The 121,896-nt window shown below is 38.2% G+C and overlaps 1 protein-coding gene and 2 pseudogenes across 2 annotated transcripts; 1 reads left to right on the forward strand and 2 right to left on the reverse strand.

Moving 5' to 3' along the window:
- Positions 1-13,512: 13,512 nt before the first annotated feature.
- Positions 13,513-95,034, reverse strand: SLC7A2 (solute carrier family 7 member 2). 2 transcript variants are annotated; one of them, XM_037831227.1, is made up of 12 exons: positions 94,886-95,034; positions 39,484-39,874; positions 38,924-39,079; positions 35,749-35,914; positions 34,461-34,594; positions 28,627-28,849; positions 26,265-26,401; positions 23,591-23,693; positions 17,881-18,086; positions 16,648-16,814; positions 15,690-15,798; positions 13,513-14,041 (listed from the first exon to the last, which is right to left on the reverse strand). In XM_037831227.1, exons 2-12 carry the CDS (start codon positions 39,857-39,859, stop codon positions 13,845-13,847), a joined length of 1,974 nt encoding a protein of 657 aa, XP_037687155.1. In that variant the 5' UTR covers positions 39,860-39,874; positions 94,886-95,034; the 3' UTR covers positions 13,513-13,844. The 2 variants fall into 2 exon arrangements, with proteins under 2 accessions (XP_037687155.1, XP_037687154.1); XM_037831226.1 differs by lacking the exon at positions 26,265-26,401 and adding an exon at positions 26,648-26,787.
- Positions 50,797-50,912, reverse strand: LOC119530707 (annotated as a pseudogene).
- A 23,771-nt stretch (positions 95,035-118,805) lies between the features above and the next one.
- Positions 118,806-119,707, forward strand: LOC119528958 (annotated as a pseudogene).
- Positions 119,708-121,896: the final 2,189 nt, after the last annotated feature.

Below are 121,896 nucleotides of genomic sequence, written 5' to 3' on the forward strand. Positions count from 1 at the left end.
AGAGTGATCAGTGCGGATTAGAGGAGTGATGGGAAATTCAGCTTGAATTTGGAAAGCAGAGGGGCGTTCTAATGGGTTGTGGGCCTGGGCTAAGGCAGAAAACAAGAACTAGCACAGTACCATTGGCTGGTTAGATTGGAAAAGTAGATTCATTGTGGGAATAAAGTGGGAAATAGGACTGAACAGAGAGCATGGGGCTGTGGAAGTTGGGGTTGTGTGGATTTAGGCATTCATATGCCCCTCAGCTGAGTGCTGTTACAGTTTTCTCAGCTTGCAGACTGAGATGATCAAAGCAGGTTGCAGGTGTGGGGCTGCCAGTGTGTATTCCCCCAAGTGGGAAGCAGGGTCTCGGCTTGCACCCCATTTCACTGTGAGCTTTAGCACCAAACTATAACTGAGAAGTTAGGATTTAAGAACTGATTATGATTACTGAATCATCATATAGATATTCCTTTTTACTTTCTGGTATATTAGAATAGACAGAGGGAAAGACCTGAAATCTCTGAACTGTAATCCAGCTGTCTTGATCTCTGATAATGATTGCATAGCCTTTATCTTGTGTCCTTGAGATTGTAAAAACCTTGTGACTAACCTTCACTTGTACCCATTTATCCAGTTATTCGACTTTAAAGTCTTGTGATCCCTAAAGACAGCCCCTAATATTTATTAATGAAGGGTCTCGGATAAGCCCAAAACTAACCCACCCGAAGTCCAAAGTTATCTTGATAACCAAAGCTGGATCTAACCTAAATGGGCCCATCTCACAAGCAGAGTAGCTTAGATTTTAACCTACAAATCACCTATACCTCATTTTAATACCAAAAATCACACCTATCATCATATTAAGGCTACCATTTTCTTACAAACATCCTGTGACTAAGCATGTAATTAATCTGTGCATAATCAACAATCATTTCTAATTATATCATCTGGGGCCATTGTGCTCATTATCCTAAAACCTGCCCTTCTTTTGATACTATAAAGCTATCAGAATTATTGCAGTTCGGGGAGACAGATTTTGAACCGATAGGCCATCTGTTCTACTGCTTGGCACCTAGCAATAAAACTCTTTCTGTTTGAAACCCTGGTGTCTCAGGAATTGGTCATTTGAGCACAACGGGCAAGAGAATCCACCACCTTGGTCTGGTAACAAACCATCACCTTGAAAGAGGGCTTGATTTGCAATAACAAGAAAAGGACTTCTTCAACATCCAAAGGAAGAAGTGGTGTAATTTCTGACGACCTAGTACTTATCAACCGCTTCACGCAAGGGAAACCAAGAATTCTGTGTTCTGTTTCATCTCAAGTCCTAGCTCTGCCATTCATTCACCTGTGCTGCAGGGGAGAGCATAGTTGCATGGGAATAAGGGGCACTGCCACTAACTCTCAACTCCTTCCACAATTCACTTAACCTCCCTGGAGTTGGGGGTCTATTTGTAAAGTGACAGAATTGGACTTGACTATTTCACCAGACGTTTACTGATCCAGCGTGTTTCATATGATGGATGTAAACATTCAGACATAATCACTGCTTTAAAGGAGGGTATGATCTTGTCTGGACACGGGCAGTCAGACCACCATAAGGCGAGGGTCACGTGCTGGGGAGTGCTCTGAGCAAGAAACCCCAAGTGCACATGGGTAGTGGCTAAATCTGCCTGGGGTATCCACCCCCAAAACCCTTTTTCATTCTAGAACTCCGTGAAGTGGACTGTTTCAACCTCACTCTGTGCTGGAGTCGGGGTTCAGCCTAGACTCCTCCTCTCCCTCACTCCACCCAGTCACCGTTTTACCTCCCAGATGTCCATCAAGTCCACCCCTCTTTGCCATCCCTGGTCTCATGGCCCTGGTGCAGGCTGTTATAGCCTCCATTGGGAGTGTGGCCACAGCCTCCTAACTTTTCTCATGGATCCTTCTTGCACCTCAATCCATCCTTTCACCAGCAATAGCTGTATCTTCAAATGACACTCTAGAGAATCTAAACCTACTTAAACTCTTCATAGGCTGTCCAGCAAGGCTTATGAGGTCCCAGAGCTCTAAGCTCCTGCTTGCCTGGATCTCCAGCCATCTCAGGATCTTGCCCCTGCCCTGCCTTCCACACTTTACAAACAACACACTCCCATCACTTGCCTATCCTGCCCCCCCACCCCCTGGCACCCCCCAGCCACCATGCGGGGCCACTGCTCCTGCTGATCCCTCTTCCATTTTACCACCTGCGCCTACCCTAGCCCCAGTCCAACCTCTGTCCTACCCATTCTTCCAAGACTTAGCTCAGACCTCACCTCACCTTCTCCCTGCTGGAATTAACTCTCCTCTGGTGTGAAAACCTCTGTTGTAGTACGTACAACTGTTTATCTATTTATGCTTCTTTTCTCTGCATTATCCTGTGAGTCGAAAGATAGGAAGTACATATTATTTAGTTTTGTATTCTACCACCAGTTTCTGGAAAATAATAATTATTTATTAGGCACAGTAGTGTGCCAAGTAGAGTGCTAGACCCTAACATGCATTTGTCACTGATCCTGTCAACAAGCCCATGAGAGGGACAGTATTATAGCCCCATTTTATGGATGAAGACACAAAAATTAAAACTCCTAGTAAGTCATAATCCAGGTTTGGGCTGATTCCCAGAACCGTGGGTCTAACCACAAACTCTACTGGCTAAAATGAACTGTTGAAATCACTACAGAAGAAAGCTCTCAAATGGAGTACACCTGACCTACAGGAGAGTCCCAAAAATTGTCTCTTTAGACCCTCAGGTTTGGAGGACGTATTTTGAGGTTACTTAACAGAGAGCTGAGGTCTCGTGGTCAGGAGATGGATAGAATTGTGAGCCATTCTATAAAGAGATGGAACACACAAACTGTTTTACCTTTCACCAAGGGCAGCAAGAGTAGGCAGCCACTACAAAAGCGAGTAAGAAGAAAACAGCTAAAATTTAACAAATTCTTAAAATGTGCACATTTAGATCCCTGGGAGCCTCGGATGCCATGGAGAGTCCAAAATCCCTCAGGAGCTCTTTTCCACACACTTCTGCCATGTGTTCGCAAGGAAAACCTGGAATGGGGGGCAGTTCAGGAGACCCAAGAAAGCCTCATCCAGTAGTATGCAGGGAAGAAAACCTGCCTGTTTCCTGAATTTTTCTCCCATATGAAGCAAAAGCCATAAGCGACTGGAGAAGGGGAAACAAACCCTTCCACCCCTTACTCCCAGGCATGGGTCCTCTGCTGCTAAAAGAGGGTTAGAAGCAAAAGCCATGAGCCCATGAGGGATGGACAGAAACCTCAGGCCCAGGATCCTGCACCTATAAACACGAGGGTCTAGTACTTCCGGGGCAGGGGCAGGAGACTAACTCCCACCCAAGACCTTCCACTGACACGAGGGAGAGAGTGGTGCTTTGGGGAGGGATGGGGCAGGAAACAAGCAGCTGTAGGCTACAATGGGAGAGGGGCTGGAATGCAGAGAGGACTCCTTGTGTAATATGGACACGCCAGCCTGCTGAATGCTGATAGTGGATTGGGAATACTGAGGAAATCTCTCCCGAACTCAGGCCTTACACCGAATACACAGCAGCAGCGTGCCACTGGAATTTGACATCTGTGATACACTGAAAGTAATGAAAGTAACCACAAAATCTGCACCCGGCTCAACTACCGATCAGATTGACTCAGCTCATTATTCTTGCAAATGTGACAGAAGAGGCCTGCCCATTTCTGGGTGTAATACTCCTATTTGTTTCAGACTCTACTGTTCTTTCACATACACTATCCTATGTTCAATAAAAAGTAAGAGAAGTAAAAAAATGTATGGGGGAAAAAAAAGACCCATTGTCAAGAGATAAATTATTCAACAGAACCAGAACCAAAGGTGACCCATATCTTGAAAACTATCCGAGAGGGACTTTAAGATATCTGTGATTATTAATATGTTCGAGGACCCTGTGCTAAACTTAGACAATGTGCATGAAGAGATGGGGAAAAATTGGCCCATTTGGGGGCATCCTCTCCTTGTCCCCAATATCAGGGCATTTCATTTCTCTAAGTAGGTTTCATTAACCAAAGAAATACAGACAAGATGAAGTTTTAAAAATTAATGTTTTAAGGTTTTTCAGCAGCTAATTTTACTGGTTTTAAATTTAGCATGAAAATCTCATTTTAATAGAAATGCCAAATATTTTTGGTGCCCCAAGAGCCACCCATCAAGAAACAAGGATCCCAGAACCTTGGTCTACTTAAAATGATGTGTTGCCTGTCCATTAGCTACGAGAGCCTCTACACGGCAGAGGAATGGGGGGCAACCTTAAGCTGAAGTACAAAATCAGAAACTTTTGACTTAAGACCTTCCACTTCTCCTTCCTTTGCTCTTTTTCTTTACCTAATAACACCCCACCTCCCACTTCAACTAGCCCTTTTCTATTAGTTTTCTCCTGCTTACTTGCTCTAAAAGCTCACCTATTAAAAAGTATCTGCTATCACTTATGCCTTGTTGTCAATTTAAGCCAATGGTTCAGCTGTAAGAGCATTGACAGTTTAAGCCTGACTCCTAGCAGGACAGTGAAACTTTTGGTTCTAGCTTGAATATCAGGCATCAGTGAATAGATGGGGAAAGCTTCTGGCAACCTGGAGACTTAGCCTTTGGGGACCCCCAGAAACCTGAACCATGGCAAGTCTATAGTATAACATGGGTTAAAGGACCCAGGGCCAGAAATCAGCTTGTTCCTCACCATGGAGATCTGGGCCCACTCTGGGCTCTATGGTTCAGGCATACCTCGAGGATATTGCAGGTTTGGCTGCAGACATAAATAAATAAGTGAATATTGCAAAAAAGCTAGTCACACAAATTTTTTTGTTTCCCAGTGCATATGAAAGTTATGCTTACACAATACTGTAGTCTATTAAGTGTGCAATGGTAGTATGTCTAAAAAACCAATGTACATACCTGAATTAAAAAATACTTTATTGCTAAAATTGCTTTAAAATACTAATCATCATCTAAGCCCTCAGTGAGTCAATCTTTTTGCTGGTGGAGGGTCTTGCCTTGATGTTGAGGGCTACTGGCAGATCAGGGTGGTGGTTGCTGAAGTTTGGGTTGGTTGTGGCAATTTCTTAAAAGAAGACAACAGTGAAATTTGCCACATCAATTGACTGCTCCTTTCATGAAACATTGCTCTGGAGTATGCAATGCTGTTTTATAGCATTTTAACCACAGTAGAACTTCTTTCAAAATTGGAGTCAATCCTCTCAAATCTTGCCCTTGCTTTATCAGCTAAGTTGGTGTTATATTCCTAATCTTTTAGTGACATTTCAACAATATTCACAGCATTCATCTTCACCACTTTCTTTGCTCATCCATAAGAAATAATTTCTCATCTGTTCAAGTTTTATCATGAGATTGCAGCAATTCATGCTCTTTTTCAGGCTCCACTTCTAATTCTAGTTCTCTTGCTATTCCCAGCACATCTGCATTTACTTCCTCCAAGAAAGTCTTGTACCCCTCAAAGTCATCCAGGAGGTTTGGGATCAACTTCTTCCAAACTCCTGTTAATGTTGAGATGTTTTACCTCCTCCAATGAATCATGAATGTTCTTAATGGCATCTAGAATGGTGAATGCTTTCCAGAAGGTTTGGAATTTAATTTGCTCCCAGATGCATCAGAGGAATCACAATCTATGGCAACTATAGCCTTGCAAAATACATTTCTTAAATAATAAGACTTGAAAATCAAAATTATTCCTTGACCCATAGACTGCAGAATAGATGTTGTGTTAGCAGGCATGAAAACAACATTCATATCTTGTTTGTCTCCATCAGAGCTCTTGGTTGACCAGATAATTGTCAATGAGCAGTCATATTTTGAAAGGATTCTTTTTTTTCTGAGTGGTAGGTCTCAACAGTTAGCTTATTTAGTCAACCATGCTGCCAACAGATGTGTGCTGTCATCCAGGCTTTGCTGTTTCATTTACAGAGCACAGGCAGAGTAGTTAGCATCATTCTTAAGAGCCTTAGGATTTTCAGAATGATAAATGAGCATTGGCTTCAAGTTCAGGTCACTAGTGCATTAACCCCTAACAAGAGAATCAGGCTGTATTCTGAAGGTTTGAAGACAGGCATTGACTCCTCCCCTCTAGCTTTGAAAGCCCTAGATAGCATCTTCTTCCAATAGAAGGCTGTTTTGTCTACATTGAAAATGTTGTTTAGTGTAGCTACCTTCATCAATGACCTTAGCTAGATCTGGATAACTTTGTGCAGCTTCTACATCAGAACTTGCTGCTTCACCTCGCACTTTGATGTTCCAGAGATGTCTTCTTTCCTTAAACCTCATGAACCAACCTCTGGTAGCTTCAAACTTTTATTCTGCTGCCTCCTCACCTCACTCGGCCTTCATAGAATTGAAGAGAGTTAGGCCCTTTTTCTGGATTAGGCTTTGGCTTAAGCGAATGTTATGGCTGGTTTCACCTTGTATCCAGACCACTAAAACTTTCTCCACAACAAGGCTGTTTCGCTTTGTCGTTCATGTGCTCACTGGAGTAGCACTTTAAATTTCCTTCAAAAATTTTTCCTTTGCATTCATAACTTGGCTGTTTGGCGCAACAGGCCCGCTTTTGGCCTATCTTGGCTTTCGACATGTCTTCCTTACTAAGTTTAATCATTTCTAGCATTTGATTTAAAGTGAGAGACATGAGATTCTTCCTTTCACTTTAACACTTGAGGGTCATTGTAGTATTATTAACTGGCCAAATTTCAATACCACTGTGTCTCAGGGAATAGGAAGGCCCAAGGAAAGGGAGAAAGACTGGGGAACAACCAGTTGGTAGTGCAGTCACAACACTCACATTTATTAAGTTTGCCATCTTACATGAGTGTGGTTTGTGGCACCCCAAAACAATTATGACAATAATAGCAAAGATCACTGGTCACAAATCATCATACCAGATACACTGAAAAAATTTGAAATATTGTGAGAATTACCAAAATGTGACACAGAGACATGAAGTGAGCACATGCTGTTGGAAAAATGGTGCTAATAAGACTTGGCTCAACACAGTGGTGACACAAACCTTCAATTTGTAAAAACCACACAGTATTTGCAAAACGCAAAGTGAAACGCAAGAAAACAAGGTATGCCTAGTGCAGTCTGTGTGATATCTTGTGAGTAGTGCAGTCTGTGTGATTTCTTCTTCACGTTGACTGCTTCAGTCTTGGTAGAGTAATAAGAATTCATTACCCAGGATTTATGACACCGGAAGTCCATAAAAACATTGACCTAAAGCTGCGTATCTGTCACTTCTAGAAAGGTTCAAGTAAGTGCATCAGGTATTTGACAGAGTTCCTTTCTAAACAGTTTCACCTATCTTTGACATATTTTAGAAGCCTTAGTTGAGAAAATGTGATAATGTGAAGTTATCTTCGCATGTCTTTGAGAATATTTTGAGAAATTTTATGGGATGAAATGAATCACTCTCTCCACATCAGATGGGGGCTTGTTAGAACAGCATTTTCAGCAATCCATGGACTCTGATCCCTAAGCCTGAAAAGGAAGAAGCCCTTCTGTGGCCTTCTTTAAAGAATACTAAGGAGATAGTATTCTTATCACCAGAGGTTCCGGGCTGGACCCCACATGCCAGACACAGCTCCTGGTCAATTAATTCCTTCCATGTGACCCATGGTGCCAGAGCAGAGGTAGAGCACAAAATCTAGTAGCAGCCCTAATTGAGCCAACCAGCTAAGTTATGTTGTAGGCTTCTACATGGCAAATTCTTCATAGTTTTAGCTTGGTTTTCAATGCTAATTGGTAATTAAGTTTTTTTTTTTTTTTTAATTCAACATGATGTTCCCTCCAATTTACTAGAATCAATAAGAATTAACTATTCACACCTAGGAATTTCAAAATTAAACATGTTAACTCAAGTGATGTGCAATTTTATATAACTTAGAGCCATGTTAGAAAGCTCTTTTACTCTTCCCTCCCCATTAGAGGCTAAAGAAGCTGAAGCTGGTAAATATTTACTCACTCAACTAACAAAAATTTGTTATACAAACCTAACTGATCACCAATTATTAAACACTATGATTTGGTGGGGAAAACATTGAGGAGCTTTTTGCAGAGTGAAATGATTCAAAGGGAGTGGTGCATTAAGTGGCAGTTGAAATGGTAGGACTTCAGATGAGTGGTTTCGCGTGGCATGTTTCAGGAGCAACTTATTTTTTGGAACGTGCCACGAGGATTGAGGATATGTGAAGACATCTTTATCTCACTGGATTTGGTTGTATTATGGGAGACTGTAAACTGCCAGGTGAGCATTCTTAACAATACGAGTGTTTCAATTTAGATTGTATCATATTTCTGAGCTTTAGAGGTCCCCAAATAAAAAAAGGCATTTAAGTTAGATAGGTGTGAAATATGTTTTTGGTATGTGTGCTACACATGCATTCTACATTATTACAAAGCATATTAAAAATTATTTTAAAAATACATGGTCGCATTAGAAAGCATATTTTACAGTGGTCAAAGCAGCAATAGTTTTTATTTAATACAAATTCTAAAAACTAATCCAACTTTGCAAGTAAAAAGGAACACTTATTAGCATTAAAAACATTTAAATTTAATATTACCTACTAAACAAAAAATCTTTACATTTGCACAAGTCCAATATACTTGTCAGTTTTTACAGAAATGGTGTATTTCTGTAGGGTTCTGGGCCCTATCGACAATTTCTATGAAGTACAATGATAAAATGAAGCAATAAACAATTGGGAGCCCCTAGTGGACAACAGATGACAGGCCCATCAGCCAGCCACAGGCCAGAGAAACCCTCCCACTGGCCGTACAAGCTTCAGCCCACGCCCTCTGCACCCAGGGCTGCAGTGTGTGTGCACGGACGGCCGCGGGCCAGGCTGACAGTACCAGTTCCTGGAAGCTGCCAACCCTTCCACAAGGCATAGAAGTTCCTCAGTCCTTCCCTTTCACCTTGATGTTCTCCTAGATATTCAGAACCGAAAGCTAAGGAAACTACTTTCACTGCATTTGAAGCTTTCACTTCATTTCCTACCCCTTCCTCCCGAGACCGCACCCAACAGGAGTAGCTACAGACGCTTGCAGGCCCAGTTGGACCCTGGAACTATCCTGGGGTCCTGGTTCCGACTCCCCAGGGGCTGTCAGTCATCAGGGGAGGTTCCTGATGACACCATATTGTGGCAGTGGCTTAAACCATGGCGAATAAAAGCCAAGTATAATGCTCCCGGCAAATAAGGTTGCCACTGGATTGAGCCGTAACAAAACACATTTGAAATCGGTAACACTAAACTGTGTACGTATAAACAACAATGAAGACTACAAAAACCCACAGCCAAACCAACAACCACAACAAGAAGAAACGAGGCATATCAAAGTTCAGAAACCAGAAAGCTATTTAAAATGTTTAAATATAATTATAATATGAAAAAAAAAAATTCCCAGCAAAATAACAATGTCAGCAACCTTATTTTCACGTCTACATGACTGAAAAGGCCGTGTTCATTACATGAACTTCGGTACTTTCTGCCTTGGTATTTTAGGGCATGTTAAAGAACTTCATAAGGTAGCAAACGCACGAAGATGCTTTTGGCATTAGCAAAAAGGTTAGCTGATGTCACACAAAAAGTCATATTAATCGTGAATTTTCATAATCTGTGATGTAAGTCTAAATCCACACCTTTATAGTCCTATTGAAATTGTATTTGAAGGAGGTTCTCTAAAAGTTGCTTGAGGCATATAAGGAGAGCTCAGGCAGCCCCACAGGCAACATCAGAGGGAAGGGAGAGATGGAATTTTCTTGGCACAACTTTATCATGCAGTTTGTTATCTCTGAATATTACAGAAATGGTATTGCCCTGATTAACAGGAAAGAAAATAGGGGGCATCATCAGTACTGGAAGGAGACTACTTTTCCTTATTCTCCCTGCCAAGCACCCAAATACTTTAAGAAAAGAATTTGGTAAAAAGTGACTCTAATTCAAAATGTGTTCCTAAAAATATATATTAAAACTACCCACAAACCCCCAGGTCTTAGACAGTATTTTGGCTAATACTTAAAATTTTAAAGTTCTTTAAAAATCCTTTACTCATAAAAATTAAAAAGAAGAGAGGCTTTCCTCTTTTAAAGGAAGTTAATTCTGAAATTGGTATCTTCTATCAACTATGGTTGGTAATAGTAAACTTTTATATATCAACCCTAGTTTTTCTTTAACATATATATCTCAGATGATGATCAGGTCTTAGTTTCTTGATTTATCTCTGGGGAAACTGTGATTAAGCAACAACCTTTACTTCAGTATGATATCAAAGGTTCTAATGTAAGTTTTTCTCATAAATAGTTTTTTAAATTTGAGTTTGCATAGCTACCTCCTTAAATGTAGGGTTGTCATTGACTTTATATGGTAATTCACAAATCATCCTCTCTTTTTCCTAAGAATATAAAATAAAGGTGTAATTATGAGAAGTTTGTCACTGAAAATGTTGAGAGAGCATATTTCCTAGTGTTAAAACTGAATTTTTAAGCTGTTTTTACACAATTAAGAGAATATGCACATGTACTTTTTAATTTCTAGAGAGAACTTTATACAGGTTTGATTCATTACTGTCAAATCTATACAAAACATTTTGGTAATCCAAACAAAGTGAAAACAATACTTTTGTTCAAAAGTTTTGAATTCAAATGTCGCAACAGAGAGATGGTATAAGAACTGGTAGTACCAGCTTTTACTAAAGAACACATAACAGGACAGATATGTCAGAAAAGGTGCAAAAAAAAACAAGAAAACAGAAATACCCTAAGACCCCCTAACCCTCCATTTCAGATTATAAAGCACCTGTTACAATGTACTAGAGTTTAGTGATTTCATATTAGAAACATTATAAATATCTCTTTCTTAAAGAATCTATCTATAGAAAATATTATATATATAAAATCATTATATATTTCAAAATAGTTTAAAACCTAAAAATTTGTATAAGCACTCCTACCAATATAAAACATTAATTTTTCTCCATATTGGCTGGGTTTTTGATCCACATAAAAATATCATTCCCAAAGCCCACCATAAACCCAACTTACTTATACATTGACATTTGATATACATATATACACATACCCCCTCACACAAGTAAATGCATTTGCATGTACATACAGACACACACACCCATTGATTCTTCACAGAAAAAAAAAGCAGTCACTGACAAAGCATCTTTTCATAGATGCTTGTGTTTGCAGATTGCTTCAATGTGGAAAAATAAATTTTAACTAAATTCTCTTCCTAACTGAACACAGTGGGCATAATAGCATTAGCTGCCTATGACTTTCTGAAGAAATGTCTTGATTTTGTTACAGTAACAGATTTAAATTTTCATACATAAAATTCCTCATGTTCCCTGTGTGAAGAGTCTCTTCTAGACTGTTTCTTTTTTTTAGAATAAAAGGGATTCTTAGTGTACCGCTGCAACAGCAAGGATTTGTGATTATGTCTACAGTCCTTAAAAAATATTTTACCCCTTACCTATCCAACTCCTCCCCTCCAGTAAACCATGCAGCTTGAAAGAGAATTCTGGGCTTCAGGTTTTGCCATGTGCACCCTAGAAATTGTGGAATGTCCATACTGAGTTCTGTGTCAGGGTTGCTTCAATATTAGCAGCCAGAAGCCCAGGCTTTCTACTTGTTTATTTGACATTTAATCACAATAAAACTTGGTTATATGAAGCAACACAACTTGTCTTTTAATGGCGCCAATAAAATAACTGATCTCTTGGAAGAGCTGTCAGAAGAATGAATGTTTTCCGTGCCTCTGGATTAATCTGGTCGTCTGGCATGCTTAGTAATGTTCACCACAAGTATCTTGGGAATGTAACCTATAAACGTACATAAGTCTCTAGCTTCTAGTCTCATCTAATGACTCATCTAAGTTTCTAAGAAAAATATTGCATGAGAAGCAAAACACATTGCAGATAGATAGTCCACTATCAGAGAACCCTATAATGTAAAATATATCAATTAGAGAATTTTACATATAAAAAACACATTCTTAACTCATATACAAATGTCTCTGTATTTATGCAGCTTTAATTCAATTTGATTAAGTTTTGAGTTTGAAACTTAAAATAATTATGTATTTATCCAAAATATTTTTCCCAACCACTGATGAGTTATTGTAGAATCCTGGAGCTTGTATTAATAGCTTTATATGTTTTTAAAAACAAATGAAACAAGAAATACCAAACAGTTTATTGGGGTGGGGAGAGAAGAACATCCCTAAATGTTTCCAAAGAAACATCAGAGGCAAATTAGAGACAAACCCCTCAAATTTGGCCAGATGCCTTTTAATATCTGAACAGGCTTTAATATCAGAATAGGGGAATTTTCTCGTATCCATTTTTTTTCTTGCTTATGCATGCAGTAAAAAATAAAATTTGTTATGCCTCTCATATCTAGGACAAGACAAAATAATAATAGAAACCAAGGAGTGAATTCTGTGTCTGAAGAAGTTAAAAAGACTGAGCTGTGAATAGTTATTAGGTAATGGAAAGAAGTTTGAGTCTTTCCACCAACTGTGTGATCTGGGAGACTCTAAGGGCTTATTTTAAGTGACTTTTAAAACAAGGGTGCATGGTATCTACTTAATTAACATGTGTCTAATTTTTTGATCTTCAAACACCTTCAACTCTGCCCCTTTATAGGGGCTTTTTGGCCACGGGAATCACCTTCCCTTCCCAGCAGGAAGGATCCCCAGGAGACTGGGCTGCCTCTTTCAAGTCCCTGACTGGGTTAAGGGGGGACAGCATTCACAGCAGGTGAGAGCCTTGCGTTTAAGGACCACTGCTCTCAAAGACCATGCGGGTTCAGAGGGGTGTCACTGGTGATGTGGAATGCCACTCCTGTCCAGTGAAGTATGGCAGAAGCACGCACTCCTGTCGGCTAAAGTTTTAGCAAACTGTCACATCTTGCAGAAAAAACATCTGCACCACACCCACTGCTGGCGTTGGCAACTCACAGAAAAGCCCCTTTCCTGATGCCCACCTCTCACCAGTCACAGATACCATGAAGGGTAATTTCATTTTTGGCACACTCTAAATTGATATTAATGAACCCTAAAAAGGAAAAGAGTTATTTCTCCACCCATACCACACACATAGAGAACATTTTTCTATGCAGCGATATACCTCCATTTCAGTATGTGCAGTATATGCCACCAATTACTGACAACACTGGAAAAATGTAACATGATAATAGCAAAACACCAACTTTTTTTTTTTTTTTTTTTTTTTTTTTTTTTTTTTTTTTATCATCATTTTATTGAGATATATTCACATACCACGCAGTCATACAAAACAAATTGTACTTTCGATTGTTTACAGTACCATTACATAGTTGTACATTCATCACCTAAATCAATCCCTGACACCTTCATTAGCACACACACAAAAATAACAAGAATAATAATTAGAGTGAAAAAGAGCAATTGAAGTAAAAAAGAACACTGGGTACCTTTGTCTGTTTGTTTCCTTCCCCTACTTTTCTACACATCCATCCATAAACTAGACAAAGTGGAAAACACCAACTTTTAACATTCATATTCCCCAACGTCTACATACACACACATACACACACACTCATTACTAAAGACAGAGCTCAGGAGAAGGTTTCCCAGGCACATATTTCACCATCTGAGGAGGTGCTGTCCAGATGAGTAAGTATAAATTAGGGTGAACTATCTCTGCAGCAAACACGTGACGACTTCACATGATGATGACATCCTGTCATGGTTTACTACGTGTAGGATATGTACACTGACTGTGGACCAGCTTTGCTCCTACAGGCTTCAGCATTCACTTGTCTTTTCATGGAATATGAAAGGTAAACTGAGGTTCCTTTGATGATGGTCATTTGCTTGAATGGCAGATTTTTCTTCTGTTGACGCATTAATACTGTCTGAGTAAGCATCATCATCATCTTCATCCTCTTGTGAATGACCCTCCAGGCTGTGTCTAATGCCATAACCAAAGTAAATCAGGAAACCTTTTGGGGAAAAAAAAAGATAATGTTTTAGATGCATCAGGATATGGCTGCTTTAATATGGAAAATTAAATACACAACTTTTTTTCTTTTTGCCCCTTTCTCTTTCTGGACTGGTTTTGAAGGATGGAATGCAAACACAAATACAGGATACCCCATAGAAGGTCTCCTTAATAAATATCTTCCCATTAGAATGAGAAGGTTTGAAGATCTAGCTCTCTGCCCTCAAATAAGTAACTTTTGAATTTCTATTAAAAATTTAATTGGCATCATTTTACAAAGAAACACACAAAAATGGTTAAGTAATTTGGATAGGACACACAGCTAACAAACAGGACGGGTGACTTCAAACACAGATAGTCTGGTCTTTAGTTCATTCTCTTAGGCAAGAGCATATACACTAAACCAGAGTGAACTACGATTTGAGGAAAGCAGCAGAGCAGCCTGCAAAAAGGAAGGAAGCACGAAGAAGTCCTCTTCCTAAATAGAAAGACACTCTCTTCTGGGCTCAGAGGAGGACAGTGAGTTCTAGTCCTTATGCCCTGGAGATTTGGGCTTAACTCCCTGGCAGCACCCAAAAGGAATGGCCTCATGGCTCATCCCGGAGGGCACAGCCAACTGGCAGGCAATTTCTGGCAGGATCCTGGCTCTGAAGCAGCAGAGCTGCCTGACCAGAAGTAGCCACAGAAACAGGGAACCGCCTGTCATAACGTCAGAAATAGGGAACAATCTAGTGTGTGACCTATGTGGTTCCAAAGCACCATTCCCCCAATTACTCGGCACAGTGTAAGGCTCCCCAAATTGGGCAAAACTCCAGTGTAGACATGGAGGGAGGGGCAACATGAGTGAGATTAAATCTCCCGTCAACTCAAGTGGGTGGGTGGTTTGGAATTGGAATTAGGTTAATTTATAGCTCAAACACCCACACATATATACTAAAATGAACTGGAAGACCAAGATTCATTCTCATTACACCAAGTGGGGGACTGCCACCAAAGCAGAAAGTCTTGAACTCCTCATGCCACCGAAACCAATACAGATTAAGCTCTTATTTCCCACTGATTCACCTGGCAACATTACCACACATTTTTAAGAAGCCAGTCAGTGCCTGAGTTACAACAAACTTACAAGCAGTTTCTAACTCAGTATTAAGAAGTCACAATGAGAAACAGAATGTCTTCTAGATATAAATAAGATTACTCATGTTACTTAATACTAAATTTCACCCCAAGTTTCCAATGAGAAATTTAGGTATCAGAAAAGAAATTGCTCGCTATTGGTTCATTCAGAATGCCTCCAGAAATCTGCTGGAATAATGGCAAGGATTGGCTTTGGAAGCAGAGTCTGGGGGTATCATTTACAAGTTAAATCACTTTGACTTTTCAGGAACTCATTTTTTCTCATCCATAAACTGGAGAAAATGGAAACCACCACACAAGTTTACTGAAGACTTGAGTGAGAAAATGCATGTGACAACATCTGGAAAAGGAGACACTCAGTGTGTGGTATCCCTTCATGTCTAAGAACTGGGGAAGGAAGAAGCTGAAAAGAGCTCTTATTTCCAGGAAGGGAGAGGGGGTGTGTTTCTCTAACCACAATGTATGAAATAGGAAGGAGAGAGCCAATATCCAGAATGCTAAAAATCACCTACCAAGTGCCATCCAAATGCTAAATCTGATCCACGTGTCTGCACTCAACTGGACCATCAAGTAAATGTTCACCAGGATGCTGAATGCTGGCAAAAATGGTAGGAAGGGAACCTAAGGAGGAAAAGATATTCTTAAGTTACTTATATTTTAAAAGCAAAGTCCCCAAATCATTTTAACGTGGTGACAACTAACTTGACATCTATACTATAACACTGTATCAGTAAGTGTATATTCTCACAGAAAGGATGGCCTGAACAAAAACATTCTTCTAGACAATACAAAAAGCAATATCAAATTTTACACTATTTACTGCAGCCCAAAGCAGCTGGGATTTATCAGGCCTGCTAACACATGTGTCATCATCAAGACTATCCAACATTGTCAGCATGCCCTTGGAAATCTGCATCACATGGGAATCCTGGGAGAATACTTCCAAGAAGCCCTTTTCAAGCAGAAACCTGCTCTTAGCTCAAATGAGACAGGGTAATTTCACTTGCAGAGGAAGGGGTTTTGGGGGAATGCTCCTCCTGCTTAATAAGGCACTGAATTTCCACAAATAGAATATTCTAACTACTCTTCTGATACTATAGGTTATTTCATAAGAAGTTAGTTTACTATCTGATATCATAGGATTGTGATAGGAGCATACTTAAAATTTTAGTAAGAGAGTCAATGTAGAGAGACTATTGTGACAAAAAGGAACATCTCAAAGAATTCTGTGCACTTGGAAAGTTACCACTTTTATGTATATATGTTATATCCTACAATAAAAGAATATGATAAATGAAAAAAAGAGAGAAATAAGGGAAATACGGGAAAATGAAAAAAAAAAGAATTCTGATGCCTTTGCTAAAGGGTTAACATCTTTAAAAGTTTTTCTTTTTAAGCAACTCACAAAAACAAACACACAAGAGAAAGCATGCATTATATTTTATGATCACTAATCCCCATTACCCGTACCATAAAGGCTACTTTTTGCTGATTCTGGGGCTGCCTCCAAATGGTGAGAATGATGGCAATGCAGAGAGCAATTAGCAGCACAACAAGAGCCAGGACCCAGTCCTCCAGCCTGGCAAGGGCACGAACTCCGTGGGTGGTCAAAATACTCAGGCCCAAAATGAGAAAGGCTGCAAAGGGGATATGCATATAAAGCAAAAATCAGCACAACACACTGAACTCAGATTCCTCAGTTCCAACAGTCTATCTCGACAAGACATTATGTTTTCTGCACATCTACGTTGCCAAATGCAAAGGTTCTTCACTTCATTCTTTGTTCTTCTTCATTATGGAAAGAGATGGCTGATCTTAGAAACACTGCTTGCTTAGTCATCACTGGCCCTTCTGCAAAAGTCAGTCTCACCTCCGGGCACTACCATCTTGCTTTATCTGCCCAGGTGCCATCTGGGTTCTCAATTGCTACTGTCTCAGATGGTATCACAAAGATTGATGGGATGTCGTTACAAGTGGAGATTTAAGGGAATTCACAAATCTGTCTATTGTATGCCATTGTAAACACTGACTGTTATTGTATACCAATAATATTTCATTTTATGGTCTGCATCTTTTCTCTCTAATTCAGAGAATGACATCACCACTCACCTACTTTATCTCTGACATCAAGTCTGCATTAGGGGACTTTCCTATGAGCTCCCACCAAAACCTGCAGTTCCTTTAGCTCGTCACCAATAACACTGTACTGTAAAGCCTGGTGAGGGCAAGAACATCTCTCTCTTGAGCAGAGTGCCTGGCACACAGATGATGCTCAATAAATGCCACAGAAAATACGAATGATGACATAACTGTAGGTTAGCAAATAAGGATTTTCTAGATTGCCTCCAATCTCACCGGTTTCTCAGCTCTGTTACTGATACGTATACTTGGCCTGATGCTTTCAGACCAGGAGCACCTAACAGCTAATGAAATTTACCAGGTTGTATTTCTGCCACTCTCCCTTAAGGGAATTTTCTTCTACTCTTCTCCAATTATTGAGACATAATCAATTTATCCTGCTGCTATAAAGATGATCTCAGCCACTGGTGACCCTTTGGGTGGGAATTTCGGGACTTGGATTAGTTGCTAACATGTTCTAGGGCAATGTGAGGCCTTTTGTCCTCTTTCACATCCTACCTGCCTACCTGCTCCACCTATAGACCTCTGCTGGGTCTTTATAAGGATTTCAGGGCAGGGACTTACCCAGGAGTCCTACCAGAAAGCTCACAAGAGAAGCTGACTGTTGAGTAGGCAGAGCCGAGGGGCTGAACAGGATCCGCAGGCTGAATCCCTGTCCTTGCAGCACAGCGACCGGGGACTCAGTTTTGGAGGCGGTACCGGCACAGGGTCTCAGAGCTTCTCTCTCAGGGGAATATTTGGGTTGCTTGTAAGATAAGCCAGGCTGGTACCTATCCCCAAATAAATGCATGTGTTTTTATTCTCAAACAGACTCGTGGCCAAAATAAAATGAGGACCCTAAATTCTAAGCCAGATATCTCGCAGGGTCACAGCTTGGGCAGTAGGTCAACCTTTCTCCTGGATCCCAACCTGGATCAGGCCACAGACCCCTTTCAATAAATTACCTGCAGCAACTCTGAATTTCTTCTGATAACCACTTAGTTAGAAAATTATATTTTAGAGGCAGAGGAGAGTTAAATTTCAAAGTTAGGTAATTGTTACAACAGGATAATTATTCTGAAAATATCTATGCCCAAAGGAAGTAAGTTTAATGAAAGTAACAGCCCAGAAACTCTGGTTAAGTATCAGCTACAGACTAACCGACAGCCATTTGGCATTCAAAGGCCTCATCACCACCTGCCTCTCTGGCTTCGTCTCTCTCAACTTTCCTACCCGACTCCTCTGGCTTGATCCAGCCAAGCTTGTCCAGCCCTTCCGCCACCTCTCGAAAGTCCTCTGCACCTCTCGCAGGCCATTTTCCTTTTTTTGTTCTATCTTGTTCTGCTGCAGCCTGTGTCATGGTATCAGCCCTGCCTCACCTCCTAGGACCGCCCACTCTCCCCAGTGTGGCCTCCTCTTCCTCTGATTTCCCTTTACTCATGCTCACGGAGGGAAAATACACAAAAGTTTAAAGAAGAAAATTTTAATCTCCCTTATTACCCAGTGGTATTACATGCTTATTTCGGTATTATATTAGTGATTAACTGCTAGCATTTTGGTACAATTTCATGAAGGCATAACTGTCTATATTTGTGTGTGTGTGTGTGCATATATACTCTCTCCATGTAAATTTATAAGGTATTATTTAAATAATTCACTGGCTATATATAGCTCTGCATCCTGAGACTGGTACATTTCTCCATATAATTAAATATCTTTTTTAAAAAGCAGTTTTATTGACATATATTCACACACCATACAATCCATCCAAAGTGTACAATCCATGGCTTGCAGTATTATATATTCACAGAGTTGTGTTTTCGTAGCCACAATTGATTAGAACATTTTCATTACTCCAAAAAGAAGAACCCCAGAACCCTCATACCCTGTTACTGTTTACACATTAGCATTGGTGTGGTACCTTTGTTACAATCGATGAAAGAATATTAACAGTATTGTTAACGATAGTCCATAGTTTGCATTAGGCATATGTTTCCCCATATGCCACCCTATTGTTAACACCTTATAGTAGTGATGTACATTTGTTCTAGTTCACGAAAGAACATTCTCATATCTGTACTATTAACCACAGTCATCATCCACAACAAAGTTCACTATGTAATACAGTCCCATGTTTAATCCTCTAGCTTTCCTTCTTGTGACATATGACCTTCTCTTTCACCCACAATCACACACATAATTCAGTGCTGTTAATCACACTCACAATAATGCACTACCACCACCTCTATTCATCACCAACCATTTATGATCAACCTAATTAGAAATTCTGCACAAATTAAGCATCAGCTACTCATTCTCTACCCTCACTCTATCTCCTGATAACCTATATTTTAGATTTTAACCCCATGAGCATGAGTATTATAATTACATCACATTACTGAGATCATACAATATTTGTCCTTTTATGTCTGACTTATTTCACTCAACATAATGTCCTCAAGGTTCATCCATGTTGTCATACGCATCTGGACTTTATTCCTTCTTACAGCTGAATAATATTCCATCATATGTATACACCACATTTTGTTTATCCATTCATTGGTTGGATGGACCCTTGGGCTGCTTCCATCCTTTGTTAACTGTGGATACTGGTGTGCAAATGTCTGTTTGCATCCATGCTTTCAGTTCTTCAGAATTTATAGCTAGTAGTGGGATTTCAGGACTGTATGGCAATTCTATACTTAGCTTCCTGAAGAACTGCCACACTGTCTTCTACAGAGGCTGCACCATTTTATATTCCCACCAGCAGTGAATGAGTGTTCCTCTTTCTCCAGATCCTCTCCAACATTTGTAGTTTTCAGTTTATTTAATAGTGGCCATTCTAGCAGATGTAAAATGATCTCTCATTGAGGTTTTGATTTGTATTTCCCTAATAGCTACTGATATTGAGCATCTTTTCATGCGCTTTTAAGCCATTTTTTGGAAAAATGTCTATTCACTCTTTTGCCCATTTTTTTAATTGGGTTGTTTTTTTGTCATTGAATTGTAGGATTTGATTATATATTCTGGCTATTAAACCCTTATCAGATACATGGTTTCTAAATATTTTCTCCCATTTAGTAGGCTGCCTTTTCACTTTCTTGACCAAGTCCTTTGAAGCAGTAAAGTATTTAATTTTGAGGAGGTCCCAATTATCCATTTTTTTCTTTCATTGCTTCTGCTTTGGGTATTAAAGTCTAAGAAACCAATGCCTACCATAAGATCTTGAAGATGCTTCACTACATTTTCTTCTAGGAATTTTAAAGTCCTGGGCTTTTAAATTTAGGTATTTGATCCATTTTGAGTTAATTTTCATATAAGGTGTTAGATAGATAGATAGTGCTCTATTTCTGAACTCTATATTTGGTTCCATTGATCAGTATGTCCATCTTTATGCAAGTACCATGTTGTTTTGACCACTGTAGTTTTGTAGTACACTTTAAAGTAAGGCAGTGTGAGTCCTCCAACTTTATTCTTCTTTTTCAAGATGTTTTTGGCTATTTGGGGTTCCTTACCCTTCCAAATCAACTCATTGATTGGTTTTTGCATTTCTTCAAACAGGCCACTGGAATTTTGATTGGGATTGCATTGAATACAAAAATCAATTTGGGTAGAATTTTTATCTTAATGATATTTAGTTTTCCAAATCATGAACACAGAATGTCTTCCATTTATTTAGATCTTTTAAAATTTCTTCTAGCAATATTTTGTAGTTTTCTGTATACAGGTCCTTTACATCCGTGGTTAAATTTATTCCTAGATATTTAATTCTTTTAGTTCCTACTGTAAATGGAATTTTAGGGGAGATTTACTCCTGAGATTGCTCACTACTAGTGTATAGAAACACTATTGATTTTTGCATATTGATTGTGTATCCTGCTACTTTGCTGAACTCGTCTATTAGCTGTAATAGCTTTGTTGTAGATTTTGGGTACTTTCTAAATATAGGATCATGTCACTGCAAATACTGAAAGTTTTATATCTTCCTTTCCAATTTGTATGCCTTTTATTTCTTTTTCTTGCCTAACTTCTCTGTCTAGATCTTTCAGTAAAATGCTAGATAACAGTGGAGACAGTGGGCATTTTAGAGGGAAATCTTTCAGTTTTTCACCACTGAGTACAATGTTAGCTGTGTTTTTTCATATATGCCTTTTATCATGTTGAGGAAGTTTCCTTCTATTCCTATTTTTCAAAGTGTTTTTATCAAGAAAAGATGCTGGATTTTGTCAAATGTCTTTTCAGTGTCAACTGAAATGATCATGTGGTTTTCCCCCTTCAATTAGTTAACTGATTTTCTTGTACTGACCCATCCTTGCATACTGGGATAAAACCCACTTGACCATGGTGTATAATTCTTTCAGTGTGCTATTGGATTCAATTTACAAGCATTTTGTTGAGGATTTTTGCATCTACATTTATTAGAAACAATGGTCTGTAATTTTCTTTTCTTGTAGTATCTCCGTCTGGCTTTGCATTAGGGTGATACTGGCTTCACAGAATGAGTTAAGTAGTGTTCCCTTCTCTTCAATTTTTTGGAAGAGTCTGAACAGGATTCATGTTAATTCTTCCTGAAATGACTGTATAATTCACCTGTGAAGCCAGGTGATTTTAGATGACTGATTCAATCTCTTTATTTGTACTTGGTCTGTTGAGATCTTCTGTTTCTTCTAGAGTCAGTGTAGGTTGTCCATGTGTTTCTAGGAAGTTGTCCATTTCATCTAAGTTGTCTAACTTGTTGGTATATAGTTATTCATAGAATCCTCTTAGGATCCTTTTTACTTCTGTAGGGTCAGTAGTAATGCCTCCCTCTCATTTCCGACTTTATTTATTTGCATCTTCTCTCTTTTTTATCAGTCTAGCTAAGGGTTTGTCAATCTTATTGAATCTCTCAAAGAGCCAAATTCTGGTTTTGTTGATTCTATTGTTTTCTTTTGTTCTCAATTTCATTTATTTCTGCTTTAATCTTTGTTATTTCTTTCCTTTTGCTTGCTTTAGGGTTAGCTTGCTGTTCTTTTTCTGGTTCCTCCAGGTGTTCAGTTAAGCCTTTGATCTTAGCTTTTTCTTCTTTTTAGTGTACACTTTTAGAATTATAAATTTCCCCATCAGCATGACCTTCACTGCATCCCTTAGTTTTGATATATTGTGTTCTTGTTTTCATTCGTCTCCAGATATTTACTGATTTCTCTTGCAATTTCTTCTCTGAACCACTGAAAGTTTAAGAGTGTACTGTTTAGCCTCCATATTATTTATTTGTGAATTTTCCAGTTCTCCACCTGTTATTGATTTCCAGCTTCATTCCATTATGGTCAGAGAAAGTGCACTGTAAAATTTCAATCTCTTTAAATTTATTGAGATTTGTGTTGTGACCCAACATGTGCTTTATCCTGGAGAATGATCCATGAGCACTTGAGAAGAATGTACATCCTGATATTTTGGGGTGCAATGTTCTGTATATGACTGTTAGGTACAGTTCATTTATCATGTTTTTCAAGTTTTCTGTTTCCTTATTGATCTTCCGTCTAGATGTTCTATCTATTGATGACAGTGGTCTATTAAAGTCTCTAACTATTATTGTAGAGAAGTCTATTTTTCTCTTCAGTTTTGCCAGTGTTCTTCTCATATATTTTGGGGCATCCTGGTTAGTTGCCCAACTATTTATGTTTGTTATTTCTTTTTTGGTAGAGTGCCCCTTTTATTAATATATAGTGTCCTTCTTTGTCTCGTATAACAGTTTTGCATTTAGTCTATTTTTCCTGTATCAGCATAGCTTCCCCAGCTCTTTTTGGTTACTGTTTGCATGGAATATCTTTTTTTCCAGCCTTTCACTTTCAACCTATTTGTGTCCTCATAGATAGCAATTAGATGGATCATACTTTTTTATCCATTCTGTCAATCTATGTCTTTTGAGTGGAGAGTTTAATCCATTAACATACAATAATATTACTGTATAGAAAGTACTTATTTCAACCATTTTACCTTTGGTTATATATGTTATATCTTATTTTTGTCTCTCTTTTTACCTTTTAGCTACCCTTACTGATAATCTTCATTTCTATACCCTCTTCCAATCCTCTCTCTCCTGTCTTTTCCTTTCAGCCTGCAGAACCCCTTTCAGTATTTCTTGTAGGGAAGGTCTTTTGTTGATGAACTCACTCAGTCTCTGTTTATCTGTGAATATAAACTCCTTCATTTTTTTTTTTTTTTTTGAAGGATATGGTGAGCCCTAATTTTCTGTACTCGCTGCACCCCACATGACACTGATGCTCAGAACTACTTGGAAATGAGAACAACTCACCTGAGGATGAGAACACAGGCTGCGACCAGAGAGTAAGCCAGCAGAGTGCCGATGGACATCATGTCCACAAGTGCCTTCAGGTCAAACAGAAATGCCATCACAGCTATTGGGGGGGAAAAAGGGAGGTGAAGACAATGGTCTATGATAAAATTCCATACAGTAAACAACTTTCACAACAGGGGCAACTGACTGACACTTTTTTGTTTTAGTACCAAGAGGACATGTCAGAGCATAGAAAATTTGTTTCTCACAGCTAATAAGATGCTATTTAGGTCATTTAAACTGCTAATAAAACTTGAAAAACCCTCGACTATCCATCAAGTACAAAATACATTCATTTTAATTGCTCAAAAAATAGAAGGCCTGACAAAGAATCAACACATATAACAGCTGACTGTTCTTTGATAGTTCAGAAAAAAATTGCTAGGAAATATTGGATAACTTCTTTTTAAAACTATTAAAAATTCAAACAGAAGAGCTTTCATTATAGACTTAAATTGTTTTAGTTTCATCTGAATTCTGAGTTATATTATGCACAAAATAATAAAATTTCCAATTAAAGTACATTTCTGATACAGGCTGGCTTCTACTTTTATTGAAAGCATGTACTCCTGGCAGACTGCTTAGATTTGAGGGAGGCACCAATCAATTAGTGGCTTTCACAGCAAATCCCAATGTTAAGATACAAAATATACTTTACATAGTTGAATAGTTAATTCATAACTAGACAATTTTTTCCCCACTAGAACATCAAAATACTGATAATATTAATTTGAATTAACTATTTGCTCTGGTCTACAATAGTAGATAACTAAGATAGTAGACAACATGTTATATTCATATGGTGTTCCAGACTTCTCACCAAGTTTTAAGTGTCTATGATCTCATTTTATCCTCAATTCAATGATTCTGTGAGACAGGAGAAATTATTTAGGTATAGCCACATGGCATGATCAGAATTCAACTGTCTTTGACCAAAAAACCCTAGCAATTTCATATGGTTTAAGTTAATAGCATTATTATCCCTTATAACTACTAGATAGAGGGAGAGTTCCACCTAAGCCTACATCAGCATGCTCCTTCTACAACATCATATTGTTTCTTTAAGTACACCACATGCCTGACTTTGAAAATCCTTCATAACTACTTTAGTTATACATCAGATTACTAAAATTTCAATACGCTTTGTGAGAATCACAGATAGCTAAAATAAGGTAGCCGAATCAGGTAAATTAGCCAAAACAGAGGTAAATAAGTGATCTATATGAACTCTCTAACTTTAAAACAAGCAAAGTAAAGGTGTGTGGGGACATCATAACAACTATAATTTTCAGATCGTTTAAAAAAATCTTTCTATTATAACTGTCTTTTTAAAATTATTACTTTCAAGATCTTACTGATTATGCTGCCAAAATAAATTCTTTCTGAATGAAGGAGAAACATATTTTTAAAAAATTCTGAATACAAAATATACTATTACTGGGCAAGTTTATCAACTGAAATGATTTTAAAAAATCTTATGGAGTAAATAAAATATGTGACCTTTTGTCAAGACATATTTATAAACCCTAACTTTAATATTATAAAGCACTGTTTAATAGTAAAATGGGCTTAAGATCATCTAGTGGCAACCTTCACTTTATGGAGTAGAAATTTAGGCTCTGAGAAAAAAAGTGAGGTGCCCTTCCAATGTATGTTTAATAAAGTGCCAATTATTAGAAAAATTTTACAAAGTTGAGCTGTTTAGGCAAATACTTTCTGACTTTGAAAAAGTTCAACTTCATACATAATTAAACATTGGTATTCCATAACCATATTTCTCAACAATTCAGAGCCACAACAAAATTATCAGTTGGTTTGAATTTTTACTACCGAGATCATTTATCATTTTATCTGTAAAGTTTCCTGACTTGCTTCCAATAACAGTAGCTTAAAGGCCATTCTTTTGATCTATAGAATCTCTTTTAAAACTTTTGCATAGAGTAAGAATCCGGCCAAAGGTATTTTACAAAGATATTATGACATACCCAAAGGTAGGCATCTGGATTTTCTGAGAATTATGTAAGAACCAAAGGAAAAACAGATTCCTAATGGGATCTGAGAGGATATATGAGTTAACAATGGCCCAGGACTTGGGGATGCCCACTATACTGAGGGCAGGATTACAATCACCAGTATTATCTTGGACTTTTCTTATGCTTAATTATGTGTAAAATTAACTTTCAGAAAGATCCTATGCCCCTTTGGCAATATTCACTTATATGCTAGACAAAAAGAAAATATTGGAATCATTTTTAATTAATGTCAAAAATTAAGTATTCTTCAATTAAGCTGTTATGTGTAAGAATATAATTTTATGGGCTAGTTCATTAATCAAGAGTATTTAATACCTGATAGTATAGTGGAGAACAATTACAACCCTCTGCACATTTGTTAGAAGCCTGAAGGGTTAAAACTAATGAACAAAAAACCCAACGGGTCGGTTAAGAATGAATTTCAGTTTACCACCACCACCACAATTTTCCGTTGTAATCTCAATGCTCAAACCTTAATTTACCAGTGATTTTGTTCTTAACTTACATGCACAGCAAGCAGACTCTCTCGTTATAAGTTCATGCACGAGCGTAAAATGTTCGCATCCAACGCTGAAGAAGCCTGTGTTTGTAAAGCTTACCAGAAATGACCCCTGCTGTCAAGGTGGCAGCAACTGGTGACTGCCTCTTACTCACTCTGGCAAGAAATCTAAACAGTAAACCATCCCGTGCCATGGCAAACAGAATTCGGGGTAAAGGGAACATAGAGCCCAGAAGACTAGAACAGAAAAATTCATAATCCACATGTGAGTTGTTGTATTGTTCTAGAAAGGTATACACAAGTAAAGACTGGACACATGAAAGTGCAGAACCTATGTCAAAAAAAAAAATCAAAATAGAAAACATTCATAAAAAGTTACTGACATTTATATGAATCAAAGTAGAAAACCACTGAACTTCCTATTTTGCGTCGTCTTTGACGGAAAAGATCCCCCTTTTCTTATAAAAGTCGACCCTCTCTCACCTGCCACTGCACCCGACGATAAAGTAGCAATTAATGGTGTCTTCGTTTTGGAATTGATTTGAGCTAGACATTTGAAAAGCAACCCATCCTCCGCCATAGCATAGATTACACGAGGCATAGGGAAAATGGATCCAAGAAGACTGAATAAAAAGCAAACACATGCAGTATGGCAAACACATTCATGCAAGATTACATCCCAGAACTGAAGTAAAACAATTGTATAAAACTTAGCAAGATAGCTGTGATTATGAAGTCATATTATTTTTAAAAATGCACTATGGTTGGGCATTTAAAAATATTTGCCAACATGTACCATTGTGCTACTTATTAGTCTCTTGCAGATATTTGTCCAACAAAATCATCAGACTAAAAACAATGTTGCAGGTAATCTATATTTGCCCAAAATTATTACTGAATTAAAACTAAGTAATTAAGATTTGCAAAAACACCCAAACCAAGCATATCATTAAGACATTTTTAGTAGAAATCACTCAGAAAACATAATTCCTAAACTAACTAAAGAAAAGATTAAGTAATTTTATTTCAAAATATAGCCTCCACATTATTCAATTATTATTCATTGTATATTAATTTTACCATTACTTTTTCTCATATAGCTGCTCTTTGATCAAATTAGTAATAATTTGCAGTCTCATAAGATAAGCAAAGTAGACAAAGGCAAAAAAAATCAACTTACTGTAAATATAGTTCATGTTAGTAGCCATGATTAAAAGTTAATAATGGAGAAGTACAAGAAAAAAAATTTGCTTAAGATGTTTTGAATTATTTATGTGGTTTAGTGGTTGCACTATTCCATACATGACTTAGTTGCAAAAAATAACCATTTAAGAGAAAAGAAGTAAAATAATTATTTTTAAAAATCCATCTTCTGGTGTGTGAAGAAAATTGTGTAAAAAAAATCCACCTTCTTTTCTATTTTTTAATAAAGCTAGGTTGAAAGTGGTCATAGATGAATCTTTGTCCACCCCTTCTAAGATCGAGATGGAATGTTACCTTCATAGTTCAGATTTTTGAAATTATTCAAAATAAACCTCACACTAGCAGATAGTTGAAACACAAAAGTGCACAATTTCTAATTGTTACTTAATATTATTGTGAATAGAAAATAAAAGGGATTTTGAGGAAAAAAAGAGGTTGATAATTACATAAAAGAATTTCTTTTTCCAATTTCTGACTTGAAAAATATTTTCACTTTAAGTAGAATGAAGTATTTTAATGATGATCATACATTCATTTGAAATATGAGTAGCTCAGGAAATGAATTCTAAAGTAGTAAAACAAGCAGCTCCTGAAAATCTAAACACTTGAGATTCCTTTTCACAGAGTTATTACATGAATTCCCATAATTACTTTGAGAATGGTAATTTCTATTTCAAGACCAAGTTCACTCTGATCAGTGCTATGAGGAGTCTGTGATTCACAACAAAAAGGAAATTATTTTTAACAATATCATGGCATATAGCATCCATTCAGGCTCAATATTACTTTGAAAGATCCAGAAAACATCAAGTGTGCACATAAGGCCTCAGACAGTGTGTAGTGTGCAAATAACACCAAGCCAGCAGAGAAATATACACTCTTTTAACCATCTCGATAAATTATATTACCTCCAAGAAAATGGTCATTTAAAATTATTCAAACGACCGCATCCTAAAATTTTATTATACATAAAAATGAATGTGTGTGACAAATATGTTTATGTTATGTGCATGTGTGTGCAAATGCTGTACATATTTCTACTGAGGCTTTGACCATTATCTTATTGAAAAATAACTCATCTGATGAGGAAAATGGTTTTTATCACTTCCAATTTTGATATGGCAATTCTAAACAAACTAGTGAGACAATGCCTAGTTCCTGTGTTTCTTCCCCACATAAGGATATTTGAAAAACACACAAAAGCAATTCTTTAGACACTGACCACCCTTTGCAGGAACCCCAAAGGTAATGCTGTGTACCTTGTTGACAAAGCACAGAGGGAGCCTGCGGCAACAACGTATTTGGCAGGACCCCATCCGACATATTCAAACGCGACAGGGAGGGGGCTCTTTTCATCCAGGAGGTAGTATGGCATCATAAGTGTCAGAGCCGCAGAGACCCCAAAGTAGGCCATGAAGCAAACGAGCAAAGATGTCACAATTCCAATAGGTATAGCTTTCTGGGGATTCCGTACTTCTTCACCTAAGGAGATAAAGCAAAGGATTTGCATGTTTAATAAAACATTAAAGGCTCACCTTAAAATTCAAAGACACAAGGAGGTTGAAAGTGAAAGAATGGGAAAAAATAAACCATGCAAGTGGTAACCGGAAGAGGTAGGTATGCTAAGATCAGATACAACAGACTTTAAGTCAAAGACAGTTAGGAGGAAGAAGAAAGAGAAGAAAACAAAATAAAAAAAACAAGAAAACCCAGGTGGGACAAAGATAGTCATTATAAACAGACAAAGGGGTCAATTCAAGGAGAAGATGTAATGATTATAAATATATATGCACCTAACAGGAAAGTCCCAACATACAAGAAAATGCTGACAGATTTGAAGGGAGAAATAGACAGTTCTACATTGATGGTAGGAGATTTTAATATACCACTCTTAATAATGGATAGAACATCTGGTAAGAAGATCAGTAAGGAAATACAAGACATGAATGATACTCTTAACCAACTAGACTTATCAGAGAAATATAGAATACTTCACTGAACAAAAACAGATTATACATTCTGTTAGATAATAAGTTAGATAACAAAACAAGTCTCAATAAATTCAAAAATATTTAAATCATTCAATATATATTACCCAACCACAATGGAATGAAGCTAGAAATCAATAACAGAAGGAGAAATGGAAAATTCACAAATATATGGAAATTAAACAATATAGTCTTAAACAACTGATGGGTTAAAGAGGAATCACAAGGGAAAATAGGAAATACTTTGAGGCAAATGAAAATGAAATACAACATACCAAAAATTATAGGATGCAGCAAATAAAGTGCTGAGCGGTAAGTCTCTAGATCTAAATGCTTACATAAAAAGAGAAGAAAGACTTCAAATCAGAGACCTAACCTCAAAACTGGAAGAACTAGAAAAAGAAGGGCAAACTAAACCCAAAGAGAGCAGAAGAAAAAAGATTAGAGTGGAGATAAATGAAACAGAGATAAAAACACCATAAAGAGAGTAAACAAAACCAAAAGTTGGTTCTTTGACAAGATCAATAAAATCGACAAACCTTTAGCAAGACTGACAAAGAAAAAAAGAGAGAGAGGACACAAATAATGAAAATCAAAATTGAAAAGAGGGACATTACTACCAACCCTGCTGAAATAAAAGGGACTATAAGAGGATACTATGCACAACTGTATGCCTATAAAATAGATTATATAAAATGGACAAATTCTTAGAAACACACAAACTACCTACAATGACTCAAGAAGAAACAGAAGATTTCAACAAACCAATTACTACTAAAGAGATTGAATCAGTAATGAAAAACATCCCAACAAAGAAAAACTCAGGACCAGATGGCTTCACAGGGGAATTTTATCAAACATTTCAAGAAGACTTAACTTCAATTCTGCTTAAACTCTTCCAAAAAAATTGATACAGAGAGAACACTCCTAAATTAATTTTATGAGCCCAACATCACCCTCATACAAAATTCAGATAAAGATACCACAAGAAAAGAAAATTATATAACAATATCTCTTATGAATATAGATGCAAAATCCTCAACAAAATACTATCAAACCATAGCCAACAGCAAATTAAAAGAATTACACACATGATCAAGTGGGATTTATCCCAGGTATGCAAGGGTGATTCAGCATAAGAAAATCAATTAATGTACTATACCACATTAACAGAATGAAGGAAAAAAACAACATGATCATCTAAATTGATGCAGAAAAAGCATTTGACAAAATCCAGCACTGCTTCTTGATAAAAACACATAGTACACTAGGAAATAGAAGGAAACTTCCTCAACATAATAAAGGGCACCTATGAAAAGCCCATAGCTAACATCATACTTAATGGTAAAAGATTGAAAGCTTTCCATCTAAGATTAGAAACAAAACAAGGATGCCCACTGTCACCACTGTTATTCAACATTGTACTGAAAGTTCTTGCCAGAGCAATTAGACAAGAAAAAGAAATAAAAGGCATGCAAATTGGAAAGGAAGAAGTTAAACTTCCCCTATTTGCAGATTACATGATCCTATATACAGAAAATCCTGAAAAATCTACAACAAAGCTCCTAGAGCTAATAAATAAATTCAGCAAAATGACAGGGTACAAGATCAACACCTCAAAACTAGTAGTGTTTCTATACACAGCCATTGAACAATCAGAAGAAGAAACCAAGAAAAAAATTACATTTACAGTAGCAGGTAAAGGAATAAAAAATATAGGACTAAATCTAACCCAGGATTAAAACAAACAAACAAACAAACAAACAAAAACAAACCTTGTACACAGAAAACTATAAAGCATTGTTAAAAGAAATCAAAGAAAATCTAAATAAATGAAGGACATAGGGTATTCATGAAATGGAAGACTAAATATTGTTAAGATGTTAATTTTAACCAAAGCAATTTATAGATTCAATGCAATTCCAATCAAAATTCCAACAACCTTCTTTTCAGAAATGGAAAACCAAATCATCAAATTTATATGGAAGGGTAAGAGGGCCCTAATGGTTGACACATCTTGAAAAATAAAATGAATTTGGAGGACTCACACTTTTTGATCTTAAAACTTATTACAAAGCCACAGTAATTAAAACAGCATGGTACTGGCATAAGGACAGACGTATAGACCAATTGAATCAAACTGAGAGCTCAGAAATCAACCCTCACATTTATGATCAACTGATTTTTGACAAGGGATCAAAGACCACTCAACTGGGAAAGAACAGTCTCTTCAAAAATGGTGCTGGGAAAACTGGATCTCCATTTGCAAAAAAAAAAAAAAGAGGTCCCCTACCTCACACCTTATACAAAAATTGACTCTAAATGGTTCAAAGACCTAAATATAGGAGTCAGAACTATCACAGTCCTAGAAGAAAACATGGAGAAGCATCTTCAGGACCTTTTGTTAGGCGATGGTCTCTTAGACTTTAGACTCAAAGCACAAGCATCAAAAGAAAAAAGATATAAATGAGAACTCATCAAAATTTAAACTTCTGTGCCTCAAAGGACTTTCTCATGAAAGTAAAATGACATCCTACACAACAGGAGAAAATATCTGGAAACCACATTTCCAAAAAAGGCTTAATATCCAGAATATATAAAGAAATCCTTCAACTTAACAACATTAAGACAAAATGACTCAATTTAAAAATGGGCAAAAACCTGCATAGACATCTCTCCAAAGAAGACATACAAATGAAAGACATACAAATCTGACCAGAAAGCACATGAAAAGATGCCCAACATCATTAGCCATCAGAGAAATGAAAATCAAAACCACAGTGAGATACTGTTTCACACCCATTAGAATGGCTGCTATTAAAAAAGCAGAAAATTACAAGTGTTAGAGAGGATGTTGAGAAATAGGAACACTCATTCATTGCTTGTGGGAATGTAAAATGATACTGCTATTGTAGAAGACAATTTTGTTGTTATTTTAGAAAATTAAGTATAGAATTACCATATGATCCAGCAATCCCACTACTAGATATATACCCAAAGGAAATGAAAGCAGGAGATTGAACAGATATTTGCACACCGATGCTCATAGCAGCATTATTCACAAGTGCCAAAAGATGAAAACAACCCAAGTGTCCATCAACCAATGAATGGGTAAACAAAATGTAGTACATACATGCAATGGAGTATCATTCAGACATAGAAAGAATGAAGTTCTGATACATGTGACAAAATGGATGAACCTTGAGGATGCCATGTTGAGTGAAATAAGCCAGACACAAAAGGACAGATATTGTATGGTTTCAGTGATATGCAATAATTATAATAAGCAAACACAGAGAGTCAGAATCGAGTATGTAGGTTACCAGGAAATGGGGCAGGGATAGTGAACAGGAAGTTAAGGCTGAAAATGTATAGGGATCCTATTTGGAATGATGGAAATATTTTGGCAATGGATGGTGGTGATGGTAGTACAACATTGTGAATGTAATTAACAGCACAGAAATATATATCTGAATGTAGTTAAAGGAGAAATGCTAGGTTGTATATATGGCAACAGAATAAAAAAAAAAATCCATGGAACTGCACTACATAGTGAAACCTAGTTTCACTATAGTGGACTATAGTTAATAGTACAATTATAAAAATGTGCTTTCAACTGTAACAAATGCTCCACCCTAATGCAAGATGGTAATAATAGGGTGGTATATAGGAATCCTCTATTTTATGCATAATTGTTCTGCATACCTGCAAGTTCTCTAATAAAGGAAAAATAAAAATAAAACCTTACTAGGCAAAGTTTTATTTTGTATCAAATTCTTCCTCTCCTGTATGGTAATTCAACTTGGCTTTTTTTCCCTTCTGTTTTCTTAGCTTGATCCATCTACTCTACATAAAATTTCCTGTCTTCTTTCCTCTTTTTTTGAATGCAATTTTATTGAGATATATTCATACACCATACAAGCCATCCAAAGTATACAATCATATGGCTTACAGTATTATCATATAGTTGTGCATTCATCACCATAATCAATTTTTTAAATATTTTCATTACCCCAGGAAGCAAAAGAAAAAAAAGAGAAAATACAAAACATCCTGTGCCCCTTATCCCCCATCACTGACCCCTAACATTGATGTAGTGCATTTGTTACTGTAGATGGAAGAATATTAAGATGTTACCATTAACTGTAGTCCACAGTTTGCAGTAGGTGAGTTTTCTCCCATATACACTCTATTATTAAGTCCTTGTAATAGTTCTGTACATTTGTTCTAGCTCATGGGGGAAATTTTTTATATTTGTGCTGTTAATCACAGTCATCGTTCTCTCTTTTTATTACATAAAATTCTCTGATGAAAAGAGAAAGCAAGAAGTCATGCAAGATGGTTTCCTGTTTCCAGAAAGAAAGGGAAAAAAAACATGGCATACCAGCAACATTAAACGTTTGGGGATAGAATAGCAGTCTTAATCCATTTGAAAATCAATTTATCCAGAGACGAAATGGATGCATGGCAGTCTGTAGACTCTTAAATATGAAGGCTTCAGATAAACATCTACCCAGTACATCTATTTATATTAAACTCTAGTTTCAAAATAAAATATTATTCCTCAGGTCCTTCTAATAAGATTTGCCATTTGAAGTACCCAATCCATGGGCAATTATATGGCCATGCAATGACGTAAACCCAAGGAAGCACTTACAGAGCGATTTTGACATAATTACTTTGTTTCGTAAGATAAAAAGGAAAGAATTACCAAGATACATTTTGTTTAATTAAAAGAGAAAATTTAAGAGTTTGATCATCATTTGTTACTCATTGTGATAGCACTTGCAGATAGAAGGTTAAAGACAGTAATTAACATTAACATTTCTAAAATATTTGACACTTATGAAGTATTTTTCGTATGTTATCTTAGGCAGTCTTTATAACATCTGCGAGGTACTGTTGCTGTTCCAATTTTACCAGTAGGAAAGAGTTTCACTGTTTCTTTTTATCATATTGACCAAGTGTCACAGCTGGTTCTGGAACCAACCCGTTTTACCCCAAATCCCACTCTCTTTCCTCAACTCTCTTCTGTCACCCCTGGGTACTCATACGGTAGAAGGAACACCTTTTCCTTCTACATAGAGCCAAGATTCTGCTCTTACCAGTCGTTGCAATACAGTCAAATCCCACAAATGCATAGAAGCAGGTTGCAGCACCAGCCAAAGTTCCTGCAAAGCCGTAAGGCATAAAGCCACCGGCTCCATAGATACTTGTTCCGTTTTCAGAAGGCGGCTCTCTAAGGAAGAACACAAATGCATCGGAAAGTCATCTTCACAGAAAACTGCTTCTCCTAGTAATCTGTTTCAAACTACATTCTTGGGAGCTATTATGTTCATCATCTCTTTTAAGCTGATGCATATAAAATTAAAACTAAACCCTGACCCTCACCCTGACCTACAGAATGTGTGGCGTCCCCAACAATGGCACCCTCTGGAACCACACCCAATCAGGACCATGAGAGCAGACCCCACGTACAGACCAACGCTGGGGGATAAAGACAAGAAATGTCCTCTTCCTGTGGATGCCTTTTGCTGAGAATTCATTCCTTAACTCATGAATCAAAAAGGCAGTCACTAAGAAGACATTTGAAAAGCTACAGCAAAATTCCCTATGCTTGATATACTGACATTGAACATGAATATTTTATTGTATCAAAAAGTTGCATAAAATCAGAGGTTAATAATTTTTGCCTCATCAGAATAATTACAAACATCTGTAAAGAAAAACATAGATATGCATCACTTCATGCACAGGATATTTCTACAATCTTATTTTACATATACATAGGAGTATGACACTTAAATAAATCTTGGGGTGAAATCTTTATAAAGTATAATTATTTATTTAATTTTTGAGACTATCAGGTTTAACGTGATATGCACTGACAATTCTGCTTATGCAACTAAGAACATTCTCCAAAAACCAAGGCCTAAAAATCACTAAAAGGCTGAAATAATCACCATGAAACTGGGTAGTGGTTTCAAAAGAAGAATGAAAGGATGCATGAACCAAAAATACTCAGGAGTTATTTAGAGGTGGCAAACTGTTGGGCAAAACAGATAAAGTTCTTCCAATGGTTAGGATCTCCCCTTGCTCTTCCCCTAAACCTGGAGCAGAACTTGAGGTTGGGGAACCTGAAGACACGTGGCTTCAAATAGCCGCTCAATAGTGAGCATAACCTATATGCTTGTTTTTGGGCAGGAGCCCGGATAAAAGAATGGTGTAATAGAATAGCCCCTCAAAAGGTCTCAGAAGGAGAGAATTTGAGAACCACTGTTCTAGAAGAAAACTTTCACATATACTCCCTTAAAATGTAACATAAAGCAAAAAAGCGGGCAAATTAAAAATTAAAAAACCTCAAAGTAGGAGGTGAAAAAGCAAATATTTTACCTGGCATGTGCCGATATATTTTTGAGAAACTCTTCACTAATCTTCCAGTTTGCCACATTTCCTTTCACGAACCCGGCAACCATAACAAAAAGAAGGACCAGGATATTAATAGCTGTAAAGACTTTATTCACCCAAGCAGACTCTTTTACTCCAAAAGACAAAAGACCTAGGGAAAAATAAAGAGCATTGTAATTTTTACCTAAGTTCAGGAAAGGCAGTGGCCTTTTGAGGCCATTATATACTTTAGGATATTATTTCACCAGGATTCATATATTTAAATCTCATTTATCCAACTCTATGGCAAGTTCTTACTTAATCACTTTCATTGTGAGACAGTGACATCTAAATACAGAAGGCAGATCACACTCACAGTCAGGATATACCACATTCTCTAATAAACATATAAATCTAATAACTTTGGCTATTATCATCAAAGGTATATGAGATAAAGTAACACTTAATTTTAATGAAATGTATGAAGTATGAAGAAAATAAATTGTGATCTCCTCTCCAAAATTTTGCATGTACAAACTCACAAATGCACACATTTCCATGTCAACAAATACATAATCTTGTTTTTAACACCCACGTAATCTTTTACTATAGGAGTTAGTATACTAATCATTTATAAACAATCAGGTCACACTTAATTTTTTACAACTGTAAATCATTCTTTTATAAAATACAGCATTATTTATTATAATAAAGCACAGCCATCACTTTATACATATATTGTATACTTCCTAATTATTTCTTCACAATAATTTTCTATGAAGTAATACTGTAACAAATGGTATTTTTATAAAAGGCTTTTGATTTATATTGTCAAAATATTCTCCAGAAAGTCTGACCAAATTTAAATTGCCAATTTTTTTTCTATTAGGGGACTATTGCTCATATTGATTTATAAGATTTATTTACATACTAATGTTATAGGGGCTCTGCCTATCAGTATAACACATATTTTTCCCCAGATTATCATTAGCTTTGTTGTTTGATTTTATATATATATATATGAAGGTTTTAAAATGGTATTAATCTGATCTATAAATTTTTCCTTTTCAGTTTCTATCTTTAGAAAGATTTTCCCTAACATTAACCTAAAATCATTCCCCTGTTTCTTTCCAGTGTTTTCATGGTTATATTTATAATATTTATATCTTTAATCCATGTTGTGTAAGATGTGAATTATGGACCTAAGAAAGTTTATTTTTTTCACAATTGGGGAAATAATTGCTATGAAAGGATTATGCCACATATTTAGTTGCTTCCTCCCCATATCTATACCATCATCAAATAAGCAAAGTTTTCCAAGTAGAGATGAAAGAAGTTGAATTTCATTCCTCTACCAGAATAATTCCCAGAATCACATACTAATATTACTATTGTAAAGATATAAGGAAAACTGAAAACTGTATGGTCAGCAAAATTATTGATTATCGAATTGTCTGTTGGGTTAGGACTGCTGCTGGGTTAGGACCTTGGAGAACACAAAGCCACTTCCATGTTTTGAAAAAGTTTTCCAACACTTCACATACCCCCTCTACTGAGATCCTCATCATGCACCAGTAGATTAGACCAATGAAAATGTCATCTAAATTCTGCATATGCTTCCCTTGCATCTTTATTAAAACAATAGAGACATTTGGTGTTACAGTATGAATAAAGATTTATAATAGGAGAGTTTGATCTTCAAAGATTCAAAGAACAGAGTTATCATGTAAGCTTAGTCTACATTTAAAGGACACATGACATTTGAAAGCGTGCAGAACAAATGCTGCCAAAAATGAGTCCTGCCATGGAATTTAACTGTGTCACAGCTACAGGCCTCTCATCAGTTAAGAGATTAAAGCTGAATATTTTAATTTCATTGAAACTATCCCTCAATAAAATATGATAAATGGCTAATATTAAATTTTTACAAGTTCATTGAAACCATGCCTTAATAAAATAAGATGTAAAACTTAATATTAGCAAGGCAGTTAAGAAACAAAAAGAAAAAATTTTCTGTCATCTTTTAAAAACATTGATTCAATGTTTCTTGATATTAGAAGCAAAATGCAGAACATTTTAGACCTATACATTTTGTTCATGTCCCTATCTCTATCACTATATAAAGCATTTAATTAATGACTGACCTTTACAAGGGTAAAGCTATTTTTAAAATTATATAATTTTACAAGTAAACATTTAATAATAGAAAGAAAGAACAGATTACCCAGGGTACCTCAAGTATGAACTGGGAACAAACATGGATTTCATTCTAAGTGCAATAGGAAAAGCCACTGATGAGTTGAAGCAAAAGTGCACATAGGAATGAAATAAAAACAGGAAGTGTCCAAATAACTAAAACAATAAATATAAGGGGACAACAGCAATTAGCTAAGCCTACAAAAGAATGTTACCTCTCATCTGAGTGCTTACTATGTACTAAGAAAGAAGCCTATGAAACGCTATGAAGTAGACATTGCTATCCTTATTTTGTGGATAAGCAAACTGAGTCACGGAAAGATGAGTAAACTGCTCAATGTCACAAATCTAGTAAGTGGCTTATAGGATTGAAAACCTGATTTCTCTGATGCGACTTCTTTTCCTTCTCTAAACCACAGTGCTACGATATTGATGAAAACTGAAAAATTCCAGTGTCAAGAATGTTTGCCTATATCATGTCTACATTAAGAACTATAGGTGGTCTGAATATTCTTCCTTTTCAACCAGATGCCTACAATTATATCCATGCCACCATGAAGGCATGGATAGTGAAACAGGCTTTCTTCTAGAAATGGTATACTTTCAAAAATCCTTAGTTGTATCTCAAGATGAACTAATGTCAAAACATCATGCATTCTTCCTTATTGAAATTTCATTGCCATTCCTGCAAACTTCCAATTAGTATTATTTAATTGATGGGCCTCATCCTATTATTTAGTGCCTTCCAGACGTCATTTACTCAGAAGTGCTATTTCTACCACTCCACACAATTTTGATTTCTTTTGAAACATCCCTATTACCTAAGATAAATGAGATTCCAGGCGGTGATGAAGTCCACAACTCTCCAACAGTAACATAAGAGAACCCAGTCTTGGTAATTCCGGCTCCAAAGTCAGTAGTAACCTATTTTCCCGGGACAATTATTCCAGCTCATCCTGGGGAGAAGCATAATCAGTTTTCTCACCTGCCAGAAGTAATATGAGGCACACAGCAAAAAAGTCTGGATACTCTGCAAAGCCAGTGTAATTCATTTTGAAGTACGTCTTGAAAAACTGACCAATCTGTTTGCTCAGAAGTTCATCGAAGGTGCCACTCCATGCTCTTGCAACACTTGATGTACCTTTTCAAAACAAAAAATATTCAGAGAATACAAGGTTAGTGGCAGAAAATGAACATAACATCTTTTGCAGCTCTATTCTTGGATAAACACAAAATTGCAAATTTTAAACCCATATATATAGATTTATCTTAATTTTATCATCACACCGTAGTAATCAAACATCCCTAACTGGGGAATCGACAGCATTCTATGCATTCAAGAACTATGATTAAAAATTTTTAAAAGGTTTCAAACTCACTAAAAGGTGTATTCTGAGATGAAATGAATTACAGCGTTTTACAATTAGGAGACATTGTAGAGATGAGAAAAATGAGTCAGGGCTGAAACGGCTCACACAGCAGAAAATGAGTGCAGTCTTGCTCCTCTCACTATTCCACACGATTTAGCTGTATTTAGAAACATACCTATCACATAAGATAAAATGAGATTCCAGCCAGTGATGAAGGCCCACAGCTCTCCGACCGTGACGTAAGTGTATAAATACGCAGACCCAGTCTTGGGAACTCGGGCCCCAAATTCGGCATAGCAGAGTCCCGCCATCACCGAAGCCAGCGCAGCGATGAGGAAGGAAACGACGATACTGGGACCAGAATCTGCTTTGGCAACTTCCCCAGCGAGAACGTAAACCCCAGCTCCAAGGGTGCTTCCAACCCCTAGGGCAATGAGGTCCATGGTGGATAAGCAGCGGCATAATTTGGAGTCTTCTAGACTGTCCAGAGGGACGACTTTTCTCCGGATCAGACATCGTGCAAAAGACAGGGCTGCTCTGCAGGGAATCATTCTGAAGAGGGCAACCTAAGGGAGAGAAGGGAGCAGGTGAGCTGAACCTGGAACCATCGTTCTGTCGATCACAGCCCAGCTTCCCGGCACAATTAAGGAAGCTCAATTTGCTTTTCCGGTTAAGCGAGGTTCTGCCCAGAGCTCTATTTTCGTTTCTGGTTAATCAAGGTTAACCAGAGGAGGGTTTGGTAAACCAACGCTGTGAATTCCCTGTAGTTCACTTATACATGTCCCTTTATCAGCAACTGCAACAAAAGGCTTATTTGGAGAGCAGAGGACAAGGAGCCATGAGTGATTAAAAAGATTTGCCATTTTTGTTCATTAACTACAATTTTGTAAGAAATGTCAGTAGGAATATGTTCTAAGAGATGGCTGATGGAGTCCTTGCTACAAGCAAGAGGGTGAATTTCCTCATCTTTTAGGTTTCCCTCTTACTCTCTCTCTGTTTTCCAACCATTCATTCAATTCGTATTTTAAGGCTTTACCTACATGCTAAGGATTGTGCTAGGATTATGTATAGAATGGTGTGTTTGATAGATATGATCTCTGGCTTTAGGCATTTATAGTTTAGCTATTGTCTGGTTGAGGAGGTTCAAATGTTGTCATTACGAATTCTACAAGTTTACCAAATATCTGTAAGCTTCTCTGTTTTCATTTTAAATATTTAATGCAGAGCCAACAGAACCTTTTAGAATGAAACATTCTCCAAAAAACATGCTTGCATTTTCCTAGCTAGAACTGCTATTAAACTATTCTTTAACTATGAATTACTACTAAAATACATGACATATTACTTGAGATTTCTAAATAAATAAGTAAATCCAAAGTCCATGCTGAGTATTAGTATATGTTCTTTTTTAAATGGAAGGAATGAGGTAGACAGAAAGCCCCTTTTGTCCCAGCCCAAACAGCCTAACACTGGGAAAATAATCAGGTTCTAAAACAAAGTTTGGATTTTAATTTTATTTTAGTGAGGAAAAAAAAAACATATACACATATTACAGTGAAAAGTCTAAAACAAAATTTACAAAATTTTTAACAGTAATTACCTTGAAGTGGTAGTTTTTTACTTCTTTATATGCTAATATGTATTTTACATAATGGGTATTACATTGCTATTAAGTATTTCTAAATTATCTGCAATGAATATGTATAAAATGTGCAAAAAATATGACCACAGAGACATATAGCTCAGCAGACTAGGAAATAACTGAGGAATAAGGAATATACTAATATTTGCACATTAGTCAATAAATTGAAAGTATTTAAGCATAAAGATAGCAATACCATGTGTACCACTTATACTGCACATTTATCTACAGATAAATTGAAAGCTAGTCCCTTCAACTTCATTATATCCGTCAGCAATTATATAAATGCATGAGATTATAGCTTAGCATCTTCTCTGAAGAATTTGGAGCTTTCTATCTTATAAAATAAACTTTTGAAGATTTTTCAACCTTGACCTCTGTAAAACAAAACTATTTGTAGAAATCATTTCATTTAAAAATATAAACAAGAAATAGAATACATTTTCTAAACTAAATCTAAATGAGTTGTTGCTCCTAAAAGGAGACATTTCTGGAATGTGAGTGATCTGGGTTTCACATTAAATCTAATAGATGAAGTGAACTCATTGAACATTATTCACACATCAATATATAAATGCATTTTCTCAATATTGCAAGCAGCTAATTTCAAGAATATAAAGAAAAATTCTAAAGAAAAATGAAAATGGGTGAAAAGTTCCTTGATGGTAAAAATAAAGTTTTACAGACCTTCAATATCCTCCACACTACCAGACAGAATGCCAAGCTTGGCATGTCACAAATGCTTTTTGAAAAACTGTGTGAGCTTTTATTTTTATCCTGGTATTGTCACAGTGTTATTTGTGAAATTTCTAAAATTTTAGCATAAAAATAAAAAGAGATAAGCAAGCCAACCAACAAACGAAACTTTCTTTGAAAATAAACACATTTAATATTAACAGTTACCAAAACTAAATGAAGTGATCTTCATCTCTTCAATGTAAAATTGAATTTAATGCACTCCATAGTATCACAGGAAGCAGAACTGTTCACAGAAATGCGTAGCTTTAATGAGATAAGATCTGATTTCTACTGCTTCTTTCCTATTAAAGACGCAAACTATTTGTCCATTTTAAGTGCAGTTAGTTTTTCTATGTTGCTCTGAGGAGATATGACAAAGATGCCATTTGTCAGGTATTCATTTACTTTTAATAGAAAAGCACACGTCAGAAACTCTTCTCAGAACTGACAGGTTACACAACATCATTTGCAAACAATCTCAACTACACACAACCTGATAAAATACTGACAGGAAAAAAGGAACTTAAAAATATATTGGGTCAATTTAGTGAATCATTTTAAACAACTATTTATTAAGTCCCAGCAAGTACAGCATATAGAGTTTAACAGATAAATAAAAAAGACAGCCCTGTGCTTTTGTAAATTATGTTTTTGCAGTGACACACTGATATATAAAAGTAGAAAAACAACAGAGGAATGAGAAAAAAAAGATACGTCTGTCTTATAATAGGGATGCAATTTTATATTTATACATTTTTAAAGTTTTATAAATTCTTATTTTTTAAAAAGGAAAAAGGAAAGGCTCCTTATGTGCAATGGTTATAATAACCTTATTCTTATTTCTAAAAAGTACTTTCATTGATGAAAGAAACTCCATTCATACCTATTCCTTTTACTCAGGTCTGCATCCACTATCTATGCTTGGGGCTCTGGTTTGTTGCCTTAACGACAGATGCATCCTAATAACATGCAGGGATTTTGAAGGTGATTCCTTTGCTCTGGAGGGCACAGACTTTAGGTTGTTTTCCCAGGAGCAGAAGATAGATCTGCACCATCATTTCCACCATCAGCTGCTGCCCTGTGGCCAAGGCTCCATATTTAATATGAATTTACGTGCATGTAATAAAGGAGTGCATATGACACGGAAGACACCTGTGGCCTGGGCCTTATGATATAAAGTCTCTAATTAAAATCCCCACCATGTCACAAATGATTCTCTTGATACCAGAAATAGATATGTATCTTTCTTTAGTAAACAATTATGTTACTAATTGCTATGACAAGGCCCTCTCTAGTGAGAAGGAAAAATATGCACCCATTAGCTTACATGTGATTAGCTATGCCAGGGCCACAAGAGATTGACAATGTGCTCTGCAAAGAGGAAAGTCTTAAATGATGGTAAGTAAGTCTGATGATATAGTTGCATCTCCCTCCACTTCCCGCAAACCTTAAGTATAACACTCTTAAGACATTTAACTCTTGGATGGGCCCCTACTAATTCTTGCCAGCAAGCTAAATTCTTTTTTTTTTTTTTTTTATAGCAAACAACAGATCAGTATCATTTACAGCATCTTATAAAATGCCTTTGAAGGGGAGCTTCCTTGCCAGAACTTTAAGGTCTACAAGATGTATCTAGAAAATTTAATACTGTGGAAAATGAATTGAATGGGGGTGAGGGGAGGGCCTGTGGTTTTCTTTTTGATTAACTGCCGTAACACTGTCCTTCAGGTGGCTGTAGAGTTTCATATTTTCTTTAGACATCATTAGGTGCCAAAGTTCTTGCAGGACAACTTTGATGCTATATGAGTTCTGCCATTTGCTAGCACTGATATGGCTCTTGGGTCCACCATTCCATTAGAGCTATAAATTCCATTCATATTAATTTTTGTTACAAATCTTACAAAGTGTGGGGGTACTTCTGGGTATTTAGGTCCACATTCTATTTTAAGGCTGTATATTCGGTTTTCATAAATTGTCCGAACCCGCAGTGGCTGCCATCTTGCATCACTGTTAATGAAGGCCATGGCCCCTTTTTCCTAAATTCTTCTTTAGCAACTTGGGACTACCTCTTCTGAAAGCTCATCAGTAAAAGTTGCAAAGTTGACACTGCAGAGTTTTAGCGCTAGTAAATCCCTAGCCCTAATGATATGAGACTACCACAGAGCAGACTTCTTCTCAACTCCCCACGGAAATCTTTCCAACTCTGCTAATTGCAGTCAAAAGTCAATCCTAGATTTTCACTTTGGTTCAAAAGGTTAATGCAGCATTTACACAGATAGAAATGAATCTTTCCCTTCTACCCTAAGTAAAGGCCGAGATTTCAAACTTAATCCTCTATATCAGTATCACAGGCCCTGACAAATAAATCTTACAGGAGAAAGGCAGTTATAAGTAGCTGTGACAAACGGTGGGGCAGATGTTCCAACAAAAATTCAACAAATTAACTTGCCCAAATCATACCCAACTTTTCTGTCCTCATTTGAGTTGCTAATGTCATGGTGAGACATCTGTACTTTAAGCTTTTGGACTGATTGGGAAGAAAGTAATGATATCATTTAGAGTTGGGATCTTTGCCCCATTAGGTCCACATTCTATTTTAAGGCTGTATATTCGGGTTTCATAAATTGTCGGAGCCCAACCAGACCTTTTGATTTCACAATCTCTAAACTCAACATCAACTAATTTCTACAACTTTAAAGTTCCAAAATGGATTTTCAAATTCTATTGTATGCTGAATTATTTGGTAAAAGGAAAAAAGATACTAACATAATACTATGGAATTTCTGACTTTTCTCTCATTCTCATTATTTAGTTTTAAGAAATAATTATTTCAAAATTTCTGAGAGAGAAACCAGACTTAGACCTGTGTCTTTCCTAAGGTCATGCAACAAACAACTGACACAGAATTCTGAAAAGTCTGTAAAGGCAACTGGTGCTTCAAAACTTGTGAATTCATTTAACTGTAGCAACCACAGCAATACAGCAGGGAAAGGGCCCACCCACCTAATTATCTCATTCAAACCCAGGTGCAGAACAATGGAAAACATTTTGAGTCCAACTTTTATTTTTACAGTTGGGGAAGAAGGGAAGTAAAAAACTGAGAGGGAAAAAGCAAAGCTCACAGCACCTCTGTAATCAGAGTATTCACACAGTCAGCAGCCACTTCCATGGCCAAAGAACTCGGTGGCACACTGTGGCACCAGGCAGGTCCCCTTTTCCATGAGGTCTTTAGCAATCTTTGGCTAATAAATCAAGCCAAATGCCAGAGGGTACCACCTGTTCCCTCTCCCCCAAGCGGCTGCCAAAGAAGGTATACTATGCTAGCACCGGTCACCCCATACGATGCATTGGGTTACGTTAAGCATCAAGAGGTAGTCCTTCCAAGTTATGTAATACCCATCATTACAATGCAAGTGCACTGCTAAGGAAAAGTGCTAATGCATGTTCTAAACCCTTCTATTTATTCTTTCATGAATTTCCACATTATCCCTGCACGATCAAGACTATTAATGATCTCATATTATGGATGAGGAAACTGAAGCATATGGTGGGACCAAGGACGAAACTCAGGACACCTGACTCTGGAGCCTTTTTCTACTACCACTATGCTACATGCCACCTTACCACAGATCCCCGTCTCTGCTCACCTGCTCACACCTCCTTTTAAGAAAATCTGCTTTCCTCACAGCACTGCCCTCCTACCCCCAAGCCACAGGTAACTGGAACAGAGATATATATACACCTGACCTAATTGAGTTGGGTATAAGCAGTTTTAGATTTTCTTGAAAATCTAAAGGATCCAATGACTGAATTGGTTGGATGATCCCAAGGCTCAGGCTGAAGTTACACAGCCTGGGGAAGACTCAAAACCAAGCAGAAGACAAGAGGGGGTGCAGCAAAAGCGAGGCCGCGGACATTCACAGCTGAGCAGACAAGAGAGACGACCCGCCCGCCCAGCAAGGAGAACACAGGGCGGAGCCACCGGTCAGCGTTGCTGTTCCCCGCGCCCTGCTGTACTTCCTGACGCTGGTTACGCGATATTCTCCCCGGATCCTTTCAACAAACTTCAGTAGTCTCTGCTTCTTGAAACTAAAGGCTTCCTCGTGCAGGTTAAGGGAGGGTTGCTCGGCCAAGACCCACTCCTGCCCCCAACCCTTCAAATTCTCTGCTACTGAGAAACTGCCACTTTTGTTGCATTTCTGCTAACTACTCCCGTTTCCAAGAGCAGGCTTCTGATAGAATAATTTAAATTTAGATGTCTTCTTGAAGAGGTACTCAGAATTGAACATGTATCAGGTCTGCCCTTTACAAACATTCACAGATGCCTGCCCTTTCCATACACCCACAGATACATGCAGCCTCTACCAGAAAGAGGTAGCTTTATGTAAGGCAGAGATAGCTTTATACAAGACATGTATTCAGTCATTCTGGGTTCTTGCTAATTCTGTTTTTCCAAATGCCCACTATTGAGAGGAGCCCTAGGGATGGTAAGCAGGGATCTACAGCACTTTCTAAATAGGTCTAAAACAATTGTTTTCCTCCAGCGAATGATATTAGTAAACCACTAGTACAGCAATTATTCCCTAAACAAGGGCAAGATATGTAAGGAAGCACTGGGAGGCTCGTTCTATCATCCTGGAGAAGGTTTTAAAGAGTTTCCTGACACAGAGAAGATAAGTCTGCCAATATCCTTGCCTTAAGACTTTAATGTAAGTGGGTTATTTTTATTTTTGTTAAAAATGCAAATTTATTAAAAATATTTCCACTGTTTTATTAATTCCACAAATATTTCAGTGCACTCTGCTAGGTACTGAAACAATCATAAATAAAACGGTCGTAATTCCTCCTCTTGCGGCACTTGAAGTTGGTGGGTGGTCCAGACAACAACCTTTAAATATTATACCACAAATGCCTTTGCAGAAGGAAAACAGAGGTGTGAAGGGGGGGGGGGGGCCTTTAGGAAGGGCTCCTAGTGCAGAATTTGGCTGGGGTACAGGGAAGCTTTATGGGAGGCAGCTATGTCTAATCCAAGCCCTGAGGATGAGTTGGATTTAGCCATCTGAATGTGAGGTAGGAAGAAGGGTGTGAGGGTGTAGGAATTATGTGTTCTAAACAGAGAGAGAGGCAACGTGCAAAGGAACAGACACTATTTTGAAACAAGTAGAGTTTAGGGTTTGGGGAGAAATAAAGGTGAATAGAGATAAACAGGGGTCTCGAGTCCAGGCAAGGAGCTTGAACTTTACCCTGAGGGCATTAAGGAATCATTGTAGGACTTTAAGCCAGATACACAGTTTGAGAAATATCTTTCTGCTTGCACTGTAGATAAGGGATGAGAACGATCAAGATTGGAGTAAAGAGGAAGGTAAACAGGCTAATGGAATAACTAGGTACAAGGAACTGTGACCTGTTTTAGCGTAAAGGTAATGGTTTTGAAGAGAAATGGATGAACTAAAGAGCTCTTCAGGAGGCAGAGGATATAAAAGTTGGTGACTGTGGATTTGGGACGGCGTGTAGTGAAGGAAGACTCACAGCTGCTGGACAGCTTATGTGTCCTTCATTCATATAAGGAAGGAATGTGTTAAGGGGAGAAGAAGTCTTTTGACCACTCTGACTTTAAAGTACATGTGAACTGCCAAGTAGCTTCTACAGAGCTCAGGAGAGCAAAGAAGACAGAGAGCACTGAAAACTTTCAGCAGAGAAATAACTGAATGGACAGGATTGCCTAGATAGAAGATGTCCATGAGAGAAGAGAACAAAATACCAAGGATACACATATTTAAGGAACTGACAGAAGATGCCACAAAGGAGACTGGGAAGGAGAGACCAGAATGGTAGAAGGAACCGAGAGAGGTTCTGCCCCAAGAGGAGTGAGCTTTTCAAGAGGATGGCGTGGCCACCAGGGCCAGAAGTTGCTTGGAAGGAAGGAATGATGTCTGCTCTTGGGATTTAGAGACAAGGAAGACTTTGATGACCTTGAGAATCTCTGTAGCATGGAGGGATGTAAGCCAGCCTACAGTGGGCGGAGAGGTGAGGAGTGAAAGCAACAAGTTCAGGTGGCTTTTTTGAGCAGATCGTGAGTGGTGCGTGGGGTCAAAGAGGGCTTTTTTCTAAGAAGAGACTTAATGTGTTTAGATATAGATGGGAAGGTTTCAGTGGAAAGGGAAGGTTGAAAATATAGAAGGGAGAATATATAAAGCAAGGTTTGTGAAAAGATGCGGAAGAATTTAACTCAGAGCTAGGCAGAGATTTAGAATGTAGTAGCAGAAATGGCTCACCTCCCCCCACAAGAGTTACGGAGGAGGACAGGGTGAGGAGAGGGGCAGGAAAACTAGTAGCTTGGTGGTAAGTGGTTGGCTCTTATTTTCTGTTTAAGCACCTAAAATTCTAACTTTATAGGCATATACTTTATGGGTAACAATAAAAGGGAATGAATAAATTAAGTCAAAATGCCTTCAGTATAACATTGTACAAGCATTTTCATTTCGCTTTGTTTGTTTTGACCATTTTAAAATTGCACTCCTGTTCTAAAAATGAACATATAGACATGTAGTAACTTTAAATATATGCCTCTAGAATATAGCTAGAGTTCAATGTTGAGCTCTTTGAACAATCATAAAACTACATACGGTTACATCTGACATTATGTTTTCATGGAGCAAGGTATTCTAGAAAGTGGGCCTTCCAGATTACTAAATTTCTAAATTTCCAACTGAAGGATGCCAAGGAAATCCAGATGACACAGGTGAACCTATGCTCTTGTTGACTCTTTCAATGGCCAGTGCTCAAGAAGTTTCTTTAGTTATTTCTGGGTTAGGAGGTGAATTCCAGATTAAAGATGCTAGAAGTATGTTCACGGATTAGGAGGGATGTTAAGAGTACAAGAAAAATCTTTTTGTGTGAAGGCAAATAAACTGAAAAATAGAATCTTGATTTCCGCTAACCATTCTCTTTACAAACTAAGCCACTGAACTCCTCTCAAGCCACCACCTCATTGTCTCCTAGAAAAGCTACTTAATTTAATTAATTATAAGAATTCAACCACTTTTGTTTCTATGTAAGGCAGAATTTCTTTGATCAAACCGGCAGAAAAGGAATTTAACAAAAAGTCAAATTCATTTTCAGTTCAAGAAATTTAGGTGGAAAATATATTGAATATACCATGGCTTATGGTTCTGCTGCAAAGTCATTTCTTGAAAAACTTGTCATTTTTTAAACTATATTTTTGAATTTTGAAAAGCATGTTCTGATTTGGTATTTTCTAAAATACTAAAACATTGTATCACCGGAGAGTTTTACCAGAAGCATCTTGGCAGATTGCTGAAACATTGTTATTGGTTTAGGGAGGTTTGCAAGTTCATATTGGCTTCAAATAAATCTGAAAAAGACATTTCTATTGGGTGTTCAGAGAAAGCAACTAAAAAGTAGTAGTTTTTCATCACCATGATTCAGAGGCTGTAAAATTTAAGTTTAGAATACACAAACTGAGAAGGATTTTAAAAATAAAAATAACGTGAAATTATGCGGTCCTTAAAATTAAAGACTGACATTCTTGTCACATTTATATTCTACTGATTAATATGCCACAGTTAAAAACAATTTCTCCAACGTAAGCTTTCTTCACTAGACATTTTCTTAATTTTTATAACTTCATTATACAGACTGAATTCAACCTATGAGTCATTCAGTGAACTATCAATTTCTCTGAAAGATCAAGCCTTAAAAGTTTCAAAAAGGAAAAAGGAAATGGTTTCAATGCAATTTCTAGACAAAATCAAGGGGGAAGGGGGACAGAGGCAGGGGGAGAGAGCCAAGTAAACCAGTCATAACTATATATCATGGAAGATGTTGTGCGTAAGGGAAGTCCAGAAAACTCCAGGACACGCAGTGCGGGGGAAGCACCCCCTTCAGACTGGGGCTGCGGCTGGCATCATCAGGAAAGGCTTCCTGGGAAGCTATAACTAATCTGACTTATCATCCAATTATGCCACTCCAGGATTCATTAAAATAAATAAATAAAAAGCCTGACACTGATTGGCTAGTCCTCAGCACAAGAATATAAGAAACCTGACTCCAAATTTATCCACGCATAACTAAGTAGTATCTATCATTTTTAAACTGACTTTGAAATTTTGAAAATTTACATAATCAATTATTCCTTAAAATCAATTATTCAAAAAATCCACTTTTTCCTCTTTTACTTTATTGGGAAAAAAATTCCTTTCTTGAATTTTGTATAAATATTCAACAACAACTGAAGTTATTTCCCTAATAAATATTAACAAATCCTTCAAATAATCAAATTCATCTGTAAAATCTTAATTGCAAATTCCTGGAAAACATCTATTTTTATTTTTAATTTTGAATAGCAATAGCTTAAGTTATATATCATTTAAATTCAATTCATGGAGAACATCTATTTTTATTTTTAATTTTGAATAGCAATAGCTAAAGTTATATATTATTTAAATTCAAGTTATGTCATAATCTAAAAACTCTATTTGGTAATTGTTGATAAATTAGATTTTTTCCAACCAAATGGAGTATTTAAATAGTGTGTGAAGAGGGAGTTCTGCAAAGAATATGGTTTATAAAATCAAAAGTATAAACCATTGTAAGACATGAAATTTAAGCAGAAATTTAAAATAGATATATACACATATATCTACTACTCAAACTTATTCTATTTTATTTTTTTGACAGCCAAGAAGGCACACATCAGGCAAGGGCAGTGCTGGCAAAGCCTTCTCAAGTGCAAGGCCTGCCACTTGTCCAAGGGGCCTCTATTAGGGACGTATTTGACTCCACAGCCATCCTGGATGAGGTGCTTTTCAGCCACCATGACTTCAAATTCATCAGCATCAAACTTGATAAAGCCCCACTTCTTGAGATGTGGATTTTCTGGCAGCCAGGGAACTTGAACTTGACCTGCACAGCACCTTGATCACAAGCTCCTTGTTTTGAAGTTTGGTGTGATGGACATGATGGCTTACTTGGCCAGTGTGGACCCTGGCTGCCGTCCCCTAGGGCTTTCCAAAGGCACCTTTGCATAGCTGTCTGGAGCCTAGATGGGGGAAGGCACGAGGTAAGACAGGACCATCAACAGGAAAGGGCTGTCCCCAAGGTCTCAACAGTCTGCATCCACTATCCAAGGAGGCTGCTGTCTGCAGCCACTTCACAGCCGTCCCCCAGAAGGAGAGAGAGATGGTTGGCTTAACTGGCTACAGACAACCTTGTTTTTAGAAACTTTATTTTAATCTTTTTAAACTAAAAATAAAACCAATTATAATAGCCTTCTTTGCTTTAAAACCTTTATAATGGCTCTGTATGACAGTATAGCAATGCTACAGTTTAGTATTAAAATAAGAAGGAGTAATAAGAAGGAAAATAAATTCTCTTCATTGTCACACTCCTGCTGCTGCTTTGGAAAGAGCTGTTTAGTCTGACTATCGGGCATGCAGCACTCATATCTTAGGCTCTGCATTCCAGCTACATTCCGGATTTTAGGCTCTGAATTCCAGCTATATTCAGGAAACCAGCTTGTATTCCCTAGCCTTGACTTTAAACGATGCTGAGAGAGAAGGTATCATTCTTCATTGAAACCATGCTTTGTAGAGAATTGTAAATGAATTATTTTGGCCAGAGTTTAGTTACTGTAATTTTAAAATGTGTTTAGAAATATTTATACATATCAGTCCACTTAAAAGAGAGAATTATGAAATACAAAAATGAGTTTAACTTGAATGCTTTGAATCTATTTACTTATACTTGAATCTACTCATCTCCAGCCAACTTTCCCAACAACTGTCCCCCTTCAACCTGGGTTCCCTCTGTGAACCGGCCTCAGCCCACCTTTCTAGCCTTATATTTTGCTATTGCCCACATGTATGTTGTAGTCCAGCTGGTCAACCCACTGTCCCTAGATCATGTGCCTTCTTGCCTATAAGGAGGAGGTGTGGTCCAGAATATCTACCTAGTAACAAAGACCTGGGGAGGAGAGAAAAGGGGATTTTTGAGAAGTACTGATATGGAAAATGAATGAGATCTCCTTCAAGAGAGACAACTGAAGATCAAAATTCTTTTTAAATATACTTTGAATATGACCCCTTGAAGAGACTGGGTCCTATGGCTCTTGGGTAAGATTAACATAATTGCTGATACCATGTGCCTTCTAGCTCCCTCTGCCCCCACTGAAGGTATAACTGCTTGTTTGGTGTAAAACAGAAAGTACACATCTACATACCATCACCTCTAAATAGGATTTATTTGGCTTAACATAAATAACCCGCAATTAATCCCTAGACACAAGCCTGACAGAACAAGTCCAGTAAGGACAGCTGAACATCAGGAAAAAGGAAGAGAGAGTTGTAACAGGATGTGAGGTTAAGGACAATTACTGCAATTACAGCAGAGTGTCAGGAAAGTCAAATGCTCCTAAGCAGAACTCGGCAGAATAGTCTAAATAATTCTGCAGAGCTTTTAAAATGAACTCAGTTACTTAATCCCCCAATAGCGACTGAGTTAAAGTCTTTTTGATGCTCTTAATTTTTAATTATAAAATATGTATAAATATATATTTTGGAAATCTTAACATCCCATTTGAAACCGTAGTGGATACTTCTCATAGTTGGCCTAGAAGAAATATTCCCCAGCTCACCTGCACTGCAGAATCCCTTTCATTCCTGGCAGGTAGCCATAAGCTAAGGGCAAGGAGATTTCTAACTTTCAAGATATCCTGCTCTCTTCTGTGCAGTTCGCTTTGCTAGAAGAACTTTTCTTTCACAGAACCCTCCTCTAACTCCTACTCATTGGCTTAATTCTGCCCTAGGAACAAATACTGACAAGTCTTCTCATTCATATATTTCCAAACGGCTATCACCCTGAGACTTCTCTCCTCAGATAAATATATTAATTCAAAGTACAACCACCATACTTTGAAAACCTCTAACTTAAAATGACACTCCCAACAAGACAAAGTGTTCAGGGTGTGGTCAAGCCACAGTCTAATTTGCTTATTATCTGCATCCCTTCCAAATACTTCTATTAATTCAGCCTCAGGCTACATTAGTTCTTTTGTTTTGTTTTGTTTTTATTTTTTTGTGTATCTTTTTTCATTCCATTTCATATTTTATTGTCATGCATCATTTGGCATAAGGAGGAGTCATGAGTCCATGTGCTGAGTCCATGAGCATTTCAAATGGAATTGTTTTGTTTTTAGTGGCCACCTCAAATTGCCTCAAACAGAATACAACAGCTCTGCTGGACCTGGCTCCTCCCTGTCTTCCCAGCCATAATCTTCTGCTCCTCCTCCTATTTTCAAGCTTCAGTGGTTTCCTTTTAGCTTTCTCAGATCTCCAAGCTTCTTACTGCTTGAGGGCTTTCTGCACATGCTGTTTCTTCCTCCTGGAAAGTTATTCTTTCTCCTCTTGACTGGCTAGCTCCAATCAGCCATGATACCCAACCACCAAGCTAAATTAGGTCATCCTATTGTTCTCACAGCACTTTGTACTTTCATGGTGCTTTTTCTTTATCATAATTATAGTCAACTACTTGGATGAGTATCTATCTGTGTTACACCTTTGGACTGAAAGTTTCTTGAAAGCAGGTCTATATTCATTTGTTGCATCCCAAGTACCTAACACAGTGACTGAAATATAGATAGTGGTGCAGTAAACATTTGTTCAGTGTGTGAGTGAATGAATGATTCATACTTGTAGTCAACTAAAGTCCTCAGAAATTTTTTCTCAAAGATTATCTATTATAGATCGGTTAACTTGATTCCATTTGTCTCACTGGCTATTTTAAAACCTAAATACAGGATTTTAGGTTTCATATTATTTGGGGTCATTTTGTAATATAAATCCATCAATCAAGGTAGTGAGTACCCCACCTATCTTTCTGTCATCTGCAAATTTAATAATCATGTCTTCTACCTTAATCCAAATCAATGAGAAAAAAAACGGTAACCTGGCAAAAGGTAAGGACAGAGTATCAAGGCATGCCACCAAGAATGTCCCTTCCAAGTTGGTATCGATCCATTAAATCAACACTCTGGGTATATCATGCAACCAATGGTAAATCCACTTTTCATTCAGCTTATCCAAAGATTATCACTAGATATGGTGTTAAATGCTTTGCTGAAGGCTTAATTTGTTGTGTTTATAACCTCCCAATCTACCAGTCTTTCCTGATCCGTGGTTTCCAGAATCTGTGCTGACCTCTATTTTAAAAATAAGGGTAACTGTCTCTTTCCTATTTTCTGCCATGTTTCTCATACTCCAGAGAGCCTCTGAGGTTAGAGAAGGTCATTCCACACTCATATGTGAAAATCCTTTCAACATCCTGAGATATAATTCATCCAGGCCTAGAATTGTGAACTAATTTAAGGCAGCTGGTTCTTTCTCCATCACCAACTCGGGCTTCAGGTTCCTTTTGCGTTATTTGTTCAATCCGTCTGACAGATGACCACTCTTCTTGTGAAAACAAAAGCAAAACAGGAATTTAGTAGTTCTGACTTCTCTCAGTCACCTATTACTGACACCAGGATCCCCCTATTTTTGTTCACTTTCCTGATTAAATATTTTATAGAGACAACTCAAACACTGCTTTGCTATTTTCTAATTCATACCATTCACTTTATTCTGCCATCTTTTAAATCTGAACCCCTCAAATGAATTCCCCTGGCAGCCACAATGAATCCTTCTGCTATCTTCTCTTCTTGTTCTTTATTCTTTGATATCTGATAAGGATTTTGATCGTATTTGTCCTTTCTTCTTTCCAAGCAGAATTACTTTTTTAGGGTTACAGCCCATGGAGTTATAGCTATATTTTCTCTGAGTATTTAGACACCTGCTTTTTCAAAACCTAAGGTATCTAAATTGAGTCCACTAACTAGTCAATAGGGATGTTCTAAGGTCTAAGCAAATTATTTCCTTGTCACCAAGAGACAAATGTTTTATGAATATTGTGCAAATTCTTTAAACTTCCTAAATTCTCACTACTCAGCCTATTTCATTTATCTTATATCAACAGAGGCCGAGTTTGTTTAAGAATATTTCATAGGAAGGTTGCTACAAATCCTGCTTGCGGGAATGTCCTAGTTTGCAAGCAGCAAAACAAAGTTTCATCATCTGCGGCTCTAGCACAATCGAGTTGTTTAATGTACCTTGAGCCAGGGCGCACACAACCCAATCACTAACGAGGCAAGCAGAATTCTACCACGATAATTTAAAGGTAAACAGCTCATTGTCAAACTAAAACACGGGCAAACAAATCCTGTTGGATTATCACCTGTGCCTCCCTCAGGATTTGCCACTCCTAGAGTTCACACATCTAAACCTTTATCGTGTGGCCTCGTGCTTCTAAGACATCTTCCTGTGAGTGTAAAGATAATTTGTTGAGGAATAAGGAGAACATGCAACAGATATACTAATAATCACAACTATGATTTTTGTCCACTTCCTTGTTTCAGATTCTAGGGTTTGTTTGTTTACTTGATTTTTAATGACTTCTAAATGCTTCCCTTTTTTTCAGTTAGAGAAATACTCATAATCAAAATATCCCTCCTAATGGAGCAGATTAATAACCTAGTACATCTAAGATACCTGGTGAAGGACATTATTCAACTTAAAAATCCAAGGTGAACTTTGCTTGGGGACTGAAAGGATAACTTTAATAGCATTAATGTGGAGACAATATGGGGAATTAATGTGAAAAAAAAATGGTTCCATTTTAGATGACAACATTATCTAGATGCAGGGATAAAGTCGAGCTCTGTGTCATCCTTGACTATTGCCCCAATCAATGTATTTTCGGTAAAGTCTCCACTTCCAAAAGTTAAAGTGCTATCACTATAAACTGTGAGCAAGCACAGGAAATGAATCATGTGTACTAAGAACTTATTTCCGATGGCATGCTATGTGTTTCTGTATTTTTATCCCTGCCAGAAAACAATCAGGTGTAGGTGTGAAAGTCACACACTTTTGGACATAAATGCATAAACATCACGTACAATTATTTAATAGATTCCTGAGGGGTGTGTGTGTGAGGCGGTGCAGTGCCTTTTTTGCCTGTCTACCAACAACAAGAAAACAATTACTCCTCTTCTTCTAGGCCTCAAAAGGACCTTTAAGACAGCCCTCATGAAAAAAAGTAAACACCTTCTAAAAATTCTTCTGAGAATCAGATGTAATTAAACTACCATGCACACTTGTTTAATTCTATAGCAAAGCAGCCCAGTCGTGGGAAGAGGTTGGGGTTTTAGAAGCAGGCAGATGGGCTTTTAACCTCTTGGACCCTCTGTTTTCTTACTGGTAAAATGAAATTAACAGTATCATGCTCATAGGTAGTTGTGAGGGTCAAATTTGATAATACATGTGAAACACCCAGCAAAGAGCAGGCGTTCAGTGGATGGCGGTGGTGGTGGACAATTTATTATTTTAATAAAAAACAAAGTCATGTTTGAAATTCACATCTTGGAACATCTGAAAAACTTATTTATAAAAGTCGTTTGCTAAGAAGGTGGAAAAGTAAGCCACACCACATCTAAATACACACTGACTTATTGCAAAGGCCATAACCAGAACATACAAGGATATCAGTTTTAGAAAAAAGAGCCATGTCCTCTCCATCTTCTTTGTAATTTTATGTATCCCACCTCCTTTGTGTGAATTCATGTATTATGGCAAATTACAAGAGAAGTGGGACTGTTTGCAATTATCATATGGAAAATATTGTATTAAACATATGCAAATAAAATAAAAAATAAATATCTGTCCCCACCTTTTCCCTCAAAGCAAACAGCAAGACATATTTTGTTAGATGTTTTTAATGTCTGCAGTAATTTAAAAAATGTATAGCTTGCCATAATTGTTATTTTCATAGCCATGATACTATTTTTTCATTAGAGTTTTACCTTAAAATACTGAATGTTCTGACCCTTTATAGATAAATGTTCTACATTTTGTTTTAAATAATCTTTAAAATTATGGAGCTTGACATAGACTTCCCAATAAACTTTCCAGTCAATTTAAGGAAAAAAAAAAAAAAGTCATTTGCTTTTAGATACACAAAAAGTAAAATTTAGAATGAAACAGATTGCCAGTGCAGTGCTCTAATTTTTAATAGAGAAAATTGAGGCCCAGAGAACTCTTCACTGATTCCACACAGCTCAGCACACTGAAATTCTGTCTCCACTTACTCACTACGACACTTGGTACCTTGCAGTGCTCTGAGAGGAGAATCCTGCTTACTAGTTACGTGACCAAGTTGTACCTTTAGCTCAGTGGTTCTCCGATTCACTCCCTGAAGGGGTTTCGGGGGACGCCCAGTGAGACCAAAAAAGACAGGCTTCCTTCCCTCCTTGCTCCCACCACACGGTTCTCCTCCAAGAGATTTTATATAAACAAGTCTTTCCCCACTTTTCTGAATTTTAGAAGTAGGGGAGTTTAAAGGAGAAAAAAAAGAACTCCTTGATTTTGAAGTTCTCTTTCTTTACATAAAACTCCTTTATGCTCAAACATCCGCATACTGTAGAGTCTGTTGAAGACAGGTGTAAAATGCAATATTTTAAGTATCAGGAGAACTGGGCTATCAGTGGTTGATCCGTGTGTGCCTGTATGTATTGTGTGTGTGTATGTCTGCCACTATTAAATCTCGTATGTATAAGGATATCTTTCTCAATGGTTTACTGAAATACTGAAAACTATGAAATATGCATACTATTTTTTTTAGCAAGTACGTGGAAATTTCTGTTTCTAGAAGGTTCGGGGTGGAAAATTATTCACTCACAGTTTTGAGGCTGGGAAAATGTCCAAATCAAGGCATCATCAAGGCGGTGCTTTCTTTCTGAAGACTGTGGCATTCTGGGGCTGGTTGCTGGTGATCCTTGGCTCCTCTGTCCCATGGCAAGGCACATGGTGGCATCTCCTGCTCTCTCCCTTCTCTTCCAGGTTCCATTTCAGCTTCTTGTTTCTTGTGGCTTTCTCTCTTTGTCTGAATTTTATCCACTTATAAAGGACTCCAGCAACACGATTAAGATCCATCCTGATTGAGGTGGACCACACCTTAACTGAAGTAACCTCATCAAAAGGCCCTACTTACAATGGATTCACATCCCTGGAATGGATTAACTTTAAGAACATGTTTTTCTGGAGAATATACAGCTTCAAACCACCACAATCAAGTATTGTTTTAACTGTCATTGTCTCCTTAGTTGGCTGTTTTCTTTTTATTGTGGAAACATAGGTACAACATAAACTTTCCCATCTCAACCACTCCCAAGCATACCATTCAGTGGATAAATCACATTCACTATGTTGCATACCCTCACCACCTTCCATCATTAAAACTTTCCCATCTCCCCAAACAGAAACCCAGGTCCCATTGTGCATTAACTCTCCCTTCTGCCTGTCCCCTGCCTCTGGCAATCTGTACGCTAATTTCTGTCTCTGTGAGCTTGCATATTCTCCAAAATTTTCATTGTAGTTACCATTGGGCTTAAATTTAACATCCTAAATCTGTAACAATCTAATTTGTTTTGACACCAACTTAACTTTAATAATATACACAAACTATGTTCCTGTACTCCTCCATCCCCTCACCTTTATGCAGTTCTTGTCACAAATTATATGTTTATACATTATGAGTCCCAAACCACTGATTTATCATTACAACTTATGCAATTGCTTTTTAGACCCTGTAGGAAGTAAAAAGCAGAGTTACAATGCAAAAATACAATAGTACTGGCATTTATGTTTACCCTTCATAAACATAAATGGAGGCGAGAAGGCAGAGGGATAACACGTTTAAAGTAATGAAAGCAAAAAAAAAAAAAAAAAACTGTCAGCCAAGAATTCTATATCTGACAAAACTGTCTTTCAAACATGAGGGAGAGATTAAAATGTCTTGGCATATGACAGAGATCCTTATTTCTATGATGGATAGAAATGAGATCTCATTACTAGAGATCCTTATTTCTTCATTTTGCTTTGGTCAATTGTTTAGTGTTCTTTCCTTTCAACCTGCAGAACTCCCTTTAGCAATTCTTGCAGGGCTGATCTAGTGAAAAACTACCTCAGCTTTTTACTTATCTGGTATATTTTAATCTCTCCCTCATGTTTGAAAGACAGTTTTGTCAGATACAGAATTCTTGGCTGGCAGTTTTTTTTTGCCTTCATTACTTTAAATATGTTATCCCTCTGCCTTCTTGCCTCCATGGTCTCTAATGAGAAATCGGCACTTAAACTTATTGGCACTCCATTGTATGTGTCACGTTGCTTCTCTCAAGGCTTTCAGAATTCTCTGTCTTTGGCATATGACAGTTTGATTATAACACGGCACAGTGTGGATCTATTTGTGTTTATGCTGTTTGGAATTCATTGAGTATTTTGCACATGTATATTCATATCTTTTGTTAAATTTGGGAAGTTTTCAGCCATTATTTATTTGAATATTCTCTCTGCCCCTTTCTTTCTTTTTCTTGGACTCCCATAATGCTATACTGGTATGATTGATGGTATCCCACAGGTTCCCCATACTCTGTTCACTTTTCATCATTCTTTCTTCCTTCTGTGCCTCAGACTGGGTGGTTTCAATTGTCTTTTCTTCAGGTTCATCGATTCTTTCTTCTGCCATCTCCAATCTGCTGTTGAACCTCTCTAGGGAATTTTTAATTTCAGTTTGGCTACTTTTCATAATTTCCATCTCCCTATTAATATTCTCTTTGTATTCATCTATCATTTTCCCAATTTCCTCTAGTTCTTTGTCCATGTTTTCCTTAGCTCTTTGAGAATACTTAGGACTTTTTTTTTTTTTTTTGGTATAACATACAGAAAACTTGTTTATGCCTTTGGTTGCTGCTAAAATCTTAAGGGAACAAAAGGGTATAGTAGGACCATTAAAAAAAGTCTTTGTCTGGAATTTCCCAAGTCTGATCCTTCTCACTGATGGTTTCTAATGCTTTAATCTTCTTTGCCTGGGCCCTCATTTCCTCTTTCTTTGCATGTTTAAAAGCTTTTGCTGAAACCTGGACATTTTGATATTTTAATGTGTTGTTGCTGGATTTAGACACTGAAGTGTCTTTTCCTGATGCTGTATCCAGCTAGTGATATGGCAGAGCTTTTTTTGCATTCTAGGAACAATAATAATAAATAAAACATAAAAGAAAACACCTTTCCCAGTCCTTGCAGATTGACCTGTGCCAATACTCTCCTTCAAAGCATATCCCTACAAAAAGTTTAGCTCTTTCCTGATTCTTTCTGTACATGTGTCTTGTCTTGGATATGCATGTGTGGCTCTGGGAAATTTCCCATTTACACAGATCTGAATGTCCCTCTTCCCTAGGAAACAGTTTCTTCATGTTTCTGGGCACTGCACTGTAGGTTGTACAGCCAGAAATTCCTTGCCCCAGGCAGCTACAATTGGACTGTTCTCCCACAGCAGTCTGTAGGAGAGTTCTGTGAGCTGCCTTCTATGCAAGTTCCAGGATGGTGGTTGCCTTTGGCCACCACCAGACAGACTGGGCCAGACATACAAGCTCACAGTAAGTGCATGAGGGTTACTCTGCTTTCTTCAGAACTGGAACCAGGGATCTGCACCAGCTCCATGCCAACCTGGTAGGGGTGGAAGAGGGGCCAGCTGCGGCACCATGAGATTCTACTGCTTTTAAGTAATCTTTTTCTTGATTTCGTGCATGCCCTGTGGCTGCAGTCATTTAACTGTTTTCTAAAGATTTGAGAAAGATGTTTCTGCTAGTTCTTGCTGGTTTTCAAAGCTTCAGTTGGGGGATGGGGCCCTGAAGTGTCCCACTCTGCCATCTTGATTGGGGTTGCCCACAAACCCATTTTTAAAACTCAAATATGTGAAAAATTATGAGCATACTGAAAAAATTCAGAATAACTTTATAACTTTCATAGAATTGCAGGTTTATTAAAGATCTGCCAAGTTTTTTAATGTCCCACTTTTATCCCCAAAAAAGTAACATGTAAGCTACCTTAGTATAAATGCACTGAATTTTTAAAGCATTCATTCCAGAACTTTTCAGTTCATTCTAGTTTTTCTTTGATTTTCAACAGTGTTCATGATTTTAAAAATTATTCTATATTGAAAAATTAAGTCCCTTTTGCCTATCTTCATTTCTACTTGTATTTCCACAAAGTCCTCTACATTGGTTAGGATTCATTTCAGCTGTCAGTGAGAGAAAACTCCAAAGAGAAGTTCTTGAATCAGAAGCTGATGTATCTGTAAAGTAAGTCTGGAGGCCTGGGCTCTGCCAGATCAAGACACAGACAGGCTCCGTGGTAGCCTGTTTCACTACAGGGCACTCACACCTCATGGTTTAATAAGCTCTTCAAATTCCAGCCCTCATATCTGCATTTGATCCAGAAGGAAGTAGGAAGGGGTGAAGATCGGTCCCCCTTTTAAAGGATCCTTCCCAGAAGTCACAAAGGACACTTTCCCTTACTTGATATTAGCTAACAGTTACAGTATGCTTCAAGGGAGACTGACAGCCTAGTCTTTATTTCAGAAGTTCATGTATATGTCCAGCAAAAAATATGAAACAGACAGTGAGGCCATACTCTACTCTGTTTTATCACCTGAGAAGACATGATAAACTATAGTAGGAATCCCACCTGGTCTCTGCTCTTGGTCATATACCAGGGTGGTACACAGAGTACACAATATGCTCAGGTCCCAGGACACAAGCTCAGTCCTGCTTCTCTGAGGACAATAAGGCTTTTAATTTCTAAGGTCCCAGGCATAGCCTGGATCATTTTCCTCCTCTTGCCTAAGAGGTTGTGTTGTTGCAGCCACTACAGTCATTTGGAGCACAATGATCATCTGTAACCTCAGTTTAAAAGCATAAGAACTTTCCAAATACAATTTCTATAGACATGGTCACCGGGCAATATCTCCCTGAGGAATCTGCTTGACTGGAGACTTCTTTGAAACAGGGAAACAAAGGCATTAAGAAACTCGCCTTCACATTTGGGTTTGATTTCTTCCTTTTACAAACTGGCTGTCTGCTAGCAAGAAATCATTCTGGGCATGGACACAAGCAAAGAATTGGGCTTTCCTCAAGGCTTACCATCTTGAGTTTTCCTCCTGAACCAAGTGTTTCCCGGCACCCCATGTTAATGAGACCCACTGCTGGGAAGTTGAAAAGAGGTCACACCATAGCTCACTGTGGCTTCCTCCTTCCACTGGCTCCACTTCCAGGCTGGGTCCAGCCATGGCTGTCCTTACAGGGCAGTCCCAGAGCAGGACTCCAGAGACACTCAGTGGATGGAGGCAGGGATGGGGGGTCGGGGAGCAGAACTCCCTCCATGAAATTCCTACACCAAGAACTTTATACAAACCAGCAAGACAGAAACAACATGCCTAGAATCAAGGAACTTTCAGAATCCTGCCAAATTAACTTCATTTAAATTTCTCCAATCCTACACCACTCGTCAATCACAAAGGAGAAACAGACCCTTTTCAAGCTTTCATGTGTGTGCAAAAAAAAAAAAAAAAAAAAAAAAAAGCTAGAAGTATTCCAAACATTGTCTAACTTCTACAAGAATTTCCTTCCATTTTCTGAAATATGAATATTTTTTACTTCTCCCATCAAAATACACAATTTCATATTTTAGTATGTTTCTCCTAGAAGGGAAAAAAGCTCAAACGGCCTGATTAATGGTATCAGCAAATCAGAGGAAAATGTCCTTTTGGCACTGTGGACCTTTCTTTCAAAATCAAATCACATCTAAAAAATGCTAAGTTTGATGTGGGGCAAGATGGTGGAGTGGTGAGGTGTACGTTTTAGTGACTCCTTCAGGGAAGTAGGTAGAAAGCCAGGAACTGCATGGACTGGACACCGCAGAGCAATCTGACTTTGGGCATACTTCATACAACACTCATGAACATGTGGAACTGCTGAGGTCAGCAAAATCTGTAAGTTTTCACAGCCAGGGGACCCGCGCCCCTCCCTGCCAGGCTCAGTCCCATGGGAGGAGGGGCTGTCAGTTCCGGGAAGGAGAAGGGAGAACTGCAGTGGCAGCCCTTATCGGAAACTCATTCTACTGATCCAAACTCCAACCATAGATAGACTGAGACCAGACACCAGAGAATCTGAGAGCAGCCAGCCCAGCAGAGAGGAGATAGGGATAGCAAAAACAGCAACAAAAACTCAAAAATAAAAGCAGAGGCTTTTTGGAGTTCTGATGAACATAGAACGGGGAAGCACAGAGCTCAGGCAGAGTCAGGCTTGTATGCAAATCTAGAAGAAAAACCAGTTTCTCTGCCCCCTGGACCATTCCTTAATGGCCCTAATTGCCTTGTGTCTTAGCACTTCAATAACCCATTAGATCTGCAAGGAGGGCCTTTCCCCTTTTTTTTTTTTTTTTTTTTTTTTTTTTATCTTTTTCTCTTTTTCTAAAACAATTACTATAAGAAGCCCAATACAGAAAGCCTCAAAGACTTGCAATTTGGGCAAGTCAAGACAAGAGCAGAACTAAGAGAGCTCTGAGACACAAGGCATTAAGTCTAGTGGCTGAGAAAATTCACTAAACACAACAATTTCCCAAGTAAAGGGGGGCGGTCCTCTCACAGCCATCTTCCCAGTGGACGGGGAACACTCTTACCCATCACCAGCCCCACAGCCCAGAGCTGCCCCAGACAACCCAGTGTGATGGAAGTGCTTCCAATAACATACTCACACACCACAAAATCAGGCGTGGACATTAGCCTTCCTCACACCCTCAGCTGGTTGTCTCAGATTTGGGAAGGCAGAGCAGTGTGAATTAACACACCCCATTCAGCCATCATTTCAGCAGACTGGGAGCGTCCCTACACAGCCCTGCATCCCAGAACCACCATGGGGGGATGGCACTCACCTGTGACACAGCACAGTCATCCCTCAACAGAGGACCAGGGGGTGCACGGCCTCGAAGAGGGACCCACTCGCAAGTCTCAGGGGCCATACACCAATACCAAGGACCTGTTGGTCAGTGGCAGAGATAAACTGTGGCAGGACTGAACTGAAGGATTAGACTATTACAGCAGCTTTAAATCTCCAGGAACACCAGGGAGATTTGATTGTTAGAGCTGCCCCCCTCCCTGACTGCCCAGACACATGCCCCAAATACAGGGCAGGCAACACCAACTACACACGCAAGCTTGGTACACCAATTGGACCCCACAAGACTCAAACCCCTACTCACCACAAAGACAAAGGAGGGGAGAACTAGTTTGAGGGGAATAGGTGGCTCATGGATGCCACCTGCTGGTTAGTTAAAGAAAGTGTACTCCATGAAGCTGTAGATCTGACAAATTAGAGATAAGGATTATAATCGGTCTACAAATCCTAAAAGAACCCTGACAAGTTAAGCAAATGCCAAGAGGCCAAAAACAACAGAAAATTTTAAAGCATATGAAAACACCAAATGATACAGATAACCCAAATCCAAACACCCAAATCAAAAGATCAGAGGAGACACAATACTTGGAGCAATTAATCAAAGAACTAAAGATGAACAATGAGACCATGGCATAGGATATAAAAGACATGAAGAAGAGCATGGCACAGGACATAAAGGACATAAAGAAGACCCTAGAAGAGCATAAAAAAGAAATTGCAAGACTAAATAAAAAAAAGATGATCTTATGGAAATTAAAGAAACTGCTGACCAAATTGAAAAGACTCTGGCTACTCATAGTACAAGACTAGAGGAAGTTGAACAACGAATCAGTGACCTGGAAGATGCCAGAATGGAAAATGAAAGAACAAAAGAAAGAATGGAGAAAAAAATTGAAAAAAATCAAAATGGACATCAGGGATATGATAGATAATATAAAACGTTCAAATATAAGACTCATTGGTGTTCCAGAAGGGGAAGAGAAGGGTAAAGGTCTAGGAAGAGTATTCAAAGAAATTGTTGGGGAAAACTTCCCAAATCTTCTAAACAACATAAATACACAAATCCTAAATGCCCAGCGAACTCCAAATAGAATAAACCCAAATAAACTCATTCTGAGAAATATTCTGATCACACTGTCAAATACGGAAGAGAAGGAGCAAGTTCTGAAAGCAGCAAGAGAAAAGCAATTCACCACATACAAAGGAAACAACATAAGACTAAGTAGTGACTACTCAGCAGCCACCAGGGAGGCGAGAAGGCAGTGGCACGATATATTTAAAATTCTGAGCGAGAAAAGTTGCCAACCAAGAATTCTTTATCCAGAAAAGCTCTCCAACAAATTTGAGGGACAGCTTAAATTCTTCACAGACAAACAAATGCTGAGAGAATTTGCTAACAAGAAACCTGCCCTCCTGGAGATACTAAAGGGAGCCATATCGACAGAGAAACAAAGAAAGGAGAGAGAAACATGGAGAAAGGTTCAGTACTAAAGAGATTCAGTATGGGTAAGTTAAAGGACATTAATAGAGAGAAGGAAAAAATATATATGACAAATATAAACCAAAGGAAAAAATGGCTGATTCAAGAAATGCCTTCATGGTTATAACATTGAATGTAAATGGATTAAGCTCCCCAATTAAAAGATACAGATTTGCAGAATGGATCAAAAAAAAAATGAAACATCAATATGTTGCATATAAGAGACTCATCTTAGACACAGGAACACAAAGAAATTGAAAGTGAAAGGATGAAAAAAATATTTCATGCAAGCTATAGCCAAAAGAAAGCAGGAGTAGCAATATTAATCTCTGATAAAATAGACTTTAAATGCAAGGATGTTATGAGAGACAAAGAAGGCCACTACATACTAATAAAAGGGGCAATTCAACAAGAAGAAATAACAATCATAAATGTTTATGCACCCAATCATGGTTCCACAAAATACATGAGAGAAACACTGGCAAAACTAAAGGAAGCAATAGATGTTTCCACAATAATTGTGGGAGACTTCAACACATCACACACTCCTATAGATAAATCAATAAGACAGAAGACCAATAAGGAAATTGAAGACCTAAACAATCTGATAAATGAATTGGATTTAACAGACATATGTAGAACATTACATCCCAAATCACCACGATACACATTCTTCTCTAGTGCTCACAGAACTTTCTCCAGAATAGATCATATGCTGAGACATAAAACAAGCCTCAATAAATTTAAAAAATTTGAAATTATTCAAAGCACATTCTCTGACCACAATAGAATACAATTAGAAGTCAATAACCATCAGAGACTTAGAAAATTCACAAATACCTGGAGGTTAAACAACATACTCCTAAACAATCAGTGGGTTAAAGAAGAAATAGCAAGAGAAATAGCTCAATATATAGAGATGAATGAAAATGAGAACACAACATACCAAAACCTATGGGATGCAGCAAAAGCGGTACTGAGGGGGAAATTCATAGCACTAAACGCATATATTACAAAAGAAGAAAGAGTCAAAGTCAAAGAACTAATGGATCACTGAAGAAGGTAGAAAATGAACAGCAAACCAATTCTAAACCAAGTAAAGAAATAACAAGGATTAAAGTAGAAAAAAATGGCATAGAGAACAAAAAAACAATAGGATAAATAACACCAAAAGTTGGTTCTTTGAGAAGATCGACAAGATTGACAAGCCCCTAGCTAGACTGACAAAATCAAAAAGAGAGAAGACCCATATAAACAAAATAATGAATGAGAAAGGTGACATTACTGCGGATCCTGAAGAAATTAAAAAAATTATAAGAGGATACTATGAACAACTGTATGGCAACAAACTGGATAATGTAGAGGAAATGGACAATTTCCTGGAAACATATGAACAACCTAGACTGACCAGAGAAGAAACAGAAGACCTTAGTCAACCAATCACAAGCAAAGAAATCCAATCAGTCATCAAAAAGCTTCCCACAAATAAATGCCCAGGGTCAGATGGCTTCACAGGGGAATTCTACCAAACTTTCCAAAAAGAACTGACACCAATCTTACTTAAACTCTTTCAAAACATCGAAGAAAATGGAACACTAACTGACTCAGTTTATGAAGCTAACATCAATCTAATACTAAAACCAGGCAAAGATGCTACAAAAAAGGAAAACTACAGGCCTATCCCCCTAATGAATATAGATGCAAAAATTCTCAACAAAATCCTTGCAAACTGAATCCAAAGACACATTAAATAATCATACGCCATGAGCAAGTGGGGTTCATTCCAGGCATGCAAGGATGGTTCAACATAAGAAAATCAATGTATTATAACACATTAACAAATCAAAAGAGAAAAATCAAATGATCATCTCAATAGATGCTGAAAAAGCATTTGACAAAATCCAACATCCCTTTTTGATAAAAACACTTCAAAAGGTAGGAATTGAAGGAAACTTCCTCAATATGATAAAGAGCATATATGAAAATCCCACAACCAGCATAGCACTCAATGGTGAGAGACTGAAAGACTTCTCTCTAAGATCAGGAACAAGACAAGGATGCCCGCTGTCACCACTGTTATTCAACATTGTGCTGGAAGTGCTAGCCAGGGCAATCAGGCAAGACAAAGAAATAAAAGGCATCCAAATTGGAAAGGAAGAAGTAAAATTGTCATTGCTTGCAGATGATATGATCTTATATCTGGAAAACCCTGAGAAATCGATGATACAGCTACTAGAGCTAACAAACAAATTTAGCAAAGTAGCAGGATACAAGATTAATGCACATAAGTTAGTAATGTTTCTATATGCTAGAAATGAACAAATTGAAGAGACACTCAAGAAAATGATACCATTTTCAATAGCAACTAAAAAAATCAAGTACCTAGGAATAAACTTAACCAAAGATGTAAAAGACCTATACAAGGAAAACTACATAACTCTACTAAAAGAAATAGAAGCAGACCTTAAAAGATGGAAAAATATTCCATGTTCATGGATAGGAAGGCTAAATGTCATTAAGATGTCAATTCTACCCAAACTCATCTACAGATTCAATGCAATCCCAATCAAAATTCCCACAACCTACTTTGCAGACTTGGAAAAGCTAGTTATCAAATTTATTTGGAAAGGGAAGATGCCTCGAATTGCTAAAGACACTTTAAAAAAGAAAAACGAAATGGGAGGACTTACACTTTCTGACTTTGAAGCTTATTATAAAGCCACAGTTGTCAAAACAGCATGGTACTGGCACAAAGATAGACATATAGATCAATGGAATCGAGCTGAGAATTTGGGGATAGACCCCCCAGATCTATGGCTGACTGATCTTTGATAAGGCCCCCAAAGCCACTGAACTGGGTCATAATGGTCTTTTCAACAAATGGGGCTGGGAGAGTTGGCTATCCATAGCCAAAAGAATGAAAGAGGACCCCTATCTCACACCCTACACAAAAATTAACTCAAAATGGATCAAAGATCTCAATATAAAAGACACTACCATAAAACTCCTAGAAGATAATGTAGGGAAACATCTTCAAGACCTTGTATTAAGCAGCCACTTCCTAGACTTTACACCCAAAGCACAAGCAACAAAAGAAAAAATAGATAAATGGGAACTCCTCAAGCTTAAAAGTTTCTGTACCTCAAAGAAATTTGTCAAAAAGGTGAAGAGGCAGCCAACTCAATGGGAAAAAGTTTTTGGAAACCATGTATCTGACAAAAGACTGATATCTTGCATATATAGAGAAATCCTACAACTCAATGACGACAGTACAGACAGCCCAATTATAAAATGGGCAAAAGACAGTTCTCTGAAGAGGAAATACAAATGGCCAAGAAACACATGAAAAAATGTTTAGCTTCACTAGCTATGAGAGAGATGCAAATTAAGACCACAATGAGATACCATCTCACACCAATTAGAATGGCTGCTATTAAACAAACAGGAAACTACAAATGCTGGAGGGGATGTGGAGAAATTGGAACTCTTATTCATTGTTGGTGGGACTGTATAATGGTTCAGCCACTCTGGAAGTCAGTCTGGCAGTTCCTTAGGAAACTAGATATAGAGTTACCCTTCGATCCATCAATTGTACTTCTTGGTATATACCCGGAAGATCTGAAAGCAGTGACATGAACAGATATCTGCACGCCAATATTCATAGCAGCATTATTCACAATTGCCAAGAGACGGAAACAACCCAAATGTCCTTCAACAGATGAGTGGATAAATAAAATGTGGTATATACATACGATGGAATACTACACGGCAGTAAGAAGGAACAATCTCGTGAAACATATGACAACATGGATGAACTTTGAAGACATAATGCTGAGTGAAATAAGCCAGGCACAACAAGAGAAATATTATATGCTACCACTAATGTGAACATTGAAAAATGTAAAACAAATGCTTTATAATGTAGAATGTAGGGGAACTAGTGATAGAGAGCAATTAAGGAAGAGGGAACGATAATCCAATAAGAACAGATAAATTATCATGGGTAAATTTAACGTTCTGGGAATGCCCAGACTATGGTCTGTTAATTTCTGACAGGTATAGCAGGAACAAGTTCACAGAAATGTTGCTATATTAGGTTACTTTCTTGGGGTAGAGTAAGAACATTCTGGAAGTAAAATACTTATCTTAGGTTAGTTGTCTTTTTCTTACTCCTTGTTATGGTCTCTTTGAAATATTCTTTAATTGTATTTTTTTTAATTTTTAATTTTTAATTTTTTATATAGTTGATTTAAAAAAAGTTAATTAAAAAAAAAAAAAACAAGGAAAAAAATATGCAGAGACTCCTTCCTTGAGGAACTGGTGGAGAATACAGGGGTATTGGGCTTCCCAACCTCGATGGTTGCTAATGTGCTCACAGATATAAGGGACTGGTGGTTTGATGGGTTGAGCTCTCTACCACAGGACTTGCCCTTGGGAAGACTGTTGCTACGAAGGAGAGGCTAGGCCTCCCTATAATTGTGACTAAGAGCCTCCTCCCGAATGCCTCTTTGTTGCTCAGATGTAGCCCTCTCTCTCTGGCTAAGCCAACTTGAAAGGTGAAATCACTGCCCTCCCCCCTACGTGGGATCAGACACCCAGGGGAGTGAATCTCCCTGGCAACGTGGAATATGACTCCCGGGGAGGAATGAAGACCTGGCATCATGGGATGGAGAACATCTTCTTGACCAAAAGGGGGAAATGAAAGGAAATGAAATAAACTTCAGTGGCAGAGAGATTCCAAAACGAGCCGAGAGGTCACTCTGGTGGGCACTCTTACGCACAATATAGACAACTCTTTTTAGGTTCTAATGAATTGGGGTAGCTGGTGGTAGATACCTGAAACTATCAAACTACAACCCAGAACCCATGAATCTTGAAGACAATTGTATAAAAATGTAGCTTATGAGGGGTGACAATGTGATTGGGAAAGCCATATGGACCACACTCCTCTTTGTCTAGTTTATACATGGATGAGTAGAAAAATGGGGGAAGGAAAAACCCAAACAAACAAAGGCACCCAGTGTTGTTTTTCATTTTAATTGCTCTTTTTCATTTTAATTATTATACTTGTTATTTTTGTGTGTGTGGTAATGAAGGTGTCAGGGATTGATTTTGGTGATGAATGCACAACTATGTAATTGTACTGTGAACAATCAAATGTATGATTTGTTTTGTATGACTGCATGGTATGTGAATATATCTCAATAAAACAAATTAAAAAAAATGCTAAGCCTGAAATGGGTTTGCGTAAGTTCATTTCAGTTACATATATCTTGGCTCTAAGGTAAAAATTTAAAAAATGTTAAAGCATGTAACTGAATTGGTTTGCTTTTAAGATACTTAAACAGGAAAAAGTATTTGCAAGGTCCCCTTGAGGGACTGGGGAAAACTGGAAATATTAAACTTCCCCACCTGGGGAATTACTGATATTCTCACAAGCATTAGGAATTCCCAATTTAAAAGTCAAGCCCTCAATCTTGGGCTTGCCCTAATGAAACTTATTACTGCAAAGGATAGGCTAAGCCTACTAATAATTATGCCTAAGAGTCACTCCCAGAGAACCTCTTTTGTTGCTCATATGTGGCCTCTCTCTCTAAGCAAATAAACTCACTGCCCTCCCCGCTATGGAGGACATGACTGCTAGGGGTGCAAGTATCCCTGGCAACATGGGACATCACTCCCAGCAATGAGCCTGGCTCTGGCATCAAGGGATTAAGAAAGCCTTGACCAAAATAGGAAAAGAAATGAAACAAAGTAAAGTTTCAGTGGCTAAGAGATTTCAAATAGAGTCAACAGGTCATTCTGGAGGTTATTCTTATGCATTTTATATACTCCTTTGTAGTTTCTAGTATATTAGAATAGCTAGAAGGGAATACCTGATTTGGTTGAACTGTAATCTAGTAGACTAGATTCAGTAAACTATTGATCCAGTAGCTTTTACTGTGGGACTGTGTGATTGTGAAAACCTTGTGACTAACAAATCAATACTGGAGTATACAATAAATAAACATGCTACTCTATTTAAAAATTTACCTTGTTTCTCAAAGACTTGGAAATGTGTAAATATGAAAATACTCACACTATCACTTATGAGGGTTTATAACATGCCCAATTCCCTCAGTCCAAAATTTCAGTAAACACCGTTCTCATTGCTGTGATCTTGGTTCATCTCCCAGTCATCACTTCACAGGACCTCTGGTTCCTCCTTGTTGCAATTCAGACACCTCACTGCCAACTAAAATACAAATCCTCAGCCCATCATTCAAAGTTCAAACTATGGCCCGAATCGATATTTCTAGCTTTATCTCCCTTAGGATTAAATGAGTTAGTACAAGTGATCAAAATGGTGCCTGGTACATGGTAGGCACTCAATAAATGTGAGCTACGGCGATCATTATTCCCCTTCTTCCTCCTTTCCCTTCTCCAATTCCCCTACAACCCACCTGACTTCAGCCAAACAGAATCCTGTGCTATCTTGACAACTGGTCCAGTACCTCCCAGAGTCCTTTGCTCATGCTATCCCCCCAAAGAGAACATCTTCTTAACCTTATCTTTACTCAAAGATACCCTATTACCCCTCTGCAAAAGTCCTTCTCAAACTTCACCTTCTCTTTGAAGCTTTCTCTGGAAGCGATCCCTCCTCCTTTTGAGAGCCCACCATACCACTGGTGCCAAGCTGGACGCATTTCCCAGCCAGGCCCTAGACCAGAGCGCCACACGTGTCTGGCTTATCATCTCTGTCCGCAACACATGCTCACTTGATAAAATACTTGAGGAAAGAAACCGCACCCTATGCATCTTCAAAGAGCCCCTTTGGAACTTAATGCCAAAACTCTATGAATTGAAAAACATGCTGAAATATTTTTAATTTTCTGAATTGATAGTAAACTTTTTGGTTGAAAAAACAGTACTACAATTTTGTATTTAAGAATTAAGTGAATATGTATTATAATCAAAAATACATTCTCACGAATTTCATGACTTGAGATGACTCTGCTTTGAAATATATTTTAACGGAACTTTTAACACAATAAAGGAATTTTCTACCTTTGATGATTCATTCCTAAAATACATTTGCTATTTTTTGTACATAATCTATGTTTTTAAGATTTAATACACATTTGTCACTTATCAAAGTCTCCAAATGCACCAAATTCTAAAATCAGGACCAAACAGCAACCAAAACTAAGTATAACATAGTTTAATACGTGCGTTTCTCTATGAGAATCACTAAGAATTCCTTCTTATAGTAATCCCCCCATCCTCCAAACTCATTGTTGGAGAATAACATTGTTCAATCAATCAAATGTTCTATTGGTAGACTGTGAATGCTGAATCCATTACCAGGGTCCACAGAAGAGGGAGCAGAGTGCTCCTTTTGGATCTGTCTGGAAGGGTTTATGGAGAAATTACGGTAGGGAATATTTCACGCAATTTGATTCAGCTTGGTGAGCTGAGTAACTATTTGTTTGGGGACCTGGAAAGACTAGCATGTGCTTTACATAAGTGATCTTGAAGTGAACAAAGGGGACAAAATGACGTGGCGGGGAAACATAAGAGAAATGGTATGAATGGTTGAAAGCAAAGAATAGGGAGCCACAGGGCAAGCAGAAACAAGCACCCACCCATAAGGCAAAAAAAGAGCCCAACAGCTCCCCAGCCTCGGTGGAGGCTGACCTGCAGGGGCAGAGCTGGAAGTGTCACATTCAGCAACCTGAAACTTGCAGCTCTTCAGAGAAGAGTAAACAGCACTAGGAATAAGAAAGACAGACTCCTACTAATACTGCTTACAGAAATCCAATCAACAATTTAAAATCTAAGAATGTTCTGGGAAGTTCCTGGAATCAGACATGTTCATTAAATATATGCCAATATATTACCCACCATTATGACTTTTACTTCTGATGCTATTACTGAGAACTAACATTTATTGAGGCCTTACTAGGTTTCAGGACCTAGGCTAAGTGTATTACATAGATTAACCCAACTAAATTACCCAACAAACCTACGAGGTAGGTACTATTACTATCTCCGTTTTACAGATGGGAAATCCACAGCTTAAAGAGGTTGAGTGACAGCTAGTACACACCAAAGTCAGGACCTAAAATCAAGTCTATCTGATTCCCCATAATGGAATATAATAAGTGCATTAACCTTTTAGAAGCAATGTAATGAAGTCTCACAATTTAAAAAAACAAACAAACCTTTTCTTTGCTAATGGTTCTATTTTGCAGCCACTGATGTTTTTTATTAGTTCGCATCATCTAAAGAGATAAGGATGAAGTTTACATTTATTTCGGAACTCAAAAGTTTCTGGTGATGAACTCTGGGTACAGGAAACAGAGAGCTCTCATGACTAAAGCTTTAACTACTACATTGCAGAAAGTGAAGCACAGGCAGTTCTCTGCCAATACATAACACAGTTATGAGGTACACATTCTAAACTGAAATGAAATACTATCCAGCATGCCTAAAGGAAAGAAACTTGTCGCCAGAGCTTGGTCAAAAGCCAATGTTAGCTAATGATTACATCATCTAGCTAAATAAAGCATGCTGAAGAAAAACTCAGAATTGGTGGAACTGCAGGCTACTGATTCCTTTAGTTCTGGGTGTTTTACAAAAAAAAAAAAAAAAAAAGAAAAAGGGAAAGAAATAAAGAAATATCCAAGACTATCATCTAAAGAGAAAAAAGCAATCCAAAGGGAATCTTTAAGCATATCCATTCTACCTGCCTGAGATATGAAAATAAATGGGGCCCAATCATTGCTTTCCTACTATGTGCTAGACTATTGAAATAGACTATTTTATTGAATCCTTGCAACCACCTCAAAAGAAATGTCCCATTTTCAGATGAAACAGAGGCTCAGAGATGTTAAAAGGCTTGCTCAAAATTACAGAGCTGGATTTGAATGTAAGGTCTGTGTAGCTCCGAAGTCCATGCCCTTTCCTCTAGGCCACATCATCTGGAAGGAATGAGAAACAGAATTCTAGTTGTTCCAGGATTCTCTAAGGCCCACCTAACACCCAGATGATGATATCTTTGGGAGACTTCAGAATTTTAAACCTCATCTCCAGTAGCTTTTAACCTTCCAAATTCATGAATGACTATCTTAAGACTGAAAACACAATAGTTATTAGAATATAAGCAGTGGAGAAAATCAATTTTTAAGGAGCAACAAAATAATTCAAGGAACAACATGACCTATGTCTATATTAAAAAGTCTAACATATTCTGTTTGGGGTGATGGAAAAGTTTTGGTAATGTATGGGGTGATGGTAACACAACATTATAAATGTAATTATCACCATTGAATTATAAATCTGAGTGTGGTTACAAGGGAAAATTTTAGTGGTGTTGACCGAACAAAAATTTCAAAACAAAAGAAAATAAAACCCTAGGCCTGTACAATGCAAACAGTGTCCATAATGTAAACTATGGATTATAGCTAATATACAATATAATAATATTCTCTCATAAGTTGTAACAAAGATACCACACTAAGGTAAAATGTTAAAAATGGGGGCAGGTATATGGGAATTTGGTATTTTGTGCATGATCTTTTTTTTTTTGGCTTTTATAAAGGGGATTTATTAGGTTACAAATTTACTGTTCTAAGGTCATAAAAGTGTCCAAACTAAGGCATCAACAAGAGGATACCTTCATTGAAGAAAGGCCGATAGCATCCGGAACACCTCTGTCAGCTGGGAAGGCACGTGGCATCTGCTGGTCCTTTGCTCCAGGTTCTGGTTTCAAAATGGCTTTCTCCAAAATGTCTCTGGGCTTATGTCTCTCTCAGCTCTCTGCTTGGTCCTCCTGGGACATTTCTCTCTAAGCATCTGGGAATCCTCTCTTAGCTTCTCTGGGAAAAACTCTGGGCTTCATTTCTTAGTGTCTCCAAATGTCTTTCTGTCTGTATCTCCAAGAGTCTCCAAGCACCTGGGTGTGTTTTTGGCTCTTAGCTTCTCCCTGGGGCAAACTCTGAATTACATATCTTATCTTCTCTCCAAAATGTTTCTCTCAGCTTCTCTGCGTGATCTTCCTATAAATCTACAACTTCTCTAATTTTAAAAAAGTTTAACATATTCCAAAACTCATTTCTTCTAGCTAGCTAAACCTCCAATGATTTAATATAAGAAGGCTCTGTACAATAAAGCTGAAAACTTTTACTGCATTTACTGAAACATACCATTTTCTACAACACTGTGTGCATTGTACAATTTATTTAGTTCATTCCTTGACCATCTCTTGGGTTTTCAAACATCTAGTATTTTCAATTCTCTTTATATTTCTGAATTCAAAACTCATAGCTCAGAACAAATAAAGCCTTTTGGCTTTGCATATCATCTCTTCTGTGCTTCTACTTTACTAATATTTTATTTCAAATTGCCTCTGATAACATCAGGGACTTTTCTCTTCTATTACCAAAAGTTTTTCTTTGGCCCCATTTTGTTTCTGGAAATAAATTAGTATAATTTATTTAAAGTCAACATTATTTTCTTAGTCCACAGAAGGAATGTTATTTGAAGGGATGAAAAGGACAGAGAGAACAAAAAGATTACACTACCTGAAGTTTTCATACACAATTCCCCCTTTACTCTTCAACAGAACAGAGGCTACTATTCTAACTCCAATTTGGTCCCTTGTTTCAAACTCCAATTCGGTGTTGGCTGTGGGGTCAGGGTTCTGAGCAGAGTGAACCCTTGTAAGCATCACCAGGGCATGGTGAAAAGCATACACCACTGCTTTGTTCACTGGTGTATCACAAACACCTAGAAGGTAGCTAGCACAGAGCAGCCACTCATATATATTCGCTGAATGAACAGATTCTTGGCTTTAGCCATATCTTTTCTTAAATGCTGATCAAGTATCTTCAGTAGAGAGTGACCACAAGAACTCCTACAATGCAACAACAAAAAGACAAATAACTCACTTTAAAAATGGGCAAAGATCTTTGTTGCTCAGATGTGGCCCTGTCTCTCTAGCTAAGCCAACTTGGCAGGTGAAATCACTGCCCTCCCCACTACGTGGGATCTGACACCCAGGGGAGTGAATCCCCCTGGCAATGTGGAATATGACTCCTGGGGAGGTATCTAGACCCAGCATTGTGGGATGGAGAACATCTTCTTGACCAAAAGAGGGAAGTGAAAGGAAATGAAATAAGCTTCAGTGGCAAAGATTCCAAAAGAAGCTGAGAGGTCACTCTGGTGGGCACTCTTACGCACAATATAGACAACCCTTTTTAGGTTCTAATGAATTGGAATAGCTAGCAGTAAATACCTGAAACTATCAAACTACAACCCAGAACCCATGAATCTTGAAGATGATTGTATAAAAATGTAGCTTATGAGGGGTGACAATGTGATTGGGAAAGCCATATGGACCACATTCCCCTTTGTCTAGTTTATGGATGGATGAGTAGAAAAATGGGAGAAGAAAAAAAAAAAGGGTACCCAGTGTTATTTTCACTTTAATTGTTCTTTTTCACTTTAATTTTTATTCTTATTATTTTTGTGTGTGTGGTAACGAAAATGTCAAAAATTAATTTTGGTGATGAATGCACAACTATATAAAGGTACGGTAAACAACTGAATGTACTCTTTGTTTTGTATGACTGCATGATATGTGAATATATCTCAATAAAATGAATAAAAAATTAAAATTAAAATTAAAAAAAAAATGGGCAAAGAACTTGAAGAAACATTTCTCCAAAGAAGATATACAAATGGCTGATAAGCACACAAAAAGATGCTCAACTTTATTAGCCATTAGGGAAATACAAATCAGAACCACAATGAGTGACCACTTCACACCCACTAGGATGGCTATTATTAAAAACAACGACAACAACAACAAAAAAACGGAAAATAACAAGTGTTGGTGAGGCTGTAGACAAACTGGGACTCTCATTTTGGTACTGGGAATGTAAAATGGTGCAGCTGCTGTGGAAAACTGTTTGGCAATTCCCCCAAAAGTTAAACATAGAATTACCATATGATCTGGCTATTCCACTCTTAGGTATATAACTCAAAGAATTTGAAAGCAGGGACTCAAACAGATACTTGTATATCAATTTTCACAGAGCATTATGCACAATAGTAGAAATGACCCAAGTAACCATCAACAGATGAACAAATAAAAGGTAGTTCTATTTATATCATTCAGCCATGCTACGAAATGGATGAACCTAGAAGATATCATGTTAAGTGAACTAAGCCAGACACAAAAGGACAGTGTGTGACTCCACTTATATGAAATATCAAGAATAAACAAATTCACAGAAATACAGAAAAGTGCCAGCTTACCAGGGGCTGGGAGGAGGGGGAATGGGGAGTTATTGCTTAATAAGCGAAGAGTTTCTGTTTTGGGTAACGAAAAAGTTTTCATAAAGGAAGCTGTTGATAGTAGCGCAACATTGTAAAAATAACTAATGCCACTGAATTGTGTACTTAAAAATGGTGAAGATGGCGAATTTTAAGTTATATATATGTTACCACAGTTTTTTAAAAAGTAACTAGGATGCAGTGAGGGATCTGGAAACCATGTCATCATCTAAAGAGCAATTAAAGAAACTACAGGTGTTTGGGTATAATAAGCAGGGATGTGGCTGTGGTCCAGAGAAGGAACACAGGCTCTGAGTGTAACCAATGAGCTCTGAGAGCTACCAGCCATATGTCCCTGGGCTCCCACTCTTATCTTGGAAACAGACCTTAGAAGACAATTGTAAGGATTAAATGAACAAAAAGTGTCTGGCAAATAGCAAAGAGGTTTATAAACAAATCAGTATTGTTTCTACATCTGGCATCTTTCAACTCTTGAAAAGAAAAAGACATAGAGAAGAGATGACAACTGTCTTCAATAATCTGAATGACAATGTGTAAGAAGACAATGACTCTATCCATTTTACCCTAGAAGACAAAACCAGGAATGAAGGATGTATATAAAAAGAACAAGATACTGTCCCCATATAATGCAAACCTCAGAATGTTCTTACCCATAAGAGGCTGCCTAACAATACAGGTGTCAGATTTCTGCCATTACTTTAAACAGAGAAAAGGTGACTCAGAAATTCTGTGGACAGCAGGTTAGAAGGAAGGGTATTAGCTAAGACATCTGCCAACTCAGACTCTGTGATTTAACGACACAATTTCTTTTTCTATGGCTGAAAAACTAAGTCTTAGCCCATGGTTCTCCTCTGCATATATATTAATCAATGGTCAGATCATAGGTAAGATAGTTTATGTCAAAGTCCATGTTGCCAAAACCCTCCTACCTCACCCAACAACCAAATATCCCAAAAAAGTGGCAGTCACCTAAGTTCATGGAGACTAGAAAAAAATAAAAAAAACCTACAAGGTATGTCCTTATTATTGATGACTTTGGAAAAGTGTCAAGGAGTATTACACCATTAGACACCCACTACTCAGATCAAATAAATATTGATTTGGTAAACCTTTCTTAAGTTTAAAGTTTCACTTGGTACAACAAATCTATTTTAGTGTTAACTTAAATTCCCCTTTCTCTCTCCTTTTCTTTGTACTCTTGTAATGAAGTATTTAATTCAACAGGTAATCACTACTTTTAAGAACAGCTCCACCAATTCCCTACAGCACTAAATACTGGGAATATTCTGATCCCACAGTAACAGGAGAGTTTCTTAATTCCAGAAAATTGATCACAGATTGTCCACTGCTTTAACCCGATTACTGTTATGCTTTGAAGACTTAGGGAGGTTGTGATGCATGAATTTTAAAAAGTAAAATCTGGTTAACTGATTATTTTTACAAGACAATATTTGGTTGAATGAAAGGATAGTAAATGAATTTGAATAAGGAATTAAAGAAGCAAGAAAAGGACAGTCTACCCAAGCAAGACTGAATTTTCTTTCAGCTCAGAGTAGCTTTAAGAGAAGAGGGGAAATCTGGAAATCTCAAAACTTTACACTTTTCTAGAATCAGGCAGCTGCCGGGAGTCAGCTCCCACCAGCAGCTACTATATATTTCCCAATCTCTTCCTCTATATATGCATGCTTAAGAAGGGGAACTATATTTGGCATTGCTTTATCAGTCAGTTTTTCTGACATATTTAAAGAAATCTAGAATAAAAACATAGGGTTTCTGAGCTGCAGTCTCAGTCCACATCTACTCTTCTCACAAGGTCAGGATCTCTGCTGGATACTTTTTTTTTTTTTTTTTTTTTTTTTACGTTTGTATTTTATTTTATTTTTTTTTTAATCACCATTTTATTGAGATATATTCACATACCACGCAGTCATACAAAACAAATCGTACTTTCGATTGTTTACAGTACCATTACATAGTTGTACATTCATCACCTAAATCAATCCCTGACACCTTCATTAGCACACACACAAAAATAACAAGAATAATAATTAGAGTGAAAAAGAGCAATTGAAGTAAAAAAGAACACTGGGTACCTTTGTCTGTTTGTTTCCTTCCCCTATTTTTCTACTCATCCATCCATAAACTAGACAAAGTGGAGTGTGGTCCTTATGGCTTTCCCAATCCCATTGTCACCCCTCATAAGCTACATTTTTATACAACTGTCTTCGAGATTCATGGGTTCTGGGTTGTAGTTTGATAGTTTCAGGTATCCACCACCAGCTACCCCAATTCTTTAGAACCTAAAAAGGGTTGTCTAAATTGTGCGTAAGAGTGCCCACCAGAGTGACCTCTCGGTTCCTTTTTTTTTTTCTTTTTTCTTTTTTTTTTTCTTTTTTTTTTTTTTAATCATTTTATTGAGATATATTCACATACCACGCAGTCATACAAAACAAATCGTACTTTCCATTGTTTACAGTACCATTACATAGTTGTACATTCATCACCTAAATCAATCCCTGACACCTTCATTAGCACACACACAAAAATAACAAGAATAATAATTAGAGTGAAAAAGAGCAATTGAAGTAAAAAAGAACACTGGGTACCTTTGTCTGTTTGTTTCCTTCCCCTATTTTTCTACTCATCCATCCATAAACTAGACAAAGTGGAGTGTGGTCCTTATGGCTTTCCCAATCCCATTGTCACCCCTCATAAGCTACATTTTTATACAACTGTCTTCAAGATTCATGGGTTCTGGGTTGTAGTTTGATAGTTTCAGGTATCCACCACCAGCTACCCCAATTCTTTAGAACCTAAAAAGGGTTGTCTAAAGTGTGCGTAGGAGTGCCCACCAGAGTGACCTCTCGGCTCCTTTTGGAATCTCTCTGCCACTGAAGCTTCTTTCATTTCCTTTCACATCTCCCTTTTGGTCAAGAAGATGTTCTTCGTCCCACAATGCCAGGTCTACATTCCTCCCCGGGAGTCATATTCCACGTTGCCAGGGACATTCACTCCCCTGGGTGTCTGATCCCACGTAGGGGGGAGGGCAGTGATTTCACCTTTCAAGTTGGCTTAGCCAGAGAGAGAGGGCCACATCTGAGCAACAAAGAGGCATTCAGGAGGAGACTCTTAGGCACAAATATAGGGAGGCCTAGCCTCTCCTTTGCTCTGCTGGATACTTTATAGATGCTACACCATTTACTACTCCCAACTCCAGTGCATGATTTGCAGCACACAGCCTTTAAAAACTGACCACTCTCTGGTTCACCACAGTTCCCCACTTCCCTTACTGTTTTGCCCCAACCTGCTCCATTGATTTATGTTACTTGCCTGGACTCAGGAATTGGGACCAAATTCCTGGGAGAGGTTGTGAGGTCAAGGAAGTCTCACAAAAGAGGAGATGGTTTTGTTCCCAAGCAAACCTACTAGGGCTAAGCATATTCCCTTGCAGGGAGGAATCATGATGATTATGTCTTTGACATTTACATGCTTATTTGAGGGTTGAGATAAACACAGGGATTTATGATATTATATAGATGTATATAAAAGACATCTTATCCTGAGAATAGATGGAATTTTTTTAAATCTTGGAAAAATAATCAGGCAGGGTTTTAAACTTCTTTTTGTATGAATAAAGGTAAAATACCTGATTTTATTTTTGTAATTTAAAGCAAATTTACAAATATAAAAGCTCTTTAAGAGGATGAGAAAGCCTAGATATTTCTACTCCTGAATTACTTAGAGTTCTTTTATGATGGATATTGGATTGTATGTCTCTAAGACTTTATCAGGGGAAAAAAAAAGTCTTCTTTGTTATTCTCCAGGATACAGAGATACCAACAAGTCTGACCTAGAATTTAAATTTCAAGAGCTCAATGCACATGTTCTTTTTTATTTGTGTCTATATCTAAGTACACAGCAAAGTTTTATACTTGGAAATCATTCCCTAACTACTGAATGATTGCATGTTTTAAAAGAAAGAAAAATGAAAATATAAAGTTTAAAACTGATCTTTGGCTCAGTGAACCAAAGATTCCTAAGCAAGTTCATTTACTTAAAGAATGGCAGACAAAGTTGTGAAGTTATAGTTTCCATATTTCACAGTTTGTCATGAGGCAGCTTGTGGAAAGAACATATACTTTAGCAGCCCTCCTATGGGTTCCAAGTTTCCAAAAAAATAAAATTTAACTTTCAGAGTCTAAATTGTAATATGGGAAGCTTTTTCAACTAGAAGGGTTTTTGCTATACAAAGCCTCAGTTTAGTGCCTTGAAACAGTAAGTCCTTATAAAATGGTTATTATCTTGGAAAAAGCAGCTCTGAAATATGTTCTGCCAATAACTGTTTTTTAAGTGTAATGATTCTTTTAATATATACATAATGCTTTATGCTTCAGTGACATATACTTGAATAGAAACCTAATTCCTTGAATTCTTCCTGTTCTGTGAACAATTTGTACAATAAGAAGTATAATAACAGGATTTCAAAAAGCAGTATCTGTATTAGTGTAATTCATGCACTGAGCCGTTTATAGTGCCATTTAAAAGTTCTCCCTAATCACTGTTATGTATATATATTAAAGTTCACAATTTTAAAAATGCGTTAAAATAAAAAAGAAAGTCTTCCTGAAAGTAAAGTCTGAAACTGATGACCAACAGAGAAGCTGACATCTCAAGAAAACAAAACATTGGTCCCTCAAGAGGAACTACAAAGTGATCTTTCATGCAAAGTTAACATAGGGGTATAAATGGATGACACTCCCCAAATTCACTTTTTAATTTGTTTTTACCACTCTGAAGAGGTTGTCAATTATCCTACAAGTTAGCATTTAGAGTCAGGATTCACAGAAAGGGAGTATAGGAAAGAGAATAAGAGAGAGGAGAAAAACAAGGATATGAACCCTTGTGCCACAGAGTGGATGCTGAAGTGCCGTCCCCCTCCGCCACCAGCATGTTCCCTAAAGCCTTTGCCAAATCAAGGAAACAGTGTTCTTCAGTATTCCAAGATAGGAAACACAATCTCCTTGGCAAAGAGAGTGGATATTTAAGGAAGACACTGGATCTACAAAAGAGCTCATCCTTGACAGTTGGTGTCTGACGAGGAAGAGCCTGAGTTTTGCAACACAGATATTACTAGATGGTTTGGCCATTTATACTTCCAATATTAAAAAAAAAAGAGAAAAGTGGGGAAGGGAAGGTAAGTGAGGTAAATGCTCCCCAGATTGGAAGCTGCAGTACCTTAAATGGCCACCGGCTGCCCTCACTTCAAGAAAATCTCTGCTACAGATCAAGGTCTCTAGCTCCTGTGAATGGCATCACTCCTGGTGTGGTCAGAAGAGGCATCGAGAAGCTCTTGATGGGAAAACATCAGGAATAACAAACAAGGATGGGCTACTTGCTATTTTCTTCTTTAGAGTAGAAAACAAACCTAAGGGATCATCTGATGTTCTAACCCTCCTCTTCTTCAGTGCTGAAATAATAAGTGGAAGAATCAACATTGTAATACTGAGATTAAGAAATAATGGAGAAAATGCTGAATTTTTTTGTTCAGTCATTTTCTCAAAATTTTATTGTTTTTAAATATGAAAAGCATGCTACCAGTTAGGACATTCTGACTCTTCTGCAGATATGTCTGCATACATTCCATCTCCAGCTCATCCTTAACCTATGAGGAATGAGTAGATGTGATTCTGCTTGAAATGAATCTTATCATTTATTAAAAGCTGGCAGTGCTGTAAATGATATCTTTAAAGACGTGGAAAATCCAATTTAGGAAATAATTTCAGTAGATATTTAGCTGAAGTAATAAGCACTAGAAAAAATTACTTTCCCTGATTTAAATCATCATTCCACATTCGTCATTTTAGTGGGGAAAGAAAAAAAGATTTAAAATACTCGCAATTTTTTCTTTTTATTTCAATTCAATGGAAATAACACCTAGCTCAATAAAATGAGCAGTTTTCTTCCAGTTCTTGAAAATGGCCAGAATTCTGATTCATGCATGCAAATTAAGAAGTGAAATTATATAGTTCAACTTTACTGACTTCCCTCACCCAACATGTCATGCATTAAAATGGTAAAGCCCCATTCTTAGAAGAGATGAGAACTTCCAAGTACACTGGTACCAGCAATGACAGCTGGAACCTGCATTTGTCACTCCTGGAGCTACCTCCAGCTCAGTGATGACATTCTGCCCACTTGTACCACATCCTCTCCACCTTTCACCACCACACACAAGAGTTAACAAATGACAATGAAAAATCTGATGATGATTAATCAAAAGAGAGCCAGCTACTGGATAGCAACTGTTCTAAATACTTCCAAAATGGGCTTAGAGAAATAACATGGGCTTTGGAGGATTTCAGATTTAAAATGCTTATAAAAATTCATTTTACTACTTCCAACAGGTCAATAAGAGTAATAGTGTTTTCAGTTTTTAAAGTTACTGGTACAACACAACACTTTTAGAAGTAGTCAGGGCATGCAACATACCTACAGTTAGAAATGCAGTAAGAATTTTAAAAATACTTTAAATAATTTACAAGTATAATTTTAAAAGTGACAATGCTAGGTTGTTTGTCCTTCATAGTTCTTTTGTCCTCCGTAGCAAAAAAGATCAGAACAATGTAAACATGGTATTCATTATTCAGAAAGTTCATATGATTCATTTCAGTGCAGAGAAAATGCACTATCAACAGAAATTTTATGCAAAGTCTGCTCTTTTTTTGTTTGGTTCACTGAACTAAGTGCAAAACCATCTGTTACCTATGATAATCAGAAAAAATAAAAATGCAAACAGCTTTTCTTTTTTTTTTTAAAAAAAAAAAAGCACAACAGCACTGTAAACAGAACTTACTTGTTTAAGTATGCCATTTAATAAAATTGTCTACATCACATGAATGCTAGTTTGAAAATGTCTTATTCAAACACATTAATTTCAAACACATTAATTTCAAACACAATGTAAAAATTTTAAGTTACATTGTATTTTGATCCCCACTTATAAAATTCCTACCACATAAGGAGTATATTATAGTGATTATGATTCACTTTCACAAAAGCAGGATGGCCTGATACAAATCAGTGCTTTTTCTAAGTCAAATGCTTGATTCCAGGCTTTCCTCTGCCCCAGGCTTTCCGGCCTTAGGATGAGATACACCCATCAAGGCCTCTTAACCTATAAAGAGGGCTCTGAAATGCCATTCTCAGGCATTTACTACCCCTCCAAATCTGTCTAACACCATGCTTGGCATATATGTAGTGTCAGGCATTCAATAACTGTCCACAGCCAGAGAAACTTCCAAACTTCCAAAGCTTCAAAAATTTCCCTCAACAAAGTTTTAAATGTATTTTAAGCTTAGAGTTTGAATACAGAAGCAAACATCATGTAACCACATGAATTTCCAGGATACCATGCCTTATTCCTCTATCTAATGAAAAGTGATTTTCTCTTAAAGTTGAAATTCTAAATTTCAGGAGTTTAATACAGGCACCAGGCCAAGATGTTTTCACACAGCTCCCAGTACTACACATTTTATCAACACCCACTACTGTTTCTCAATAGCATGTAAATACACTTTATGCTATTTTCTTGATGAATGCTGCATACACAAGTCCTACCCCACCTACACAGCCACTTTGCCACAAATGTTACACATTAGAAAGAGGGCTTTTTTGAAACAAATCATTACAAATCCTAACCACTCACCAAAAAGGTTTTGCAAAAGCTAAAGAATTTCAGTAGAGAAATCAATTTCAAAATTCCTCATTTTGCCTCACTGTCAATTAGGCACATTATTAACCAAACACAACAAGGAAAAGCTATATATATGTCAGTTATTTTACACTTAAAAACACAGAGCTCTGCATTGGTGCTTATGTTCTTTCATATGACCTCTTTAGTTCCATTAAATTATAAGTTTATTAAATCCCAATGATGTCTACCAGAAGATCCACATCAATCAGACTGACATTGAACCAGGGAGATTTCATTTCCAAAGAAATTCCAGGATTAGATAAGAAAAGAGAACACTGACTATTGTCCATTCTCTTTCTTTTTTGTCCCCTTTCTCATTTATGGGAAAATTTACATATATGCCATTAAAATTATCTCAGTTAAAAATAGAAACAAATTTATTTCCTGATCCACAGGCAGAAAATCTGTCAATCTGAGAATCTGAGGAAAAGAAAGAAGGCAATGCCGAGGATAACTACAGTCCAAAGTGTCCCTTTGAGGACGGGGAGCTGCCTTCCACCATGGCACAAATGAGAATGCCATCACGGTGTTACAGCCACAGATCATTGACTCATTGTTCCCCTCTGCCGTATCTAACTATGATGAGCCAGGGTGAAGCTGCAAAGCAGTTCTCAGCCCCATTTGAACTCGAGCATGGATGACCAAGAAGGCCCCATCCTGTTCCAAAGGAATGCCTCCTAAGATTTTTTTCCATACAAGTTGAAATGGGTTTTATATAACAGGGTTCATAAACTGAGTTCCCGAAACCCTAGGTGCCCCCTGGTTGGGATATTCAAGGAGACTTGAATGCCCAGAAATCTTATTTAAATTGTTGGGGAGGCAGATTTGCATGGTTATGTGCATTCCTCTTTTTATGGAAAAATGCACTAGATGGGATGGGAGGGTGTACGCTTTCATCACAAAATGCCCATGACTCTTCCAAAACATCTAAAGCCACTGCTGTACAGAATAGCTGCTGTGATTTTAGGTTTCTTCTTCCCTTCACTGAAGTAGAAGCATGATCAGAATGAAGGGACTATCAGAGGAAAGAAGGAGGAGGAGTTCCTTCTCTGCATATCAAAGAATTCTAAATGCCATTAGTTCAAATGCAGTTGATCAAAATCATATGAAATTTGTCCAATAAAAAAGACAATAAAGGCCAATGTTTTTTTTTATTTTTCCCAAACTTAATCTCTTTAGTTGTCCCGCTTGATTCAATCTTCTAAAAGTTATTCCATCTTCTTTAAAAGTTGCACAGCCTGCCCAAACAGCATGGACCTCAAAATTAATGCCATTCTACCTAAAAAGAATATAACTGTTAACTTCTCCTCCAAGTTTGTTACTATAAGTTCATAATATAGATAAAAGCCAAAGAGACAGGATTTAGTAGGAAAGTAACTCTGCACATACATGAGTTCTCCAAGAAATGAATAAAGAAATGTAATGGATAAACCTGTCAGAATTATTAGCATTACCATGGACACTTAAAACGTCCCCAGCTTCATCCCAAAATGGGATACTGGCAATTCTATGAAGCATGGGCTTTGCCAAGTGTAATTACATAAACATTTAAAAATATCCTTGCAATTCAAGATTTTGAAATGTGAAATAATTTAATGAGCAACTAATTGAAAGATAAAGTTTCCTATCCCCTGTAACCTTTACTCGTGAACCAAGTTGCAATGAGCACAACAAAGCTCCGATAGAAACTAACCTGTGATCCCAAGTGCGGACCCTGCCTCCACCTCGTTCAGCAATGCATCCCCACTCAGCACAGAGCTGCTGCTAAGTATATACTGAAGCTGAAGGAGGGGAAACTGACTTAAGAACTCAGTGCCATTTCGTTTTGAGGTGATCAATCAATTGAATACTCAGTAACTTCTGGACTAGGATGAAGTTTGTCATTCTTCTATCGACCTGCTCATCAAAGTCCAGACCAACATATAATGTCAAGCCTAAGAAATGAAATAGTGATCTCCCTATGCTTGGTTAATCAAAGCCAATTTGACTTCAGTTTCTTGTCTCGGCTGCCCTGGAGCAAAGATAAACTCCTTCTATAGCCAAAACACACCAGAGCGTTAATGAGCCCTCAAGACTGGGCGTCAGAGCTCAACCAGGCTCCTTTTAAGAGAGCAAAAACGTCTTCCCAACATTTGCTTAAATTACAGCATAATTAATGAAACCTCTTTAAGCATGCTGTGGGACTCAAACACCAATATAAAATTGTGCTGTTTAACATGATCATGAAAGCAGATAAAATGTCTACACAGAGTAGCCTGAATTTTTGGACACAGGGTTTTCCTGAAGGAATTCACACCCAAGTTGAGACAACCCACTGGGAATGATTTTCATGTGGATTTTTATCAAGACAAATCCCTAATAAAGTTACAAATGTCCTGTGGACCATGAGCCCCATGCATAAAAAGAGCTCCTTGCTCGAAGGGACTAGACACATTATGGAAGCGAATATTACAGAAATTTACTGGAGGGGAAAAGATCACCAACTAGAGAAAACTGTCCTGAAGGAGAGGGAAAATATTATTCATCACAGATGTTCTTTACTGGAGGGGAAAACACAAAGGAAAATTTATGAAATATTTATTTACTAATTTATTTAGGGGAAATTTATTTAAGTAGTTATTAACTCATATTATTTTAAAATAATAATACAATGAGTAACCACCTACCACGCAACCCAAGACCTTAAAATAAGTAATATTTAAAAGGGCCATACATGAACCAATAAATAGCATGACAGCAGTGTGTTGTGAATCAAGAATTATGATTAATAGAATTCTGAGCACCTGAGGTCCATTAAATAAAAATCTTACAGAAGTTATTTTTCAACTAGAAGAAGTGGACTGACCCCAACCCAGTAGATTGAAGGTATCAACGAATTCTCTGCAACCTCCCCTCTCCCACCACCTTCTATTATACACACAACTCTCAGAAACAATTACTAGGTTGAAAAAAAAAAAAAAAAGCAAGGTACATTGACACGAACCTGAAACCTGGAAGGTGAGGCAGCAGGACCGAGCTGTCTTGGTGGCCACCTTCTCAGTTCAACAACAGAGCTATATCTGGCAAGAATTGACGTTCCTCGTACACATATTTTGGGTTATAACATTTATTTTAAGTAATTTTTTCTTCTACTAGGCTAATCGTAGGACAGACAGTAGACGGAATGTCTCCTTATAACAAAACACTCTTCCCTCTTGAACCTGGCATCTCTGCAGCTATCAGCACTCTTTATCAGTCCTTTCTCCACTCTGAGCTGCACACCAAAGGCCGAAACCAACAGCAGTGAGCTGTCCATGCTGGCTGTTTCCCGGTGGTCTTCAGAGCGTCTCCTGCTGGAAGCAATAATAGGAGGGATGGCGGAAGGCCGCCAGTCGTCTTTCCATTCTTCAAGTTTGTCTAAACGTACCAAGTCTGCCTAATGTAACAAATCAGTTGTCCTGACTGCGAAAGGAAGATGATTTCATGTTCTTATTGGGATTGTCCATTTGGATAACTCTTTCCTATTTGAAATTTCCATCTAAAACATAATCTCCTCTGTGTTGTACCTTTTCTCTAAGACCTATCAGGATAGTTTGAATTTTCAGTTAAACATCCTAATTTTCTTCAGGCCTAGGTAATAAAGTATGGGCAATTATGTAAAATCGTTAATAAGAATTGATGCCCCTCCAAAGGCAAATTTTGGTGAATAGGTGCTCAGCCAGAACACAGTCCCTAATGGCCCAAGTTGTACTAAAGGGCAACTGGAAGAGAAGGAGGAGGAAGGGAAGGAGCAGGGGGAGGAGAACGAGGACGGGAGAGGGGTATAACAGCAGTAGTAGTAAGAGTAATGATGCAACAATACCTAAAACTGATTGGGCATTTTGTCTATGCCAGTGTGATGGTTAGGTTCATGTGTCAGCTTGCTCAGGTGATGGTACCCAGGTGTCTGGTCAAGCAAGCACTGGCCTAACCATTACTGCAAGGACATTTGTGGCTGGCTAATAACCCAGAAGGCTGGTTTATTAAATCATCAGTCAATTGACTGCAACTGCGACTGATTACATCAATGAAAGGCCTGTCTTCCACAATGAGAGAATACAATCAGCTGGATTTAATCCAATCAATTGAAGACTTTTAAGCGAGACAGATAGAGGACCTTCACTTCTTCTTCGGCTAACCAGTGATGCATTTCCTGAGGAGTTCATCCAAGTTGCCAGTTCGTTCCTGAGGAATTCATTGAACATCTTCATTGGAGTTGCCAGTTTCCTGCCTGCCCTACAGAATTTGGACTTGTGCATACCCACAGTTGCACGAGACACTTTTATAAAATCTTATATTTATAGATATCTCTTGTTGATTCTGTTTCCCTAGAGAACCTTAACTAATACAGCCAGGTACACAAAACTTTTTTTTTAAGTTTGAAATAGTTGATTATTTCTCCCTGTGATACCTTCAGCTCTTTGGATCACTCAAATGGCAGCCTTATCACACTCCTCTCTCTGTACGTGTCCATATTATCTCCTTTACTGGCTGGTCAACACCCAGAAGCCAGGGACTGGGTTATTTATTCTTTGCTTCTCTATAGATTCCAGATCTGTGCCATAGATATACAACATGCATACTTGTCTAAAATGGATTAGCTACCCTCTGTGCATGAAAGACTCCAAACAGAATATCTCATAGGGTACTCTTAGAATCAAAGTTACAAGTCAGACATTTCCCATTCCAAAGGAATCCCAATGCATCAACAGTACTCAGTATTTTGGTTGCACATACAGTTGCTAAATACTATAAACTCTGCTTATTAGTCATGGCAAATTTTGCATAGTGGTTTCACAAAAATCAAATTCAAGTGTTTCTGCAAATGCAGACCTTCTTTCAGAAATCTACTTTGGAAAAATAGACATTGCTTGTGATACGGAGATGATTTCCCACTTCATCACTCAAATATACTTCAAGCTTTAGAAATTTAAAAGTAGAAATTAGATTACATTCTGAAAATCTGCCCCGAGTTCATATTTAGGGGGTAAACAAATAAACTTGAACCTGCAGAAGAGACCCCATTTCTCATTATGGTTCAATATAAAACACCTGATAATTCCACTTCTGAGTATCATCATTATCATCATCATTTACCAAGATGACAGTTAAATACCCAGAGCCAAGGTGAGAAAAAAGCCTCACCAACCAATCGTGATCTCGGTTTCCAGGGACTAGCCCAAGTGGTTTCTGCTCCCTCTCAGCCCATATAAGAGTAAAATAAATAAAAAGTGAGTTTTAAGATTTACTTTATTCATTACTTGGCTTTTTGAAGACACAAACATCTGTTTTTCAGTAGGCCAAAATAAAAAGGACAAAAGTAGAAGTATAAAATGAGAACACCTTAATTACAGTCCCACTCAGCATCTCTGGTGGCATCATCCTCTACACACTGATCACCAGGCCTGTGCTGGAAGGAAGTGAGTTTTAAGGGTGTGGTAGTTTGGAGCTGTTATGTACCCCAGAAAAGGCCATGTTCTTTTAATCCATTCCTGTGGGTGCAGACCTATTGTGGGTGGGACCTTCTGGTTAGGTTGTTTCAATTGAGATGTGACCCAGCCCATTCAAGGTGGGTCTTAATCCTTTCCTGGAGTCCTTTAGAGAGGATAAAAGGCAGAGACATTGGGAAAGAACTGAGGGAGAGAAATGCTCCAGAGATGCTAAGAGAGTTCCCACAGACTTCTCATAGATGCTCAGAGAGAAAGCCACTGGAATCAGCAGCTAAAGGCAACAAAACCCAGGAGAGAAGGACCAGCAGACGCCAGCCATGTGTCTTGCTATCTGACAGAGGAACCCCAGATGTCAGCAGCCTTTCTTCAGAGAAAGTATCTTCCTCTTGATGCCTTAATTTGGATGTTTTCATGACCTTAGAATTGTAATTTGTAACTTAATAAATCCCCGTTGTAAAAGCCAACCCATTTCTGGTATATAGCAGCTTTAGCAAACCGAAACAGAGGGTATAAACAGCACTGTAGCAGGTATTAACTATCAACACCTAGGGAGCCTTGCTAAAGCCAGAGTGGGTTAAGGAAAGAAAACTCTCCACCATCCCCCCACCACAGCTGTGGGAAAAAACTTGGAAAGAATCAACATAGGACATAAAATTCTTCATTGTGTATTGTTCACCAAATATTCCAAAAAATGAATACAACATAGTCAGGGTTTTAAAAATTTATTTTATCATTATTATTTTTGTTAAATTTACTTATTGCAGAGAGACAGCATATATGAAACACATGACATTTGCCACACTAGGTCATCATATAGGACACCCAAGCTTGATGAGTCAATCTTAGATGTATAAAGTTCTGTGTCAGGAAACCCCAAGATTTTCAACAATATATAACGTCCAAACAACAGGAAACCATGGATCTAAGGAGAGAGATCCAAAATAAGCATCTAAATAAGAACAGAAGACATGTGATCCACATAGTCAAATACAGCCTCTTGAACATAAACAGCATTAACTCAAATCTTTTCCCAAGTCAACACTAATTTATACTTACCATTGAGGAGGTTAAGATAATGGCATCAGTAGACCTTCTCAGGAATACGTAAAATATGGGCTTGCCTCGACAGATTAATACATAGCATTTACGTTTACTAAGTAAGACAAGAAAAATTAATTAATGATAGTGATTTTCTTAACTAAAGCCTTGTGGTGATAAACACTCAGTGGTTAATTAGGTTTCCTCAGTGGCTTCTACGACATTTCCACCACAACAGACGGCGCTTCTAAAACCACAGCCAGAAAGGCAAGTAAAAGAAAAACTTGTTACTTCCAGTAAATAAACAAACAAACAAAACTACCAAGTACGTGTCCTTTCAATGATGGGAAAATAGCATCATCTTCTTATATTAGAGAGAGGGAATTCATTACTTGCTTTCTGGGGCAGACAGACAGCACTGAAGTCATCTGTTTACGGGTGGTGGTTTTCTTTCTTTCTTTCTTTCTTTTTTAAATAAAATTACAGCAACAAAAAACTATTCTTAAAATCCACCAATGGAGTTTCCAAAAAGTAAAAATTACAGAACCCCTCTAAACTTGGAGCTACAAATTACTTTTGGTTTTCCAGTGCCTGGTACAGAGCAGGGAATCAGTTAAGTATCTAATGAAATTTTGAAATTGGGCCTAACACTTTTTTCTAATTGTTGAAAGCAGTGGAATTCACTCAACAATAAAGAGATACTGAATATGTGTAATATGCCAGGCACTGTGCAAGGCACTAGAATGAAAAATTATTAAAAGAGAGGACAATGAAAAAGAATAATGTCATTACTTTCCTTGTGAAGAGCTTTATCTATGTGGCTGTGAATATTCATCTTAAAGATTTAGAAATGAGTTAACTAATTAGATTTCAAAAACCATTTAGACAAATAGTATCAATAGGTGAAATTTAACAGTTAACTAAGTTTGTCAGTATTCAGTTGGATGAAAAAGCATGCAAATGATGTAAACATTAATAATCTGAATATTTAGAAATATAGTCAATGGAAATTTTTGCTTTAATTCTAAATGTATGGCATCCAGTAAGGAGTTTATAAGAAGCCAGTGTTTAAAATCAATGTGTTCATATCATGGGTGGGGAAATAAAATAAATAGCAACATTAGGACTTTTTTTCAAAATTCTGTTCTGAAAGTTACTGAAGGGCACCAAAATAAAACACAGCAGATAGCTCTGAACATTAAAAAAAAAAATTTTTTTTCTTTTTAAAGGAGCCAAGAAAGTGAGAGCAACAAGCAAATAGAACAAAGCAGACGGGAAGTGAGAACTGAGGAATTAGGCTAAACAGTGAAGTCACCAAAAGAAAACCAGGAGGCAGAAGCCATTTGAAAAAGAGAAGAAATGGCCACAAATGAGGGCTCCAGGTCTGGTCAGAACAGCCAGAAGAATCAATGACGAGTTAAGCCAGGAGGAACGAGGGCAGAACAAAGGGTGGGCAATCTACAATGAAAACCAGCACTCCCATTCTGCAAAGGGGTGCCTGCCAGTTTGTAGAGGAAAACAAGAAACATGAACTTGAAAATTCCTTCAACAGGTATGTTCAAAGGACAAAAATATATGAGAACACAAGGGAAAAAACTCAGGTATTCTCAGGCATTTTTAGCTATCACACCTACCATGTCTCCCCTCCTAAGCTTCTATTCCTTAGGATTAGAAACTAGAATCAAAAGAGCTATGTCAACAGGCTAGAGGCCAAGGATTCTGCAAACTGAATCCCTGGTGAACACCAAGCAGCATTTTACCCTGGTCTCCAAGAACGTGGCACACCCTAAAAGATTAAAATGCCTTAAATTGAATGGCATTTCTGAATCAAGGTGGAATGTGAAAACCAAGTGACGGGCAAGGGAGGAAACTTGAAAAAATCACAACACATAATGCAACGTACTATAGACAAACCAGAGTATCCAACTAGCAACTTTTTAGTAAAGAGAGAAAAAAAAAATTCATAAGTTCTTCTGCACCCATAGGTCATTTCTTCACTTTAAGTTTTAGTGTGTTTAAAAAAAAAAAAAAAGATTTAATATTACAGGGGGTAAGCAACCATAAGAAAGCATATAATTAGAATATTCTTATCCCATATGTTCCCTAGAGAAAGGCTGCAGGCACAAATGTTTGCAATCTCCTAAGAAGATAATTAGTATTAATGCTGAGGGGGAAAAGAGGAGACAGACGTTTTAGAGACGACTTGGGCAAGAATGAAAAAGTACCAAATCCAAGACCACATACGTTCTAAATTCCTATTCTAGGCCCTTGGCCAGGATTCAGACAGCTCTATTTGAACAAGATCTGACGATTTACCCTCATTAAAAGGATGAATGTTTCTGCATAAACATTCAGATAAATCTTATTACAAGTCCCAAATGAATCACCTGAGGGCTTTTTTAGGCAGTTTTGCATTAAATATTCCAAAGTTTGAATAGGTTGACCAGTTTTCTCCTGAAATCTAGGACTGTTTCCACTTCTAAAAAGACATATATGACTCTGGCTTTTGTTCAGTGAATTTCTTTTAAATAACTCTAAGATACAATCTCTGGATCCCATATTCCATGGATTGGGTGGACGCGTAAACAGAAGTTGGACAGCTCTCGAGAGGAGTGAGTATTCTGGGGTGTTGAACCAAATGCGATTGATTAATCGTTAAGAACACCGTTTCGGGTTCGAGGTTGAAGACTGCATGAAAAAGGCTTAAAATGGTCCGGTCTCAAATGGGTTTAAATCGGCGCCCATTTACTTTAAAATACCCAATAAAAAACACCACGACGGGCCGTTTTACCTGTTCTGTCAGGACCCTGGCAGGTTTAGGCTGTGAAAAGGCTTCTAGTGCTACAAGCCATGTTCTATTTTTAAACCAAGAACCCCAAGGGAAACAGAGGCGACTTCAGGGACTCCTCAACGTGCAGGTCGGGGGGAAGCTGGCTGTAGCGGTAGATCGGGGAGTTGCGCCTTCCAGCAGAGGAGCGCCCTGGGCCCCGCGAAGTCGCCCTGCCAAGCGGCCGTCCACGTAGCGCGGCCGCGAGGGGCACCCCGGAGCGCAGCCCTGAGGACTAGGGTCCGCGGCTGCAACCCCCCACCCAGAGCCCCGGGGCTGTCTGACCGAAGGATCACTGAAGCAAGGCCTCCAGGCAGCTGCGCGCAGCTGGATGCGACTTAGGCGCCCCTGCCCCATACCGCCCCTCCACGCGGCCGGAGATTTGGCAACTTACTGGGGCAGCGCTATAGGGCCGCGCCGAGGGGGCGGTGGAGTACGGAGGCTGGAGGGTCTTGCGGGCCCGCAGCTCCGGGAGGTTGGAGGAGCGATCGCCGCCTCGCTGCTCAGCGTGGAGGGAAGCGCCCGACTGCCGCGCAGCAGAAAGCGAGCTGGGCACGTGGGCGCCCCTCTGGGTAGCCGCGCAGGGGGCGGGGCGCGGGGTAGGGCGGTGCCGCCTCCTGCCCTCCAGGCGCTCGCCGACCCTCCCCGGAGCCCGCCTCCTGCCCGTCGGTCCGGGCCGCGCGGGCCAATCCTCGGGGTAGGCGGCGGCCGGCCGCTGTGCGGCGGTGTTTGTACACGGCCGGGAGCGCTGGCCCACGTGGGCGTGTGCTCACCCGCGGCTTGGCACAGTGGGGGGCCGGGGCCGCGGGGCCTGGAGGCACGGTATTTTCTACGGGAGGAAAAACTAGAACAGTCCTTGAATTCCTTCTCTTCCGTGGAGGAAGAGAATCCAATCTCAGGAGCATTTCCAAAGCTTAAATCAGGTAGAGCTCTTCTCAGTGGGGTTTTTGCACCGCTTTTACTTTTAGGTTCTGAGAAGAATTTGGGAATAAAATAATAATGATAAAATGTAATAATAATGGTCATGGTAAGTAGAAACCCAGATGGGTATGCTTTGTCAAATAGTCCTAGTTCCATCAATAAAACACATAAAAGTTTGTTTTAAAAAGTGCAGTTGATATTTTGGAAACTCCAATAATGTGACTAGGTAGTCCTGATTAGTTGGGGGTGGTTTTTAAGAAAATGACATTTGCTATTTCCACGAGAGCAAGAGCAGAAGTTGTACAATCAGGGTTTCTTATACTGTGCTATTGTTTACGTTTGAAGTCTCTGATAAGATTAAAGTCACCATCTGAAACTATTAATTTTAATCCACAATGAAGCACGGACTTGAACGATAAGTATATATTGTTATTTTTATTTGATACAAAGCCAGAGCTACCTTATTTGCTTGATATTGTGGCAAACATTTCTTATTCATCTACTAGTAAATACTATTAACTTATTTAAAGAAGATCTTCTTTGAGCATATCTTAAGTCACCTGTTCCCAAGATGTTCTCATAAAAGTAGGGGTAGGAGGAAGAGAGGGGCTTCAGTCCAGAAAATGGCACATGCACAAAATCTCAAGTATTATTTCTGGAGTGTATGTACCTGGTGAAGCCACCATGAATCACATAAAAGAACCCAAGGTCTAAGTAGCATGGTCCGTTGACATAAATTTACTAGATAATAGAGATTCTATCAATTTAAACTTAGTTTTTACAGTATAAAATAGAGTCCTTATCATTATCATTAATGACATTGAAGTAAATGATACATCAGATTCCCACTCAATCCCACAAGTGCATGGATGGATTGCACAAGGAAGTCAAGACTCAATACTCAAGATACTTCATCTATTTCAAAGGGCTAGGATTCTGATCTAAAATTTTCCACCTGGTTAAAAAAAAAAACAAACAGTAGACATTCCTATCTTTAAACTTCAGAGTAGACTATTTCCCCACATATTTTAATTTCACTGTCCTGAAAGGACAGTCTGTGATTAGGTTGCAGCACAAAGATTTGGGATAAACAAGTCTTTTTGACATTTAGAAACAGCCAATTTAATTAGAATTAGATCTTTGAGTTTATCTGATCTGCCTATCTGATTTTGGTACTTAGTGAGACAGAAGCACATTGTGTCCATTTGAGTAAATGATAAAAGCTATTTCATCTTTAAGCAAAAAGGAGCGTTTTGCTTAAAGATGAAATATAAACAATAGCACAGTATGAGAAACCCTGATTGTATAACTTCTGCTCTTCCTAACAAGCATGAGGTTTAATTACTATTATGACACTTTGACTTAATATATTCCTTTCCCATTGTAAATTATTAACTATGGATCCTGCATCACATATTTGGTTATTTCTCAATTTTTTAAATATGCTTAGATGTGGAAAGAAGACCTGAATTTCTAAAATGGAATATGAGAGATGAAAGAAGTTAGAGTAAAATGTTTAGAAATAACATATTTGAAACAATTTGACTTCATCTTCAATTGTATTTTCTTTCACACCATTTTATTCCTGCTGCCCCGAATGGAATTAGCATCTTCTTTCTAATTGAGTAATGATTTCACCCGCCTTGTCTGCCTCACCGTGTCTTATGTACCACAAACACTTCACTTTCATCAGCCAAGCTTCCTGCTTAGGAACGAAACAGAAAATCCAACTTAGTCATTTTCAATAGAAGGAGTAACCTTGGTTGTTTTCTTCTACAAATTTCAGAAACATTTGTGCATGTCCAAGCTCCTAAAGTTTCATGAAATTGCAGGGGATTTCATGGGACTTTTGTAGCTGAAAAAATTACACATCCTGTTCTCCCACACATGCCAAAAACAACCCAAAGCAACTCTTATGTCCATGAATAAGGAAATAGCTTTTAACTCTCATGGTTGAATGAGTTGACTCTTATTAGTTCTAATTTGTGACTCCATTATCCCCAAATTATTTCAGGGATGGTAGGCTAACATATCCACTTTTTCTCAAATGCATGGATACTAGATGTTAATGTTTGTGCTATAATTGAATTAGCTTGAAAGGAAATAGTATTGAACCAGAGTTCAGGCCACTAGGGTTTCCAAGGCTGTCGCGCCACTCCTATTCTCCACTCCCCTTTCAAAAATGTGTAAAAGAAAATGTCCATTTCCACTGGACACAGTCCATATTTGCCCATCCCTTAAAGTAAGCAATGAGCTATTGAAAAAGCAGTTGGAAAAATACAATAAATCCTTATAATGACAGATTATCTTTTAAATTCATATTTTTCTGCTTGCCATTTAACAAAGGCCAAATAATGGTTTTGCAATGGTTTCCATCCTCCACAGGTCTCCCTATGAATTTTCCTGCGTTCTGTCACTTGGCTTGTTTCTGGGTTTTCTTTACATTGGCCATTAATCAAGAATCACCCAGAGCTCCACCCACGCTGTGCTGGTCTCGGTTTCCTTCTGCCAGGATTCCTGCTGGGTCTGCATCTGCTGGAAAAAGTCAGCTTTCTTAATCCAAGTATCTTCAGTTAGCCTGTTGCTGTAAGAACTGAAGATAGGAGGTTTAGAAGATAGGTTAGTTAATGCAAATCCTTCTCTTTTTTCCTTCAGCCTTAACAAAAATCCTAATTGTTTCAGAGATCTCTTAACCACGTCCAGTGGACTTTTCTCAGTTCTCATCTTCCTCAAATTCTCCCCTGCTTTCTTGTCCTTTCTTTCTTGAAATTGTCTTCTCCCTCGGCTTCCATGGTCTCTTTGTTTTCCTCCAACCATCTCAATAACTTTTTGTCCTGCTTGCTGACTATAGAGGTCTTAAATTCCTGAATAGTTCTTTCCATCCACCTTCACAACCTTGGTTGTTATCTATTCCTAACTCTTTATTCCTAAGTCTCAATCAACTTGATGGCACAATTCCAAAAACTTCTTTGCTATGCCTCATCTCATGCTTGCTCCAAATTGTGACTCTGGTGAGATGAACTTGCCACTACTGAAATGATATGAATGAAAGCAAGTGCATCTCTTTCTTAGACAGGTTATCTCTCTTCTACTTCCTTGTTTGCTGTTCCTCTAGTCCTTCAGCCTTATGACCTGGAAGTTATTGTTTACTCCTTTCTCTTCTTTGCTTTTTTGATGTTCCATCAGTCACAACTTTCTGCTACTATTCCTCCATTTATTCTATTTCTCAAAAACAACCCTTCTTTGATTTCTATGAATTCACCTCCAAAATCTCTGCCGTCATTATGTTATGTTGTTATTGCAGTCTTTTCAAAAACTCATCTCATGGTAGCTTCTCATTGATTATAGAATCAAACTAAATTCCTCTTACCATGTAAAATCTCCATTACCCACTTCAATACACTGTCCAAACTTATCATTTAGACCTGCATTATCCAATATGTAATATGTACCTATTAGCCACATGTGATTCTTGAACACCTGAAATGTGGCTAGTCCAAATTGCTATAGTGTACGACACACACCCAATTTCCAAGACTTACTACAGTCAAAATCATGTGAAATATCTTAATAATTTTTTCATATTGATTAATCGTTGACAAAACATTTTGGATATATCAGGTTAAACAAAATATATAATTTCAGTTAATTTCATATGTTTATTTTTTACTTTTCCAGTGTAGTCACATCAAACATTTTTAATTACAAAATGTGGCTCCCTTTATATTTCTATTGGACGGTACTGATATAGACAATCAACAAACCTATTCCAGGCTATGCATTATACAACAGATCAGAGGACATATGAAAGGAAAGAATAATCCAGCATCAGCCTACCTTTCACAACACAGCTGGGGAGGTAAGACATTGAAAATTAATTATTGATACAACCAATAGGCAAACACTAAATGACTGAAGAAGAAAATAGTCATGTGGGAGCTTAAATGAGAGAAAGACAATGCTGTCTGAGATGGTCAGGGTTGTTTTTTTCTGAAGAAGTTGAATTTCTAAAGAGCCTTAAAGGTTACATAGTATTTCTTATCTGCAAGGAATAGAAAGGCATTTCAGGGCAGAGGAGGTAGGAAAGCAAACTGGAGATTTGGGGTAAAATGTGTAGATCAATTTGCTGGGCTGAGCACTGTCCCCAGGTATGGACTCAGGCCTACAATCCCCTGTGCCTCTATAACCAAAGTCACCTCCACAATGACTTCCTGCCTCCTTTTCTGCCTCCTGCTTTCTTCGAGGCTCAACCACACTAAGGACCTGAAGCAAGAAAATAAAGGTACATACGTGCAATCAACCAGATCTTTTTCCTGCTTCTGATCAAGCTCCCAGAATGTGTGCTCAGAATATGTGCTGTTTGACAGTGCCACTTTAGAAACGTTCTCAACCAGGTAAACCTTTGAATGCAACGATCGACCCGTGTAGGGAACAGATTCAGCATTTATTTAATTTGCCACTTCCTTGGGTTGACCAGTCATCTTGATTTGCCCAGTCCTGTCCAACATCAGTACTGAGAATCCTGCATCCTGGGGGAACCCCTCAGACCTGGGCAAACCAGGATAGTCAGTCACATGCTTATTCTTCCATGTTTCAGGCTCTGACTTTGTTTTTCCTTTTAAGTTACTGGCCTCTCGCTAATTTGATTTCTATGATAAAATGACAGAGACAGCATAAACATGTTAAAAAAGAATGTGGCTGCTTTCTCTGGCCACCACAGTGCTGGCTTAAAAATATTTTTTCTTAACCCTAGGGAGTTACTATTTTTCATGTTAAATTCATTTATCTTTCATTTCAAAAATATGTCACTGAGTACCTTCGGGAGGAAAGGTGTCATGCACTCAATCAAATAAAGGAGGGATATTTAGTTCCAAAAGTTGATGATAGAAGAAGTGCTGCATGGAATTAGACATATCTTTTCATTGCAATCTGTTCAATAGCTCCAGCAGCTCCTTGTCACTTTCTCCTGAGGTGTCTGCTTTAAAGCTGTGCTTCTCTCTTCTTGTTTTCCTGGGCTGTTGGCTAAGGGGTAGCATCAAAATGAAGTTAAAGTATCTGGATAGCGAATTCAGAGAAGCAGATTCAGATCCAAGTTCTGGCAGTAAAAGGGTTACATGATTAAGAAACCTCCCAGTCTCAAGGGAATGAAGCGCCAATGTGAAGTGATAGGCATTAGGTTTGCACTTTCATGATATTGAACTGGAACCCTTTCTGATAATTCCTTCTACTCTACATATTTGTAAAGCTAGCCATACTAGAATGACTCACCCAAAATTTCTAGCAGAGGTCTGAAAAAATATCTTCGTTCCAATTTCCACTTTAGCAGCGACTTCTTACATAGTGTTGTGAATTCCAAGTTGCAAAAGTTGAGTCTCAAAATACTGGTGTGAGAAGTGTCTAGCACCTCCCAGGGCTTGTCTGTAGCCTCATTAAAAAATTAAATTATTTGGTCTCAAGCAATGAAAAATTAAATCAACCTGTGGTGGGGAAGGGGAGAGACTGTTGGTTCTTGCATCAACATGACTTTAATGTCTTTAATTGTCTGATTTAGGCTCACTGAAAGCACCCTATGAGTTGGTAGTGTGTCCTAAATCCAGGGGATGGGTGCTTCAAAGAGTGTGTTTTAAAGGTTCCCACTTTTTTACTTTCATATTTGGATTGACTCTAATTGATGCCTCTCAGCAAATTAAGTAGTATTTTTCCCTTTGTGTGTCCTAGATAAAAGTGTAGTATATTTTAATGACTCTGGTCTACTGTGCTCCTTGGTACCGAGTTAGTGCTAGTTTGCTCATCAGGAGGAGACCATCTGGGATTCTTCCTCAATTATATAGAAAAGCTGAAGTTGCTGGCTCCAAAGAGATTGGTTCACTAGTCTGGTGTATCAAATCAGCCTACACCATATAGGGCAACTGTGCATTTTTCTCTAGAAGCTTTAGAAAGGAAATGTGCCTTTTACACTTTCACGTGGAGCTGCAGAGAGCACTGTCATAGCCAGGCTGACCCTGAGTAGGATCCTGGCCTAATCTGGAAGAAATTCCTGTTCTGCTTAGGTTTTCCTTTTGATCTTTCCCAAAATTTAATTCTGGGGGAGAAAGAATGAAATAAGAAAACATGATTGCATATGAACATGCAGTAAAAAGAACACATCGCTCCTACTAGCTGCTACTTTAACTAAATGTCTGATTTTGAGCAAAAAATTCCTCACCATTTGTTTTTAGTTTCTTTTTCCTGCAAAATGGGGATAATAATACTTTAACTTCTTCAGAAGGTCACAAGGAAATATACAAGTGAAAACACTGTGAAAAATTAAATCACTAACTAAGGTTTTACTCTTACATTGGTACACACCTCCATCATTATAAATTGGTTTCCAAGAAAATTTAAAGTTGACACCTAACTCTTAATACTCAGGTTATAGACGTAAATCATGTAATGTTGCATTATCGTTATCATTATGTTACCATTAATAAACTAAGATCTAAAAAACAGTTTGCTTTTAAAACGGTTTGCTCTGTCCACACAGTCCTCCAACAATAGTTCTGTCTTTGGAGCTCTCGTCCACGTGCTGACAGTGGTGATTATCATCATGTGACCCGTAACCCTTTGGAAAGGGCTTTAGCATTCTCGTCATGCTGCCCTCCCGTCTGCTGGCTCTGTGTTGCCCTTCTTTCTCGTATACTTACAATTCAGGAAAACTGCAAAAAAATAGCTAGTGGAAGAAAGATACGAGAGGAGAGAAAGACCTTGATATTATAACATTTTAACCTGAAATTGTCAATCATTATCACAAAGCCTATGCAGGTTTGTGATAATTGTCAGAAATGTTTGCATTTGTTATCATATGCATCTAAATATAGGTCTCATAAAAATCTACAGGGCCCCCTGCTCCAATGCAGAGGTTGCAATCTCAGCTTCCCAGCAAAACCAGGAAGGTAACCTCAAAATTTGCAATTATTTGGGTTTCAGAGAATAGAGAGGTGGGGGAGGGAAGCTATGGAACTAAGAAAGCGTTCAAATATAAAATTTTAAATACATTGTACCAGACAGGTGATACACAGATGCAGGCTGAATGAGGCCCTAGGGTCGCAAATTTTCAACATCTGATCTAGAGTTTACTCTTAGAGTCATGCAGTTCATTGAAATTATTTATTAAGTTTTTTTTAAAAGCCCAAAGGGTGACTTAGTCGTTCTCTGTAGGCTTAATGGATATTTAATTTTCTGTATTATTTTAGTGTCATTATTCAATTCAAAGTTTCCCTTTCATTTGTTGGTTTTTAAATAAACACAAAGGTGATATATATTTCTTTCAAAAAATAACATAAACATATTTCCCATGAGAAACTTCACACGTTCGTGTGGGAAACTATACAGAGGAGTTTATCAGCAGTAAAAGTGTGCATGATCGTCAAAGTAATCTTTTTTAACCGAGTGCATATTCTAATCCTCCTTATGAATTATATAAATAAAATCTTTGAAGTACTGTTGAGAAGGTAATCTTGGCTAAATTGAACTTGACAGAGCCCCTTTATCTAGTTCCAATGTGCTTAGACTTTGAAGTGCATGTAGACTCATAGAGAATAGTGGTTTAAAATGATTCGCTGAGTACATTCCAGCATTAGATAAAGCAACTTAGGGCAATGAAAACTGCATTGAATAAGAGTAGCTTCAACATTCATGATCCAATTATTTTGTGTATGAATGTGAGGGGTTCAATTTGATAAGCAGTTCTACATCTTTTTATATTTAAGAAAATAGCTAAAGGAGTTGACGTTCATTTTACACACACATATTGTGGACTCACACATGCCACTGAAGGGAATATTCCAACATGAGTCCTGGCTGGTTGTATAGAGCATAGCTGCAAGAGGTGCCGTTCATGTGAGCTATGATGTGAAAGGAAACCCTGGAGTTATGCAGACCATAACTTATATAGCCTTACAAGAAGCTTCATTAGGGATTCAAAGATAGAGGGTTAAATAAGCTCTTCTGCGAAGTAATATTCTCAAAGAATAGAATTTTTTCCATTTACCTACCCAAATTTAATTGCCTGTGTATGTAAGTAAGCATTTAAGTGAATTTTTAAAAATGAGTGTACAGTTTCCTGGCCTCTTAAAAATACTACACACAGCAACATTTTTTTGCTGTCTTTAGGTCATGATTATGAGCATTCTATCAGGCGGCATGCTCCAGAGAAACAGAACTGACAGGAGTGTGTGTGTGTGTGTGTGTGTGTGTGTGTATATATGTGTACAGATAGATAGATAGATAGATAGATAGATAGATAGATAGGTAGATATGACTTATCATAGCAATTGGCTCATGCAACTATAAGGACAGGCAAGTCCAAATTCTGTAGGGCTGGCTGCAAACTAGAAGCTCCAATGAAAGTGAAGTTTTATTCCCCAGGAAAGGATGGCTGGCTGAAGAAGAAGCACAAATTCTTCTTTTCAGCTGCTGAAATCCATAGTTTTGCTTTAAGTCCTCAAATTGATTGCATGAAGACACTCCCTTCATTGCTAAGGGCATTCTCCTTTGTTTATTGTAGAGGCAATCAGCCAACTGTAGATGCTAATCCAGCTATAAAATTCCCTCACAGTAAAAATCAGGCCAGTGTTTGCTTGACCAAATGACTAGACACCATAACTTAGCCATGTTTTCACACATGAAATTAATTATCACAGTCTACCCTTTGTTAATTCAGCACCTATACACATCTCCTTAATCTCTAAAGACGATAACATAGTCATACTTTGGCCAACATAATTCAGCTGCCCTGTGCACAACTAGAAATGCACTAACCCTTTCCCCAGAAGAGGATGCAAGTTGTTGGGTGATACTCTTTTCCTTGATATCCTATAACCTAAATACTATGGCATAAAGTTAATACAACTTACATGATAAGGGGATAAGAGAGAGAAGTAAAGATACTTGCTTTATGTATATACGTAAACTTTCATAATAAGGAAGAAATACCCATAACCATTACAGTCCTCGTTTCTGTAACTGGTCACTTGGTTGTAGCTCATATTTATGACTACCTATTCCCACAACCCATTCCATATTCCTTTTTCCCTTAGTAAACACCTCAGTTGGTCATGATTATTTGTCTGGTGGAATGACCCTAACTCTTATTCCTAAAGGGTCTGAGCCATTATTTGTCCTGCCTGGATTGGGTTGTTGCAGTTTTCCATTAACTTTAATCATAGGTGATGGTAGTAGCAAGAGATGCTCTAAGGGATCTTCTCTATTCCAAGTAAACTCGTCTTTACCTCTGCTGTGTAGTAGCAGTCTGATTTCCCCTTGATAATCAGGACCAGTCATCCCAGCTAGTACAGTAACCCCCTTTTTTGCCTGCTGATTTAGAGGCATTAAAAGCCCAAAGTGGTTGAGCAGCAATCTTAACTTCCAGTTTAATGGAATAATTGTTGTGTCTCCTGGTGGAAGCACTACTCCTTTTGGATCTAAGACCAGCAGAAAATAAGTTCATGGGGACAAGGAGCAAAAATTTTTCTAGCGGGTCTTTAGGGGTAATAGTGAGTATGCCACTCACCATTTCCACCACTGGATTTCCTGGGTGTTTATTCCAGGAAGCCCCTTCCATGATGGAAACGGTCCAATGTAATCAATGTGCCACCAGGAAGCAGGCTGGTCACCTCAGGGAATGGTACCGAATTGAGATCAGAGTGTTGGTCTCTGCTGCTGGCAGATTGGGTACTCAGTAGTGGCTATAGCCAGGTCAGCCTTGGTGAGTGGAAGTCCATTTGCTGATCCCATGCATGACCTCCATCCCTACCACCATGGCCACTGTCTTCATGAGCCCATTGTGCAATGACAGAAGTGACTGGGGAAAGAGGCCAACTGTTATCTATAGAATGGGTCATCCTACCCACTTTGTTAAAATCCTCCTCTGTTCAGGTCTCCCTATATTGAGCATTTACATGGACACAAAGATCTTCACATTTTTTGCCCATTCAGAAATGGGCATACCTCTCCCTCAGACCTCTTCATCATCAGTTTTCCAGTCATGTTCCTTCCAACTCCCTAACCAGCCTCCAAACCATTGGCCATGCCCATGAATCAGTATACAAATGCACTTCCAAGCATTTCTCCTGCAAAGCAAAATGAGCAACCAGATGCAATATTTGAAGTTCTGCCCACTGGGAGGCTTTCCCATCATGGCTGTCCTTCAGAGATGTTCCAGAAAAGGGCTAGTGCTACAGTTTTCCACTTTTGGGTAGTATCTGCATATCATATAGCACCATCTGTGAAAAAGGCCCTAGTTTTCTCTTCCTCAGTCAGCTCAACATATGGAATTATCCAAGCAGCCATAGATGCAAGCCAGGAGAGAGAAGGTAATGTGGCAGGAGTGGGGGCCATGAGCATTTGGGCCACTTCCTCATGCAACTTACTTGTGTCTTCAGTGTCTACTCAAGCCTGATCTCATATATACTACACTTGCATTTTATGATGGAGTGCCTTTGTGCATGCTCAGATTTATGGCTTGGTTAGTCAGACAACACCCAGTTCATGATGGGCAACTCGGGGTTCATGGTAACTGGGTGGCCCTTGGTTAAGTGTTCAATCTCTACTAAGGTCCCATAGCAGGCCAAAAGCTGTTCCTCAAAGGAGTAGTTATCTGCAGAGGGTGGCAGGGCTTTGTTCCAAAATCCTGAGGGTCTGCACTGTGATTCCCCTAAGGGGGTTGGCCAAAGGCTCCAAACTGCATCTCTATTTTCCACTGACACTTCAACACCACTGGATCTGCTGGACCAAATGGCCCAAGTGGAAGAGCAGCTTGAACAGCAGCCTGGACCTGCAACAGAGCCTCCTCTTATCCCTGTCCCCACTCAAAAGCAGCAGCTTTTCAGATCGCTTGGTAAGTGAGCCAGACTATCACACCCAACTGAGGAATATGTTGCCTATAAAATCCAAAGAGACCAACTGAGTGTTGCACCTCTTTTTTGGTTGTAGGAGGGACCAAATGCAACAGCTTATTCCTTAACTTTAGGAGAGCTATCTCAACATGCTCCACACCACTAGATGCTTAGAAATGAATTTTTGTTGGATTTATTTCCCACCCTACAACATGAAAATGCCTTACCAATAAGTCTGGAGTATTTGACACTTCTTGCTCACTAGGTCACGTTACTATAATGTCATCAATATAATAGACAATGTGATGTTTTGTGGAAGGGAAATGCAATCAAGTTCCCTGAAGACTAGATTATGATACAGGGTTGGAGAGTTGATATACCCCTGAGGCAGGACAGCGAAGATGTATTGCTGGCCTTGCCAACTGAAAGCAAAATGTTTCTAGTAGTATTTACTAATAAGTATTGAGAAAAATGGATTTGCCACATCAATAGTGGCATACCAGCTACGAGGGGATGTGTTGATTTGCTCAAGCAATGATACCACATCTGGAATAGCAGCTGCAATTGGAGTCACCACCTGGTTAAATTCACAGTAATCCTTGTCATTCTCCAGAATCCATTTGTTTTCCTCACATGCCAAATAGAAATGTTGAACGGGGATGTGTTGGAAATCACCACCTCTGCTTCCTTCAAGTCTTTGATGGTGACATTAAACTCTTCAGTGTCTCCAGGAATCCAGTATTACTTCTGATTTACTATTTTGCTAGGCAGGGGCAGTTCTAGTGGCTTCCACTTGGCCTTTCCTACCATAATAGCCCTCACTCCACAAGTCAGGGAACCAATGTCAGGATACTACCCATTGCTGAATATATCTATTTCAATTATGCATTCTGGAACTGGGGAAATAACCAGAGAAAGGGTCTGGGGACCCACTGGACCCACTGTGAGCTGGACCTGAGCTAAAATTCCATTCACCTCACTTCCATAAGAGCCTACTCTGACTGGTGGACCACAGTGACATCTTGGTTCCCCTGGGATAATGTTATTCCAGAGCCAGTGTCCAGTAATCCCCAAAACGTCTGATCATTTCCTTTAAGAGTACAAATTTTTGGCAATGAAGCAGGGTCTTTCCTCAAGGCTTTTGCTTCAGTCAAGGCATTCTGTGTCCATATATAGTCTCAAGTCTGGGAATTGGTTGAGGGACTATAACTCGGTTTTTGTGATTGAAGTCAGACTTTTTGTTCACCTGAAGTAGATCTCTTTTGCTTATAAAGATCAAGTAAGAATTTAGTAGACTGGCCATCTATTTCACTTCTAGGTATCCTATAATTAATGAGCCAACAACACAGTCTCTATGGATCAGAATATTTTGATTACTGCTTTGGGTCTGCTGTCCATTACAATGGAAACGCCTACCTTGTCTTTGGTGTTTAAGTGCTGCCACTTGGCTCCTGCCAACCCAGGATCCAATCATCCCGATAAGTGTTTAAGGATCCAGGTCAGTGGCAGCAATTCCCACAGTAATATCTGTCCTAGAGACAGGAGCAATCACTGGGCTCTTCAGAGTATATGGAGCTGCTCTAACAACCTTTTCCTCACAGTCCTGGAGAAAATGTGTTCTCTGGACATTCCCAGGGTGGGTGAGAGGCTCTTACACGTTAAAGTCACTCTAACATTCCTGTCTGTCTTAGTCCTTGTTTCCCTTCATCTACATTTTACCAGTTGTGGCATTTCAACTTATTCAGTCCACATTTCAGTTAAGCAACTGAACAAATTGTTAGAGCCCTTTCCAACCTACTGGACTACAACACTGAATCTGGATTCTCTGCTTAATGGGCCCAAATCAACAAGCTCATCCTGATGCAACTTTATGTTCCTTCCACCATTATCCCACACCCTTAATATCCACTCCCACACATATTCCTCTGATTTCTGTCTATATAATTTGGGAAAATTACACAGTTCTCTTTGGAGTGTAGTGCACCTCCTCAGGGGTCATACCGTGTATCTCCCCTTTCAGGGCTTGTTAGGATTTCAGTCCAGTTATAGGTCTGGAAGAAAAGAGGGGTAGTGGGGGAAGGTCATGAGAGGAATCAGTAGTGTCTTGTAAGTCATCTACCTCAGGGGATTTCATTACAGTTTCATCTGGTGAAACAGAGTTAATCTCTTCAGAGAGAGATATGAAGGGTATTTCCCCAGGAGAGTCAACTGCAGATTTATCAGGGAAAGTAAAATTAATCTCTCCAAATGGAGGTGGGATGGCTGATTCCTTGGGCAGACTGTTACAGATTTATCAGGGAAAGAAGACTCAACAGAATATAGAGGTTCAGTGTCCCTACCATTATCATTAGCAATGTCCCCCTTCCAATTTTCAGAACCCCATTCTTTCCCAACCAATGACCTCACTTTAAGAGCAGATACTCTGCAAAGTTGGGAATTCAATTTCCATTGTAATTCTGCATGATGAGACTTTGTGTTTGGTTTTCAGAAACCTCAAATTTGTGGCTATAAGAAACAAGAGTTTCTTTCAGGGCACACATGGAAACTTAAATGTCATTTACACAGTGCTTGAACTGGGAATTTGAAGCCCTTAGTTCATTTTCTTCTTTCACAACTTTATCCAGCGTATTTAGGAACAACTGGCCAACATCATTATACTTTTTAAGTTCACAAAACTCTGCTAAGGAATCAAATACACTGTCACCCAGAGCCTTGCTTCTTAATAAGCATTTGAGTAGCAGCAGCCAATGATGATAATTTGCATATCTCTATTGCCAGTTCATGGGATGGACAATCAGTACCCTCCTGATCATTGGAAACAGAGTCAATGGTATCTTTTAATCTAATAAGATTAGAGAACCAATTCCAAAAGCCCCAGAACCAACTCAGATACGTCATCCTTAAGGTCCTGTTTCACAAGGAACAGAAGCAAAATTGGTATTAGAGTTTTCCACAGCAACTGAACTGACAGGATATTTATAATATATAATAGAGCATATATAATATGCAATATATAATGTATATGTATTAAGAGATGTAGTATAGGAATTGGCTCATATGACCATTGTGCTGGTTTGAATGTATTATGTCCCCCAGAAAAAGCCATATTCTTTGATGCAATCTTGTGGGGCAGATATATTAGTGGGGATTAAGTTGGAACGTTTGGATCAGGTTGTTTGCATAGAAATGCATCCCACTCAACTGTAGGTGATAACTCTGATGAGATAGTCTCATGGAGGTGTGGCCCCACCCATTCAGGGTGGGCCTTGATCAGTGGAGCCATATAAATGAGCTGACATAACAGAAGGAACTCATTGCAGCTGTGAGTGACATTCTGAAGAGGAGCTACAGCCAAGAGGGACACTTTGAAGAAAGCATGCTCTGGAGAAGCTAAGAGTGACATTTTTGAGGAACTGCAGCCTAGAGAGGAATGTCCTGGGGGAAAGCCATTTTGAAATCAGACTTTGGAGCAGCCGCCAGCCACGTGCCTTCCCAGCTAACAGATTTTCCAGACACCATTGGCCATCCTCCAGTGAAGGTACCCAATTGTTGATGCGTTACCTTGGACGTTTTATGGCCTTAAAACTGTAACTGTGTAACCAAATAAAACCCCCTTTATAAAAGCCAATCCATCTCTGGTGTTTTGCATCCCAGCAGCATTGGCAAACTAGAACAACCATAGAGAGTGGTAAGCTTAGGAACCCCAAATTTATGGCTTGTAGAATTAATGAACCAGAGACAACTTGAGACCATGTGACAGACTGATTACTCCTGAAGCCTCAGAAAACTGAGAGGTTAAACCCACATAGTTCTTGGACCAAAATTGAATGTGAATCAAAACTACATTAAAAAAAAAAAACATTAGGGGAAAATATGATCTAAAACCTCAGATACTAGAACCCTCTACCCCGTAGGCAATTAACTCCCTTTAAGGTTTAATGTCCTGCTTTGTTTTCTTTGCTAATAAATAGGTGAAAGGAGCAAGAATCTTTCAATTAACCAATACGCCAGAAGTCCATGTAACTGAAATACTCTTTAACTCAAAATCTACCATCTGCCTCAGTTACAAGTGTAATGTCAGCCCTGGTCCAACTTATCCTGCTTGGGTTAAATTCAGACACAGAAATCCATGTCAGAGCTTACTAAACCCATGCCTGTTCAAAATAGCCGTATGCTAGGAATTTCTAGGTGCTGCTCCCGTGCTAGAGTAACAAAAATTAAATGGGATTTTTCCTGATTTCTCAGAATTAAGCTTAATATCTGAGGCTGAAGACAAAAGGGATTGAGTATTCCACATTCCAAATTCAGAACTACCAGTAATCAGGACTTATACTTCTGCACCAGAGAGTAGCGGTGAGGGGAAAAGAGAATTTGGGAGAACGTGGTATTCATGGAAAGAGGCTATTCCCATCCTTCTCTAAAGGCAAGAGCAGGGATGGCCTCCAAAACATCACTTCTAAAGTTTAGAAGTAGGGCAGATTGGATTTGGTGACCTGACCTATTACTGGCATAAGAGAATAGAGGAGAGATATTAGTATGGGACTGACATGCTCTGTGGTGCCCCAGATTCCACCCCTCCCCCAATCCTTGCTGTGTTCTTAGTTTGAGAACTGGCCTTGTGTTGTAGACTGGGGGGACCATGACAGTACTGGAAGCAAAGAAGTGGACCTTTCAGAGCATTGTAATATGAGGTTACCCAACTGGTTGGAAGTTGTGACCAACTCTTGCAAGAGATGTCAATGACTAAGAAAGGTGCTCTGGAGTGACTTTTCTTCTATAACTGCAGTCAAGGTCATCCAGGGAAAAGGACGGTAACCTTGTAGAATATAAATTGATAAGAAATCTGTCTGCTACTGCTCCAGTAGAGAGGGAAGGGTGTGAAGTCCAACCCATGCCACTCTCTGTCCCATAGACTGCTCTAGTTTATGATGAGGTGAAGTGACGTGACTAGCTTTGAACAAGAGGTGAGATTAAAGTTTAAAATGAACTGACCTGGGACGTCCCCCAAGATGCAATAACAAGGATCAAATTTACTTTCTTTCCAAAATCTACTAAAAAAAAACCCAAACAAAATATATGAAAAAATGTTTTTCAAGACATGCAAATAAGTATATGAAAAGATGCTCACATTTTAGTTATTAGGGAAATGCAAATTAAAACCAAAATGAGACACTACTACATTCTATTAAAACGGCCAAAAAAAATTTTTTTAATTGACTATATCATGTGTTGGCAAGGACTTGGAGGAACTGAAATTCATCCACTGTTGGTGGAAATGTGCAACCACTTTGGAAAAGTTTACCAGTTTCTTAAAACATTAAGCACACACCTACTGGATGATCCAGCCATTCTACTTCTAGGTATTTACCTAAGAGAAACAAAAGACTATGTGCATAAAAGATTTTTTACACAAATGTTCACAGCAGCTTTATTTATAATAACCAAAACCTGGAAACAACCCAAATGTCCATCAACAGATGAATGGATATACAAATTGTGGTATCTCCATACAGTTGACTACTACCAGCCAGAAAAAGAAAGGAACTGTTGATAGATACAACAACATGAACGAATCTCAAAATATTCATGATGAGTGAAAGAATCCAGACAAAAAGAGTACATACTCTATATAGGAAAGAGGGAGTGGTACGAAGGGGCAAGAGTGAGGGACCTCAGGGGGTAAGGAAACTTTTGTTAAATATATACATTAACTTGCTTGTGGTGGTGTTTCACAGATGTATATATGTGTCAAAACTTACTATATTGTACACTTTAAACACAGGCAGTTCATTGCATGCCAATTGTATGTCAATAAAACACAAATTAAAAGAAAGAACTGACTGAGGCTACAAGAATGGGAATAACAGGTTATGGAATTGGATTGGGAGAGAATGAAGGCAGAAATGGGGCAGGTTAACAAACACAATGGGGGGGTCTATTATTATTTATATTTCAGTGAGTTGAGTCTTCACAACAAATCAGTTACAAAATTTGTGGGCACAAAATGCTGCAGCCACCATAAGAGACTCTTTATCCTTGTATGATATCAAGATCACTAAGTGTTAGCTCTGCTAGTCCATTTTCAAGGTCTTTTGGTCAATGCATCACATGTTGGGGCTTGAAAATTAATCTCATTTCTCTTCCCTCTGAGTTCTGAGCCAGTTGAGAAATAGATACTGAAGTTGGGGTCAAAATATTAGCATTAATTTATTATAGCTGCATCAGTGAATGCAGCTTGGACCTTAGGCCCTGAGCTTTCCCTTTAGATTTGAATGTATCCCTGGACAGCTGCAGTTCTGAAGTTCTTTTCTGCTCTACTCTTCACCTCCAGGGCAGGGTCTGCCTTCATGGTTCACACAGGAAGCTGGAGCAGAGAGAGTGATAGGTTCTGTCTGTCTGTGCAAGTACTGAATGTCATTGGGATAAGCTACTTAAGGCAACACTCAGAATTATAGTTTATTGGCATTATCAGCATCAAGTAATCATAAACTAAAAATATTTAGAGAACAACTCAGCAGTGAGCATACTCTAGTGAAAACAGTTTTATATTGATTGCTTTTTTCCTCACACAAACCGAAAAGTCACACTTGCAGTGACTACAGTGTGATAGAATTCATATCTTTTGCATTTATTTCTGTACTGATTCAAGATCAGGAGGTGTGTTTTTAATCACCAACTGACTTTTCCAAATAAATCAGTGGATTAGCATTCAGGTGCAAATTCCACCCCCCCCCCCCCACCCCACTATATAAGAGCAGTTTAAAATTATTTTTTTGTTTTTTTCTGCACACATAGCTAGTATCAACACTGATAGCACATTTTTTTTCAGTTGATAACTAGTTCACAAAACAATATTTAACTAAATGAAATATATCTTCTATAGCATAGTTTTTCAATGACAAACTTGTTAAAAGTTGTCAAGCTCTTTTCCTCACACACATGTCAAGAACTCTACATCAGTCTTTTGTTTGTAAAATGAATCATGGTAAACATGAAGACATTCATGAGAATTGCTGTTTCATTTTGAAACCCACTGATGCAAAAGTGTTGCATCATTAAATTTAGGTGTATTCATCACTATGTATGGAAAGAAAGAGAAGCACTTTAAATGGGGCAATCTCATCCACTATCCTACTCAGTGGATTTCTACCCTAAAATAAGCATGAGATGGAGATGTGCATCTGCTTTTCACTCTTCAGCTGTTCTCAGATCCCGTATACAATTTATTATTCAATGGTTTAAAGATACATGTATTTTGTATCACATGGTAACTAAATACAATCCAACTACCTACATCTGGTGTCAACCAAAGAAATAGTGATCTGTTCCAATGTTGGAGGGAAATCCATCTTCTTGTAGTAATTAAGAGATAGTTTGTCTGTCTCCAACATGGTACCTGTTTGACACCTCAATATCATCATCCTAAGAGATTTTCAAGGATAGTGCCTTTTCCTTGCTTCACTTGCAAAACTGTTTAACCTGACCCTTGAATAAGACACAAAACCTTTGTAATATTTGCCATCCACCAGTGTCATTTAATAAAGGACTTTGGAGAGGAGTTAATTCTGTTTTCTCTCTACTCATAATTTTTGCCTTCAACTGTATAGCTGGTTTGCCAAAATTACTGACATATCTGTGAGGCTTACCATTTTTTCCCCTAAAGTATGAAATTTCGAATATCTCTTTAGTCTTGTTCTCTTTAGCAACAAAATTAATTTTATGCTGGAAGCCATTACTTTGTGCTTGTTCTGGAATAGCTCGGATGGTTCACCAGATGTCATTGTACTTTTTCTTCTAATAATGTGAAAACTTTCATGGCATACTACCACTCTTTGACAAAGTTTTATAATAAACAGTGTCCTGGGGTCTAGGGGTAACAGGATTGCTAGTCTAACAAAAATGCATTCAGATATTCTTCAGTATCTTTCCTACCTACTTTTCTTTGGTTGCTTGTGCAAAATCACCTCACAGATTCACTTGCCCCCACACATACTAGTTGATATTCTGTATTCATGCTGGTGTGATATGTCCTCTATTCACACTTACGACTTTATTATGAACTATAGTATTTGAAATATTTTATTTTTAATAAATTATTCTTAAATGATCAATTCATCGCTATAGCTGACTATAAAAAGTAATATAATCATAATCAAGAAAAAAATCTGTGCACATTTTCCTCTGGCCCATGGTCTCCCACTGAATTTCACTGGTGTTAAAACAAATAAACTCTGCAACATTTTCAACACACTAAGTATGTGCCCAGGCAAGCAGGTAAGTGGCTATATTCAAGTTTGAATAAGACGGCTTCTTCAGATTGTTTCTTGCTATGATTCTATTATTACCACCCAAGAAAAATCAAGCAAGTGGCAACTCAAGAAAAAACAGGACATTGGAGAACTGGGATTTGTATTCTTGTTTAGCAAACCACTATTTCATGTTCTTTCTGTTCAAAATGAACCCTGCTGGCTGTTGTCATAGAGCCATTAAAACCTAGAGTGAAAGTGGATGTCTGGTACAACCCAGTGCAACTATTTCATTCTGCACAAAAGGAAATAGAGACTTGAGGAACTTAAAGGTCCTCGCCAGCATCACAATGCTAGTTAGTAGTAGAGCTGTGACAAAACAACAACAAAAAACCTGCATCTCATGATGTCCCCACTGTATTATCTTCATTCTGAAAGTCAGTCCCATGTTGTATAACTAATTAGGAAAGAGCTGTGGAATTTCCCCCAGGGGATTGGATGTACTGAAGAATGCGTCAGGAGAGAGACGTCACTGAGGCATCACTTCATTAACGAAGGTGGCAGGTGTTCTGTGGGTCAAGGCTGAAACCGTTGGCAGGAGATTAATTCTTGCCTCAACCGTGCTTTGCCACTAGACAAATACAGTATTTCAATATTTAGGACAACCCGTCCTTTAACCTTGTGATTTCAAGCAGAAAGGTTAGTGGAAATGTGGGCGGAGAGACAGTAGGAAGCTATTAGGCATTTATCAAAACCATTTGTCACCTTGATGAGCGATATCGCAAGCCTGTGAAAATACGAAAGATAAAGTACATGGGGTCTATTATTAGAAAAGGCAAATATTCTTTTATATTTTATCTATCTCTAATATGCTGCTTAATTTTTTTTCCTTGAGGAATTAAAAAGCTCTCTCCATGTTTAGGAAGAGAGAGGATTGAAACTCAAAGAGAATATGACACAAAAGGCAAAGCTTTAAACAAGACTTAGGGGGAAAATAAAGTGAGGGCAAATTGTTTGATTGTCTAGCACATCTGGCAGCCCTGTGATTAGAGGTATCAGGGGGCGTGTGGAGGGGCGTGTGGAGGGGTGTGCTGGAGAGCTGCAATCACTGCTTTCTACCTGGTGTTGACGTACGTGTCAAAAACCAGTTGACAAGCTCCAAGGATTGGGCAATTCTTGTGATAACTTAGTTCAAGCTTTTGCTCTTAGGCAAACACCTAAATGGAAGGCAGACAGTTAAGTGACCACTAGCTGGAATGCCCAGGACTGATGGGTGTTTGCTCCATGTGGGGCCACACTTCACCCCAGCAGATAGGATGCAGGTGCAGGATGATATATGCTTTCATACACAGAGAACCACCAAAGACAGAGTCTCTGCTTTGCACAGACACCTGTAGTCTTATGCAAACCCGAAAATAAATTTTAGAATATTAATTCATGCCATTAGAGAAAAATATTTAAGGGGCTAACCAGTTTTCCTTAAATTAAATCTTAATGGTGGTAACCAGATTTTGTGAGAGCAAAGGGGAAATGCTGTGCAATTCTAAAGAGTGGCTGACACGTCGCTGGCACTTAAGAAAAGTTAAACTTTGTAAGAAAGGAATAATGAATTATTGGGGCTTTCAATTTTCTTTGTTTTTTTTTAATGTGTGAAATCTTATAAAGCTATGAAAATTCTCTTAATACAATTACATTGATAATCATCCACTTTATAAAGAAATGTGAGGTTTTCTACATACCATACACACAAATAAAACTTACAGGTTATGGATTGAATTGTGTTCTCCCCTAAAAGACATGCTTAATTCTGTGAATGAGACTCCATTTGGAAATAGGGTCTTGAAAGATGTTTAGATAAGGTCAAATTTGATTAGGGGAGGCCCTTAACCCAACATGACTGGTGTCCTTATAAGCAAAGGAAATTTGGACAGAGAAAGAGGGAGAGAGGGATGGGGGCAGGGAGAAGGATGGGGGAGGGGTGTGGAGAGAGAGAGAGGGAGAGGGAGGGAGGGGGAGGGAGGGTGGAGGGAGGGATGGAGGAGGGAGGGAGAGAGGAAAAGAGAGAGAGAGAGAGAGAGAGATGGCCATGTGACAGAGGCAGATTGAGTTATGCTGTCACAAGCCAAAGAAGCTATGAATTGCCAATGATCCACTAGGAACCAGGAATGGATTCTCCCCTTAGAGGAAGCCTGGCCCCGCTGACACCTTAATTTCAGACGTCTGTCCTCCAGAACTGTGAGACAATAAATTACTGCTGTTGAAGCCAAGTAGTTTGTGGTATTTGTCACAGCAGCCCTGGCAAACTATGATACACAGTCTCTGCTTTCTAATAACTTACCACTGAAAATAATCAATCAAATCAATGTGTGAAAAAAAAATTCACATATGAAACCCTACAGCAAACCTAGAGATAAATGGGCAATATCCACATTCTTCAAGCTCCTTCTGTCAAACATAATGGTTGATTTTATGTAAATAAAATTTTATTCTCCCACCCACCCACTTATTTATAAAGGAAGAGGGAAAGACAATTTTGCTTACGCTTAACATGAGTAAATCTGAAGACAGCACTTATTTTTAGTTTCCTGATTAGAAATCATAAGCAATGCAATGGCGAGTCATAGAGCCCAAAGTTTAAAATAAGAGGTATCCTCAAATGAACATTAAAATAGGGAAAAGTAAAATTCAACTCTATACCAACTTTTTACCAGAATTCATTAAGGATAAAAATGAAGAAAAAAAATGTCCCTAGGTTTGGTTGAGAGAAATGTTGTACTAAGCTTTTCCCCAAACATGTTTTGACAACCACTGTTCTGCTTGATTTTTAAGCCCATATTTGTTACAAATAAAATGAAATCCATATGTTTCTGAGTCACTTATGCTCAGCTCATCAAAATGTAGTGTTGGAAGAGCTATTCAATGTCTGAGTAGCTTCTAAACCATACTTTGTCCTTATTAAATAGAACTCAGGGAAGGAATTGGGTTGTATTTAACTATACGATTATTTTTTAGCTATCTGAGGAATTTCTCTGAGCTCATATGGCTTAATACGCATTTTTATGCTATCTCTTGGAAATAGGCAGGCAGTACAAAATGTTCATTAGCCCAAATAAATCCTCATTAGCCCTTGTGCCCATTGCCTTTTTGCTTCTATCATTTTTCAAGGGAAACAGAAGGAATTTGGCCTGAAAAGAGAACTTTTATTCTCTCCTCAGGGAACATGCTGTACAGGATTACTTTTTTCTCTGTATCTTCATGTCAGTGGTAATGGTGGTCACTTACGGAGTTAAGTAATTCTCATTCCTAGTTCTTTGTTTGACTTTTATTCAGGGAATTTTTGTCAGAGTTTGGTTGTTGCTTAAAGTTACTTAGCTGAAGAATTTGCTCGGTCAAGGCAATGGCTGTCTTCTTTAGTCTTGTGTTTCCACATCTGGCCCAGCATGTGGCATGCATTGCCAGCAGCTGAAGGAATCACTATGGCTGTTCTCCAGGTGACTGGAATCCTATCCTTTGTCCCTTGTTCCTCAACAGAGAGCAAGCAGGCTCTAAAGTCAATTTAGATAGACATGCTTGGAAATAAAATAGGGATATAACAGTAAATCTAGTACCGAGTTTTGCAGAAGATTTAAAGTATTTTAATGGCTCAGATTATTACATCATCAAAAAATCTTCAGACAGTATTTCAAAGTGGCTGTACTGTAATCAAAATGGAATTCAGGGTTTTCACCAAGTGAAAAATCCACTGGACATCTTTACTGTGGCATCAGTAGCATTTCACACTGCCTCCTAAGAGAAATGTCTCCCTCAGAGACAGCAATGCTAGGACCAGGACTTTCCTCATCACTACTTCACCCTCCTGGTGGTAACTGGACTTCAGCCCAGCACTGTCAACTCCTCCCTGGTATGTGGACCTTTTAGCAAGAATTTCATAAAATATATATTTACCAGTTTAGTCTCTTTTCTCCGTTAGGCTTATTCCACAGATGACCTCACAATTATTTTACAGTCCTTTCTGAAGGGGATTTTATCATTTAATTTCCCTCATCCCTGTGGGGCTTAAAGTGACAGGGAAAGTCCAAACAAACAAACAAACAAACAAAAAACAAAAAACAAAAGTAGACCCCCAGATAGACCTGAGGTCCAAATATTGCATATAGGTTTGCTAGCTTGCTCCTTTCTGCCTGTGGAGGCTGCTGAGGAAGCTGGGTTGAAGTCTTTCTTCCCACTGCCGTCATGTCTAAGTCAGAGTTCCTTAAAGAGCCTGTGGAAACTCTCCATCGTTGGGTTAAGCTTTGAAACATCCAGTGAGAGTCGAGAAGACATTTTGAGCAATGGGGAGCTCTCATGGACTGGGTGATAATGAGAGATCCAAACACCAAATGCTCCAGAGGCTTTGGGTTTGTCATGTACTCTTCTGTGGAGGAAGTGGATGCAGCTTTGAATGCAAGGCCACGCAAGGTGAATGGAAGAGTTGTGGAACCAAAAGCCTGTCTCAAGAGAAGACTCTCAAAAACCAGGTGCCCACTTAACAGTAAAAAAGGTCTTTGTTGGTAGCATTAAAGAAGAGCATCACCTAAGATATTATTTTGAGCAGTACGGGGAAAATAGAAGTGATTGAAATCATGATTGACCGAGGGAGCGTCAAGATGAGAGGCTTTGCTTTTGTAATATTTGAGAACCTTGACTCTGTGGATAAGATTGTCATTCAGAAATACCACACTGTGAGTGGCCACAACTATGAAGTAAGGAAAGCCCTGTCTAAGCAAGAGATGGCCAGTGCTTCATCCAGCCAAAGAGGTCAAAGTGGTTCTGGAAACTTCGGTGGTGGTTGTGGAGGTGGTTTTGGTGGGAATGACAACTTTGGTCGTGGAGGAACTTCAGTGGTTGTGGTGGCTTTGGTGGCAGCCGAGGTGGTGGTGGACATGGTAGCAGTGGGGATGGCTATAATGGATTTGGTAATGATAGAAGCAGTTTTGGAAGTGAGGGAAGCGACGATGTTTTGGCAATTACGACAATCAGTCTTCAAATTTTGGACCCACAAAGGGAGGACTCTTTGGAGGCAGAAGCACTGTCCCTTATGGCTGTGGAGGACAATGCTTTGCCAAACCATGAAACCAAGGTGGCTATGGCAGTTCCAGCAGCAGCATTAGCTACAGCAATTGCAGAAGGTTTTGATTACTCCCAGGAAACAAAGCTTAGCAGGAGAGGAGAGCCTGGGAAGTGACAGGGAAGCTACAAGTTACAACCGATTTGTGAACTCAGCCAAGCACAGTGGTGGCAGGGCCTAGCTGCTACAAAGAAGACATATTTTAGGCAATACTCAAATGTATGGGCAAAAAAACATGAGGACTGTATTTGTGAATAATTGTATAACAAGTTATTTTAGTTTCTGTTCTGTGGGAAGTGTAAAGCATTCCAACAAAGTGTTTTAATGTAGTTTTTTTTTGCACTAGTGCTCTTGATTGCTAAATGTAATGGTCTGATCATCATGCTGAATAAATGTGTCTTTTTTTAAATGTACTGTGTAAAGTTAGTCTACTCCGAAGTCATTTTTTTTTAAATTAAATTCAGTTTTATTGAAATACATTCACACACCATACAATCATCCATGATATACAATCCACTGTCCACAGTATGATCACATAGTTATGCATTCATCACCACAATCTATCTCTGAACATTTTCCTTACATCAGAAAGAACCAGAACAAGAATAAAAAATAAAACTGAAAAAAGAACACCCAAATCATCCCCCCATCCCACCCCATTTGTCCTTTAGTTTTTATCCCCATTCCTCCACTCATCCATACACTAGATAAAGGGGGTGTGATCCACAAGGTCTTCACAATCACACTGTCACCCCCTGTAATCTACATTATTATATAATTGTCTTCAGGAGTCCAGATTGCTGGGTTGGAGTTTGGTAGTTTCAGGTATTTACTTCTAGCTATTCCAATACATTAAAGCCTAAGAGGTGTTATCTATATAGTGCATAAGAATGTCCACCAGAGTGACCTCTCGACTCCATTTGGAATCTCTCAGCCACTGAAACTATTTCATCTCATTTTACATCCCCCTTTTGGTCAAGAAGATACTCTCAGTCCCACGATGCCGGGTCCACATTCATCCCCGGGAGTCATACTCTGCGTTGCCAGGGAGATTTACACCCCTGGGAGTCGGGTCCCACGTAGGGGGGAGGGCAGTGAGTTCACCTGTCGAGATGGCTCAGTTAGAGAGAGAGAGGACCACATCTGAGCAACAAAGAGGTACTCAGGGACTCCGAAGTGATTTTGATAAACTGCCCCAACAGTGTGAAGTTAGATTTCCTTCAGAGTGATTTAGAATAAGAAAGTGAGATTTTCAGGTACAATTTTTGGGAAACAGTTATGCCAGGTTGTTTTCCAAAAATATTGCTTCTCTTTAAACTGCCTTCAGAAAGGTGTGTGGACCTTTTTCGTCCGTCTTGCTTATTACCTTGTTCTTTTCATTTTAACTTTTATATTGAAATATTTATAAATCCCCAGGAAGTTTCAAAAAAAAACAAAAAACAAAAAAACAGGAGATCCCAGGCATCTTTCACATGTTAACATCTTGCACAACTATAATATAACATCAAGATGAGGAAGTTGACTTTGGTACAGTCCATGGAGCATATTTAATATACTTAATTGTAGTATCACCACCAGACCCCTGCCTGTTACTCCTTTATAGCCACATACACCCCCGTCCCAAAACCTGACCTCTGACAGCTACTAATATATTCTTCACCTCTATAATTATGGTATTTCATGAATGCTATGGCATGTATCTTTTTTGAGATCAGTTTTTTTTTCAATTTGTATAATTTCCTTGAGGCTTATCCAAACTGAGTGTAGCAATAGTTCCTTTCATGCTAAGGAGTATTCCATGGTGTAGATGTACTACAGTTTAGCCATTAACACAGTGAAGGCCATTTGGTTAATTTCCAATTTGGGGCTTGTTCCGCTGCCATTATGCAAAGTACCAGAAATGGATTGGCTTTTATAAAGGGGGTTTATTTGGTTACAAAGTTACAGACTTAATGCCATAAAATGTCCAAGCTAAGGCATCAACAATAGGGTACCTTCACTGGAGAAAGGCCATTGGCATCCAGAAAACCTGTGTTAGCTGGGAAGGCACGTGGCTGGCATCTGCTTGCTCCCAGGTTGCGTTTCAAAATGGCGTCCTCCAAAATGTCAGTGTCAGCGTTCAATGGCCATCCACAAAATGTGTCTCTCAGCTGCAGCTTCTCTGAAGTCTTTCTGTTTTTGAGCTCTTACAGGGATCCAGCAATTAAATCAAGACCCAAGCTGAATGGGTGGGGCACACCTCCATGGAAACAATCCC

Source organism: Choloepus didactylus, chromosome 3, assembly GCF_015220235.1.
Source record: "Choloepus didactylus isolate mChoDid1 chromosome 3, mChoDid1.pri, whole genome shotgun sequence".
Taxonomy (NCBI): Eukaryota; Metazoa; Chordata; class Mammalia; order Pilosa; family Megalonychidae; genus Choloepus; species Choloepus didactylus.

What these genes read in the sequence shown, in the direction of transcription:
- SLC7A2 (XM_037831226.1), bottom strand. Translation starts at nt 39,859, where the DNA reads ATGATTCCCTGCAGAGCAGCCCTGTCTTTTGCACGATGTCTGATCCGG. An exon ending in CCTCATATTACTTCTGGCAG is followed by an intron (nt 35,915 to 38,923) that starts GTGAGAAAACTG and finishes ATTTTTCCCTAG; the next exon opens with GTCTTTTGTCTTTTGGAGTA. An exon ending in CTCTGTGCTTTGTCAACAAG is followed by an intron (nt 26,788 to 28,626) that starts GTACACAGCATT and finishes CTTTTTATTCAG; the next exon opens with TCTTCTTGGATCCATTTTCC.